The sequence below is a fragment of the Neolamprologus brichardi genome, chromosome 12 (genome assembly GCF_056152115.1).
Source record: "Neolamprologus brichardi isolate AB-2024 chromosome 12, ASM5615211v1, whole genome shotgun sequence".
NCBI classification, from domain to species: domain Eukaryota; kingdom Metazoa; phylum Chordata; class Actinopteri; order Cichliformes; family Cichlidae; genus Neolamprologus; species Neolamprologus brichardi.
In genome coordinates, this window is record NC_142115.1 from 32,524,580 (window position 1) to 32,668,758 (window position 144,179).

The 144,179-nt window shown below is 39.7% G+C and overlaps 7 protein-coding genes across 12 annotated transcripts in view; 2 read left to right on the forward strand and 5 right to left on the reverse strand.

Annotated features, from left to right (window-relative positions):
* The first annotated feature begins 28,095 nt into the window (after positions 1 to 28,095).
* Positions 28,096 to 60,352, forward strand: hs3st1l2 (heparan sulfate (glucosamine) 3-O-sulfotransferase 1-like 2). Its single transcript, XM_006797665.3, has 3 exons — positions 28,096 to 28,684; positions 57,414 to 57,799; positions 58,956 to 60,352. The coding sequence occupies exons 2-3, from the start codon at positions 57,545 to 57,547 to the stop codon at positions 59,619 to 59,621; spliced, it is 921 nt and encodes a 306-aa protein (XP_006797728.2). The 5' UTR covers positions 28,096 to 28,684; positions 57,414 to 57,544; the 3' UTR covers positions 59,622 to 60,352.
* A 9,299-nt stretch (positions 60,353 to 69,651) lies between these two features.
* h2az2a (H2A.Z variant histone 2a) lies at positions 69,652 to 72,490 on the reverse strand. 3 transcript variants are annotated; one of them, XM_006797666.3, is made up of 5 exons: positions 72,333 to 72,490; positions 71,288 to 71,365; positions 71,054 to 71,167; positions 70,794 to 70,923; positions 69,652 to 70,673 (listed from the first exon to the last, which is right to left on the reverse strand). In XM_006797666.3, the coding sequence occupies exons 1-5, from the start codon at positions 72,333 to 72,335 to the stop codon at positions 70,612 to 70,614; spliced, it is 387 nt and encodes a 128-aa protein (XP_006797729.1). In that variant the 5' UTR covers positions 72,336 to 72,490; the 3' UTR covers positions 69,652 to 70,611. The 3 variants fall into 3 exon arrangements, with proteins under 3 accessions (XP_006797729.1, XP_087705531.1, XP_087705530.1); XM_087849405.1 differs by having other exon boundaries at positions 72,329 to 72,451; XM_087849404.1 differs by lacking the exon at positions 72,333 to 72,490 and having other exon boundaries at positions 71,288 to 71,371.
* A 511-nt stretch (positions 72,491 to 73,001) lies between these two features.
* LOC102791536 (transcriptional regulator protein Pur-beta) lies at positions 73,002 to 76,319 on the forward strand. The gene has a single exon (XM_006797667.3). The coding sequence runs from the start codon at positions 73,078 to 73,080 to the stop codon at positions 73,993 to 73,995; it is 918 nt and encodes a 305-aa protein (XP_006797730.1). The 5' UTR covers positions 73,002 to 73,077; the 3' UTR covers positions 73,996 to 76,319.
* A 30,332-nt stretch (positions 76,320 to 106,651) lies between these two features.
* On the reverse strand, positions 106,652 to 109,303 carry LOC148100319 (uncharacterized). 2 transcript variants are annotated; one of them, XM_087848778.1, is made up of 5 exons: positions 109,202 to 109,303; positions 108,349 to 108,465; positions 108,052 to 108,173; positions 107,745 to 107,941; positions 106,652 to 107,633 (listed from the first exon to the last, which is right to left on the reverse strand). In XM_087848778.1, exons 2-4 carry the CDS (start codon positions 108,443 to 108,445, stop codon positions 107,747 to 107,749), a joined length of 414 nt encoding a protein of 137 aa, XP_087704904.1. In that variant the 5' UTR covers positions 108,446 to 108,465; positions 109,202 to 109,303; the 3' UTR covers positions 106,652 to 107,633; positions 107,745 to 107,746. The 2 variants fall into 2 exon arrangements, with proteins under 2 accessions (XP_087704904.1, XP_087704903.1); XM_087848777.1 differs by having other exon boundaries at positions 107,741 to 107,941.
* Positions 109,304 to 113,921: 4,618 nt separating this feature from the next.
* ckap2l (cytoskeleton associated protein 2-like) lies at positions 113,922 to 123,476 on the reverse strand. The gene is made up of 9 exons (XM_006797668.2): positions 123,309 to 123,476; positions 121,301 to 121,367; positions 120,066 to 120,120; positions 118,710 to 119,896; positions 118,165 to 118,360; positions 117,636 to 117,791; positions 116,827 to 116,887; positions 116,248 to 116,407; positions 113,922 to 114,892 (listed from the first exon to the last, which is right to left on the reverse strand). The coding sequence occupies exons 1-9, from the start codon at positions 123,346 to 123,348 to the stop codon at positions 114,583 to 114,585; spliced, it is 2,232 nt and encodes a 743-aa protein (XP_006797731.1). The 5' UTR covers positions 123,349 to 123,476; the 3' UTR covers positions 113,922 to 114,582.
* Positions 123,477 to 125,002: 1,526 nt separating this feature from the next.
* Positions 125,003 to 126,814, reverse strand: LOC102792583 (interleukin-1 beta-like). Of its 2 annotated transcripts, none has more exons than XM_006797669.3 (5): positions 126,684 to 126,814; positions 126,236 to 126,470; positions 125,889 to 126,047; positions 125,523 to 125,656; positions 125,003 to 125,375 (listed from the first exon to the last, which is right to left on the reverse strand). In XM_006797669.3, exons 2-5 carry the CDS (start codon positions 126,450 to 126,452, stop codon positions 125,154 to 125,156), a joined length of 732 nt encoding a protein of 243 aa, XP_006797732.2. In that variant the 5' UTR covers positions 126,453 to 126,470; positions 126,684 to 126,814; the 3' UTR covers positions 125,003 to 125,153. The 2 variants fall into 2 exon arrangements, with proteins under 2 accessions (XP_006797732.2, XP_006797733.2); XM_006797670.3 differs by having other exon boundaries at positions 126,236 to 126,473.
* A 12,507-nt stretch (positions 126,815 to 139,321) lies between these two features.
* The window catches only part of LOC102793081 (interleukin-1 beta-like), a 9,472-nt gene continuing 4,614 nt past the window's right edge, over positions 139,322 to 144,179 (reverse strand). The window contains exons 1-5 of one of the 2 annotated variants that reach the window (XM_006797671.3): positions 140,908 to 140,946; positions 140,382 to 140,616; positions 140,057 to 140,218; positions 139,691 to 139,824; positions 139,322 to 139,543 (exon numbers count right to left, since the gene is read on the reverse strand). In XM_006797671.3, the coding sequence (XP_006797734.2) occupies positions 139,322 to 139,543; positions 139,691 to 139,824; positions 140,057 to 140,218; positions 140,382 to 140,598 (735 nt within the window). In that variant the 5' untranslated portion in view covers positions 140,599 to 140,616; positions 140,908 to 140,946. Of the gene's footprint in view, positions 139,544 to 139,690; positions 139,825 to 140,056; positions 140,219 to 140,381; positions 140,617 to 140,907; positions 140,947 to 144,179 lie in introns of those variants that run through there. The other variant, XM_087848779.1, reaches the window with a different exon arrangement.

A 144,179-nucleotide genomic window follows, 5' to 3' on the forward strand; every position in this document is an offset into this window, starting at 1 on the left:
CTCTAAGTCTTATGGAAATACTTAACACTTTGTCTTTATTTCATTAGTGCTGAATTATCAGATGCACATATCAAGCAAAACACTCAAAATGTCTGGGGTTCATCCTGTGATGACAGGAAAAACAAATCCACAGAAGCCCCAAACCAGCTGGACTATCTGACCTCTGTGAAACCCGCCTTATCTGTGACCGTGGAGCGATGTTTCCAAATGACCGAGGCCTCTCCAGCTGCAGCCTTCACCTGGGTGTAGCTCAATAAATAACTTGAACAATTTATTCTGCTTGGAGCAACAAGTTGACAGTCGATTTGTGACTCACGCACTCAAAGCCAAGGCTAAGGTGCTGCATCTGTTCCAGTGTGACTCATATAAATTCACAGATGACGTCAGGTCAAAGTAAAAGCCTCATCTCCGCCCCATGCTTCATTTTCACTTCTATCCTCTTTTTGTTGCATTTTATTTCTCTGTCCACTCTTTATTTCCTCTCTTAATTGCTTCTTCACTTGTCTTATATCCTTGATTTCCCTTTCTTGCCTTATCTTCTGCTTTAGTTTCCTCCTCTGTGTATATTTCATTTCTTTTCCTTAGCTATTTATGCTGATCTTTATAATTTTACCTATCCTCATATGTAATTTCCTTCTCCCTCTTCTCCTAAAATCATTTCCAGTCTTTTCATTTCCTCTCTTCTGTCCCCATTTCCTCCTTCCTCTCCTTTTTTCCTTTCCTTTTTCCACCCTTCTCACTCAGCCACCAAAGGCTCAGAGGAGCGTCATTGTGGAGCATCTCCAAGCTCAGGGCTCCAGACACAACACACCCAATGCTCTCTGCTGGGACAGAGAGAGCGAGTCAGATAAGGAGAATTAACATTGAACAACATTAATAAGCGCAGAACACATCACAGAGTTTCCTCATGTATTCTCTAAGAGGAGCTGTGGTTGTTTCCAAGAGCTCTACTTGAAAAAAGATTTGACTAAAGTGACACATTTAAATCCCATGTCTGTAAATTACAGTAAATATAATTATTTTGTAGGAAGATTTTTTTAATGCAAGTAATTGAAGCCACTGAAGTCAGAAATGTTGGATTTCTTTTACATATAGTGGCTAAAAGTGTGTCTCATATAGGATAGACTATAAAGGCTAAAAAGATATATGAAGCCTTGTGATTTAGAAAGTTAAGGAAATGTTGAGGTGTATTTTTGGGAAACTGTCCCAACTGCTTAATTTACCTTAGTTTTACTTTCAGGCTTTATTTTGTCAATTATTACTTGATTTAAAGTAAAACTCAGATTTTAAGATGTCCTCATTTGCTGAGCATTCAATTGTTTGAACGCTGGCTATTTATCCAGCCTAAAATAACATTGTAGCTATTGCCAGTGTCAGTAACCATGCATGCATTGCGTGTAAGAGCTCACAGCCGCAGTGATGTCACCTCTCGGTTTGGCAAGTCCTGCTAAGTAGCTAGAGCTAAATTAGCTGATTAGCATGATCCTCTTGACTAATTATAATCACTTCCAAGACAAAGATGGTGCTTGCCAAAAAGCCGAGGGGTTTCAAAATGATTGCAAACAAAGTAATGGACGACTTAATGTGGCTACATCCATCATTTCACCTCAATCTGTGATAAAGATGGACAAAGTTTGCAAAGAAAGTCATAAAAACTCTGCAAACTGACAAACTGGAATGTTTTTAATTGGTAAATTCATGTGTAAATAAAAAGTTCAGACATTTAATTATATGTAGGAACTTCTTTTTCTGTGCTTATGATATGAAAATCAGAAAAATGCAAATGTGAAAACTAGTTTTGGGTAGTTTGATCTTTAACAGAAAAGTGTCTGACTTTCCTGCATTTCTTCAGTGTTAACTTCTAATGAAATCAAATCTAATCAAAATAAAATTCAGATACATGCATCAGAAGAACAAAAAAATAGGGCTGGAAGAAGCAGTTTGCTCATTAACCTCTTTAGTGCAGTCACACAGGCCTGCAGTATTGATTATATGCAGGTAAAGAGGAGCGTTACTGTGAAAAAGAAGCTGCAAACAGCTGTTCAGTCCTTAAACTTAGCCAAACTGGTCGACTGCCAGTGGATCAGCTCCAGATTTTATCCCTCAAGGATGTCACAGAGCATCCTCTCATCTGTCTCATCTCGAGCTTGAGGACTGACTGAATCTTGTTCACAAGTATTGATTGAACTTAACTGTTTTCTTTCAAAATACCGAACATCTGTGGTGGATGCGAATCTGAGGCTCATCTTTCAGTCAAGTTTGGCTTGTGGAGAGGCTGCATTCCCTCGTGGGAGAAGCCGATACATAAAAAGGCTAGTTTAAAGAGTACACGTGCAGAGAGCTTGGAGGGTCTTTGTTCAAGAAAAAGAGTCCTTGGGTCTTCTGAGCTTACTTCAAAGAAAATATTGCAGGAATGCAAAAATCTTTGTACACTTCAATATCTCTAGTTTAAAAAAAAAATCAATGTGGTGGGATATTAAAACACGTCGGTGCTGAAAATGCAGGATATTGTATGCACAAAGTAAAGTTTACTCTCAGCTAAAATTAGAGCGAGACTTTAAAAGCTGAAGATCTCTCTGCAGCTCGTTTCTAACACGCTCTGTGGTGCTCACATGCAAACACTTTTTGACCTCATTTGTTTGTGGTTCGTGTTAAACGCGAGTTGTTGCATGCACTTTGTGCTTTTAACCGCATCTCGCAGCCTTCAGCACCATGTTGCATATTTCCTGAAAGCAAAACTATGGGAGTGAGCATTTATTCTGTGATTTACATATCAGTATCCAGTCATATCCTGTTTCTTCACATGGCAGATGCAGCAGTTCGCACTTACTGGTGATGCAACTGAAATGGTAATGTTTGTTTTGGACAACAGTCGTTGCTCCTGCTTCTTGTTGACATAAAAATTAAAACTGTACCACCGGTTTTATTCTTACAGTGTTTGTTACAGCATGCGCTCATGTGCACGCTCGTTCCTGAGGCCAAAGAATGTGCTCTGTCACAAAGCTGTTGGAGAGATCTTATCATCGCCTTCTTGCTATTTTTGGCGAAGCATTTGACATTTTTCAGCCATGAAAATAATCTGGGCAATGTTTGCATGTGTGGTTTCTATTGGCTTTGTATATAATGTTCAATAGATCACTACATCCTGCTGAGCGTCAGGATGTAGAGCTCAGCGTTCATTATTTTATCTATAGACTAATGTGAAAATGGAAATCGGTGAATTTTTGAGCAGATGATGTGTGTGATTACTGTCTGTGTCATTTCCAATATGTGAAAAAACTTGAATTCTAATGTTTCATTTGTACCAAAGATGTTTTAGCAAGCTGACTGTCCTTGTTCTTTATTCAGCCGACAAAAAAAAAAGTGACCGTCAGTGCCGAATGGCTGTGTTGGTCTTGATGTGTTATTTGGCTGCTGTTTGTCAGGTGAAAAACAGACACACACAATCTGTTTGCAAAAACAGTTTTGGCACAACTGAAAAACACTTCAAAAGATAAAGACAACGTTTTGTCAAAGGTTCAGCAGACACGGGCACAAATTTATGCCCAGATGGAACCTCGTATACAAGGACGAGGACGAGGAGAAAGAGAACTTTTTCATGTGGTTATTTGTGGAGCAGTGGCTGCTTATGGTGTGAACTGATTCACTGAGACAGATTTAATTTGAAATTTCAGGATGCTGACGGCTACACCTGCAGCACCTTCCCTACAAAAAAGTCACATGAATGTTGTTTAGATGTCTCCGTAGGAAGAAAAACATTAGGATCAGAAAATTTTAGTGGAATCAAAAAAAAATTTAAGAACCAAAACTGCTTTTTTGGACACGTTTGCCTCGGTGGAAACAACGTTTTCGAAATTTGAAACTTGAGCGAAACAGACCAATACAAGAACAAAAACTCTCTGTGGTCAGTGAACAACTCTTTTGACTTTTAATACCACACACATGTTTATATTCTCCTCTCTAGACTCTAACTTGAGACTGTAACTCACTTTTCATTCTTCCTCAGCCAACTCTAAATTGATTCAGAATGCAGCAGCTCCAACAAAAACTTACAGGTGCTCACTCATCATCTCTGTTTGTGGTTCCCTTCATTGGCTTCCTTGATTTTCAGGATTCATGTTATATCCTTCTATTAATTACATTCAAAGATCTGGATACCTCCCCCCCTCCAAATGTGCAGAGATATTTTCACCACAGTTGATGTGTCCTTTTGATCTGGGCTGTTCCACACTTGCTTTAAATCGAGGTGCATCCAAGGTTTGAACCTGTGACGCCTAATCTTTGGAAAACCCTTTCTCACTTTTTCATGTGTGTTTCTGTGAATCTGTGGTTAATTTTTTTAACCTGCTAAAAACACATTTCTATATGTTTTTTCTTCCCTAAACATTCTCTCTGGACTTTTGCACTTGTACAAATCCCTCACAAAGGAAAAACAATGTTCTCTTTCAAGTCCAAACCTGGGCTTGAAGGCCCTGAAAGACATTGGACGTTGCATTCAATGAGAATTTTTACTTTCATGGAAAAGCTTCACACACAGTCCCTTATAAATAATTTCCTGTGTGCAAAATATGTGTGGCTGAACCCATGTGTTCACCAAGAAGCAAGCAGCCCTTGGTGTTTTCAATCAGCCTCTTACATGCGGCTCTTTGTTCCAAATTGTGCTGCGGCTTCCTTTTTGCTGTCACCCAGATGTTGCTTCCTGTTTTTCACTATGAAAGGCAGGTTTGTAATTTAAAACCATTTCTCACTGATTATAAAACTGAACCAATCTCATCACATAAAAGATCTGAAAAGAACAAATGGGACCACATCTGAAACAAACCATGTGTTTGCTGTAACCGCCATGTCTGTCTGGCATATTTGTCACTCTTCTGTTGTGGTGAGCCTTGAAGTGTTTGGATTTTTGGGGTGAAAGGTTCACCTAAAATGTAAAAGTGAATTTGTTCAGTTGTATGTGTTGCTGTTTTTTCTTTGTGAAACTTTTAAATGATTGTCAAAGTAAAAATTGAGAATTTGCTTCTCCACTGTGTTATTTTGAACTTGAGGTGGTTGTGTTCAAGTCATGCTTCCATGCGGAGAGCAATGCTGCTTCTGAGGATTTCTGCAACAATGAATTTCTCTGAATGGAGCCTAAAGCTAATTGGCCTCCTGACACAGCAGGAAAACAGTTGAATCTCCAAAGAAAACATTTAGTTTGGCTGCTTTGATGGTGCTCAATAAACATTCTGCACCACATTTCAGAAATACTCTCCATCTATACTAACCTGCTTTAAATAAGTATAACATGGACCACTTACAAGACATCCTTTGCTGGTGTACAAAGGATGAACAGAAATAAGAAAAACAATAGAGTCACAGATTTTGATTGGAAGCTAACATATAACTATGAGGTGTTTTTGGCGATGAAAACCTGCAAGTTTTTGTACCTGACATCCTGAGATTTGTCACATCTTTCCTCATCAAGTCCAATGAAATCATGCAAAATTTTACCTTCATGCTACTGAAATTGTCTGAGTTACAGGCCCTCGAAGTACATACAGTATGAATGGGTTAAGATATGCCTTTGTAAGTAGCCTTGTTTTGTCCAACATTTGCAATCCCACATCATCATTTAAACACTGTTAAATTAAATTATTCTTTAATCTGATATCAAAATATAGGCAATCATCTAGACATAATTATATCTGTGTAAAAGTATTTTTCACACTGGGAGCAAAGAGGATCATCTGTATCTGTAATCTTGGTATCCAACACCTGACTTTTTTTGTTTTTGTTTTTCTATCGGACCAGAAAATTGATTATGTAGTTTCTCCAGGCTTTGTGAAGTCTGTAGAGATATCTTTGTTCAGCATCTGCTGATGGAAAGTATTATGCATTGTTACAGATGGCAGCCACATACTGACCAGTGTTAGGTTTAGGTTGCTGCTGGTGCTGTCACGGTAAATGCAGATATACATCATATTTGTTTTTGTCAGACACCCTGCTGATTTCCAGCTGAACATGTTCAGAAGAGCTTCTCCAAAGGTTTGCGTTTAGACGACATACACTGGGGCAGTATTGTAGCTGTTATGGAAACTTAACTAAAATGACAGGTTTAAAACAAAAGAGCAATAGTATGGATGTACACTCAGGACGGCGCTGGCAAATTTAAGTGCAACAGCTTCTGTATTAGGGGGTTATGTAATGTAGAAGATTAATTAAACGATTATTTCTCTCAACCTTTGGAAGATTTCATCGGCAAAGTTAATGAATCATTCCTGTTGCTTGCTATAGCTGCAATAACCTCCCATGGAGACAGGACTGACGCACAGGAGTCAATGCTAAAAGTTCAAAACTTTATTTACAAATTATTTAAGGACACACTGATTCAAGCTTTGCTCTCAGTGGTTCGGGGTTCCAAAAAGCAGGCAAATCACAGTTCCGGCTTTCCATAGAAAGATTCCTTACTAGACGCAAGCACAGCTCATCAGTCCACAGATGACCTGCACAGAAAACAAAGTAGGTACAGTCCCAGGAAAACACAGCGCCAACAAAGAGCCAACAATGAGTTAGGAACAACTAACCTGTATTAGTTCAACTCAGGACAAGTTGATGAGGAACAGGTGAGTTGATTGTGCTGATATATGGAGCACAAGGTGGGTCCCGACATGAGCCTGGCCATGAAACACAGGGCAAGGTTAACCCACACAAAGAGGAGAGGAGCAGCCAGGGAGAGACAAACAGGAACTGTTGGATCGGCACAGGAGGTCAGAGTGACCATGACAACAGCACACAATAAATAAATAAAGCACAAAGAAAATAATTAAACTTTTATGAAATTTTTCTGGTTTAACAGTTGTATGTGTGCCACAGTGTAAATTGCCTTTTCTGCTCTTTGTAATGTTTCTGAAACATAACAAAATTAGACAGGAAAGAAAAAAAAACCACACACAATGTGGGTTTAAGTTGACTTTTCAACTAGCTTTTTAATTACGGACTAAAAGCATTTATTTTATGCCCCCAGGTGGCAGGACAAACTGATCCTTCATGCTAAAAGCATAAGATTTGAAATGTCAGAGTAAAACAGTAAAACCTCCTGTGGTGCAGTACTAATGAGCAACATTACTCGGTAAGTGGAAGATTTGTTTTAGTGATCTTTAAAAACTCACTTTGCATATTGTTGATGTTCAATAACTTATTTTTCTCTTCAACATAAAACTCTTGGATATCAGATTTGGAAAAAGCAAAAGCAAAGAAGGCAAAAACATTTTCTGGTAAAACAAATTAGAGAATTTTAAGTTAATAATTAAACATTCAAATATCAGTGTAATGTCCCTTTTAAACTAAGATATTCTCATACATGCCGGCATTTTATAGCTGCGTTTGTTCTCATATTCTAAATTTTAATAAATGCATTTATGGTTCCTGACTGCAGATTTTTATTGTTATCAGCTGTTGGTAACTGAGAGGGGGGAGTCAGGCACAAACCTCCCCATCTGGATTCACCAGTGCAGCGCAGTGTTACAGCAACCATGCTCTTATTCTGTTATAATTAGCTCACTTTTTAATGCAGTCAGGTTCTGAATGGAGCATGTGGCATCACAAGTGCTTAACCTAAATGTTATCAAGCGTTAATGGTGGCATCATTTTCATCCTATCCATCTGCAAACACCCTGTGTGGAAAGATCTCATAATCACACTTTTTTTCCTTTTAAACTGAAGAGCGTGCATAAAGATGGTACTTAAAAAAATCCAAACAGGGCAAAGGTCAAGCACATGCTGAGGAGTCTTTTTTATTAACTATTAATAATGGGAAACAGATGAATAGAGGGGGAAACAAACAGGTGAGGACAATGAGTCCAGATAACATTATTCAGGATATAATAAGATGCAAAATATTATCAGCTCACACAGGAGCAGGAAGAAAATCATAATACAGCCTCTAAATTACTGAAGTCAGTTGTTCTTGTTTAAACATACTTTGTGTATCCTTTCCTTTAAAACTGCCAATTATACTTCCTTTTTCTTCTTTTTAAGTGTCATTAAGAACCAGCAAGAGTTTTGCCAGTGTATGAAAAATCTTAATTTGCCCCCATGGGGAGTAAGGATTGGGGACTTTTAGCTCATTAGCTTAATGTTGCCATTATAAAAATACAACTTAAAAAAATTGTAAAGAAGTTTTTAAAATAGAATATACAACCAGAAAACTGAAATGATTTAAAATTATTTTGTCATCTAAACCTGCACTGGATTACATGCTGTATGTGGACGGTATTAACTGTGATTGGTTCTCTCTCACTGGTATAAGCTGTAACCACGCAGTCACACTGGAGTTAAAGTTTGGTGCCAACCTCCTTGTGACTAGAGAAAAAAGTCAGTGGTTGCCCGGTGATTGAATTGAATTTCTTTTGCGATTGGTGACAGATAGCAGTGGTGACCAACCAGTTGCCTAGAGGTTTAGCAAGCAACACCTTCAACTTTTGATGGCCTCCCACCCGCATAGCTAATTGGTATGGCCCAGATCAGGCCCACAAAATGTGCTTACACATGGCCCACATACCGCAAAGAATGGCGGCCCTTCGGTGGCCCAGATCAGGTTTGCCAGAGGTGGTCCACACATGGGCCAGCACATAGCCAGTTGTAGACACACTGCTGGCCCTGTGCTGGCCCAGAACAGTTTCAGCTCTGGCCCCAGATGTCAGCCTAATGTGTACTTTAATCAAGCCATGTAATTACAACATGTGTCGGACCATAATAGTGCAGAAGTAACATGACGTAACTCTGTTCAAACAGTGAATGGACTGATTATTATATAGCACTTTGTATAGAGCACTTCCCAGAGTGCTCTATACAACATGCTACATTCACCCAATCACACACTTTCTCTAAACCAGGGGTAGGCAACTCCAGGCCTCAAGTGCCGGTGTCCTGCAGGTTTTCGACATCACCCTGTGTCAACACACCTGAATCAAATCATTAGTTCATTCCCAGGCCTCTGGAGAACTTCAAAACATGTTGAGGAGGTAATTTAGCCATTTGAATCAGCTGTGTTGGATCAAGGACACATCTAAAACCTACAGGACACCGGCCCTCGAGGCCTGGAGTTGCCTACCCCTGCTCTAAACTGAGTACTTCCTAACTACATTCACACATACTGGGCTACACATTCACAGTCTTGGCATGCAGACTGGAGGAGCCAAGGATCAAACCACTAACCTTCCAATATCAATAGATGACCTGCTCTACTTCCTGAGCTACAGCTACCCAGTGGTAAAGATGAGTAAACCCCCACTAGGTTTTAGATAAAGTGTAACCTGTCATCACAAACCTGTCAAATCTACATTTGACACATTGGCTACCATAGCAGTAAAGTATTGCAACATGGCATGTGGGTCTTCTCACTAAAATAGGAAAATAGGAACATAAATAGTGCCATTATTGCCAGACCTGGCCCACATCTGGTTGACATACACCCTGCCATGACACCAGTCAGTCAGAAGTGCCAACTTGATGCCATAAACCAAACCACAGTCGAGCCAGATATAGCTTGCCATCACATAAACAGTGCCATCTATGCCAGGCCTGGCCCATATCTGGATGACATACCACAGAAGTCAGCTTGCAGTGCCGGCTTGATACCAGATCCAGGCCAGACCTGCGTGCTATGTGGGTACTGAGAGGCATCCTTCAAACAGTCACAGTGCCACTGAGATTGTTTGCAGTCTTTCTAAGACCGATTGGCAAAGATCCACAAATAACTCCTGTCTAATGTAAAAACTCAGGCAGATGGCTAAAAACGCTGTTGTTTGAGCTCTTCTATGATGTGTCTCTCTGCAGCAGGGGAATCGACTTTACTGGTTTAATTCTGTTTGGATTCTTATATAAAAGCAAGGTTGCTGATGGCCTTTGCCATTTTGCTGTTAAATACTGTTCTGGAGCAATTATGTCACTATTTGTAGACAAATACTTAATCTTAATGGTGTTTTAATTTCATTTTGACGCAACAATATCAATTTGTATACAGCGAGTGACACAATTTTTCATGCCATAGTCTCCTACAACTGTTTTACCTAGTGTGTGTTTAACACGAACAAAAAAGCCACTGGGCTTAATACCTTTTTTAGGGGAAACACTTATATATACACATCCATCCATCCATCTTTATCCGCTTTATCCGGGGCCGGGTCGCGGGGGCAGCAGCCTAAGCAGAGATGCCCAAACCCCAGCCACTTCCTCCAGCTTATCCGGGGGAACACCAAAGCATTCCCAGGCCAGCTGAGAGATATAATCTCTCCAGCGTGTCCTGGGTCTGCCCCGGGGCCTCCTCCCGGTGGGACATGCCCGGTACACCTCACCCACGAGGCACTCAGGAGGCATCCTTGTCAGATGCCCGAACCATCTCAGCTGGCTCCTTTCGATGTGGAGGAGCAGCGGCTCAACTCTGAGCCCCTCCCGGATGGCCGAACTTCTCACCCTATCTCTAAGGAAGAGGCCAGCCACCCTTCGGAGGAAGCTCATTTCCGCCGCTTGTGTCTGCGATCTCGTTCTTTCGGTCACTACCCAAAGCTCGTGGCCATAGGTGAGGGTAGGGACGTAGCTCGACCGGTAAATTGAGATATTGGTGAAGAGGGGAGCTGAGTGTAAAAGCGAAGCTCACTTATATATATTAAATCTTAATTTTCGAACTCTGGTAAATGTGGGTATGAAAAAAAATCAGCCAGATTTACAAAGTATGACAAAATATCACATGAGGTGGAATCCCAAATAGCACAAAGAAATGCTTTTTCGGCATTAAATATTAACACAATTACCAGTAAAGTGTGTGTTGCAAACACTGATAAATCAGTTAGTGCGTCTGATTTAAATATTTACCTCTTGATCTTTTGCATCTTAAGAAATTCCATAAATGCATATACTGCAGGGTCAGCGGCAAAAGTCTCGGCGTTCCCACATTATGTGGTTCCTGAATAAGTCAGAAATGTGTTTACGCAGTGTGTTGGTAAATCTAATCCTACAAGTCATGGGTTGCATTGTGAATTATTATCAACTTTCTATTCTATTGTGAGGTTTTTTCCCTGCAAAGTGTGCTATCCTTTTTATCTCTCTTGCCATTATTTTGGTCCTCCTACCTTATACTCACACTCACTGACAGGCCTCCAAAACCTTGCCTGTGATGTGTTTCTACAAGAATATATACATATATATTGTTAGTGTGTGTGTGTCTGCAAGCATTTCACAATGCAGGCCGTCGTGCTACTTTTAAATTGCTGCTTGTTTCTGTTATTTTTTCTCTTCTTCTTTTGTTGTGGGGGGTATGACAGGTCATATCTATTCTAGGATCTGGCACATATCCCCCACTAACATGCACTGACAGCAATGTCAACACAACACTTGCATGTGCACAGTTGGTAAAAAAAAAAATGCCATGACTGCGTTTGTATCTAGCCTGCTTGTTTTTCTACATATTTATAGCAAGGAACAAAATTTATTTCACAGTTTTTACTGAAGTCATGCCTTTTATAAAATCCAGATCCACATTGGCAAAAGCACAGTCCCAGACAACACGTGCATGTAAACTCTTGCTTTCCAGATCTTTGCATGAAGAGTACGAATACTTTCCTGATGCAGTAATTTATAACCAGTAATTTTGCTCTCGCCTCTGTCGAGTGACAGTGGGAGCGGCTGGCTGTGTTAACTGGTCCGGTGTCCCAGGCCACTTGAAAACACCTGAGCTGAACATGTGAGAACTCTTTTTCTGCCAAAAATGTCTGTTTTACTCTCCGGAGGAGCCGCTTACATGCAGCTCACATGGCAGGTAATTAGTCTGAGACTCTGAGACTTCAGTACATGTGCGCTGACACACTTGCAGTCACCCTGCTGCTGAGGTTTTATTTAAAATGCATCACGTCAGCAGGGTGGTAGAAATCACAGGCACTTGAAGCCACAGAGACTAAGTGGAGAAATGGCTGATTTAAAACATATTTTCGAGAAGGTCTGGTCACAAATCACAACGTTTCTTTTTAATGCGGCTTAATGCAGTTGTACTGCACAAGGTCCAAGTATCCTTCATCAGCAAGCTTCCAGCATCATCTTTAAGAGATAACAAAATAATGAGATAAAGTTTGGATTCACTGCATGTCTTTAAGTTTACAGAGATGTTAAATATACCTGGATGAATATATGTCTAAAACAAAAATGTGTCGATAAAAAGTGGCTAAAATGCAAAAAATATAAATCAGTTATCAGACAAGATTTTAAATAAATAAATATGCGACACAAAAAGGCTGAAACTGTCAGACTGTGATAAATAAGATGAGTTCAACAACCACAATACTGCTTATAACAACAACTATTTATTAAGGGGTTACCTTAGGGTCTATGCATATTATATATAATATATCAGGTGTGCACTTGGATAGTTGGACAATCAATGGGCTTGAATGCATTACAGACAACTCAGATATCACATTTCCACCCACACACTTCTAATATTTATAGAACAGCTCAAGTTTAGCAAACAGTAGAAATAGATTGCGTCACTGTTTGCAGACTATAGAAACCAATGATTCATTAATACTTCTGCAGGTGCAAATTCTCCTGACATTGGATCACCAGACAGGTTTCCTCAATAAGTTACAAATTAAATAAGTCACGTTAAAGTAATCTCTATGAGTAAACGCTCAGCTTCACACAGCTTTTTCCAATTCCTGACTCTGTAAGATGGGATTAACACAGTTATCTCAGCTAAAGGACACCCAACTGCTATTTACACTTCTGCTTGTGAAGAACCAATCACAATACCTGACTGGCTTCACGAATATGTTATATAATATTATGGTGGCTGCTTATTGAAACTGCATTGGTTCGAGTCATTTCTTCCCTTGTGTTGTTCCCTTATGGGAAGGTGAGTGTGCGCTTGTTCAACCACTACATAAACAGTAAGGAAATAGCAGTAAACCAAAAAAAAAAAAACACTGACTGGTTTGGATCCGATATAAATTTAACTTTCATAAACAGCTGTGCCAGTATATTGTTTTTACACACACATAGTGATCATTTTTCACTGGAACAGAGGCGGCAACTTAAAACAGTGCATGCATTCCCATCCTCTTTGCAGTTATTCACGTAAAGTGATGGTGCATTGAGGGCCCAGTTTGGTGGCAAACCCGTCTGTCAGAAGAAATATGCAACATAAAAGCAAAAAGCCTTAGTAGCAAATTGATCTTAACCTTCTTGAATATTCAGAACATCTGAATTTGATGGTTCTGGGGATGTTTTTTTCTACAGTTACTTCTCTCCTACTTTCTTAACCCACACAAAGACTGCACACATCAAGAGCACAGTGGCTTGATGTCCACGCTGGCAAATGGCAGCCAATTAGCCTGCAGTTTGGTTTCTTGCAGCTATACGCCTCATCAGCGCTTAATGAACACAGTTTGTTGTTCAGCAGCTTCTAAAGCGAGCTGAGAGTCATGGTGGGCACCAGAAGGAGACTGCAGTGACTCCAGCAGAGACCGACTGTTCACAGAGTGGGTTTTCTAACAGCTGTTTATCTCGGTTCCACAAAACGATGTGTCTGAAATGTAAATCATGTTGATACAAATTAATTTAACATCACGTGACTCAGCGGTGCTCGGTTCCTGTTAACAACTCGTAGATTACTCTGTGAAACTTCCTTTTACTCAGTAATGTTTCATATCAACGTTTGCATTGTGTTCATAATTTTAGTTTTCAAATCGCTATAAACACTCAGTCAGTTCAGTTCTTTAATCTAGTTCTTGCATCTCACTGAGGTAAGTTTTGCCCTCTTGGAAAACAACAGAAAGATATTAGCTGAAACGGTAGGTTAGCCTTTTTAAAAAAGTTGGTGAAGGTCAGAAAAAGAAAGAGTTAATTAGGTAGTGATGCATCATGAGACTACAAGGTGACAGGTGTCTCACAGAGAAGCTGAGGTTACATATAATTACATGTCAGCCAGCTTCCTGTTTAATCTATAGTAGCAGGACACCTGCCATATTCGTGCTGCCATCAATCAGCATTATAAACCTGTGATTCAAGTCAGGTGGCTCAGTGAAATAAGGATGTGGCCCCAGATTTGGAGGTCCAGAGTTTGAGTAGCGACTTGCACCGTAAGCCTTTGTTGATGTTCTCACTCTTCTCTCTGTTGAAAATATTTTGTGTTTTATTTTGTTCTTATTGGCATGAACTAAATAAAACATTGGTCATGAATAAAATTGGTCATGAAAAATTCTTGAACACAAACTTTCTGTTGCTGGAAAGTCTAAGAAAGTTAACTAGCTGTAAATTCACATTAGACCATAATTTTAGAATATTGCTCTATAAATGCTCCAAAGGGCACCAACACCACAAATCCAGGTTAATAAGATGAATTAGGTGAATCCAGCACACAGCTAATAGCGGTTTTGCCAGCATTCACCTGTCATACAGTGAATAGCAGCGATTCCTCTGATAATGCAATATAATCTAAATAATATATCATCTAAATGAACAATGTCTTGATGCATGAGACTTCTTCAGTCTCAGCTGACTGCAGGTCACTTGGATGAGTGACGAAATGTTTCTCCCACTGAAAACGCTTCGTCCAGATAAACAGAATCAACCTTTGGAGATCTAAATGAACAAGCTAAAAAAACCCAACAGCAGTAAATTCAATATATTTTTATTTATATAGCATGAATTCACAACAACACTTGGCTCAAGATGCTTGATATTGTAAAGTAAAGACCTTACAATAATACAAAGAAAACAGAGAGAACCCTTACAATCACATGACCCTCTATTAGCAAGCGTTTTGGTGACAGTGGGAAGAAAAAACAATCAAAAGGGACAAAGACACACTGTGGAAGACAGCCAGACATAATTAATTGCAGAGAGGTGTAAAAATATAATGCGTTCAGTTTTTAGGATGAGAGAACTAGTGCGCCAAGCTGTAGCTAAATACTTTCTTCATTTTTTTATTTGTTTTTTTGGTCCTGCAGGTTGAGCATCTTAACACGGGAGTCTCTAGGGACTTCTTCACTTTTATTTCCAGCCTCAAAAGGTGATCCAAGCCAACTGCTGTTGCTGGCAGTTCTTTGCAGCCTTTATTTTTCAGTCCTGGTGGTTGGCTCTTGATCTAGGTAAAATACATTCAGTACAATCAACTGTTTTATGATCGTTACTTTTCAAGAGGCATTCAATGGGCATCTTATATATATATTTCTCAAGACAGTGCAACAACTGTGAGAGAAAGCCTGGCGTTGGGCCTGCACTTTTCCTACACCAGCTGTTTAGCGAAGGGAGTCGAGCAGCAGCAGCAGCTGATGGTCTCTGACAGACTCTAGGCTGGTTCAGGTGTTCAGGTGACTCAAAGCTCAAAACAGAATCCAGGCAGTAAAAAAGGACAAATTTTTAAGATGTAAAAATAGGCTTTGGTTTTAAATCATAAGAGCTCCTATTGATTAAAACTGATGCCTGAAACACGCCTTTATTATGGCTGACCAATGGATGAATAGAATAGAATAGAATAGAATTCAACTTTTTGTCATTGCACATGTCACAGGTACAGGGCAACGAAATGCAGTTTGCATCCATCCAGAAGAGCGGCCTATTTATTTTTTGGGCACTTCTAATGTAGCAGAGAAGTAAGAAGGACCTTTCAGAAGGCTAAAGAACCCTTTTAGTTTATTTTCCAGATCTTTTCAGTGCATAAAATGTGTTTAGTGTGCTTTGTATTTTTCTCCATTCAGCAGGTCCTTTAGTTCATCACAAAAGGTCAATTTATTTTAAAAGATGAGTCAACAGCTGACATATGGGTATAAGAACAGATGGGAAAACTGGCAGAGGGCACCCAGGAATCCAAAACAGTTCTAACACTGAATTGAATTTTTGCTCACAATAAAATAAAAAGAGTGAAAAATGAAACTTAGTTGAGAAACATCTGTTATCTGCTGCCAGCTCCAACAGCTTCTTCTGCTGATGATATTTTACCCAAGGTCTGTCCTGAGCACATGGAGAATTAAGCACAACGTTGGAATTAATAAGTATTTAAAGTGGAACTCTTGTATAAATAGCATGCCACTTTAGACACACTGTCAGCTTAATGTATTTCAAGCTCTTTTGTGTCATTGCACAGCATTAAACAACATATGTAATGACTTGCTAGTTTGTTTGTTGACCATTTTAAGATACCAGGCTGGTAAATGTGATGGTATGACTGTAGTCATTTCTGTTGTCCTTGCAAGCCTTAGCATTTATTTAAAAATCTGTTTCAGCACTTTGTTCAATCAGTAAGCAGAAGAGTAAGATTTGTGTTTTCTTATCAAATGACAAAAAAAGAAAGAAATGCTGCCAAATCAATATTTGTAAATAAGCACAATAAAGAAAGGCTGTGTTTACACAGCAGAACAAAGACATTTAAATTCAATTAACATAGCAATATGGATTTATTTCTAAACACTGTTACTGTACTAGACTGGAGTCTCTTTTCAGCAATCCAACATACACAATCTTTGGAAACCTGGCGCCACCGATAAAGAGACCAGGGATAAAATTCTGTGCTGTCTATTTATTTGTTTTAAAAACACTATCATTCATGGCTTTGCTTTAAAGCGTGATAGGGGGTGGCAGAGTGGAAGCATTAAAAATTTAATCTGTAGAAAGTAAAGACAATAATGCTCATTAGAATATAGAATCAGATTTGACAACTAAAAAACAATGTTTGAATGAACATAAAAAAATATGGAAAAGAATTCCACTTGATTCAATTGCTCTATTTTTAGCATAATGTAGTTCTGTTATTCCAACTTAATGTACTTGAGTTGGAGCAACTTGACTAACTAACGATGAATCAACTTATTTACTGCAGTTCAGTTCAACTTAATTTAATTCAACCCATGCAAATTACTTTAGTCCAACAAAATGAATTAATGCTTATGCTAATAGAAAGTCTTTCATTAGTGTGGAAATCATTTCCATGATTAATTTTTGTTCATTAAAAAAGTTATTTTTTGAGTGTAAGTCTGGCTGCTTTAGAGTCTAGTTAACATAAAAGTCGTGATGTGCATCTTTTATTACTCCAAATTAGTGGATTTATAATAATCTTCACATAACTGTCACTCCATCCTCTTATGAACATAAAGCTCATTTCAATTTCAGAGTTGCTATAGCCTACCTGGCTGTCATGGGGCAGGGGGAGCACTGGACAGGTCACCGGTCTATGCAAGGCTAACAGACAACCATTCCCACTTATGGGGAGTTTAGAATCACCATTTAACCCCACTAACTGCATGTCTTCGGACTGTGGAATGAAGCCAGAGTACTCAGAAAGAACCAACACAAACATAACCTGCAAACTACACACAGAAAGTTGAGTTAGTGGATTTGAACTCCGGATCTTCTTGCTCTGAGGCAACAGTGCAAGTCACCGCACCACCGAGCTGTCACAACATGCTTAACAAAAAAGTAGGAAAGCCATGATTACAAACCTTGATAGTGAATTTTCTCCACATTTTTGTCCTTGACGGGTTAATAAATAACATACATGTGGTGTGTGTATGCTTTCCTGCCTCTTATAGCCCCAGTGATTTTCCTGTGGTTTGAAGTCTTGTGTAATCTTGTGACTCTTGCTAGATTGCTTCACGTCACCTCAACAAAAATACATTTAACATGAAGTGTTAACTTGTTGAATTTCATGCAGATCGCATATGATTTAATTACATTCACCACAGGAACATAAAATTATTCTGTTCCAATTACAAGTTAACATCCAATTTCACCTTTTTCGAGTGTAATTTATTATCGTACTCCAGAACTAATTCTTGAGCCAAAGTAAAATAAAAATAAAGACTTATTCTCCAAAAATAAATTTGTCTTTCTGCACTAGGAATACTTGCTTTCCTGTAACTTGCCTGGTCAAGCAGTACAAGCCCTCAGGCTGTGTGTTACTCTGCACAAACTTTTTATGCCAAAAGTTTCCAAATTTCAACCATTTCCAATTTGCTAAAGTTAACCATCTAGTGTCACGGCTAGTGAAGCGGACTCAGGCGCAGACCACTAGTTCCTTCAAACAAAAGTGGATTTATTTACAGTGATTCCCACAGGTGCAATATATATATATATACAAAGGTGTTCGGGAAAAGGGTCGGGGTTCGGGGTCCAGGAGTGACAGGGGAAGGAGTCCAGGGTGGGGGCTTTCCATACACAGACAACAGCTCCTCTCTTCACCACCACTCGTCTTGCACACGCTCAGTCACAGTTGCTCAGGGTCCAGGGGAGATCTACACACATATAGAGAGACAGTCAGCTTCCAGGTTCACAAGTACTCACGAGTTCAAATAACAGGTTTGCAGGGTGACTGACGCTGATGGCTCAACGATCCAGCGACGAGTAGAGCAGACTCGCCATCTTAAGTAGTACTCTAATTTGTAATCGGCGGCAGGTGTGCTGATCATCCCCAGGTGCGTGGGCCAGGGGCGGGAGCCCATACTGAGCTCCGCCCCGGCAGGAGAAAGAGAGAGGGAGAGGACGAGAGAGAGAAAGAGAGCAGAGGCAAGAGAGGAGAATAAAGAACACAAAACATAGTGCCTGACTGCTGTCAGCTGGCGAGGTGCGGGGACCATGACATCTAGTTTCTCACCCAAGTTTTTGGCTGCTTAACTTTTAGAAGAAAGTTTCACATCCAGCATCAGTAGATTTCCACTTGAATATTTAAGAAATTCTGAGGCGATTTAAAAGCTGGTTATTGGATGCTAATGCAGTCCTCCCTCTATAGTTCTACAGTTATGGGGAAAAGTAGTAGGCAGGTAATGCTATTCAAATGTACCTGATTAAATGGTAGTCAGCAAGTACAAACACCTGTAAAAGCAGAAGTTTCCATCTGGAACATTTAAATGAGGGTTAACAAAATGCCACATTCTTCCCTGGAGTAGATGTCCCACCAAATTTAAGTCAGACCATGCAATACGGAAATAAAGAAAATACAGAAAATGTTTTGCACTTGACCCAAAGTCATTGAGTCAATCATCAACACATGTATAAAAAGTTAAGTGAAACATGAATTCATCTAAATTTTAGCTGTAATTGGGTGATGCATTAGGACAATTATCCCAAGTGCAGTAGCAGCAAATCTACAACAGAAAGGCTGAAGAAGGAACCAATCAAGGCAGAGCAGTGGTCTTTAAAAAAAGAAAATCCAGGCTTCAGCCTCATTGAAACTCAACTGAAATACTGTGACATAAACAAATGCCTGCAAATCTCAATGAACTGCAGCTAACTTGTAAATTGGGCTCCACAGCAACGGGAGAAACTGATGAAGTCAGAAAGTGAATAGCTACTGAATCATGGGATGTACTAATGTTTACACATGACTTTAGCAATCCTGTACAAACCTCTTTTTCTGCATGATGTGGTGTCTATTAGCAAGTTGATGACTTACTGCAAAGTTTCATATTTGACTCTGATGCCTCGAAAGTACTGTATTACATCATGTAGCATCGGGGTTAATTCAGTAAAGCCCGGAATTCACTGTTGTTTCATTTTTTTTTTTCATTATTTAAATAAATAAATGACTAAAAATAATTTTTTAAATTTTGAAATAGTTTATTACAAAACCTGTCAAGCACCACAAGTAGTCCATAGTGCAAGCCAAACCCCCCCCCCCCCCCCCCCCCCCCCCCCCTACAAAACATAAAGATCTACCATTCCTCAAGCTCAGACAAAGACAAAAGGGTGTACTATGTCCAACAGTTCCTTGAACTGTGAAATATTTCTGAGGCCTCCTTTGTTTATCCTGGTTTGTTGATCCGCCTGCTGAACACTAAAGTATGCAGCCAAAAACAACACAAGGAATGCAGTGAGAGCGACACGAAACTGCAACGCTGACGACCAGAAACCCAAAACCAAGAAATGAATGGGTTTAAAAACAGGCTTTGATCTTATTCTGCTATGCTTTAATTGAGGGAAAAGTTATTGTAGTTCTGGCTGCGATTAAATTCTCACAAACAAGACACTCTAAAGATCTTAAGAGTTGAACTTAGATAGAAAATGGGTAATTTGTTACACACTTTTCATCACTGATGATTTTTTTCCTATTTTTTACACCTCACCATTGTTTTGTTGTCCAAATTTTACAAAAGTTGCCATAAACTTCACTGAAAGGCTCCAAACGCCGTGAGAGCAGCCAAAATCTGCCAAATCTACCATTTGGCAGATCTTTCTCTCCTGCCTTTCTGTCTGTGTTGGGTTATGTAGCTGGCAGGGGTGGGATGGGGAGCAGAGACGCAGAGTCAGAGTGCATAGCTTTGTTGTCGGAGGGGCAGCTTCCTGTCCTGCATTATTAATACCTGATGTTCACAGTTGACCTGCCCCTTACATACTTCGTTCACCGAGCTGTGAATTCAAGCGTGCGTGCGTGTGTTTTGGTGCGTGTGTTGCAGAGTGAAAATAGATTAGTGCTACAAGCTCCAGGACTGACACATTATAACCATTAATTGCATAAAGCCTCGCTTCTCGGAGGCAAATTGCTCATAAACTCCTTAATCCTCATCAGTGTCTCATTGGCTGAGTGTTTGAGGTGGTACAGCGCTAATAGCAGTTAGTGCTGTAAGACAATATTTGCTATTTCTTCTTGATAATCTGCCTCAGTTCAGCTAAAACTGGCAGTTCATTACTTCCTTAAATGAGAACGGTTTTATCCAAATACTCAGCCTTTGGAAATTGGAATGTAATATAGATAATTTGACCTGAAAAGAAACAGACGGAGCGGAGTGGGGCGTCACAAAGCCCTGTGAGAAAACTTTGCTGACAACCATATAATGAGTCTCTGTGAGTATCTCCCACTATTTTATTGTGTCTTTATCTCCTCGCTCTAAACTGGTAGGGTGAAAAGAAGGAGTAAAAAAAAAAAAATAAGGGGCTGCAGGTTTGGTGCAAATTACCCATGCTTATTTATTCAGAGATGTCGCCTCATAGAGCAACAAACCCCCTGGGTGTTCTCACAGGCCGGAGTGAGTGCCAAATCACTTTGCTGCTTGGTAGGAGAGGGAAAAAAAGATGGAATAAAAAGGGGAAAATTGGAAAGAAAAGGTAGCGTTTTCAGAGAAGTTGTAAAAAGAAGACATTTGAGGCGAAAGATAAGTGGAGGGAGATTACAGGTTGGGGTCGGCGGGGAGGTCGAGCGACAACAAGGGACTGGAAAGAAACCAAGAAGTGAGCACAAAGGGAAGACATAAAAGACGGGGAAATAGTGTAGAAGAAAACGATCAGAGCGATAGTTAAATCAAGCCTTGGAGGGAGGGAAATATGAGGAGAGACTGGGGAGAGGGTGGGGGTGATGGAACTAACAAGGGAGGAGGCAGAGCGGGAGGAGGGCTGGTTGAGTGTCTCCCAGGGGTCTCGGAGGGAGAGGAAGATGGCTCGCAAGTGCGCGCCCGCAGAGAAGCTCAACAGGGGGTCAGCTTTTTGTTTAGAAAACCCTCTTCAGCGCCCTCGACAGTAACGTGGTGATAAGAGACGCCCATACGCTCCACATTTCAGCTGGTGAAGCAGCTTTGTTCCGAGAGGCTCCTTCTAATTCAGTCATCTCCCACCCCCACATGCTGCCAACATATTGTACACACACTGACACACACGTAAATACACAGCCCGTAAGTACTGGTGACATGCTTCCCATTGTTTTGGAGCTGTACCCCAAGACGTCTGATTTGAAACCTTATACCTGAGTTCGAAAAGTTTCATAAAGGGAAATCACGAGAAGGTAACAGATTTGTTGAATAAATCATGATGTCGTTTGCGAAGCACGAGACTGAAATGGAAAATAAAGTCACGTGAGATGGCAGGTTGATGTGAAAGGACGGAGAAGACTGTAAACTTATCGGCGTGAAATAGTGTTTCTGTTGCGCTCGAGGAGGAAAGTGTGAAAGAGGGACCACCAAAATGTATTCAGGTCGACCACACCCACATGCACACAAACAGGAAACCTCCTCTACTGCATTTGGTTTATCATTTAGGATCCTATGCAGATGTTCACTGTAGACAAACACCCTCTTCCATTTTTCAGGAGGGGGCAAAACACCATTTTGCTTTTGTGCCCAGGGACTGTTGTCACCTGCAGTTAATCCCCCTGTTACCTGATACCAGTCACCCCTCTAACGCTCACTTCTTCTTCAAAGAGTCAGAAAATTTATTCTCTCTAAAGATAAAGATTTATGCACAAAAACTGCACAAAAATGTTACAAATTTAAATATTTTTCATGGAGATTACTTTTAGTTTTAATTTCATTTTCTTCCTTTTACTCTTTTGCCTTTAACTCTCATTTTGCATACTGTGTATTTGCTTTAATGCACTTAGTGAATGTTCTATCAATAAATATCGATTTGCTTACTTTATCTTAAACCGAGGTTCTCAGTTCATTTAACATTGATTAGATGACAGTGAGGAATACGCACCTTTCTCTTGGCATGAGTCGAGGTAAAGCACGGAGTGGGAGTGGAGAAACGAGGCGGCATTACAATTTCCATCAAGTTTCCCGAAGAGTTTTTGAAATTTTCAAACTCAAACATGCTATGAACAAATAGCATGTGTGGTTTAGAAATGCACGAGAAATGCATTTTTAAAACCGTCCTCTAGGTAAGTATTTTCTTTAAATTTGGAGCAAATGTTTCTAACTCTGCCAAAAGTATCTGCAAGAGCAACAAAACACATTTATATATTTACTTTGCTAAATAAGTCATAGAGTGACCTTGTTACACTGCAGAAAGAAAGAGTCCTGACACCTGGGACAACTTTAGAGAAAAATCTTGGCTAAGAAAAGATCACGGTATTGGTTAAATATTGAAAAGGAACATTTCGTATCTCTTACCTCAGTTCACACTGCGATGTTTAAAACATCAGTTTAAAAAGATTGCATTCTTCATAGATAAATCCGGAATTGGTACAGTTCTGTGCAAAGGTCTTGAGTCGCCCTGAATTATTTCCCAATATTTTTTGTTGTCTTGGCTTTCTGAACGTCTTTCAAAGTTTTCCTTCAGACGTTGTCCAATTTTTCACTCATTTTCTGCCCAGTTTTTGTACCTAACCATTTTCGGATGGATGGATGGATGGATGGTTGGTTCGTTGGTTCGTTGGTTCGTTTGTTTGTTTGTTTTGGCCACTGACCTACGAATCCGTCAAGCATAAAAAAGGCAATCAACCAGTGTTGTGATTGTACATACCAGGTGGCTTTGCAAAGAACCATTTTGAAAATGTATCTTTATAGAGACAATTTAAATTTTTACCCCCATTTCTTTAGTTGAATCTATTAAAAAGTTCAATCATAACACATTACAGTGTTATGTTTGATATACATTTAGAATACGCCAACCTTTCACTGGGCTCTGTGAAAGGATGCCTGTCAAGAAGCCATTCTTCAGTAAGAAAAATGTGGAGAAAAGCTTAAAGTACGCCAAATTAGACAAGAACCAGACTGAAAATCAGTGGTAATAGGTCTTATGGCAGGGGTGTCCAACTCCAGGCCTTAAGGGCCGGTGTCATGGGGGTTTTAGATGTGTCCTTGATCCAACACAAATGGCTAAATTACCTCCTCAATATGTCTTGAAGTTCTCCAGAGGCCTGGTAATGAACTAATCATTTGATTCAGGTGTATTGACCCAGGGTGATATGTAAACCTGCAGGACACCGGCCCTTGAGGCCTCGAGTTCGACACCCCTGCTCTAAAATGTAAAATTTTGGTTCAAATCATTGTCATTATGTATAGATAAGATCAAGTGTGAATGTCTACAGCCATCTGTAAATTATGGTAGAGGCTCTGTCGTGTTTTGGGTTGGGTAGGAGATTTGTTAAAATTGATGCAATTATGAACATGGAAAAAAGTACCATTTGATTTTGATCCACCATGAAACACCATCTGGAAAGCATCTGATTGGCAACAGTCATTTTCAGTGTAACAATGATCTCAAACACACTGCTAGTAAAAGCATAGCTGGATACAAAAAAAATTCAATGGGAAGCTATTAGTCATGGATTGGCCTCCACAGAGCTCAACATTATTGAAGCAGTCTTGGATCATTTTGACAGAGAATGGACAAAAGGCCAACATCCAAACAAGAACTTCTAATGTTCTTCATGAAGACCGGAGAACTGTCCCTGAAGACTATTTAAAGACAATATAACACTAAGAAAGTTTGGGCTGTGTTGAAGAAAGGTGGTCACACCAACTATTGTTCGAACTGTACAAATTCTGTTTGCCTCATATACTGTATTTCCATGCATGTGTAGACATGTTTTATTATATTGCCGCACCTGTTTGCCAATTTCCTGGCAGAATTTAAAGAAATAACAGGGTCTCAAGATATTTGCACAATACTATATGTTGTTATTTAGAATAAATACAAAAAGCTTCATATATCTCCATATTTCTCAGTGAACTAGCCTGTTGTACTGGTGACACTCTCCTTCATCATAAAAGATACACACATTTTTTTATTTATCTTTTTCCCTCATTTTACACAGCAGTCACTGGAGAACCAAGTGAACATTGATCCACTGCTGAAAACATTCCTTTAAAATGTATCATTTCTTCTTCTTTGAAAAGCTTTTGATATAAAATGCAGGGAATTATTTAGCCTGTTGGAAGAAAAGACAACTCCGTATTTGTGACCTATTTTTTAAATATTTATTGGAACCAAGGGGGTTGGGACTGAGCACCATAAACACAGTTAGGAAGTCTTGAAGTATTGAATAATGGATTGGAAGACTGATGAAAAACATATAGATAATCACAACACACTTAACCATTTACAAGTTAAGAATTCTTTAGAATCTAAAGCAGGTATTGTGGGATCACACAGTAACAGATTTGTCTGATATGAATGTTTCTTTGTTATGTTGATGTAAAAAAAATGTAGTATGAACATTAATTGTGTTGTGTTCCCAGTGCATCACATTCTGTTGTTTTGCTATAACTGTTTAGCTGCGGGCGTCTCTCAACAATTCGCCAAGTGAGACAGGTATGTCAATCTGGACTCGTCACATATAGGAGACTGAAAAAGACTCTCTGGTGTCACGATTAAAGCTGATGTGTGAGCATAATTTTGATTTTATGAACTGGCGTATTTTAACTCAAGTGAAAAGTATTTCCTTTGGGTGCTTAAATCAAATCAGTTGCTCATCTGGCTCTTGGTCTGTCACAATTAATTGTTTGATGGGGTTTTTTTGCACCTTCTTTATTAGTTTTTGCATGTAAATTTTCAAAACCTCTGCAGGTTGTGGTGTTAAAATGGAAAAGTGACCTTGACCTTGAGCACAGTTTGGGTGAAGACTTCTTAAGTTAGTACTGTGTCGGGGTTTTAATCAAAGCTGATCATTGCTTTAAAAGGAGTAGTGAATCTCACGAGCTCATCAAAACTTTGGTCAGATGAGAACTGAACAAAAAAAGCAAATCAACAAGTAAACAAAAAAGGAAACAAAGCAAAGAGGCAAAGCTTCCAAAAGAGAATCAAAAGGAAAAATGACACAGCAGGATATTTAATCAAAATTTCACTGCAGCAATTCAGCGTGGTGTTCGATGGTTTGTTTGGCTCCCGAGTGCTTGTATGTATGCAGACAACATGCTCCTAATGAGACAACGAGTGGTATCGACGGGGGTCTCCTAGCTCAGGATCAGGCCATCACTGAGCTCCTGGACAGCCTGAGGTGCAACCTTGCAGCTGGACAAAAACATAATGTCCCAGATGTGTTCTATTGGATTTAAGTCAGGCAAGTGTGGGGGGGGCAGTCAATCCTCCAGGAACTCCTTGATTAATCTCACCACATGACTCTGGACATTGTCAAGCACAGGAGGAACTCAGGACCCACTGCACCAGTGTGAGGTTTCACAGTGGGTCCAAGGATTTCATCCTGATACCTAGTGGCAGTCAGCATCTGTGTGTCCCTCCATAGATATGCATCACCAAACCGTCACTAACCCACCAACAAACCGGTCGTGCTGAATGATGTTAAAGGCAGCACAACGTCCTTCATGGCTTCTACAGACACTTTCATGTCTGTAACATGTTCTCAGGGTCAACTTGGTGGACCTGCCAATACTTGTATTATATGTTTAATGCCAGTCGGGCTCCGTAGTGCTGCAAAGTGAGTACAGGGCCAACTACAGGACACTGGGTCTTCAGGGTATTTTCATAAAGTCTGTTTCTAATTTGTCTAATTGTTTGGTCAGACACATTCACAACAGTGGCCTGCTGTAGGTCATTTTGTAGGGCTCTGGCAGTGCTCATCCTTTTCCTGCTTGCACAAAGAAGCAGATACCAGCACTGCTGATGGGTTGAAGACCCCCTGCAGCATTATCCGGCTCTCCTAAAGAAACTGCCCGTATCCTGGAATACTTTGATTCAAAAGTGTACCTACATTTTTTTAGAACAGTGCTCAAAGTTTTTGCCCATTTTTCTTCAAGTACACCTCTTTTTTGCTTTTCTGTCTTTAACAGTGAAGTTGAACTAAACAGCTCTAGCTGCCCTTATCAATACGTTCATCATCTGTTTCTGATGAATTGCTGTGAGTAACATCAGGATAATCTAGTCTCTGGGAGAATCTCAGGTTAGTTCACTTATGCTGAAGTGTGTTTAACATGCATGGCTGCAGATTTGCCCCTGTTATATTGTCTTTTTTCAATAACCTTGCATGTAATCACTCTGTGCTAAAACTTAGCTACATATTTGGTGTTCAAAGAATTATTCCATCAACCTCCTCATGTCCGTGTCTCTCTCCTCAACAGAAGACTGGTTTTTCTCCTTGTCCAATAATGCAGCACCCTCAAGGCAACAACACTGAAGGGCACGCTGTCCGTATCTCTGAGATGCCAGTATGATCTGAATGAACAGCAGCATTTGGCAGCCTGGGCTGAGAATGAATGTGTTGGCAATTGCTTATACACATGGAATAATTCATTAGGGCAAAGAGTACTTTAAAATCTTTTTCAAGATTTTAAAGTACTCTTTGTTTTTTAGCTTTCAGCATATTTGACTTTGTTTACATCCATATTTCGTGAACAGTAAAGCTCACGGCTGTTTGTATCTTTAGTGCACAAAACCGGTTACATTCCCAATAAGCAAATGTGAACGCCCTCAAATTAAATAAAAAAATCCACGTCTTCACCTTATGATCATTGTTTAATTCTAACCAAAATAAAAGTGTTGAAATGAGCCGACTCGGAAAACTCAGGCGATAGAGCTTCGTATTAATACTCAGCTACAAAAACACCCCCCTCTGTTCAACCTCCTGAGGAGCAGTTTAATGTGGATCTGCAGATTAGGAGGCTAGAACTAAATTCTGTAATCGCTGTGATGGGCTTAGGCAAAACTGAGTGGGGGTCTTCTCAAGGTTAAAGTGATGCCTGTCCCTTTCAATTACCTGTCAGTGTTCATTCAGACATTTCCTCTGTGTTATTGCAACATGTTCAGGTATTGATTTGGACAACATGTTTGAAGAAAATCTACTTTTCATGAAGTCCATTTTCTCTGTAATTGAGTGATTTTTCAAGGGAACAAAGCTGAACATTGTCTTCTCCAAACAAAAGGATACAAAAACAAGTTATTTCCTTTTGATAGCAGCCAGACACATTTTAATACAATAATGGATTTTTGCACTTGTTTTATGGAAATAAGGTTTAAAAGGAATGAATTTTTTGTATTAATATTTAACTGTTTGCAACTGTGTTATTGTTTAACGGCTGATTCTCTGACTCAACATCACAACATTAACCAAAAAACTTTAGATTTGCTCTGTTAGTCGCTCTCGACAGCAACTACTAAGCAGCATGTCCCTGGAATGATTTGAAAAGCTTCCTTTCTCTTTCCACCTACTGCTTCGCTATTCAATTAAATGCCTTTGTATATTCAAAGGCAGAAAATAGATGGCAAATGCTAAACCATTAAATATTTTCAGTGATATGAAGTCAAACAAAATACAGAAGCTCACAAAGAGATATTTGAGTTGTTTTGTTGCTTTTGTGCTGTTTCGTGTCTGCTCTGTAACTTATTTATGATTCGGGGGACTCGCAACGGCAAACTGAAAGGGGGGGGGGGGGGGGATATGAGGAGGGAGGACAACAAAAGAGAAGGTTAAAAACCCAGAATCAAGCAGGAGGATCTGCTCCGGTCGAATGGGTGCTGAAAGGAGGGAGATGGAAGAGGAGGACTGGAAATGTTTTGCTCCATCATGAGCCCTTCAGCGTAATCAGATGAAAGAGCAGACCTGATGTGAAAGCAATAAAGAAAAGAAGAAAAGAGAAGCAAGAAAGAGGAGAGGGGTGTTTCCCTAAAGGCGGAGATGTGCTTGTGTATGAACTAATCTCCCTCTCTCCCTCAATCTCTCTCTCTCTCACACACACAGACACACACTCCCTCCCTCTCACTCTCTCACTCTCGCAGTCAGTTGCAGCAACACACTCACCGAGATCGGCAGCACAAAGCAGAGTCGCTCTCTTACCAGCCTCCAGAAACACACACACACCGACACACTTTGCCGCGGCACGCACACACGAGCTCAGACGCCTCCACGCACACCTTCTCAGTGACGGCCGCGGAGCTGAAGGAAAAAGGAAAGGAAGGAAAGAAGAAAACAACACCAGAGAAAGGAAGACAAGAAGTAAAAGAAGAAGAGAAAATATCCTGAGAGAAAAACAGGAACAAATTTAGATAAAACTTCACTCAGGTAAGACCACTTTTTTTTTAATCTTTCCCTTTTTATGTAGAACTAGTTTTCATATTGAAACTGAAAAACTGACTCACATACACAGCACAGAAAATGTTGAGTGCAACATGCACATAGTGTGAATAAAAATACACACTGTGCACCTGTGCAACTGTACCAGCAGGCTCACGTGACCTCACGTCTCGTTTTTAAGTTTATAATCTTTTTATGAAAGACTTTTTTATTTGTTCTTTACCTGCAGGAAAGGGTGGTAAAACTGCAGAATTAAACTCTTGCAGTGAACTTTTATGTTGTGCATTTATAGAAAAACAGCTGCATAAATGATCTCAAGGGTATAATTTTTTTGTGTTTGAAACATGTTGTCTGTACTAATTTAGAGTAAGAATAAATTTTAGAGGAAGTAAAAGGAGGAAGTTTTGAAATCTAATAAAACAGTATCTCAGAGATTATTTCTATAGAGTTTGACAGCAGTCGTGTGTCTCAGAGAAGAACTTCTCTTTATAACTTGCGCTTACTAAGGTTACAGATTAACACGGAAACTACCCTCAAGTATCTTAAGTTCTGCAGTGAAGGACACAGTGTCATATCTTTAAGTTAAAGAAGTTAAAAGTTGATGCAGTCCAGTTTTGAAGCCTCTAATTTTACTGTCTTTTTTAAGACCATATTTAAATGTTTATCAGCTAACAGCAGCAAGCATGGTTACAGAGTTGTTCCCTAATTTGTGCAAAATGTGATACAAATGATATATTTTTGAATTTCACTCACCAGTACCGGAATACATACTTCTAGGGCAGGCTGTTAGTACAAATAATCAAAGTTCAGACCAAATTATTTATCAGATAATTCCTTTAAAATGCTCCAGAAAGCGACCAACATCACAAACATGACCATGATGTCCACTGAGTTACCCAAACGGATGCCTACTTAATAGTCTGAGTGGCATGTGTTGGTGTCTGTCAGTCAGGAGTAGCCATGCCTGTAATAACGAAAGGGAAAGGAATATTTCAACTTTAATCGAATTTAAATTGATGAGTCAAATAAATGAAGCCAATATCACTTTTGCACTACTTGTAAACTGGCAATTTTCAGCACTATCATTAGCAAATGATAAATGTAAAAATCTCATCTTGAAGTCTTATATTGATGACTGTCTGCATCTTAATGCTTTTAACTTGAATATTTTGAGGGATGGGTGGATCAGACTGACAAAATGCTGGGTGATGCTCACTCAAATCCCTGAAAGCTAACAGCGGCAGTTATTTATCAACCACAAGATAGGCCCACCCCCAATTATACCCTGGTTTACCATTATTGGTTACAATTATTTACAAATTGTATATTATGTTTAAATAGTGGAGTGAGCTGAAGGGTTGTTTTCTCATACACTTTTATGTACTCAGATTTCTTTTTGTAGTTACAGTAGGTGCGCCCTGCTGGCCACCTGAAACAATGCAGGTTTAATTAGCTTTCACGGTAGCTGAGCATTTAAGGAATTGAAGGATTTGGTAAAGGCCACGATAGCTTCATTTGTCAGCCCTTAAGCCACCTCCTGGCTTGTATGTAGTTAACAGCTTCTTCTCCTTATACTTGTTGTTATTTCACATCAAAGAAAAAGGCTGAAGAAAAAAAATGACTGCATATGAGCTGTTAATCTGTGGTGCTCTCAACCAAACTGTACCCAAATATAAGACAGTTTTAACCACAGCTAACTCCTGTAGTACCGTGCTTTATGTAACGTGAAAACCTTTTTATTTATGGCGTATAAAATGAAACACTTGATTACTAATAGCCACCTTTATTGACATGTGCAATATCCTTTGTCCTCCACTTAGTGGTGTTTTTCTGTGCTCAATTAACTCGTTTTATTTGCATGTCTGTAGCATACTGTGAACACATGACTGCCTAAAACAAGGGAGTCATTTTTGTTCAGGAGCATGCCACTCCCAAATAATTTGTTTAAATGGTACCAGGAAAGATAGTTCCTGCTCTGGTGCATCTGAACAGTCAAACAGTCTGTAAAAAGACAAACTAGAGTGAATCCAGGTCACAGAGTCTGTGAAAAGATTGAGTTAGTGTGTGTGTGTGTTGGTTTGTTCAGCTTCACTGTGTTTATAAGAAGATAAGACAAAAAAAAGAGAAAGAAAGAAGGAACAAAGTGGGAAAATGAATGAATGAACCCATTGTCTAGTTTGTCCGTGTGTGTGTGTCTATGTGTGTGTGTGTGCTTAGTGAGGGGGTGTGTTTTGCACGTCACAAAACAAACTGAGCAATCGGTGGCATGTGAGAGGTTAATGTTACACCAAAATGTGCCCCGTCTTGTAAACAAAGAAATCGCATTAAACGACTCGGTAACAATAACAATATTCGCAGGAACATTCACATTAGCAAAGGCTGCTCTGGTAACATTTGGTAACAGTGTTGAACACTGTAAACAAAGACTTCTGGACTTCATCTGTTCATAGTCGGAGTGATTTTATGCACTGGATTGTCTGAGCACTGAGTGAACTTTAGCCAACATTAAAGGTCAGACTAACAGAAACCTAGAAATCTGTGACAAATGATTCCAAAGTACAAATAAACAAGTAGCGTAAGGATAAATATGGAACACACTTATCACTAAGATGTTAAACAGAACACAAACGTCTGCTGCTGCTGCTGATGTAGACGTAAAAAACAAAACAAACTATAGACTAACTGAACAGCATCATTTTATATTCTCAAAACAAAATTCCTGCATTGATGCACACACTGCAGACATCTTAATATCTTTTCCACCTGTTGACCCACCACCAAAATAAAAAGCTGCTTCATAATCTATAAAAACTATTAAGTATCTATATAGTTGTTCTATGAGTTTAGCTGTGTTGTTCTTCTAACTTCTGTCCTCTTTAAGGGGCATCGACAAAGGAAGTGTGGCAACCAGAGACCACAGAAAGTCAGTGACAGTCAGCAACTTCAAGCCAGGCAAAATAACCACTAAGGATACCTTTGAGTAACATATCACTGTGTGGTAAATACATTAGAAGGTTACCTAGGCGACCAGCGCTTCGTATATCCGGTAGCACCAGCTATGAGCAATAAAGCGATGTGCAACAAGCGGATTACTTTCTGTGTAAACAAACAAGTGCACTAGCTGTTGCAGGGCCCAGAGAAGAAGCCACTGTTGTACTTTTACTGAAGGAGAGCCATATAATGTTTTTGTATGAAGGGCTTTATTTCACACACAAAATGAGCAGCTTCTCTTTTTCCAAAACAGGCTAAATGAAATCTATATATGTAAGCATTGTGCATTCACAGCCATGGTACAACATGGTGCTGAAGAAGATTTTTAAAAATAGAAAAAACATTGTAGTCTGAAGCTTAATACGCTAGCTTAGTTTACAGTTTATCCAAAATAATATATATAACATCCAAACATCAAAAAGTGCACATATCCCAACATCGCATCAGTTTGTTAGCAGTTCAAAATGAAATAATTATAATGACTGGTAAAGTATTGTTAATGTGTGTTCTGTGTTATATTAGCAGCATTTCCAGCAGACTAAAAGAAACTTAGCAGCACATTAAATTCAAGTATAGCGATATTTAAGGTATGGCTTACCAACAAAAGTATTTCCCAGCAGAGAATGTATAATGAACTTCAAACATGCTGTAAATGAAAGAATCAGTGAAAACAACTGTCAGCCGGCGCTGTCAGCCAATTTTAAAACAAAACCTCAAACATAACCTGCTCCCATTCAGGTTATATGTTTAGCATAAGTTAGCATGATCATTTAGCTCGGTAACACGAGTGCTACTTTCGTGACACAGAAAAAACTCTGACTTTAAGCTTGACATAAGCCATTAATCATCCCCCGGATGTCTAAAACAAGTAGAAACTGCTTTAATATTTAATATTTAAAACAAACCACTGATCCTGACCTGAGGGGATCACAGCCTCGCTCCTAAACAGTTACAAAGTAGCACTGTCATTTATTTGAAGTCTTCCATTTTTTTCTCAAACTACTTGCTTTAAACCAATTTTGCCTACTGTTTGGTGCTTGGAGTGTTTCTGTTTAAAACAGCTGCCTGCTGTGAATGATAACACTGTTTTGAGAACAGCAAGAATGAATCAAAACAGCAAAGTTTTCGGCCAGAAAGCAAAAGCAGTGAAGTAAAGTTGATACAAAGCTCCACAGACTTGAAGGAGGCTGTAGGTTCTCTGTGGGTTTGTCAATACAGCTGCACGGCTTAGAGAAGCTTTAACGTACATGACAAACTACAGCAATTAATGAATAAAAAACCAACGTCAAGAACTACCACGTTAACTTTCTGCTGCTCAAAGTGAACATCATGCAACACTTTGACCAAACAAAACCATTGATTCTGTTCAGAACTGCTCAGGAAACAGTGCAATATCAACATGGAAGACACCAAATTCAAGACAGCTCCCCCCAAAAGGGACAGAAAATTTAAAAAGTAATAATAACAAATGAAAAATTTAAAGCCCAAGTGATTTTACACACAGTGCTTCAGAGAGACCAAAACAAAACGGGATCACAAACCGCCGAAACAATTAAAAGCACAGATGGTAAAGAGGCAAATCAATTACAGAGTGATTAGAACATAAAACACCGTCCATAAAAATGTGGACGAGCAAAGCAGCAGCGATAAATTCTGCACCTTAAACTGATTTTATGGATTTTTAGGCTTTTTTTAATTTTACTTCACAGTTTTCTGTTTAACTCTGTGTAAACAGAAAACAGTTTGGAGAAAATTACACTGGTGTAATTTCCTCTAAAATCTGATTAAGATTATGTACTTAGGAAGCTTCACTGCTGGAGCTTCTCAGTTTGCTTAGACAAAATTTGTCGGAAAGCTGGCACCTCCCAACTGTGAAGAGAGGTAGATTTTTCATAACTGTATTCTGTATTTGTGCTTTTATAAAACAAAGAGACAGACAGAAAGAAACAGCAAGGGGTAGCTAGGAGGGGAGGAGGGGTGAGAATTAGGGATGAATCAAGCAAAGTTTGATGGAAACATGGCGAGACTGTGCGAGCAGGAGCAATTTGTTTGAAAAGTAAAATGGATCTTTTAGAAAATTAGGATTTTTTTGAGAGTGAGATAAGAGCTTGAGAGTAACACTGACAAAGACGTTGTGTGATATTAAAGGGTAGATTGCTCATGCTGGTGTGTTTGTGTGAGCGAGGGGGTCTCTGCCACCTTTGCTAGCAGAGTACATTATGGCTGTTTGGGCACATTAAGGGGCATTAACTGGAGGAGCAGCCCTGAATAATACATGGCTTTTATTTATGAGCAGAGTGCAAACGTCCTCTGAAGCACCCTAAACCAGGCTACACACATGCAGTCATGCTTCTGTCACTTCAGAGGACATTGCTTTGGCTTTCATTAATTTTCTCGAGACTTAACATGAAGCTAATCGTAACTGATACCAGGCAAGCCTAACCTTATCCTATCCAAGCCGTGATATTTAATTATTTTTGTCACAGTGAGTCTCTCCCCACAATATAAAAATGGAGTTATATACTGTCAGCACGAGTAATGTGCCTATATGGAAAAACAATTTGCCAAATTATGTGATTTTGAGTGCTTGAACAAAAAGGTGATACATCTGTGCGTGTGTGCGTGTACAAGTTTCGTGGCAACATTTGTGCAGGTCGACACAAAAAGGTGACATCGGACAATCAGTGCACTCCACTGAACAATCCTCAGGAGTAATAGGGAAGCCAATGAGCCCATTTATAGCTCACACACTCCCTCAGACACATCTACAAACTTACACACTCATAATCAAAACTTTTAAGTGACATTTTCATGATCGCCTCTTCTCCGAGTTTTATCTCTTCGAGTGAATTTCCTCCTCTCTTACATACTAATTCTATTCCGGAGACGAGATATGACTTGACAAATCTCAGACAAGACTGCAGGGAACACCGTCATATGAGCTCAGCATGAGTGTGTTCATATCAAATTGGTGATCTATGGTTTATTGGGGGTGGATTGGATAATGTTTTTGTTTTTTTTACATAATTAAACCCATATTATCAAGGTCAAGCTTCATTAGTTGTAGGCAATTATCCACAATAACATATAACAAATAACCCATTTTCTGTAACTAGGTAATCCACTGCAATGTTTAATATGGATTCTTATGAATTTTACATCGTGTAGTTAGTGAAGAGAATAATGAACTTGAATAATCATGAACAGATGGACTTTGAAAAGCTTTTTCTTGGTAATAGGAGGTTTGTCATAAATTTCAGAACTCTACCCACTAAAAAAGAAAAGAAAAACATAGCCAGATTTAAAATTTCAATTTCAAGCCATCTTTGTGTACATCTGGACATCCTACAGAACAACTGCTACTTTTAAATCTCCTTCTGACCACTTGCATGTGTGCTTTTTGATTTTATCATAAATCAAACCAACACAGATATTGAACAACAACTTCTATGTCAAAATGACCCGAAATACATATTCATAATCACATTTTACAAAGAGGTATTCAATAGAAGACGCCGTATGCCTGAAGGCAGAGTATGAGTCGCATGCTTATTGTAGGTATTCATCTCTTTTTGTTTTTTTTTTTTTTTACATTCAGTGGGTTATGCATCATGAAATTGGTCCCGCAGGGCAAAACCGTCAATGCCAAGTTCTTACTGTTATGTCCCGAGGTGCTGAGGAAGAACATTTGGTAAAACCACCTGAACTGTGATGTATGCAGTCTAGCTAATCACCCTGCACCCTGTTCACCAAAAAGAAAGAAAGAAAAGAAAGGTTGGCGTTTGGACACGCTGAAGGAGATCCAGTGCACATCACAAATGCATTACAGCAAGTGTTCAGAACAGGACCTCCAGGGAGATAACTGGAAACAGTCCAGAGGTGCCCAAGGAGACGACCTTGAAGGAAAGAGAAGCCAAATTTTTTATTTGTTGCTGAATCAGAGAAGTTTATGATTTCAACTTGAAACTTATGAGGTTGCCAGAAAGTATACATACAATATTGTGAAATCAGCCCTCCAAGTTAAATAAGCATGATGAAACACTGACATGAAAAGCATATTTTGGATTTAGTCACTACTTTAACTTTACTTTTAAAAAGTTAGAATTCTTGAATCTTAAATACAAAAAGGTTAATCTAACAATTGCCTTAATAGGATGGAAAGAGGTAGTTCAGCAGTTTAAAAAAGGCTAAATGTTGAACATTATTTGAATAACTGTCCTTCAGTAATCATAATAAAGCAATACAGCCTTGAGAATATGATTTCTCTGTAGTCCATTTTGATATTTTAGATTATAAAGACAGCTGGAAGCATGAAGGCTAATTCACATTTTTATTGCATTGTTCACACAGCAACAACAAGAATGAACCCTTTAAGTTTTAATGCATTATAATCATTGATTATTGTAACTGCTACAGTTATTCTGTATTTTATTTACTTAATTGAATATTATATGCAGGCTAATTTTCTTAATGCACCTTCTAAACGGAAGCGGTTAGCTAGAAACATGTTGTTAATTAGCTAAAAGCATACAAACCACTGTGTTCCTTTAGCTGTCTTGTATCGGGGTGTGGTGAGTGGTTTTTAACCCTCTCAGGCTCAAATTAAGTTTTTGTTGCTAATGCACAAAGGAATACCTGCAGTGGTACTTCTGAGTAAAAAAAAACCTCATAAAATATGTATGTGGGGTAATCAGGTTGTTAGCTTTTAACTGTTGCAAATTTGCAACACCTGCCTTGAGAGGGTTAAAGAGCTGCAGCTGGAGGGAGGCCATGCAACTAGGGAGTCAGTGTTAACTGTATTTGCAAAACCTTGGGGTAGGAGGTCATCAGCCTGGCAGCCGGCCGCTCTGTCAGGGTAAAGGTTCACAGCGACTCTAGCTGAGCAGGAAAATACACACAAAAAGTGGTTGTTACACCTCTGAGCGCCTCTGAGGTGACAAGAACTCCTGGTGGCAGGCAGATGGACACAGATACACTCTTTTCTGTTTCCCCCTGTGCCATCTGGAACACTCTTTCCTCCTGAATGAATATATTATTGACATGCATTGCTATGCTGAAGTATAAGAGTAAAGTAAAACTCCCACCTCAATCCCTAAACTAGAATCTAGCCGAAGGGTTTATGAATGAAGTGCAATTTATTTAATCATGTTCATCTAAGAGAAACTTGACAACAACTAAAAGCAATTGACTTCTGAGTGAACCAACAGAGATATCTGTAGTGCTACTTAAGCTCATATATTTAATACTACTCTAGCATTAGCGCACCCTAAAATAAGGTTAATACGTTCCTTCACCTTAAAGGGAAAGTTTACCTGAAAGTCTAGTCTAGAAAGTCAAGTTGTTGTTGTTTTTTATCTGGCCTGCAGTGATATTTATCCATCTAGACCAGGGATGGGCCCCATGAGATGGGACTGCTGTTGAGTGTCGCACCATGAGAAACTGGGACAGTTGTGGAGGGTCGCACCAATAAGCTTATAAAAAGATAGTGAGCACAGTCCAGTTCAGCTTATTGGTGCAGCCAGCAGCCCAGGCCCGAACTAGATTGTTTTAGTCAGATTTGCAGTTTTTGAGATATCTCCCATAGAAACAATTGTTCTCTTAAATACTTTGAAAGTAGAGGTCACTCTGCCAGAAATATATTCATATTCTCTTTGGCTGTGTCATCAGGTCAGGAAATGTTTTTAAAAATATTGTTCACATCCTGTCACAGTCACTAACATGTGCATGTTTTCATGGGTCAGTGCGTGCTTCTTACTTCACAGTGCTGGGATGTTGTTCAGCGGAAGGAAAATAGTTCCTATATGAAACTGCTTACACCAAGTTTTTTAGATTAATTTTAAGTCAGTGAGTCCTGATTTCTGAAAAGAGACATTGCGGCTGAGTTTCCAAATATATTTTAAGAACCATCAGGTGAGTCACATGTCTACAGCTGATACGTCCAAAACTGAGAAATGTTATATTGGTACTAGAGGATTTTTTTTTTTTTTTTTAAATCATCCATATTAGATTTTAGGGTGAACTGTCCCTTTAAACTTTAATGATTATATTACGGGTGCTTGCATTTTGTCCCTGGAAACAAAACAGGTCACAAAACTATGTCTGCAAACAGAGTCACATCCCAGCAACATGAGTAATAAAAGGGCCACGCAGAGTTTACCGTCCTGCAGACATTGACGTGATACACGATCTTACCTCAAAGCTAATGGCTGAAATGAAAACTCCTCTTTGTTATGACTTATGGACTCGACGTTCCTATCAGTAAGAAATGTTTTAGAGTTGCAAAAAATCGAAATGAAAGAACTGAAATTTTGTGGCAAAAAAAGACCTTGGTAAAGTTAGTGTAGTAGTTTAGCTCTTGCACCACGACTGGTCACCAGCTCTGTTTCCTGACGGTGACTGTGTGATACATTCAGGAACAGCTACTGTGCTGAATTAAACTGTAAACAAGGCTGTGTTTTTTAAGTAAACAGCCAAAGTGTCATACAGATTCCAGGGCTACATATTCAGACTCATACTCTGGCCCACACACTGTATTTCAGCTCTGTTAATTAATACCGCATTGATCACTGGAGGGATTTTTTCCTTTCACTTGCCCTTCTGCTCACAGAACGGGGAGGTCAGCTACAGAGCAGTCATTCTGGCTGGCAAGTTTTCAGTGAGTAGCTAAAGGGCACATCAGCAGGATGAGATGTCTGTCAACACACTGGGCTCGAGCCAAAGTTTTCAGGCTGAAAGATGATCTTCCCACTCACCATAACAGGAACATCTTTCTTCACTTTCCCTGAGAGGAATACTGATGCGATTAGCTTACTAGAAAATCGCAGAAAGTTTTCCAGCAAATAGTTACAGCAATCAAGTGTAAAGTGTTGTCTACTTATGACATGATGCAGTGTTTAACTCTGCGTGTTTGAGCCAATATGAACAGTTGTGTGGTATACGAATCGGATGTGCTCTCACCCCAAAGTGTCAAATACAAACACTTTGTGTCTTTTGGAGCAAGTGTCTTGACACCTTGCACGAGCCATCTGTCCTCTTTTAAAGAGCTTCAAAGTCCATATTAGGAGGCTGGATTGATGTCTGTACAGTAAATCAGATGTTTTACAGTAAAGAGTGTTTCTCCAGTTTCAAAGGTTTCTTTCTTTTCAAGCTGTTGCTGCACCTCGCTCTCTGAAATCTGGGATCTGCTGATGCCTCACTAAAATAGCAGTAAAGACTGAACTACTAGAACGCACTACACAGACCAGGTTTAAAAACAATTCAATTCAATTTTATTTAAACAGCGCCAAATCACTATTACAGTCGCCTCAAGGTGCTTTATATTTTGAGGTAGACCCTACAATACTACAACAGACAGAAAATAGTCTTTAATAGGAAGAAACCTCCAGCAGAACCAGGCTCATCTGTCATGACCAGTTAAGGTGAGGAAGACAGGACAAAAGCCATGCTGTGGAAGAGAGGTGTATCAACACATAGTGAGTGGAAAAGGTGCATCATGGGAATCCCTTAGCAGCCTACACCTACTGCAGTGTAACTAAGGGAGGATTCGGAGTCACCTGATCCAGCCCTAACTACATTTTTTTAGCAAGAAGAAGGTTTTAAGCTTAATCTTAAAAGTAGAGACAGCGTCAGTCTCTGGAATCCAAACTGGAAGCTGGTTCCACAGAAGAGGGGCCTGAAAACTGAAGGCTCTGCCTCCCATTCTACTTTTAAATACGTTAGGAACCACAAGTAATCCTGCAGTCTCTTACTGTTGCCTAAACCTTGTGGATCAAGCACAGACACAACACAACGTGTTGTGCATACTTTGGCTTTATAAATAGCCATATTTGACCCTGGAAATGACAAAAAGATGCTGAATTATCGCTGAAACAAAATATTTCTAATATTCGTCATGCTACTCATGACAGAGGTCAAACGATAACAACATGATCAGCAGGAGCCTTCAAAATATCCCAACAGAGAAGTTCTCATTCCATTGTACTGACAGGACGCCAGCGTCCTCCCCACGCCTCCTGGTGTCCTGCCAGTTATAATCAATCAACCCAATCTCCCATGCATCGACCTGCTATGTATAGTAACAAAGTCGTTAGGATTGAATCCTGGCTCTCTCCCAAAATTTAAAGAAAAAGTACCAAAGCAAGGTCATAGGGGGCAGAGATAAAGAATCCAGAGGGAGGAACTTGCTTTAGATTTGTGGAGTGACCTTGATAGATTCCAGACAGTAGGAGGGAGTTTGCAATCTGGGTGGCAGCACACGTGTGTGCGCGCAGTTAGTGATGGCTCTCATTAATTTCCAGTCGCAGAGACCCCCTGAGGATGGTGCGTGCATGTGTGTGTGTCTGTGCTGTTGTGCTGTGACAGAGAGGAAGGAGGAGGGGGTGTGTGGGTTAAGTAGGAAGGCAATAAAGCCATTTAAGAGTCATAAAGTGCTTGGTCAATCAAAACCACCCCCTGCTAGGCACCTCATGTCTGCCTCTGATTTTGTGTATGTGCATGTATGTGTAAATATGATACTGTGTGTGTGTGTGGATATGTGTGTGTGTGTGTGGATGTAAGAAGAGGAGTTACAAAATGCACTGATGGGTTTCTGTGTATCTGGGGAAATGAGCCTGTGCATCCATGTGTGCTTATATTTTTTAATGTGTGTCTTTGTGTGTGTGTGCGCCAAAGGGGTGAACGAGCCAGTCTGGAGAGGCAGTGGGATGCTGGGCTCAAAGAGAGAAAGAAAGGCAGGCAAAAAGAAAGGATGCATCACCATTGGATTTGTGTGAAAATAGCAACACAGCAGATGCAGTGATTAGAGTGCAATTTGTCTGGATACATCACAATGTGTTTGCGTGTTTGTGCGTGCGAATACATGTGCATGCATTTGCACCTATTTCTATGCCTCAGCCAGATTTTCAGCCTAATTTGAAGCCTCTGCAGGACTCCATGTCCATTATGTATTTCTTGTTCTGCTTGCAGATACTCTCTTTTTTTTTTTACTGCTTAAATTGCCAAATTGTTTTACAGACTGATTTGGATTCTTCCACAAGAAAGAGACAATTCTACAGTTTTATCCAGCTCAGACAATACCCTGTGAGCCAGAAACTTTTCTTCCCTGGTTTGTTGACTCATTAGCTCACTTTAATGGTGTCATTTGTAAATACGTCTGTTTTGCCAAGCACAAATGTGCAGAAACAAAACCCACAGAGAAACAGGAAACGTGCCAATTATTAAAAAAGAGATGGGGATATGATCAAATGGCTGAAAAAGAACACTGCATCATCACATTGTGCGCACCCAGCATTTGTGCAACATTTGTGTTGTTTCTAAATCTAACAGGATAAAGAGTGCATCACTCCAGAGCTCTATTGTGTTCGCGCATTCAATTTCTCTATCTGCAGCTTCACACCGGATAGGCTGGGAACAATAACTCTGGCTGCTTGTTTTTCAACATTACTGAAATACAGCTACCTGAAAGTCGTGATACTCGATAGAGATAACAAAGAAGAACTGCCGAAAGAGACTAGAGAACTCTGTCAACAATACTAGCACATTAAACAGAGTAAAATATTGATTAATGCAGGTGCAAGTACCTACCAGGAAGCTCATTATTAATTGACAAGTTCCACATAAACTGCAGCTTGAACTGAGTTACTGCAGACTCTTCACTTGCCTGGCCATTATATTTTAAACACAGACTGTACAAGATTTGTGGACTTGCATACTGAAGCAACCATATAGAGGAGCTGGGTGAGTACTATGCTTTTAGCTGCAGTCTGGTTAGCAGATGGCATTGATTGTATAGGTGAAGATACATGCTAGTTAGCGCTAAGTAGCATACAAATTAAATACGAGAATTCCACTTACCAAAGGTTGTAGTGTTAACAGTAAAAAAAATCACATTATTTGCCAGATTTTTGCATTAAATTGCTTCAAAAGGCACCAACAGAACAAGCACAGAGAGAGATATTCATGTGTCTCAGATTAGCTGAGGTAAAGCTTAGCAGGCAGCTAGTGGTTCGTCACATCTGTGTTGGCATCTACCTGTCAGAGAATATAACCCCTACAATTATCACGCAAGCTTTCAGCCTTGAAATGTTTAGTCAAGTGAAACTTAAAAACCTGACCGCCTGTACAAAGAGAGAAAATTAACTACAGATCCCAAAGTCGTGTCCGTACCTTTTTGTTTACTCTCTGAAGTTGGGCATTTTAATATGAGGGCCCGAATTACTTTTGAAGCCTCGAGCGGTCAGCATCAAGTGCATTTTTTGGCACTTCCACGCTGGCTTCATTTTTCAGCCCCAGAGGTTGCTGCTTGGAGGCGACAAGCTGAGCATCCTCGCTGCTGTGACACATCTTACTCATTTCTGTTTGTCTCACAGGTGAATTACTGTCTGTTGAATTCAAACTAAAAGAAAAGAGATTCTTTTATGAAATAAGGGACTTTGCGATTTGTGCTGCTAAACCGGGTATCCTTCTCTCCGTGTTGTCTTTAGGGTTTGACACTTTAGACACAAATCAGACTAATCGTCCATTTTGGACAACAAAGCCACCAACAGCCGGGATGGTTTATTACTGTCGCCGTAGGGCACCGTTTGGCTGCAACACCACACCAACTGTGGCATCATCTGTACCCACCACCACCCTGTCTCCATCCCCTGATTCCCCTCCGCACCTCCACAGCCTCTCATCTTCCCCTCCTCCCTCATCTCTGCGCTTTAACAAACTGGCGTCCCTGGGGTCTACTGCCCAGGTGACATCAGACTTAACAATCATTGCTGTGGTAAACTGCCAGCAGGAGCCCAAACACACCTGACGGTGCTGGAAAATCTTTTTTTTCTCCTATGGTATCCCTTTTTATCAGTCACTCACTTTCCTCTCCCATACCTCCGTCCATTAAATCCTCTTCATTTACAAAAACACCATCTGTTTTTTTTTTTCTGTACAGTTTGTAACCCAGACAAACCACAGTTCAGGACCCAGTTAATATTTGGGCTCATTGGACCATGATGATATTGACCAGACACAACTTGCTCGCCCCATCTGTCAGCTTGCCCTTGTTCCAGACGCTCTTATGTACACAAGTTTAACACTCACATGTACAGCAAATGACACTGAATTCACCCAGAAAACTATTTGATTTATTTGTTGCCCTGGAGCTTCTGACCTTGTGAAGGGGGGACACACCCATAATCCTCCCATCACCCTGCTATTTTACACATCCTGCACCCCGCGACTGTCCCGCTTTCCTTCAGTGACAGTTGGGTTAAATCCACTCTGACAGGTCAGACTCCTCTTACTGTCAGACCAAGCTGCCTGTGAGAAAGCCCACATATGTTATGTCTGATAATGTGGGCGTATCAGTGTGTAAACAAGGATCCTGGCAGCAGGGTGGGGACAGGGGTGTGAATTAAGGAGGATGTGTGTGGTCAGCGAGCTCGACCACCATTTTAATCCAATTTACCTCAAATAACCATAAGTGAAATATCGGCTGTGGCTCTGCTGTTTTTCATTTGTTAATTTTCTGTGTTTATGTTTGTTATGAATACCTTAATTTCATTTCAGCTTAAATTACATTATGAGGCAATCTGTTAGGCATTTTTGCTGAGACATAACAGTCAAAGGACTTTCTGCCATCCTTCCTATCTGAAGGGTTTTTTTTTTCAATTTTTAATATTTGCAACAAAAACATTCTTGTCGCAGATCCGTCAGGACTCTTTTCTCATAAAATTTCCATCACGTACCCCTTTAGAGTCACATTGAGTGTGCATAATACTGCCAGCATAATATGACAAAAGACAAGCAGTAAGTCCACTATAGAAGACCTGTGTGCAAGAGAGTGAAACAGGAAGGGTCACATGTCTCTTATCATGTACAGCTGTGGTCAGAAGTTTGCATGCATCGGCATGAATGTCATCGTAATTTGGGGCTTTTAGTGATTTCTTTGGTGGAATGATTATACAGCATAAATCAGCATATACAGCAGAAATTTGAATACTTTAAAAGATAAACATAGTAATTGGATGCGTACGTTTTAATTTTGGATTTGGTCTATTCACTTAAATCTTTTAAGTGATGTATTTTAACTTTACAAGGCTTACTAACATTTTTTTAGTCATCATCTCTTCCCCATCATAAAAAGCGTTTTGGCATCACTCATTCGACTGGCCACTGCTGAGAACAAAGGGAAAGTCCAAGGAACTTAGTGTAGATCTAAGAAGGAGAATTGTACATTTATACGAGTTAGGAAGATCTCTTGGAGTCATTTAAAAACAAGTCCAAATTCCAAGATCATTAGCTCAAACAACTGTACTGAATACAAGTTTTTCAAATATGTCACCACTTTTCCAAGATCTGGATGAAGATCCAAACTGTTACCAAGTTGAGAGTAAATTTATTGGGATGTTCCAGAACAGCAACTTAAAACTGCTGGAACACCAGCATCAAATTTGACATGTTTGAAGGAGTAAAGGTGAATCTTTCAACAGTGTAATAGCTGTCGAGCATGGTGGTGGCAGGATCATGGTTTTGTGTTGTTTTGGAGTAATTGGTAGCAGTACATTACACAAGCAACTGGAATAATAAAGAACTACCTCCAAATCCCTCAATGTCACCTCAAATCAGCAGCTAGATGGTTGGAACTTAGACAGGATTGGGTGTTCCAACAGGAAAAAGATCCCAATCACGCAACAAAAATTGTTTTGGAATGGATAAAGCAGGCTAGCTTTATTGTATTAGACTTCTGGAATGACTTTTTCAAAACCAAAAGCCTCATCCGTACTAAAAATTTGTGGACTTTGCTTTAAACCCAGATCTGTGCCAGGAAATGAACCAATTTAAATAAACTCTGCCAATTCTGTCAAGAGAGCAGTCAAATATCCAGACAGAATTATACCAGAAGCTTATTGATGTCAACCAAAAGTGTCAGATTGAGGTGAAACATGCTCAGGGACATTTAACCAAATATTAAAGTATTAGTGAGGGCCTATGTATATGTTTAAGCCTGGATGTGTACTTTAACTTTGACGGTACAGATTAAAGAAAATCCAATATTCAACAATAAATTCAAACTTGTTAAAGATGTGTATCTTATAATCATTAAATCATTAAAAGAATGATTCAAGGAAATCATTAAAAACCCTAAATTACCATGGCATTCATGCCCATGATGACTGTGTGTAAACGTCAGACCCCAACTGTACCTGGGTCAGGAAAACACCAGCTCTCCTTCTCTCTCTCATCTCTAAATCCAAATGGCTTGTACCAGGCTTTGTGCCAAGTGGCCCAAAACACACACACACACAGACACACAAACATGAGTGTTGAATGTACGCCAGTGGCAATGCCCAGACGCTCCGGCCAAAAAACCTTTTAATTAGAGCAAATTTACACAGCCCCTCCAAGCTTTGCTTTTCAGTTTGCCTCTCTCTCTCTCTAAAACACACACCACACACATTATTACAGAAACATCTTGCTTTTTTATGCATGCACACACACAAAGATCCCTTTGATAAAACTGCATTTCCTAATCACATTCCCCCCAGTGCAGCGCCTGATAAAATAACAACAGTAGAATCCCAAATTCTTCCCCTCCAGACTCAATATTAAAACTCAATATTCATACGCCACGCATACACATCCACGCACACAGTAAACACACATCAGAGACGCACGCTTTAGTGTTTGATATGGCTGACCCAGATTTTGGCGCGTGCATGGCTAAGGATGTGAGGAGGAGGGATGGATAAAGGAGGAGGGGGTGGGGTTGGTAGAGGAGGGGGCTTACATGGGTGTAGTGCATGTGTGAATGAATAAGATGATAAGCGGGTGAAAGGTAAGTGACTGCCGGCTGCCGGGCCCCTTTTTTTAGTGTAATTTGAAAAGCAGCTGGGGGTTGATGAGTAAAAGATGGACAGACATCAGCGAAGGTCAGCGTGCATGACACACTTTATTGTGTGTTCTGGAAACATCTGGGCTGTGAACTCACACTGTATTAATAAATCAAATCGAATTTATGTTTGTTTGCTGTCCAGGCTACTATTAGACCACATTTGACACTTTTTGACACATTGTGTTCATAATTGTGTCATTTCTGTTGTGTAATTGAAGTAAACTCCGTTTTATCTTTTAAATCCCGTTTAAAAACTCATTTATTCAACATAGCTTTTCCATCTAGTTAGCGTCCCTGTTTTATATTTGGTTCAATTTCTTATTTATGTACTTTTAGCTATATCTGTTCTTAGTAACTTTGTTCTTATATTCCCTTTTATTGTTGTATAAGTAGTGCCCTTAACCTGATGACATATGTGGTACTTTGTTAATAGTCTTTTATTTATTGTCTTAATTTTCCTGTTTTTATTGTAAAACACTTTGGTGTACCACTGGTCTTTTAAATGTGCTATACAAATAAAGTTGTATTGTAAACACTTATATTTGATGTAATTTATTTCCTACAGAAAGCACTGGTTCCCCTTATTATACCCATTTGTTAAGCACCAGTTTGGTGGCATGTAGTAAACTTAATTCTGTGCATTATTCCTTTTTAAGTTTTCCCCTATTCCCAACTACTTTGCATGATTCATAAATAACCATAAACTGGATATTCATGCAGCTTCTCTCATAACCCACTGTCAGGCAGAACTTTTCTCTGATTGGCTGCCTTTTGCAAACAACACAAGGTGGGAGGGGCTTCTGCTCTCACAGCTAGTTCGGTGTATGGGCATGTTAAGGATTTTCACTCTCACTGACATAATTTAGAGCAGTGTAAATCCTGATCTTTTTGACTCACAGGGATTACTTGTACATAAGCTGCTCATTATTTTGGGCCACGTTTAAATGAGCATCTACCACAGTAACAGTATATATTCAGGGGATAGAAAATGAGAAACATAACAGCTCTTAAGTGAGTGCAAACCAAGGCACGAACTTCTTACTAAATCTCCTGGGCACTCTCATACTGTAAAGCACAAATAGCTCATATTCTGCTTGTCAGGGTAGCACAGGGGCTATTCCTATCACCTAGGTGAGAGACAAAGTACACCCTAGACAGGTCGCCATTCACTCACATTGTGGGAAGAAGCCGGAACCCATGCAGGCATGGGGAGAAAATGCAGACACCACACAGAAAGGCTCCAACCAGGTGGTGGAGTCGAACTCAGGACTTACTTCCACACTCATTTGACTGTGGAGCTTCATTTTACTTTATTTTATTTAGTTAGTTTTAAGCTGATATGCACTGGTTGAGCAAAACAATTGTTCTGTACATTGCACGCATTAACTTCTTTAGTTAAGTTTAGGCAACTGTCTGCTTCTTGGGGTTTAGATTATAGTTTGAGCTAAAAAAACAAAACAAAACAAACAACAATAATACAACAGTAACCTTGTTCAAAAGTCATGCTAAAGGATATCTACTAGAGGTGGGAATCACCATACATCCCACGATACGATATTATCACAATACTTAACGCACGATACGATATTATTGCAATTTTTTAAAAATATTTTGCGATATTCAGATTCTGTACATAAAGGTAAACTTTATCAATATTCATTTTATCTAATATCAAAGTCTCGCACTCAGTCTTTCTCTCATTTCAGTTTTATTGTTGACAAACTGAACGGTTTGTATTACAGTCTAGTCCAACTTAACTGAACGCAACCATCTGGTACAATTATAGCTATTCTGAACTATGCAATTTATGAAAACTATGCAGCCCCTTCAGCAACTGAAGAATTTGAAAGTAAATTAAAACAAAATATAATTTTACATTAAATAAAAAAGTTTTAAACTTAATTAAAATAAAACATGTCTTAAATGAAAATAAGTAAACTGTCATGTTTATTGCTGCCAAAAAAAAGTTAAACACATTTGGACAGTGAAGGAATGTCAGGATTCTTGCTCAGAAAAAGGATCAACATGCTCTGAAGTCAGAGCACAAAAACCTTTTTTGTAACAAAATATCGATTTCTGCTGTCCCTGTATCGATACATTATTAGCAAACAAAATATCACCATACTACACAGTATCGATTTTTTCCGCCACCCCTAATATCTACTCAGTGCGCCCCAGGGTGGCTGTGGCTACAATGTAGCTTGCCATCACCAGTGTGTGAATGTGTGTGTGAATGGGTGGATGACTGGATATGTAAAGCGCTTTGGGGTCCTTAGGGACTAGTAAAGCGCTATATAAATACAGGCCATTTACCATTTACTGCATGCAAATGTAAAGCAAAATAGTTGTGATCATATGTGATGAATTAGGAGATTATATTATCTCAGGATATTTTAAATAACTCTCATATGAAGTTTTACAGCAGAAACAGACCTACGAGGAAGAAATAACAAGGGAGAAAAAGGATCCTGTCAAGAACCTCTCAGACACTTCTTTTTCACCCTCTGCTTCATCTTCCCATGTTCTCTCAGAAATAGATCAAATCTTCCGAGTTCAGCATTTTTTCCTCTGGCTGAGTACCTGGTACAGGGTGCATCAAACTATTCACGCAGAAAAACAGAATGCCTGGAAGAGGTGAAACTCCTGAACTTCAATAGATACGGAAGAGGACTTTTCACTTTTTCGTTCACATCTGATGTTTCTTTCATCTTATGCATAAACTTTGAAAGATCTGGCAGCAGATCAGCTTCTATGGGGTTAAAAGGATTTTTGGGAAAAGCAAAAAGATGGATCTGAAGCATTCAGTCTTACTGTTTATTGTCTGAGGCTTCGAGGAAAACTGGCGGTCGGCGTGATCTGGAAGTATGACCGATTGCAGTCTCAGCTCCATCTATTTTGATTACAGACCCCCCTCTGAGTGTTGGCCATCTCCTCTCCAGGCGGGTAATGGGAAAGGGATGGGGAATAGGAACAGCCTTGTTGCATTTCCTTTGTTGTTCTGAAAGGCAATCAGCTCGACGTATGTTCGCTGTAATCAGCAAGCGTGATTGGCTGAGCAGGAGCTGGGTTAAAGAAGGTATATAAAGAGATAGAAAACTAAGAAAATGTGTGGGAAGTTTGGGGTAAATGAAGGTGAAACCCAAGGTGAAAAAAGGAAAGGGTGGCGAGTAGAGTGTGAAAAAGAGATGGATGGGGAGGGGGGCAAATGAAAGAAGAAAGAAAAGGAAGGAGGACAGAGAGAGTTTTATCAGACTTTCACAGCCTTGGTGATATGACAGGCTTGGCAATCCAAAGCGTTTCACCATGCCACCCCCTACCAGAGACAATCTTCCTGCTGCCTCACACACACAACAACTGTACCTCAGTCTCATCCTTCCCCCCTACCACCCATCTCCTCCCTCCCTGCCACCCTCTGACTCTCTGTACAGGATAATCCCTCCCCCACCCCCAAATACCATCGCTCTGTAAAAAGATATTTCCAGGGGCCTGGATCACTAGCAGTCACATGCTGGGCGTCTGCACAAAAGGCTAAGGCTCTGCACACATGCAGATGACACAAGACACACACAAACACACTCACACCAGAACTTATAAGACACTGGTACTCTCCCCAAATGCAGATGGAAGCATCTGCCTTTCACAGATAATTACACTCCACCCTTCCCCCTTTTCTCTCCTTTCCCCTCCATCTCTATCGTCTGCAGCTTGGCTAGATACCGTGTGTTTGTCAGTATGGAGAATTTATGCGTCATTGGCAATCTTGGCATTTTTGTTGTTGTTGTTTGTTCTCCCTTTGCATGCTGGCTAATGTGAATCACAAGAAGCGATGAGCGGGGAAAGACAAGGACTTGCAATGATTCATGTGAGGCTCATTGAGCAGAGCTGAGAGGCTGCTCATATGGTGCCAATAAAAAAAGAAAACAGTCCAGCCAGTTGCTAAACAGAAATCTCTCAGTTTTTTAATCCTAAACTAATTTGCTTATTTTTATCATTAACAGGGGACTTGTGCATGCATTTTAATAAGCACTGAATAAAGAGAACGTCGATGTTAGTTTTTAGTCAATTTTCAGCAAAGTGCAAACTGAAAAAAGTAATTTCAGTCAGAACCACTGTAGTCAAAAAATAAACAGAAAATTGTTCATTTATATCTGCATTCATTTTTACATTTGGTGTAGGTCCATTCTGGGAAATCCCCACCAGAGATGAAAAGCCAAAGCGCATCAGCAAGACCCCGTCTCAATAAAGCAAGAATCAGTAATATTACATAATGAAAGTAGGGCTGCACGATTTTGCATAAAATGAGAATCACGATTTTTTTGCTTAGAATTGAGATCACGATTCTCTCTTTTTTTTTTAATTGTTGTCATTTGGAAATGAGATCGCACATAAGTATGAATTGAGATTGCGATTTTCTAACGATTAATCGTGCAGCCCTAGCTGAAAGTCAGAACTGCATAATGATGGAGCTAGAGGGGAGGTGGGTTTCAAAGTGGCTTGCAGATGTGCAATGGATTGGATTTATAAAGGGCTTTTCAAGGCATCCAAAGCGCTTTACAATGCCACTATTCATTCACACACTGGTGGAGGCAAGCTACGGTTGTAGCCACAGCTGCCCTGGGGGCAGACTGACAGAAGCGAGGCTGCCATATCGTACCATCGGCCCCTCTGGCCAACACCAGTAGGCAGTAGGGTAAAGTGTCTTGCCCAAGGACACAACGACCAGGACACAACGACCAGGACACAACGACCAGGACAGAGAGCCCGGGGATCGAACCGGCGACCTTCCGGTTACAGATACGCTTCCCAACCCCCTGACTGAAAGAACCTACTATGAGTGTTGAAGGTATCAGCCGATGTGGGCTGTCACTGAAATCAGCTGGACTGTGGCTGAGCTTGACTTTGCGGCCACGTTGAGCTATTGTGTGTTTGATGTTTATCTCCATGAAGGTTTAGGTGGAAGCAAAAACGTTTCTCAGTAAAACTCAGCAGACATACCATTTATCCCAAAGATTTCTGTCTTTTTAAGGAGCTCCGAATGCAAGTTTGCAATTCTGTCTGCAAGTAAAAGACTCAAACAAATAATTTAGAGCCAAGAAATACACGAGCAGTATGAAAAATGGATTGCTGATTTGCCCTTTTTGTACTTTTACAGTGTTTTCTTTGGTTTACTTTTCAAAGTGTTCTCCATCACGACATTGAGCCAAACAGCAATAACCTTATTTAAACCTTGAAATAACTTTTAATCGGTGCTGGGTTTTTACATCCATGGAACTATTTCCCATTTCCAACTGCAATCCTGTGTCGTTTCTTGTTCATCAAGATTAAAAGTTCATTGACTCAAATATATTTCTGGGCGGAAAGGTGCGTTTGTGTTTTATTTATGAGCCGCTAAGAGGCTGCTGCAGGGCATCCCCATTAGCATGGTGCTGCATGTGCTGCTGATCCACATAAACACGCAAGGATTCAAACAACTCAGGAAGACGGAGTCAGGAACAGGCTGTGGAAACAAAGAGCAGAGGTGAGGGTGAAAGATGATGAGTGTAGGTGAGACGGAGGGTAATAAGGAGGTGGAAGAGGGAGAGGAAGGTCACGAGGTGAAGTGGAAGCGAAGCGACTTGACAGCAGGGGAATATTCCGGCTTACAGAGAAGTCACAAGGGACTCGTGCAACCACTTAACCCAAGGCATGCGTGTCTCTGTGCAGCGCGCACACACATAAACCTCACTGAGGATTACTTTCTTTGTCTCGGTTGCTCACATACTCACATAAATTGCACATGCCCTACACTGTGATTGATTGGCGTCAGCACGCAGTTTGCCACTTTACATCAAAATCATGACTGTAGGGAATCTGAATCAGGAAATCTTGCTACTTGCTTAAAGCAGCTAATGTATAGGAGCCAGGGATTTTAGCTGCTATTGGCTGAATTATTAAGGGGCTGTAATCACTGAACAGTGTGAGGCTGGAGGTAATAGTCGATTCGAATGTTCTAGTTTTGTACAAAGCGATAAGACACCACAGGAATAATAATAATCACCGCAGATGCAACTTTTTAATCCCTGTGTAATTCTTGAAAATCTTGTTCATCTATCTGAGCTTGCAAAAACGGAGAATATATTTGTCAGTCAAAAGCTGGAACCGGTCAGAATTTGCGATAAAACAACAAAACAACATTCATTCAGCTCAGAGCTGCATATAATAATGAGTGATAACAGAGAGATCACTGTGGCATTATCTAGAAATAGTTTGGAATCAAATGAGTAGCTTAGGGCTAATAAATGTGGTTTGTTAGCTGTAGTTTGACTAAAGTTGAATGAGTCGAATTTGGACTTTTTTGACAAAGTGGGCAGATTGATTTAGCTTTCTTTCTACTATGTCAGTGCTGACATAACCGTCATGAAAATGTACATGAATATGCATTTTTTTGCACAGGTCTAAGATCTTTCTTTTTTTATTTAAATTTACATGACTGTACTTAATTTTATCCAATCCCAGTGATTCTTTACAAAAAAGTCATCTAAAACTGCAGATATGTTCATTTGAACATTTTCTAAAATTAACCTGTTTACTCTCACTTCTGAAACATAACAATGAGCGATGACGTCATCCACAACACCTACTTCAGCCGACAACATCCACACGTTGCTGATGTACATTGGGAGTCCCATCCACAGCCAGCAAGGGACGTGTGACGCCAGCGTCACTAAGCCAGAGGATAGCACAGAAGGTCGGGGTACAGTTACGCTCCCTGAAGGTGCAATTAGTGAGTCGCTACAGGAACAATGCTAGACAGGGTTCCTCCTCTGAACCAGAACATTGTTACACTAATTAATAACTCAGTCGCGTCACTGCAACTTCAGCTCAACAACAACAACAAGAGCAGGAACAGGAAGAAGCTGTGTTTTAATTAAAACAAGTGATCGCTAAAAGTTTCCTACACAAACACAACATGACCTTTAATTTAGCTTCCCACAAACACCGAAAAATAAAAACGAGTGTCTCTGGTTAAACCGCCATAATGCAATCCACCCGTCATGTGACTGTGGTCATGTCATGTAATGCCTGAGTACATATATTAACACCGTTTTGCCAAAGCAGTGTTAATGCTGTTTTTCTTTACTGAATTTTCTTTAAAGAAAAAAAACGTTGCTAGTTTTTGTTGTTGGCCTTCTTTTACATTAGTAGAAGGATTAATATTTCAGTGTAAAAGCACTCTGCAGCAAGAGCTGCATTCAAAATATCACATAAATAAAAGCTGAATCGACAAAATGTGGTCAAAGCGTCAAGCATGAAAGTGCTGAATGCGGGAAAAAATCTTATGGAAGTGTTAAAAATTACACAGCTGCCTTGTGCCAAGAGTGAGGCATCAAAAGTTAAATATTACGTGTCAAAGTCAAATAATTTTCAGCAAAAATCAAATAAATTATAAATATTATTTATAATCTTATGATATAACTTATTATGTATAAGTAAGCAATCATTTTATGTAAATGGACCAATTATTTCAGCTCTTATTGTACGTCGTCTTCCTGTTTGTAAAACAACTGTCACAGTCTCACATGCACAGAATTTGGTACCATACAAATAAAAATCTTTTAAAACTTGTAGACTATATGATGATATAATAATAATGTAATTGGGCACTGGAAATCAAATGTGCGGGTGCTTTTAACTACAGTGTGAGAGTTTTGACGTGGCTTCAATAAAATTCTTACCTTCTCCTGACTGGAATATTTCACTCTACAGTTGGAGTTGACATGTCAAAGCATACTGGTGCAAATTTACCAGCACTTTGGACCACCCAGTGGAGTATAATCAGGGTGATTGGATCAGTATCACTGCTCAAATTATAATGATAAATTGTTTGGAGATACAACGATGTATAGTCTCCTTTTCCAGACGTTTGTGATCATTTTGCCAAACAAAGAAGCTTAGTATGTGGGAACGCTGTTTTTACCCTTTGTTCGCAGTTTTTATATTTTTCTGTCTTCATGTTCACTTGCTGTTTTGTTAGGTTAAAGCAGTGGTTCCCAAACTTTTTTTGCTGGGCCCCCCTTGTTTTACAAGAAAAATGGTTGCGCCCCCCCTCGCACACACGCGCACGCGCGCGCACGCACGCACACACGCACGAACACATCCTCCAACCACACACACCCATATTTTGCTCCATTGCGGTTTATTTCACACCTCAAACATTTAGTAAACAATTAAGCAAATACAAGTAATCTGCAATAAATTATAGGTAGTAAGAAAATAAACTACTAACTCTTTTACGCTACGTCCACACCTACACGGGTATTTTTGAAAACGCAGCTGTTTCGTCCACACGTAAACGGCGTTTCGAATCACCGAGAACGGAGATTTTTGAAAACTCCTTTTTTGCGTTTACTGGACGAGGAATACAGAGTTCGTCATGCAATGTCAAAGATATGTGCCTTTTTTCACGTCACGCTGTGTGCACGTTATTGTTTACATGAGATGAATTGCAGAATGGCAGGTAGAGACGAAATACTGAGACGAAAAATCCCTCTGCAAAATGGGTTCAAAAACATAAACAACTGTTGGACGCTGTTTGTCCGTGATTTGAACCGGGGAACAAATTGTGGCAGGATCAGCCTGATGTTATTTGTATCCCGCTGTAACTTTACTGTATAAAGAGCTAACATCTCCAAAATGTCAGGAGTAGTTAGTCATTACAACAAGTGTTTGTGAACTACAAATCAAGAATGTGGGATACTGTTTGTCCATGATTTAAACAGCCCAGCGCTGCTCCCAACGAAGGGAAAACCAATCCTGCAAGGAGACCTACCTCGGCACTTGTGCAGGTGAAACCAAAGGGAAGATATGCTTCACCATATTTTCTAGTCTTTGGCTTAGAATGAAGTTGGTTTGGAAACATATTCAGCTATGCTTCATCTCCTGCTTTGCCTTTGTGTGGGCGCCCGTGCTAGCAGTGTCCAAGCGTTGTTTTTTTTTTTTCCCTTTTCATGCCGCGCCCCCCCTGCAATGGCTCTGTGCCCCCCCTAGGGGGCGGGCCCCACACTTTGGGAACGTCTGGGTTAAAGCATCTAAACTACTTTATTTGGTTTATTCACAAAACAAGACTCTTTCACAGTGTTCACCACATGTTGTTGTGGAACAAAGCGCTGATGGGAGTCTTTTCTCGTGTGCAACAAACTTCTTTGGAATTATCAAATCGACTGATTGTAGCATTAACAGTAGTGAATTTACTTGCATTTATTAAACCACAAGAGGCCGTTGGCGTGAGTTGTTAAACATCTGATGTTTTTGTGTTGAGATCGTGCTGGTTTGATGAGCAGAAAGCAACACGTTTACTGGGAAAAAGCTCCTGAAATTAAATTTCTGAAGTCAAAACAGATAAAAACTGAAGGAAAGTTTGTACACAGAAATGCTAATCACAGCATTTGAGTTCTCTGGATTCTTATTTGCATACATGTCCACACAACATCCAGCAACAAGTAAATACTGTCCTGAGGGTCACTGACTAACTGATCAATAGCCAAGGTGTCAAAAAATAGCGTGGGTCATTTTCTTCACCAGGGTTCAGAGTGAAACCCCTGTGAGACCTTGCCTCACACTATCATGTGACCTATTGAGTTCACCTGGACAAAGGTGTTAGTGTTGAAGCTCCTGGGAAGGGATCTGAAGACTTCACTGCAAGTGGCTGATAGCTGCTGTTGTAAGCTTCCACTTTTGTTCAGTGACGGTCTTTCACAGCGGGCATAGACTGTGAATCCAGGGCGGGGTAAGGTTTCGCAGTGGCTTCACCTTTAACCCGCAGTGATGGTAATGGCCTGCACCTTTTTATTCACGTGACCACGTGATGACTCATATTATCAGTAGTGGGTCAATGACCTTCAGGTTCGTGCCCAAGGGAACAACCCTCACTCGGGTATAAATAGCTGGGACTTTCCACCGCTTGGTTTTAAACTGAAGATATTCTTGGAAGCTGAAATCTTCAAAGACTTAAAGAAGTAGAGTTTTTTTAAGCTCTACAGACCTTGCATTATTGTTTTTACGTTTAATTTTTTTTTTCACTTCCTCACTTTATTCTTACCCCAGTAATATGAGAGATATTTCAATCATTTTATTTTAAAACTAAAGCCCATAAGCATGCTTCGAACAAGACGATCATTATTCCCCCATCTGAGTATGTTTTATTCATGTATTTGTTTGGCACCCTTCATAGGTTATCGATCACTGTGGTCAGGACTCAGAAGTTCTGTAAAAATCCTGCTGTGAATCTGAAACAGTAACTATTAAACTCACATCTTCAAAACAAATTCACCACAAAGAACTCAAGTTAAACTGCTCTTTAGTTTCTCCTTTGTCTTTTCTTTAAGAAGAGTTTTCCTGTATGCTGTGCCTGGATACATATTATTTATTTATGTAAAGACAAAAAAGGTGGTGGTGGGGGGGGGCACCTGCAAAGATATTTTTTTGGATGGAAGATCTCTGGACTCCTTTAGATGCAGTAGTGGAAAAAATGTTTTCTTACACTTAGAGGGCACCTAAAATGTTCATTGCAAGTTTAGCAACTCCATATTTTTATTCTTGGACTCTAGTAGCACAAAATCTGATTTTTATCTGATAATAGGCTTTGTTTTACATGACTATATGAGGTACATCTGCTCTCTCTGTCAGCATAAAGAGTCAAGAGTTGAAAAAACTGAACCTGAGTGTTTAAGGTCGCCTGAGGTTTGATCTCTCCCTCGACGGGGACTCCTCGTACAGTCTCTGAACTCATCATTTGAAACCTTGTCTGTTTTTAACAATTTTATGCTACTTTAAAACCAGATTAAAAACAGATTAAACTCAAACAACCCAATGAGTCAAAATTCCACATTCGGGATTTCAGGATCACTGCGGCTCGTCTCCTCCACTGTAAAAATGGTTCCACTGAACTCAGATGGGTGTAAGTGCTCCTTAGGGAGACTGTAAACCCCATAACAGCATAAATTTTCAATGCATTTCCTCCATCTGCTTTAGATATAGATTAATATTTTAATATTTTCTGTCTACATTCATATTGCAGCCCTATATCTGAGGCTCCAAACCTGCACTACTTTTGGAATTGACGCATTAGTGTGCAGAGCTGTCGCAGACATACTGTATGGGATCACGAAACAGTCGAGCAAGCACCATGTAGCAATGAGCTTTAGCTATGTGGGATGAAAAGAAACTGCACTGTGACTGAGGTCATAATCTGAGTGTTGCCGACTCGACATCCTTTCTTAAAGATTTTTATTCTTTTGGTGCAGATTCAGCACACACACACATTCAAACGTGTCCATCTTCAAGCTAACTTGGGATTCCTAAAGCATGTGCATGTGCAGTACATGCAGCAGACAGAAAAATGTACCACATTTAAAGTTAACCTACATATGATCAAAAATAGTTGCCTCATTGCACCTATTGTTCTATTTAAACTCTTATAAACCACTTATTAATAATACATTCGATTTTTCGAAATGTTTTTTTCATGCTTGAGGCTAAAACATTTTTTCGTTGTTTTGATCTGACTGCAGCTTCCTTGAGTTACAGTAAATAACAGCCTAAATCGTGTTACGAGGTTGCAATAAAAGTGATAAAAAAAAACATTAAAGGTCTTAGTTCAGCCTTCAGTTTTCATGCTGTTGAATTTTAATAACGATTGCTCGCAGTAATTTATATTCAGACGGAATTAATTTTTGCTTATTTATCATCAACTTTCTTGACAAGTGTATCACTTTTCGACCTTTCTGCCACACTGGTGCTATTAAAGAAGAAAGTGGCAGAGTGAGACAGTAAAAGTGGATGATAACCTTTATTTTTTTTCCTGCTTCATAGGTTGTCCAATTGAAGGGCTCCCTCCCGAGACCCCCCGCTGACTCATAACAAGCACAACGTACTGGTCCGGGAGCTTCATGAGAGTGTGCTCATAACCATCACTCCACCCCTGTGTGTGTGCGTGTGGCACCATGCTGTGGACAGTGCTACTAGCGCTGCTGGTGCTTCTGCTGCTGCAGACTCAGCTGTCTGTGTGCTTAAGGGAATTGCGCTCTGGGGGTTCCAGTTCTTCCGTCTACTCCCCTCCATCATCCTCTTCCTCCTTTTACAATGCTACCCAGCAGCGGCTGCCCGGAGCTATTATCATTGGCGTGCGGAAAGGTGGCACCAGAGCCCTGCTCGAGATGCTCAATCTGCACCCAGATGTGGAAGTGGCAAAGGCTGAGGTAATAAACAAAACACTTTTCACTATCACCAGCTGTGGACAATAATTACTCAGTTTGCACTTAAGCACTTAAGGGTTGTTAAGTAGTTTCATCTTCTCTACTCTGACGTCAAACTGGGATAAAATGTTCCCATTCAGAAAAATGTCTGTTTTCTTCTTAAATATATGATGGACGTCAAAATCTATTTTCATACGTGTCAAAAATTCATTTGTAGTTTTTGTTGAAACCCTTATGTGAAATCTCACATCAACATTTTTTTTCTTTTCACTTGTATATCCTTTAAAAAAATCTGCTTTTATTGAATTGTACAAATTTCATCAGTGTGCCTCAAAACCACCTGATGGTATTCAAAGAATAGCAAGGTCAACCTCCAGAAGCTCGCAGGATTTTATATTCAGAGTGGCAAAATCCAGGCCAAGACCCAGGCATTGGTTGGCCATGGAAAATCTGAAAACTCCAAGCAAAGAAAATAACATAGTACTAGTTGAAAATTCAGTAAGTAATAATGATTGTAACTGTGGATAGACCTTCTGTGTCTGAAAATATGTATTAAGAGACTCAGCTCTAACAATATAGAGCTGCACTGAAGCAAAAAATTCAATCTCAGGGTAATGGAGCTAACAAAATGCCCCAGGTGCAAATATATACTGTAAAAGTGTAAAACTCTGCACTCGGGGAGTTGGAGATGCAACTCAGGCAAGACCAAGAGGACACAGAGGCGGTCTAATTATCAAATGCGTGAGGATTTTCTGAAAGTTTAGTTCAGGCCAAACACGTACTGCATCTTCTTCAGTGCAGTAAAGAAACCAGAGCAAAGAGAGTTGAGTTTCTGTGTAGTTTGTCATGTACATTTGTAAGTATGATGAATGGTGACGGGCCTGTCCTGAAAAGCTGCACTGAGAAAAATCCTAATCATGATAGTTTAAAGTGAGGACTATGAAGTTAGAAAGCTGGTGCCAAAGAATAGATTGGTTTAGACAAGATTGGGACTAAATGAAAAAAAAAAAGCTGAAAGTGTTTTAGGTGGTAAAATGTTTTTAGAAATTATTAGATGTCCCTAAAATTTCCTTTTAAACTAAAATTTCAAAACAACAGTGTCAACAAGTGGTTTAAAAATAAATGAAGACCTGCTTTTTCCCCCCCATCTACATCACAGGTGCATTATTTCAATGTGGAGGAGCACTACCGCAGAGGTCTGGCCTGGTACCGAGCCCAGATGCCCTTCACCGTCCCAGGTCAACTGACAGTGGAAAAGACCCCAGGTTACTTCGCAGCTCCTCAGGTTCCTGCACGAGTTTGGGACATGAACCCTGCTGTCCGCTTGCTACTCATTGTCCGGGACCCAGCTGAGAGGCTGATCTCTGACTACACCCAGGTTCTGCACAACCGCCTAACACGACACAAGCCCTACAAGCCCCTAGAGCAGCTCCTACTCCACAAGGGCCATATTGATCCTGGATACAAGGCACTGCAGAGGAGCCTCTATCACCAGCACCTTGCCCGCTGGTTGGAGGTCTTCCCCAGGGAGCAGATCCACGTGGTGGACGGAGATGCGCTTATTCGGGATCCCTTCCCTGAGCTGAGGAAGGCAGAAAGGTTTCTGGACCTGCCGCCCAGGATCAACCCAGGCAATTTCTACTACAACACCACCAAGGGCTTCTACTGCCTCCTGTCGGCTGGACATGACAAGTGCCTGGACGAGTCTAAAGGCAGGCCACATGCTCCACTGAGTACCCAAGCCTTGAAGAAGCTTTGTCGGTACTTCAGAAAGCCAAACAAGTTATTCTTTGAAATGGTGGGGAGGTCATTTGCCTGGTGCTGATCCACTGAGCAGAGTGACGATGAAACGCCTCCTGAACAGTGCCGACACATTCAGGGACGCAGAGGGAGAGATAAAACTGTGTTTTTCTAGCTAGATGAGTGGGAACATTTAAAAAAAAAATCTCTTTTTGTTGATACCTACTCAGGTATGAATGTGGCCAACATGTGCAGCACATGTGAAGAAAACAAACTGCTGATGTTGAACCCGTAGCCAACATAAACCTTTACCAAGACCATGTTGGTGCCTCCAGGGAAAACCTCACTTGCTGAAGCTACAACAGCCGTGCCATACACAAGTCTGAAACTGAAAGTATAACTAACTCCCTGTTAGTTCTCCTGTGTGGGCCGTTAAAAGAATATGTGACGACTTTGATGTGATGTAGAAATAGATGAATGGTCAAAAGATGGTTGCGTTATTGTTGCACTATGAACTCCAGTTGCATAAAAAGTCAATCAAGGTTCGATGCAAACGATTTTAAAGAGAAAACAAGTCCTTGCTTTGATTTTTCTGAACAACTGTAAAACTTTTTGTGTTAGCAAAACATTTTAATTTTTTCCTCATGGCTATTTTGGGCTATTTTACTGAATAGATGCTCACGAGTTCTTTTGGAAGACGCTCACTGAAAACCTGTTTTTTGCTTTTTTTTTACGCTCAAGGCCAGCATAGTGCTATTGCTAGTTTGTGTTATTTTTTAAGATGTCCTTCTAATAAATGTCTTCGGTGGTAAAGTCTGTTCCCTGAACTCCAGCTTCGAGGTTTAAAGGGATTTAAAATGTCAAACATAAAGACACGGTGATATAGGCTCACTGACAGGCCTCTCTGGAAACACCTCTCCCTCGAAGTGGATGAAGATGTTCCCTGTCAGTGTCTATTGAACATGTTCTTTACATCAAAGATCAAAGCAAGCGTACGTCTCTTTTCATTATTAAGTTATTCCTGTGTAGGTGTTACCTTCAGTTTCACCACCACACCGCAACAAACGACACCTGCAGGTCACCAGAAGGGCTGTTCAGTTCCTGACAGTATTCAAGGCCAAATGGTTTTCTTACCTTAATCCAGTTCATCTGGAAGGGCTTAAAAAGGCTGACAAGTCATAGCATCAGTACATAAAATAAAAGTCTTGTGATTAAAGGATATCCAGGGTGCTTTTAACCCAGACATGTCTTTAGTTTGATGCACTTTCAAAGTACATTCCACAAGGCAGAGTTAAATTTAATTTGATTTAATTAAGTTAAATTGTTCAATAATTTAGAAGTAAAAGGTATAAATCTGTAAGTGTTTCGTTGGATAACAACTAATAACAACTGTGTAGTAGCTGCACAGCATTTCAGATCAAAGCAGTATTCTATTGTACCTGTCTCTGCAGTTCCAGTTTACACAAAACTCCTCCTAGAGCTAATTACTGGCCTTCAAGGTAGCTATTTGTACCCTCAAAAGCAGGTCCTGAAAGGTTTACTAATAATGAAGATGGCAGAAAAAAGACAGAAAAGCAAAGAAGTAGACTGGAGGCTGTGGTTTCTTAGAGCCCTGACTGTGGATCAATCGCAGCTCCCATAAATGGAAGATGGTACCCACTGGAGAGAGGATGACAAACAGAAAGAAGAAGGAAGGATGGGACACAGAAACAAGTACAAAGATAGTAGGGCAGGTAGGTACATTATAGATAAACGGGCAGTGTTTGGTTAGTGTTCTGTGTGATACAGATAAATTCCCTGTGTAAAGGGTACCTTAGAGGTCAGTGTTTTGGTGGGCTTACCTTATGTTTTGAGAGTGTAAAGGTGACGAGGGTCTCTTCAGATATTTTGTCAGGACAATAGGATATGCTATATATCCAATATAGCATATCCTAACAACTGGGCACCAGCAGATTTAATACCTCTTTTAAATTAAGTATGATAATTATTCTGTTATTAAATATTTATTTATATTTATATTTTATTTAAATATTTTATTAAATAGTTTCTAGAAAGGGACTGTGAATATTTTAGGACTCCCTGTGTTTGGCTGACTGCACTGTACACTCCTGGGTATACTGAAGATATCCTTTCTCCACTGTGAGCTGAGACGGCCCCTCTGCTAACTGTACCAGACGAATGGTTGTGTGTGCTTAACCTCCTAAGACCCAAACTCTTTCATGGCATGCATTTTTAAATTCTCTTTGCTATTTGGGCTGTTTGGGACCTGATGAATATAAAAACAAAGAATTTCCAGATTTTTTTTTACCTGATTTTATCTCTGACAAAAATAAGATTGACATATGAGGACATTTATTTTAAATTTCAATCGAACATTTGCAGTATAATGTCCTCGTAAGTGGTTATCAGGCCCTTGTAGAGTAAAATTTTGTATTTTGGTCAAGACATCCCAAAATGCGATGTCCACATATGTGGATGCCAGGTCCTAGGAGGTTAATCAAATGAATAATACAGTCAAAACATGGAAAAAGCTAATTCAGATAAACTAGTCACCATATGAAAAAATGATTTCTTAGCTGTTGTTTTACACCATAAATGGCTGCTTTCTGCAGCTCAACACATTGTGAGTGACACTGAACGCATTCTTCTGAACCAAAACATGAGCTGAAACAGGCTACTTTTTATTTCAAAACACCAAGAAAAAATTCCAAGAGGAGTTTAAAGCATCTTATTTAGTGCCTGGTTAATTTACACTGTAGCTTAGTGTAGCTTTAAATCAACCATCCCTGCATTTCCTTTTTTTCCCCCCAGTATTGTGTCTCTCTCTTCTCTTGATACTGCACCTTCTGCACACAATCACATAACAACACATAATGATACTGTGACAAATTTTTTACTTGAAAATATCTTGAGGAGCTGCTTTTTGTTTCCCCACTGATACTAACAGTCTATTTTACTTTCTTCAAGGAAAAAGTAATGTGGAATCCTTCACGCTTTGTTAGAATGCATGAGGGGGTTTTTTTTTTTTTTACATTAAATAACTTCAGGAATTTACAGGTTTGAAAGCTATAGAAACAAGTTGAAAAAGAATTTCTGAATTCTTACCATGTAAGCTGTCCCTGTTTTGTGTGGTGCATTTCAGGCAGTGCAGAATATAATGGGAGCTGAAGGCTGACCTCTGGCTGTCACACTCCCACCATCCTCGGGAGAAAACTGTAAAGAAGGAGACAAAGGGAGATGTAAGAATAAACAAATGATTCTTACTCTTTGAAGATGTGAGGCAGCGCTGGCTTTCATGTGTTCCCACAGAGGCCCACACTCATGTGGACAATACATCTGATGTCACTCTCAATCACAGAAATCTTTACTTCATGTGCTGGAGTTCCTGAGTTTGCAGCTGCTTCATAACCAACTTTTTTTTTTTACCTGAAAGTCTGAACATCAGGTTTATTTTAGAGGATTTGATGGACAAGGTGAAGGAGTAATCTGCCATCATATTTGATGGTAATCAAAGAGTTCCTTTGCAGATATTTTACAATAATGCTGCTCCTTGTGGCCACACGATTAGCTGTAAGGATGAAACTTTTCATTAGTCCACCACTTTTCTCCTGGTAAGGCCATAGCAATGGGTCAGCAATGGGTATGACCAAATCTAGGCCCAGAGGCTGAGCTTCCGGGTATCTCTAAAATAAGAAAGTGTGCGACATTTCAAGTCACGGATGTCTTCAGTTTTGCAAAAAAAATATACTTTTTGTCCTCTGAAATATAATCAGTTCTTGTTCTGATTATAATGTTAGACAAAGGCACCTTTGATAGCATATTTGCAGTGCTGGAACCTTTCATAACACCGAGAATTTCGAGTAAACTGTGGCTCACTGTGCACATGAAAGTGATCCATTTCACACCCGCACACATGGTGTGATCCTCCTTGCTATCAGTCACACCCTTTGATGTGTACAAATATGGCAAATTCAAATGTAATTCATTACTTGTTGTGCACTTGCAGTACTTAAGACTGACACATAATCTCTAGGTACAACAGTGTGCCTCTGCACCATTTGGGAACTACAACTTCACACAATAAGAAGAAGTATAAGTCAAAGCTACAAATGCACTGCAAAAAACAAAACAAACAAACAAAACAAAGCAAAAAAAAACCCACAATAAAAACATTTTTCTCAGGTTTCATGGGCTTTCTGATCATTCTCACATAATAAAGATATTAGTGTTAAATTAATCCACCCATGAGCTCAATCACTCAATATGTGACTAATGATACCAGGTCTTAGAGACGGTGGATTATCACTGGCTTGTTTTGTCCAGAACATTTTGTTTCCACTTCAAGAAAGTAGTGACATTTCTTAGAAAGAACACTTTTATTTACATTTATTTACAGACTTTTCATGCCTGTCCTTTCTGGGGAAAAGTGTTACAAAATGTGTCAAAAATGTTAAGTTTAATTTGTTATTATTCAGCTCAGTTCAGAGCCAACAATAACACAGAGAAATTATTAAAAGACAACAAACATTATACCAAAAAATAAAACATTGTGAAGGTGACGTTAGAGGGAAAAAATTGAACAATGATGAAATCAGACAGCAATGAGCATCAGGCCAAAAGAAGAACAAATTTGCACTTTTATATGCGATATGAAATAAACAAATAAAATAGGATCCAAAAGATTCAGAAGGATATTTGTTCATTGGAGACCTTTTCAAAATGCAGGGATAATGTGGATGTAAATTTTAATGATCTTGGTATCACGGTCTGAAAAAAGTGAAAATGGATGTCCTAGAATGTTGTGGAAAATATAAAGAAATTCTGGAAATTCATAACTGTACTTAAATACAGCACCACAGGACATTACGAGCCCTCTTGTGCTCGAGGTGCTGATCTGCCTTTCTCTCCGTCTCCCTGCTACAACTCTCCGTGGGCACGTATGGGCAGAAAAACCTGCTTACCTCCTCCCAGGAGTAGCTGTGGCCACCTGAACTCCAGCTGTCTCTCATCACTTTCAGCTGCAGTATTTAAACCCGGCTCTCCTTGTCGTTCACTCCCAGTTTGTTATACTATGCTGTTGGTAGTCAGTGTTGGGAAGGTTACTTTTAAAATGTATTCCATTATAGAATACAGATTACAGAATACATGCCCCAAAATGTATTCTGTAACGTATTCCGTTACGTTACTCAATGAGAGTAACGTATTCTGAATACTTTGGATTACTTAATATATTATCATGCTGTTTACAACTACATGAATGTACTATTGCTGTGATTTATTACTGTTACTGAAGGTCCGCGGCTCCGAACCGTAGTAAAGGGACCTCTGGCTAATATGTCGGGTTCTGTGTCGGGCTCGTTGCTGAAAACTAGCTTTACTTTGTTGTCTGGGTCAACTTTGCTAGCGAGAGACAGACAGAGGCATTGAAAGGCTGCTCCAACAGAGCTTAATGTTTTGAAGTAAAACACGAACACGGTGTACAGTCGAGTCTTAATAGCTTACTTACAACTGGGCTCGTCAGGCTCTCTTCTTGGCTGCAGTGGTTATTATTATATTTACATGCTTCCAGCTCCCGTTTTTGCTCGATGACAGCTCTTACTTTTCCTTTTTCTCCCTCCCTCGCTCACAGACACATAACGGGTATGGCAGTCCATTCTCCCTGCAGCACGGACTACACTGCCCACCAGGCTACATTCTTTAGAGCTATACCTGTAGCATTCTGCCTATTAGCTTAGCACAACAACAACAAAAAGGCCTCTCTCACCCAGGAAACACGCAGAGAGAGAGCGTCAACCTGTAACCATGGCAACCGTAACGCTGCCACCTGGAACAACAGAACGTAGCTGTCAAACAAAACCCAAACAGTCCTGACCCGCGACAATATGAAACAGGGAAGTACCGCTGTGTAATCCGTTTATTTCAACAAAGTAACTGTATTCTAAATACCACCTTTTTAAACGGTAACTGTAACGGAATACAGTTACTCATATTTTGGATTTTAAATACGTAACGGCGGTACATGTATTCCGTTACTCCCCAACACTGTTGGTAGTATCACTTGGGCTCCCATTTCCAGTCTTACTTACCTTTGCTTGTAGCTTAGATTTATTCCTGGAGGGCCAGCTGATTGCTTGGGGAGAAGGCTGGCTCTAAGCCCATCTATAAGAACTATTGGTGAATAGTGGGAAAAGTTGGAGAGTGGAGCCTGGGGAGATATTTACTATTAAACCTGAGAGTCAAGTTTTATGGAGATTTGGACTTTTGTGTTGAGCTCCAGGCTAATTAACCTGGGAGAGGAGCAAAGTCTGATTTGAAGGTCTGGCTGAACTACTTTGGTTATCTTGCTTCTCGAGTGATTTGATTCTTTTACTTCTAAATGAATAATCTGAGTGTGGATCCTTGCAGATTTATCCTGTGGAAGAGATTGAGCCAGACCCCTGAGAGTTTGTTTTTGCATCATTCTCACTTGTTCTGTTTGCAATTTCCTCATTAAAATCTGTAACCTTTTCAGAGCATCTGCCTTCAATCTTTTGGTTAAAAAAAAGGGTAACACATGTATTTCAAGAAGCATCCACTGCCTGACACTGTTTTGAAAGATGTTTTGTTTCACTTTCATTTGGACCTGATAATGGGCAAAAAAATAATGAAACACCGTGACTCGGTTTGGGTTTGTCGTGTAAAGAGAAAAGAAAAAGTGTCTCGGTGTATTTGAGATCTGTCCGCAAAGGTCAGCCCTGTTAGCAATGTAATAAGATCCTCACTATTAGACTGTGAGCCACCACACATCCGAAGCAACGCGTTTCATCATTTCAGAGTCATTACACCTCTGAGTCAGACATAAGTAAACAAAAGTTCAGAAGTATCTGTGATTTTTTTTTTTTTAATAACTGGCTTTCTGTTCCTGTCACCCAGAGAGGTGATTGATCCTCTGCCGTCTCATCACTCGTCTCTTCCATGTAATTTGCAGTTCAAAAGATATTATCTGACGCTTCAGCCTGTGGGAACTGCAAAAGAAATAATGAGATGAGCACGACAATGAGGTGTTGTCGTGATACAAAACATAAAAACTAGCTTGTCATAAGGTATTATAGAAAAATAAATAAGCACTGCAAAAAAATGAGGTTTTTAATGATTGGGTAAAGACTTAGCGTTCTCTGTTTATTTGGAAACATAAGGCTAGAATAGACATTAAAAAATGGACAATAGGCATTACTTCTCAGTATAATGCATATTGTTTATTTTGTACATTATGGTACCTATTATTGTCAAAAAGAAGAAGAAAGTAGCATAAAATCATATGATTGTGCAGTTAGATCCACCCCTTGATCTTCATGTCTGGCATAAACACACCAGGATGACATCAAGACAGCGATAACTCAAGGCTTCCCATTGAGACCTAAGCTGGGTTAAGTTCATCTAAGTATATGGAAACAGCTATCCTTAAGCAGCCCTATGAAAAACTACGGGGTTATGGTCACAGTCATCAGTCAGAATGGCCGAGTATTTCCAGTTTGCCAGTCCAACTCTCACCAAGAAAACAAAAAGCATCTTCTCCAGAATGTTGGATGATTTCAATAAACTAGTGTATTTGTCATGGTTTGTGCAGGGAGGCGTTCCCAGGTATTGACATGAACCCCAAATGCAGTGAGGAACATGCGGAAAATGCATAACTCAAGCTCAATCAGGTCCCAAACCTCCAGACTCATGAGTAACACCTCGGACCAAGTTTTTTTTTCTTTTCACTACTTCTAAGCACTGTACATCGTGTTCTCTATTGTGTGCCTTTTTCTTATTTTGGAATATATTTCTCCTATTTTGCATGTATCCCTCTTAATTGTTGAGCACCCATAATTTTGTTGTAGATGTACAATGACAACAAAGGGCTATTGAGTTCTATTCTATTCTGTATTCTTAGATAGAGGTTTGCCCTCAGATTGTCACAAAATATAGGCTTGATCAGGAATCAGAGTCGTGACTGAGAACTCAACTAATACTCTAGTATGGGAGAAAGAAAAATGGCAAATATTTAGATAGTGATTGGGAAAATTAGGGAAAGGTAAGATGGTTTATGGTGGACAGAGGACTTGGAACAGAAGTCTGAGGACATCTAGTGGATGAATGGGGTATGACAGGAAGCAGGAGCGAGGCAGATCAGAGTAACTGATGGTCTTGTAAGCAAAAGACCAAAAAGATGCCATAGTTGACCTTGTGTCACAAAACAATATTAGATATTTTCTTTTTATATTCTCTAGGAAAGTTTTTGCTCTCATGAGAGGTGTGTGCTCTCCCCAGCTGAGCTGAAAACTGCCAATCACTGTATGAGGTTTACTTAACAACTGGATCCCTTTTGAAACTCTCACTTCTTCTGTAATTAATACGTGACTACATTTTTATTTTTATTCAGAAATTCCACTTTAGTAGAACTAAACTAAACTAGTTAGAACTAAGATGCAGAGTAACTTGAAATAAATAAATAGGAGATATCACCAAAGACAACTTATACAGAACTTGCATTTACAAATTTGCAAGTAACTGCAAACTTTGTAGAAAGCTGATCACATCATGAGCCAAACTGAGACCATTACAGTTAAATGATATGGGGAAGCGGGATGTTATCTAATATAGTATTGTTCTTGAGAATAAATAGTTCATTTACAATTATATTCTACATCAGCCTGATTTGTATATGTGTGCTCACTTAAATAACCTTATATCTTCAATTTTAGAGACAAAGAGAGAGTAATCAAAATATTTACAAATATGATAATATCCAGTTTTGATTGCTGAAGCAGTAGTGTGAAAGTAGTGTGTGGGTGTATATCAACTAGCATCTATTGTGTGAATCTCCAGTTCTACCATGTATTCAAGGGGCTATTGGGTTGAGATGTGATGACTTTGTGTACATTAAATGATTAAATTGTCATGATGAAGAAACCGGTACGAGATGATCGGAGCTTTGTGAGATGGTTCATTAACCTGTTGGAAGGAGCCATATGAAGATGGGCATGCTGCGATCTTAAAGAACGTGGTGGGCATCAATACTCGTGGCGTAGCGTTTACATGATGCTTGCAGAAGCATTATTGTGATCATCAGACCAGGCAACATTTTTCCATTCTTCTATTGTTCACTTGGGACACAGTGGGACAAAGGAAACTGCCACTTTTCTCTTTTTTTAACCATTTCCTGTAAACCCTGCAGATGGTTGTGCAGGAAAATTCCAGCAGATCAGAAATTTCTTAAATATTGAAATGAGCCAATCTGGAACCAGCAACAACGTTCAAAGTTGAATTCGCTTTCTTCTCCATTCTGATGCTCAGTTAAGCAGGTTATCTTCTCCATGTCTGTATGCTTAAATACATCAAGTTGCTGATGTGTGATTATATATTTGAGATAACAAACAGTGGAACAGGGGTTCCTATCAAAGTGGGAAGTGATTGCATCACTATTAAATGCAATCACTGCCCACTTTTTTTTAAATGGAACTTAAGGCAGGTTTAAATATCTGATCACATGTCGTAAAACCCTCTATTTTAGTGAAGCATAACAATCATGCAATTAAAACAACTGTCAGTAAATTTTACAAGAATGTTAAGAGAACTGATGGTATATAAATTGAAATAGACGATTTGTCGTTTTTAAAAAACTTTCCCATGTTTTCCGTTCAGGGTATTTTCAATGTGGAGATATATTTAGCTGTAGGATAAATTATTATTAATGTCAATGTAAAAAAAGAACAGGCTTATTTAGTGTACGGAGTAACTGATAATAGTAGGGGATCACCCTCCTGACATAAAAGCCTGAACCTGTGTTAAGACCACTTGAAATTTCTAACATGAGTAAGATCTCAGAAGCGTAAGCTACTGTATAGTTTAGTTTTAATTGGATTTTATATTAACATTAATTTTCTGAAATTCTTTTTATGCAGAAAGCTTTTATCTGGTGCTGCTGTTTTGAGTCATTAGACCACCAAGTCTTGTTTTTAACCATTCTGGAGTTTCCAAAATACGACTATAAGTCAATGTGAAAGCATATTTGGAGTTATGCTCATGATTTGCAGCGTCACATGTAATGTTCGTCTCTATAAATGAGTTTATGTTTCAAACCAAGTCAGAGATAACATGCCAATGGTGTTTATTCAAAGATAAAATAGGCAAAGTCATTTCCCTGAATACAGCTTAAAAAAAAAAGAAAAAGGAAGGCTCCAAAATCTGAACGTTAAAAATGAAATGGACTTTTAGAAGGGGAATATAAATATATTTTTAGTATGCCTATATATTTTGGTAGTGTAGACAAATGTTTTCAGCGCTGATTACTCATCCTCTACTTTTTTTCCCAAAGTATCAGAGTACTGAATGTACCCAGTGGTGATATGTAGCTGACAAATGGCAGGACTTGTGTTCCACAGTGAGGCAACAAGTTTACAATCAGTGTTTCCCAATTAGCTGAGGATTACACTGTTAATACGTAGTTTCAAGTTTAACACATTTTTTCAACTGCTGTAAACATTAAGACAAAACACTGTAGCAGGCGGTTACAACACGTTATTTCATTTTGATGTAAGAAAAAAAAAAGTAACTTTTAATACATCACTATTCTTGTGCAGTTCAATTTTTTTTTTTTTACAGTAAGTCAAAAGGAAAAAAAGCACCATCTTACCATTTAGCTGTTATCCAATTTACTTTCAAAAAAGAAATTCTCCTTAAAAATGTGTCATAGTAAATATCATAACTTCAGAGAAAATAACCACAAAACAAGATCTTTTATATAAAAAACAGTTTAACAATTTGTTTTTTCAGTATAAAACATTACACAGAGCCAGGCCAATCAAACAAATTCACTGCCACCATTTCAAATAATCATTAACTCCCCAGTCAAACACTCTACATTAACATACAAAGGGTTTACTGTCTTTAAGGGGTTTTCTGTACTTTTTATCTAGTTATTGGTAAATATAACAAACACAAAGGCTAACAATCACTCTTCGTTTGCTATAATATTAATAATAAAAAAGAACAAAGGTGAACTCCTGGTCCGTTCAAAGCCCAAGCCCCCAAATTTCTGGTCAACATGGCATCTATGCAGTCTTCTGCTGGCCCTTCTTCCCAATGAGGGATTTGTGAATGTGGGGAATGACACCTGAAAGCAAAAGGAAATGTACATGAGATTTACATATATAATCTGCAAATAGAATACAATCTATACACAAATGGTTTATATAAGATATCGATTAATCAGTCCAGAAAACTGCCAGCTCACCTCCTCCAGCAATGGTTGCCTTGATAAGGGAGTCCAACTCCTCGTCACCACGAATTGCCAGCTGCAAGTGGCGAGGAGTGATACGCTTCACTTTCAAGTCTTTGGAGGCGTTACCCGCCAACTCTAGTACCTGGAAAAAACAAAGAAACAAGGATTCGTATCAACAGAAAAATTAGCTACAGTGAAAACAACCAAAGCTGACATTAAGTAACACTGTTAATCACAACAAAGTTAAAAATGGAGGGAATGGGAAGTCTTACTTCAGCAGTGAGGTACTCAAGTATGGCAGCACTGTAAACAGCTGCTGTGGCTCCTACACGACCGTGGCTGGTTGTGCGAGTCTTCAAGTGCCTGTGGATACGACCCACTGGGAACTGTCAGGAAACAGAAGTAAGATAGTGGTCCATTTTTTTTTTCTCTAAGCAAACGTCCTGTGGCATTTAACACCTGCAGCAAAGCCACAAACTGCACCACGACAAATGATTGACATTTACCTGCAGCCCAGCTCTCTGGGAGCGCGACACTGCTTTCGCCTTGGCTTTGCCACTGTCTTTTCCTGCTTTGCCACCAGCCTGCATTGAGTGATTAAACGGAAAAGAAGAAGATGAAATCAGAAAGTGGGAGCAAATGTGAAACGAATACGCCTGACTTGTATTAAATGAAAAATAAAAGACTTAATGTGACATAGCAAAATCGAATCTGAATAAATTAGAGAGTCACCGCTGAGCTCTTCGTGTTATTGTTCTAGTAGTTTACGTTACGCCCGGTTCAACAGTTGTCGCTTTCCCGCCAATTAAAAATAAAACAGAAATGAAAAGTAGCAACGTTAACCGGCCCTGGAAACAGCAAGTATACACCCTAAAGATAAAATAACCGATTTAATAGAGACAATAACGACTCCGTTCCTTAAAAAATACGAGAACCTGTCAGCAGGTTGCTGGCAGTGACCCCGCGACAAACAAAACAGACGCGCCACCTTAAGACCGTCAGCGGTCAAGTTTTCATTCAGAGATTTTGACAAAGAAAGTTGGACTTACAAAGTCACCTGAACTCAAATAAAACACAAAGTCGTCTTTACTAATTTGCACCACCTGCAGACTTATTTTAAAGGAATTATTCAGCAGCTAACAGTTAACCAGCCGTTAAGCCAACGAACTAGCTAAAGTTAGCTTGCAGTTACTGCTAAAGCACCATCCACAGGCTACACCTACTCAAAGAGCAGTTTATTCTCCTAAATGAGCGACCCACCTCCAATAATTTGCAAATATACCCAAAACAACTCGCAACAAACACTCAAAGCTTAAAAGCAGTCTACTTTTAGCCGAAAATCCACACGAATCGAACTTCTTACGGTAACGATAATGCTAATGGTTTAGCTGTCAGTTAGCTTCTTAGCAAGCTTGTTAACCACACACATTCTGCGCGGATTTCCCCAGTTCAAATTCAAAGCAGGACTTTCTACAACTGCACAGTTATTCAAGCAAAAAAAACCCGCAATATCTTCTATAACACGTTGAGCATTAGCCCGAGTTCACATACCATTTTTCCCGACGCGTTATTTTATTGTAGCGCTGAGTAGATTCCAAACAGTTTCGGCTCCCGAAAGCAAAGAAACAATAAACCTTTTCGCAAATCGTTTGCATGCAACCCCTCGTGGGAGCCGAGAGAGCCAATAGGAGAGTGCGTTGTTACTTCGAATCTCAGTCTAAACCAATAGCCTTGCCCTTTGCAGAAATTCCACCCATCCCCCACCCTAAGCTCGTCGTGCCTGTCTTTGCGCACGAAACCACGAAGTAGGCGGGACTGTGTGTTTGTGTGTAGTGTCCTTCCAGGGACATCCATCCTAAAACCGTACAAAATACATAACAAAGCGGGCTATAGCTGGGATTAATTCAGTGAAATTCATGAAATTCAGTGCAAGGACACGAATTACGTCTTCAAACATGTATATTATTGCACTGGCGTCATACATGAATTAGTTATGGCTGTAAAATGATCTCTAAATGACATGTACTCCACTGAACATATGCTACAAATAATCGATAAGCAGTTATGGATCGCAAATACAGTATCTCCTCGAATGTCATCTGGAAAGCCGTTACGTTGTCTTGACGGGCATTAGAAATAGCGAATGAAAACTTGGGCTCTTCGTCTGATGTTTTGAGTGACAGGCACAACAGCCAACCGGAGCTCAGCAGTCAGCGTCCGGTTGCCTCCGTGAGCTCGGTAACAAGGGGGGTGGGGGTCAAAGATACGCAGAGAAAACGGGCTGCTGGTGGCGAAGATGGCGGATGGGGATAGTGGTAGTGAGCGCGGTGGCAGCAGCGGTGGCGGAGGGGGTGGAGGCGGCGGGTTTCAGCATTACCAGCGGGAACCGGAGACCCAGGAACTGGCGTCGAAGCGGCTGGACATTCAGAATAAACGTTTCTACCTTGACGTAAAGCAGAACGCCAAAGGCCGGTTCATCAAAATCGCCGAGGTCGGAGCTGGCGGCTCCAAAAGTCGGCTGACCCTCTCTATGTCAGTTGCGGCGGAGTTCCGTGACTACCTGGGGGATTTCATAGAGCACTACGCCCAACTTGGGCCTAGTACTCCGGAGCAGATTGCTCAGTCCTCCGGTGGGGATGACACCGGGCCTAGACGGGCCTTGAAGAGCGAGTTCCTGGTGCGTGAGAACCGAAAATACTACCTCGACCTAAAGGAGAACCAGCGGGGTCGGTTTCTCCGGATCCGACAGACCGTCAATAGAGGCCCTGGTTTCGGAGTCGGAGTGGGTGGCATTCCCGGTGCTGGCCTGCAGGCTGGACAAACCATCGCACTCCCGGCCCAAGGCTTAATAGAGTTCCGTGACGCCTTGGCCAAGTTAATAGACGACTACGGGGGAGATGAGGAAGAGCTTGCCGGTGGCGGAGGGGCCGGGGGCTACAGCGAGCTTCCGGAGGGCACCTCAATCATGGTGGACTCCAAGCGGTTCTTCTTTGACGTTGGATCCAACAAGTATGGAGTTTTCTTGCGGGTGAGCGAAGTAAAGCCCAGTTACAGAAACTCTATAACAATCCCCTTCAAGGCGTGGAGCAAGTTCGGGGGAGCGTTCAGCCGCTACGCCGAGGAAATGAAAGAGATCCAGGAGAGGCACCGGGATAAGATGTACGAGAGGAGAGCCGGAGAGGAGTCGGAGGGAGACGATGTGGACGACGATTGATGCAGAGAGGAGTGGTGGCTATTTGTGATGGAGCTGACAACATGATGCAAAGCCTGGATATAAACAGAGAAACGGAGAGAGAGGAACGACTATTCTGTGCATGATGAAATGAATCCGGAGTTAAATAATTAAAAAAAAAAAAGTATATTTGACTGAGAAATTACTGTCTATATAAGAGAATAATGTTATAAAGTTTAGGTGGATGTTATAGCTAATTGAGTGCAGACTGCAGTAGTCAGCTCCTGTATGAGATTTCCCCTTTGATTTAAAAAAAAATATATATGAATATATATCTATATATATAAATATAAATATATTGATTGTTCATATGACCTCACATGTAGCCCAGCAAATTAAGTTTGGCAGAGACACAGCAGTAGATTACCGGTACCACTTTCTAGTTGACATCAAATGGTAAGAGCTCACCTGGCGCTGACCTGTAGTCTGTGTGATGATAATAAGGAAGTGTGAAACATGTGACATACCCAAACCAGCAGGCGCAGTGTGCCAGTGAGCCAGAGCACCTGCACCGTTCACCATGGCTGTGTGTGTTTCTTGTCTAAAGTGACCTGTAACGAACGGCTTGCCCAGACAGACCCACAACGCTCAGAGCCACAGTTTCAGCTACATGGGAGTGGGGTGGCACCCTTGACATCGCCGGACATCCTCTCAGCCCAGTGAGGTTCCCTGTAAGGTGATCTGTTACAAGCACACGACTCATTTGGATTCTACAGACAATCCAAATGAGTTCAAATGACCTCCCACCCTTCTTCTCTCCTTGTTTTGCACCCTTCCACTTTCCCTCCTGGGCATTCCTCAGGTGCTGACTTCTTGCTCCGATAGCTGAATTGCGGTGTGGCGTGCTCACACGTGGCTCGTTGTGTCTCAGGGCTGGCAAGTCCCATCGGTATTTTGGGGTATATATCTATATATATCAGCACTACCTGTGCCTGTGCATCATCCTCAAGAGGTTCTGGGTGCAGATCTGGTCAGCCAGTTGCTGCAGCTGAGCCATCTGTGGCAACTGATGATGTCTCCTAAGATGCATGGCCACGTCTGACCCCTGTGACCTTTTTCTCAAAGGGGGACGCAGTGAGCTCAGGCCTGTAGCACTGGTCACGAATTTAAAAAAAGCTTAATATTGCCGGGCTTGAGCTACAGTCTCAAGGGTATTGATCTTGTTGACTCACTTAGGGTTCACCATTTGGATCCTCTAATCTTGAACTCAGACCATTAATGACTGAAGTACTATTCAGTCTGATTGTAACATAAATTAGGTGCTTTTGGAAAACTAAAACCCATAATGGGGTGCTGTACCTAAAGGAACATAAAGAAAAATATATATACTGGAAGAGATTTACTTACTAAAAAAGATCAAGTATAGATAGAATTATTTTTCAAAAGAGATATATTAAAATATGTCTTAGAAATACGAGACATTTAATAGATAATGCTGCCTAAAGTGGCTTATTTAAAACACTAAACTTGGATGCAAATGTCCAGGGTGATATTTCATACCTGCTTTTTTCCTAACATGTCTTTTTTTTTTTCCTTAGAGGAAATTAAAGAGAGTACAACAAATTGATAACAGAGTATGTTATAGCAATTTATAGAAACAACTTCACTGAAGTAGTTTGTCAGCAAACACTCAGCACTCCAGTTCACTTTACAGAGCATCGAGTTGTCCCCTCGTTTCAGTCCACACCTTTTAACCCATGTTTTGTCATGAATTGGCTTTTCCATCAGTTGCCAAATGGCGCAAACATAAACACCTGAAGTCATCGACATTTCGTCTTTAGTGCTCCTTTTTAAAATATGATCATTTTTGCATGCCTGCTCTTACGCGGAGCTGCCTTGTGTTCTTTTCTTTTGCATATTCTGATTGCTGTATAATGGTATTTATCCATATTTTTTTGAGAGCGGTTTAAAGTTTTATTTCTGCATTGCAATAGACAAAAGAAAGTTTACTTCACAGCCTAATTAAAAAAAAAGCCACAACTTTCCCTCATATTTTGGGAAATGTCACTCTCATTGTCCCATTTCCTTTGGTGTGCAAAACCTCTCGTTGAATTTTACTTTACCCACTTCAACACAGCAGAGAAATGCCATATGAAAAAAAAAATAAACACCTGGGAGCAATAGTTTTTTTTTCTTTTCTATTGATATGAGTATACTATATATGATATTACACATGCGATTGAACTACATCCTTCTTCCTGTACTGTGTTACGTGAAATGGCAGCTGTTTCAGTCATGTGTGTTCTGCTGTATTCTACCAAGTTCCTTTCAACGAGAAATAAAAAAAAAAGATTTTTTGCTCAGGAGAGGCGTGGTGTTTTTTTTGTTTTTGTTTTTATTTCCCAAAACAAAAGACAGACAACGAATAACAGACTTACTACCTAAACCCATAAAGTCCCAATAATACAATCAAAAATGCTTTCATTACTATCCAGACTTCAATAATATGTCCTTGTAATGCTGGGTGTGATTGAACGGGAGTCTAAAACTTGATATTAAGTTTAATATAATAAGAAAACCATCAAATATTCAGATTTTTAAGAAGCTGTGAGGAGAGAATTTACTTAGAAATACCTTTATTAATCTGATACAGTTACCCGCTGTAGCTTCAAGATGATTTAACAGTTTTTTATTTAAAATTTGTGGAGTTACATGATATGACGTGGTATGACACATCAGTCCTTGAAGCCCTTTATCAGCAGTAGAAGAAGTATTCTATTATTTAATTTACGTAACGGTATATAGGTATGACTGCAGCTTATTCTCTTGTAACAAGTCAAGGCTGAGTCCGTTTTGTGCACAGTTCAGTTTAGTACAACGGTTTCTAGCCCTTCGTCACGAGTCGTGAGGATGAGACAATAAAACAATCTGTATTTAAGACGTCTATTTTTTATAAAAATGAAATAAATTTTACACTAAAGTATCAACTGTAGTGATAATGCATTTGATAGAAAATTTGACAGGAAACATCCAGTTCCCTGTGTGAAAATGCCTTCTTGTTGTCAGAGAATGGCCAGACTGTTTCAAGGTGATAGGACGGCAACAGCAACTCAAATAATCAACTGTTACAACCGAGGTATGTAGACAAGCATATATAAATGCGCAATATGCTGAACATTGAAACTGCTAGAGAACAGTAAACTGAACCTATTTTGCAAATGTGCTCACTACAATTGGACAATAGAAGCTTAAAAAAATGTTGCCTGCTCTCATGAGTCTTGATTTCTGCTGCCACATTCGGGTGGGAGGGTCAAAATTGGCTGCAAACAACATAAAAGCATGGATCCATCATGCCTTATATATTAACTTGGGCCCCTTGGCATCAGTTGATTGTCGTTTAACAACATATCTGAGCATTGTTGCTGACAATTTCCATCCCATTATGAGTATAGCATATTCATCTTCAGATGTCTTATTCCAGCAGGATAGCACACCATGTCAGCGATGTGCAGTCATCAAAAAAAAACAAAAAAAAAAACTGTGTGGTGCTGTCATGTAAAGCTGGATGCAAATCTCTGAGGAATGTCTTAAACACCTTGTTGACAGGAATAATAAATAAATAATAATAATGAACTTCCAACAGGCAGATTAAGATAAGCAGCAACATTCATCCATCTATCTAGTTTCCATTTTAGGGCTGGAGCCAGTCCCAGCTGTCATTGGATGCTTGGTAGGGTACACTCTGAAGAGGTGACCAGTATATCACAGGGCTAACACAGAGAGACGAACAACCTCAGATTCAGATCTACTGCCAATCATCAGTTATTCTAATATGAATGTCTTTGGATTGTGGGAGGAAGCTGGTGTACTTGGAGAGAACCCCCATAGGCAGAAAAGTGATGTTAAATAACATGATAGTTTATTATTATCTTATAAAAAAAACATTCCTAAAAATAGACATCCATACAGGCCTAGTGACTTCTGAAATAAAATTAATTTTTTTAAATTAGTTTACTCTTTTTCACCTACAATACCCAATTTGACTTAAATCTTTTTCTTGTTTTTTTTTGGGGGGGGGGGGGATAAACAGCGCTAACCAGTGAGTTGAAAAAGCATTTCACTAGCTGGGCCCACATTCTCATTTTAGGCTTGACAGCATTTTAGTAGGTAAAGGTGAATGCTTTACCTACTAAATGAATTCAATTCAATTCAATTCAATTTTATTTATATAGCGCCAAATCACAACAAATGTCGCCTCAAGGCGCTTCATAGATACAGAGAAAAGCCCAACAATCATATGACCCCCTATGAGCAAGCACTTTGGCGACAGTGGGAAGGAAAAACTCCCTTTTAACAGGAAGAAACCTCCGGCAGAACCAGGCTCAGGGAGGGGCGGCCATCTGCTGCGACCGGTTGGGGTGAGAGAAGGAAGACAGGATAAAAGACATGCTGTGGAAGAGAGACAGAGATTAATAACAGATACGATTCAATACAGAGAGGTCTATTAACACATAGTGAGTGAGTAAGGTGACTGGAAAGGAAAAACTCAATGCATCATGGGAATCCCCCGGCAGCCTACATCTATTGCAGCATAACTAAGGGAGGATTCAGGGTCACCTGGTCCAGCCCTAACTATATGCTTTAGCAAAAAGGAAAGTTTTAAGCCTAATCTTAAAAGTAGAGATAGTGTCTGTCTCCCGAATCCAAACTGGAAGCTGGTTCCACAGAAGAGGGGCCTGAAAACTGAAGGCTCTGCCTCCCATTCTACTTTTAAATACTCTAGGAACAACAAGTAGGCCTGCAGAGCGGGAGCGAAGTGCTCTAATAGGGTAATATGGTACTACAAGGTCATTAAGATAAGATGGGGCCTGATTATTTAAGACCTTGTATGTGAGGAGCAGGATTTTGAATTCAATTCTGGATTTAACAGGAAGCCAATGAAGGGAAGCCAAAACAGGAGAAATATGCTCTCTCTTTCTAGTCCCTGTCAGGACTCTTGCTGCAGCATTTTGGATTAACTGAAGGGTTTTCAGTGAGTTTTTTGGACATCCTGATAATAATGAATTGCAGTCGTCCAGCCTGGAAGTAATAAATGCATGAACTAGTTTTTCAACGTCACTCTGAGACAGGATATTTCTAATTTTAGAGATGTTGCGCAAATGGAAGAACGCAGTCTTACATATTTGTTTAATATGTGCGTTGAAGGACATATCCTGGTCAAAAATGACTCCAAGGTTCCTCACAGTGTTACTGGAGGCCAAGGTAATGCCATCCAGAGTAAGAATCTGGTTAGATACCATATTTCTAAGCTTTTCAGCGCCGAGTACAATGACCTCAGTTTTATCTGAATTAAGAAGCAGAAAGTTAGTGGCCGGTTGAGCTCCGGTTTGTGGAAGACCTTGAAGGGCCTGGCGACGGCTCCTGGGCCTGGCAGATCCCCATGTACTAAATAGAAGTGAAGAAGTTAAAGAATTGAAAACAAGGAGGGAGGGGAACGTAAATGAGAATGAAGTTTGCAGAACTGGTGAAACCTATATAGATATAGATGACAACCGGAAAGAGTGTGTTTGGAGGCGTGGTCCCGCTCCTGAAATTCTGATACATAATCTCCAATAATAAGTCATACGACCAAGGTATTAGCCCTCTATATGAGGTATATTCGGGCTCATTTAGTTTCCAGCTAATCCCCTTACAGCACACTTTCACACCAGGATGGTTCAGAAAGTAAAGCAGTTAACTGGAACAGACTTCTGCGTTTCCAGTCACTTACACCGTCGGAAAATCAAAGGAAACATATCTTATGGAGAAATTATCATCAGTATGTTCAGAGGAGGTCCGGAGACAGGTTCACTAGTGAGTACAACCATTTTGAAACATGGCGGACACTCTGTCATGGTTTAGGAATGCCTTTCAGCCAGTAGCGTATGCAGAAAACTAAAGATTATGATCCACCATGCACTACCATCTGGAAAGCATCTGATTGGCAACAGCTTCATCTTTTTTTTAGCATGACAATGATCCCAAACCCTCAGCCAATACAGCAAAAGCATATGGGGGAAAACACATGCACAATGGAACCCTATCAGTGAGAGACCTGACTCAACGTTACTGAGCAGCATGGGATCACCTTGAGAGCGAATAGAAGGAAGGAATAAAAGTTCAATATACAAATAAGAGCTCTGAATTCCTTCGAGAAGCCTGGATAACAGTTCATGAAGACTACCATTCATATTTACCTAGCAAAATAAAAAGAAATACAGTATGGCTCAAGACTTTTGCACAGTATTGTGTTATTTAGTGTTAATATTGTATGCAAGTATATAAGTGAGCCTTTTTATATTACTCTAAAGCACGGTGCAGTGTGGTGAACATGTATATGGGAAGCTGCTTGGCTTTTTCTGGTTTCTGGGTAATGGAAACCTTACTCTGTTCAAAAAACTCAGTTCATGACGTTTATATTAATCATCAGCTGAGGCCGTGTTTACGGAGCCGAGCCGGGTGAAATCATGAGGTTTCGAACAGTTCAGCTGCGTGTCAGCGAATTGATTGAGCTCAGAGTGACGTTTCCATGCGACACACTGCTTTGCTTCGTCTGGACTGGTTTCATCGGGATTTGTCAGGACTGCTACTGAGGAAATGATAAGAGCCAGAGCGCTGTGGGATCAAACTAGAGATGTGATTACGTTTCCAGTTTCACAATTTCTAAATAAAAGGATCAGAAACACTCAATGTTTTCCTGAGAAAGGCACCTCGTACTTTCAGTAAGCCCTCAATATGGCCTCAGTGATTCGTGAACAACATGAACGACTCGGATTTAACGTGCCAGCTTTGTAGTAATGATGCATTGTATCTCCAGGCTGTCTGCTACCACATTTTGTTTCCCAAATATCGTTGCAGCTGTTCAGGAGGTACGTCTCTTTGACGCTTAGCAGCAGCACAGTTCACTCTGATTCACAGCAGTGATGCTAAATCCTGCTTTGTACTCCGCTGTCTCTAACCTTGCAGTTCATCCGAACATCATGGGCCTTACATCCACACATACACATTTAAGTTCACACGAACAGCACCACCCCCTCCGCCACGGGTTAGCCAGTTTATATGATCTCCCTGAGCTCAGAGTGATGAAGAGTGCGCAGAGAGGCTAAACGACGAGGGACGGAGCACTAATGGGAGAGAATGAGAGAGAGAGTACAGCTCAAGGGCATGTAATACCATGCTGAGCTGGGTGTCAGTGGAAGAAGGGATTATTTCACATGGTGCTGGTGTCCTGATGGCCTGCTCCAGAAATACAAGCCACACTAAGCTGCCCATCCATCATTCAAAGCGGACAAGCGTGAGAGGTGATGAAGAAGACAGTGGATTGGATCTCTATGAGGTGGTGGGGGTTAAAGACATCACCAAACCTCTGCCTCTCGTCACACACTCAGCGAAATGTATCCATGCATGTATGGAGTCCACCTTGCAGGTGATGCGTGTGAGTAGATGAGAAAAGCAAGTGATATTTTCAGAAGGAGGCTGTATGTCAAGTATGTCCATCGTCTTCTGATATCCAGTTCATGGTGACAGGAGTGCTGGAGTCTATCCCAGCTGTTGTAGACTAAGAGGCAGGATACACCCCGAGCGGGAGACTGTTGCATACCAAGCACAGAGAGACAGACAACTATGGTTCCTACAAGGTCATGACAATTCCTGATGAAACCAGTTCAGACTTACAGTATTTTTCCCACTGAGTGACACGAAGCTCTGTCATAGAGCATTTTGTCTACACACATTAACACAACGTCAGCATCACTATTTTAACAGCTCTGTTGTGTAAGCAGCATCTCAGCTGATGATTAAAGCAAACTTCAAGAATCAGTCTGAACTCATTGTCTATAGCAGAGTCAGAGACGTCCAGAAACCAGAACATGTTTCGTATCAGTGCAGGAAACAGTGTGAAGGACAGCGTGATTTAAGTACTTTCTGTCAGAAAAAGAAATATAAAACACTTTTATATTGATTGATGATTTATTGGTCACATGTTCATTGAACCATTGCTCAAATGTTTCATTCTAGATCAAAATGGATTGACTAAAGATCACCCACTGAGCTTCACAGTTACAATGACCAGCTCTAACTTGTCACGAGTCCTTGTCTAAAATGCTCAAAATACTATTGCTCTATTTGCAAATTCTTAACAATGGAATTAAATTACTATTAAACCTAAATCATGATGAATATATTAATAAACCTTCATACTGTTAGAACCCAGGCAGTAATAATAGTCCAACTATGTCCTACATGTGCAGGTCTCTTATATCCTAATTTGACCTTGGCTGACACAAATTATTCAGGGTAAGTGTATCTGCCTAGATTGTACCACGCACATCTGCATGTGACATAATGTCCAGCTTTGGGCCACATGTGACGTTTACCAGTGTTGTAACTGAGCCAAAAGTGCTCTGAGTTGTCATGTTTAGCCCCAAATGTGTCTGCTATATGAGTAGGTAGTTAAATATAATACAACCACACCCTCACATTTCAAAGAGTGGAATCTTTTCAGACTTCCATTTACACGCAACTTGAGTTACTTAGATGATTATCAGTATGAATCATTTAACAAACTTCAAAATCAGGTTGTAACAGAAATTCAGCACATGTGTATAATTAAGTCAGTTCTTTGATATGTATATATGCAAGTATGTTAACATTTCGTATATGCAAAATGTGAACATATCTGTATCTACAATACTGTGCAAAAGTCTTGAGCCACCCCAATTTCTTTATATTTTGCCAAGAAAAGGGGAAATACACAAAATATAGCATGTAAAGCAAACAGAATTTGTTCTAATGAGCTTGGAAGTCAATATTTGGTGTGGCCATCTTTTTTCTTCAACGCGACCGGAACCCTCTTAGGCAAACTTTTTCACAATTCCTTTAAATAGCCTTCAAGAATGGTTCTTCAAGCTTCTGGAAGGACATTCAAAGCTCTTCTTTGGATGTTGGTCTTTTGTTCTTTTCTCTGACAAAATGATCACACACTGCTTCAGTAAAGTCGAGGTTTGGCTATGGGGAGGCCAGTCCATGACTGATAGCGTTCTATTGTGTTTTTCTATGCAGGACTTTTACTGCATTGGCAGTTTGTTTAGACAAAATGCCAAATACCACTAATTGAAAACAAAGCCTCAAACTATAATAGAGCCTCTACGTGTCTTAAACATGACTGTAGACAATCATTGTATTGTGTAATTCTTTCCTGACCTCTGAACTCAAATTTGGAGTCATTGTTCCAAAAGACCTGACTCATCATTTGTGGGTGAATAGTAGATTGATCAAAGGAAACACGGATGCATTTCTCAGCTATCGTGCTATGATTTTGCTGAGTTATGTTCTTATTTCTTTGGCACATGAAGATAAAATACTGTGCATCTGTTGTAGATTTTTTTTTTTTTTTTTTGGCGTGACATGTCTTCTGTCCTTCACATGTTCAGTATCCTCATATTTTTAAAGGACACATTGCATAACATACAGTGATATGCAAAAATTTTCAGCTGAACTGAGCACTTTTGGGATCTCTTTGTTGGTGCAAAAAGGATATTTTTTGTAGTATATGATGTAACATGTATTTAAGTTTTGAAAGCATTTTCAGTACAGATTTTCTGGAAACCTTATAAAACACAATTTTTAAATTTTTCACCTTCTTGGTCTATATCGCAACTAAACATCATGAATCACAATGAAGCTAAAAGTGTGACATTTCACATGTATATTTCAAAATGGGTGTGTTGCATTATGTTGCAGACATGACTCAGCTGCTGAGTGCTCCACCCAGAAGAAACCCCTGCCCCAGCAGATGTTCTATAGCAGTTGTTTGGAAAGAGCCATGAGCAAGAATTAGTGATTACAATCAGTTGAAGCAACCCTGTATATGGGCTTTAGAGCCCTAACAAGATGTTACATATTTTGACTTTATTTTAAACAAATATGTAAGACTGCGTTCTTCCATTTGCGCAACATCTCTAAAATTAGAAATATCCTGTCTCAGAGTGACGCTGAAAAACTAGTTCATGCATTTATTACTTCCAGGCTGGACTACTGCAATTCATTATTATCAGGATGTCCAAAAAACTCACTGAAAACCCTTCAGTTAATCCAAAATGCTGCAGCAAGAGTACTGACAGGGACTAGAAAGAGAGAGCATATTTCTCCTGTTTTGGCTTCCCTTCATTGGCTTCCTGTTAAATCCAGAATTGAATTCAAAATCCTGCTCCTCACATACAAGGTCTTAAATAATCAGGCCCCATCTTGTCTTAATGACCTTGTAGTACCATATTACCCTATTAGAGCACTTCGCTCCCGCTCTGCAGGCCTACTTGTTGTTCCTAGAGTATTTAAAAGTAGAATGGGAGGGAGAGCCTTCAGTTTTCAGGCCCCTCTTCTGTGGAACCAGCTTCCAGTTTGGATTCGGGAGACAGACACTATCTCTACTTTTAAGATTAGGCTTAAAACTTTCCTTTTTGCTAAAGCATATAGTTAGGGCTGGACCAGGTGACCCTGAATCCTCCCTTAGTTATGCTGCAATAGATGTAGGCTGCCGGGGGATTCCCATGATGCATTGAGTTTTTCCTTTCCAGTCACCTTTCTCACTCACTATGTGTTAATAGACCTCTCTGTATTGAATCATATCTATTATTAATCTCTGTCTCTCTTTCACAGCATGTCTTTTATCCTGTCTTCCTTCTCTCACCCCAACCGGTCGCAGCAGATGGCCGCCCCTCCCTGAGCCTGGTTCTGCCGGAGGTTTCTTCCTGTTAAAAGGGAGTTTTTCCTTCCCACTGTCGCCAAAGTGCTTGCTCATAGGGGGTCATATGATTGTTGGGCTTTTCTCTGTATCTATGAAGCGCCTTGAGGCGACATTTGTTGTGATTTGGCGCTATATAAATAAAATTGAATTAAATTGAATTGAATTGACTCCAACAACACACAGGTGTATTTCCCTACCTAGGAGGTTTTGTAGGGTCTTACCTCACACTATAAAGCGTCTTGAAGCAACTGTTGTTGTGATTTGGCATTTTGTAAATAAACTGTGACAAAAAAAAAGTAATAAAGTGATTAATTAATTGCTTAATGAGGTATCATTAAACTACTTTTTCTGTTTGAACTATAGTTCAACAGATTGAATAAACATAGTTAAAATTGCTTTTGTTAGAATTAAGAGAAGCTGTACAGCATACCACTTCCATATTTTTACTCAAATAAACTTTATTTATATCGTTTCAAATCATAAATCATTAGATATTTGCCTTACAAACTCATAATCAATGAAGCTTAAAAATGACAATCTTTTTTAAAAACAACAGTGGTTTCAACTGAAGTTAGCGCCTACAGTGCGTGCAAGCAGCCTGAATTGTTTCTTGTCAGATAACTATGGAAACTGATATGCTAATTAAGTCTGATATGGCGTTAAAGGAGGAACTGAGGTGGATGTGAGTTACAAAGCAGATGCGCATCAACTGTGAGCAGGCTGAAGCAGCTTGAATAGCACATTCCAGATTCAACAATTACACTCACTGGGTACATTATTAGGCACACCTCGCTACGCCAGCGTTTTTCTTTCAGGACAGCATTAATTCTTTATGGCACAAAGAATAAGCTGCTGGAAACCTCAGAGACTTTGGTCCATATTGACATAGTGGCATTGCACAGTTGCTGCAGATTTGTTGGCTTAGCGTGCACTATGTGAATCTCACCGCACACCAAAGGTGCTTTAACAGACTGAGATCTGGTGACTGTGAAAACCATTTGAGTACATCGATTGATACAAATATTGTCATATTCGAGAAAACAGTTTCAGCTTTGTGACATAGTACGTTACCTTACTATGATCAGAAGATTGGTTCACTGTGGTCATGAAGGGATGGAAGCAAATTTTGATCCTACAACAGAAAACAAGACTTCTACTCTCCGATTTTAGTGAGTCAATTTGAAAAATAGCCTCAGTTTCATGTTCTTAGCTGACAATAGTGGCACCCAGTATGGTCTTCTGCTGCTCTAACATTTTAAGGGTCTTCTTAGATGTCTTAGAACATCTTCGGGTATGCTCTTCTGCATGTCTTCATTGTAACGTGGTTATTTTAGTTACTTTTTCCCTTCTAATCAGCTTGAAGCAGTCGTGCCGTTCATCTGTAAATCACAGGGACCATCGTGCTGGAAAGTCCCAGTTGATAAGCAGTTTCTGAAATACTCACACCAGCCAAAATGGTACCAACAACCATTTTGTTGGTTGTTGGTCAAAGTCTCTTAAAAATGACCTTTCTTCCCCAGTCTGTCTTGGCCATGTCTACACGCCTAAATCCGATTCTGTGATTGGCTGATTAGCGGTTTGCATTAACAAGCAGCTGAACAAGTATCCATCCATCCATTCGCTTCCGCTTATCCTTTTCAGGGTCGCGGGGGGCGCTGGAGCCTATCCCAGCTGTCATAGGGCGAGAGGCAGGATACACCCTGGACAGGTCGCCAGTCTGTCGCAGGGCTAACACAAAGGGACAGACAACCATTCGCACTCACATTCATTCGCACATTCACACCTAGTGGCAATTTGGATTATCCAATTAACCTATCCCCACAAGCTGCATGTCTTTGGACAGTGGGAGGAAGCCGGAATACCCAGAGGGAACCCACGCAAACACGGGGAGAACATGCAAACTCCACACAGAAAGACCCCCTGATGTTGGAATTGAACTCAGGACCTTCTTGCTGTGCGGCAACAGTGCTAACCACCGTGGCATTAACAAGCAGCTGAACAAGTATATTTAACAAAATTGCTGGTAGATACGTAGAATGTTACGGGTCAAGCTGATGGAGGCTGGGAGTGATCAGCTGTGTTTAACTTCAGGGCTTATCTGAAATAATGCTACGCTTTTAGCACATAGTAAGACAAAGCCCTAAAGACAGATGTTGTCTTAATTTATTCATTAAGTCTCTTCATGTTTCTGTCAGCCTTATGAGTTGGACGCACCTTGTAGATTTACTGTAACTAGAAATATGTAAATATATTTATTTATATATTTATTTTTAGAATTATTTAATACACTGATTTATGTCCTGTGCCTGCAACCCAGCAAATGATTTATTCCTCAAGTGAGAAAAAGGTTGTTCAAACTATTTTAAACAATTTTAATGAATATATAGTGCTATAATAATCCCTAATTCTTTCCCATATATATTATATATTGATCAGGGCCATTACTCGGTGTGACCAGGCTAAGCTGAATTCATTTAAGGTACATTTGTGACCTTATGACTGACTAATATTAACCATATATGCTAAAAACCAGATGTGCATTATGAACTTTTATATCAATTAAATTAAAAGTAAGCAGTGATTTTAAAATTTATTTCAAATAACCCTTTTTGAGATGCACAAAATAATTCAGCTTATATATTCAATGGAGTGTGCAATGTTTGTGTATAGCGTTTCTGATGATACAAGTGTTTCCACTCCTGCTGTCTGATAAAATCCATCAGCAGCAGGTTTAGATGATGGTGAGAAGACTGTGATGAAGGATGACTGCAACTTAAGAGAGCATGTATATAACAAGTGTGGACCTGAGCTGCTGAGCAAATATCCTCTAATAGCGAGTGAGGGGCTATTTTTAGCCCATGTTGCCATGTGTGAGGAATGCTCTCTGCTGCACACTCAGGCAAACTGTACATTTTTTGTGCACACGATAGAGCGTCATCCTAATCCCATGCATGAATGGAAGAGACGATGAGCTCCAATCCACTGAACTAAACTGCAGAGAGATGCGCGCGCACACACATATCTCTTCATTATCAGTATTGTTTATTTATTATTTATTATGTGCCTCTGTGTCTATTCATATTTGTCCTGTATCTGAACCTTTCTGTTGTTCCTGTTGTTTTACTGGCACGACAAGCTGAAGATAAAGCAGTTCCTCTTTGTCATCTTCCTGCCGTTATTTGCATGCTTCAGTGACATGTAAGTTCAGGAATAAAAGATGCCAGTGTTGCAAATTTGACTGGGGCTATCAAGACTGGAAAGTACCCTTCAAAATTATGGCTCTATGATTGCTGTAGTCATGCTAGGCTTTTTTTTAAATTTTATTTAAAGGAACATCAGTTGCAGGTTAATTAAATGCCATCTCAATATCAGGACTTGTTTATATTGTCAGTGCTGACTGACAGGACATAATGCTTTCTCCATAATACTGGAATATTTTAGTTATCTGTAACAGGTAATGGCGATACCTCTAAAACGCCACATGACAGCAGCAGAGATCAGCAAACTGCTGCTAACCTGCAGCCTGCATCATTTCCCCTGCAGTGATGAACGAAGGTGAGGACTTTTTTAAAAAATATTATTATTGTTTTTACAACATCATATGTCAACTGAGATTAATAATTGAAACTGGTAAAATGCAGTGGTTCAGCAGCAGCTATGCAGACAGGGCTGTGCTTGGCTATTTTAACCACAAAAGATCCTCAACAGTTTATTGAGCAAAATTGACTTCGACCTGCAAACTGTCCATCCTCTTTCACTTCTTCACTTCATGATGTGAGAGGCACAGTACACCTTGGACAAGTTGCCAGTCTGCTGCAGGTTTAACACATAACCACGCATGTCTTTGCTCTGCAGAAGGAAGCTGGAGTACCTGGAGAAACTCCGTGCAGATACAGGGAGAACATGGAAACTGCCCAAAAAACGATTCAAACGTACGACAGAGAACTTATAGGCGACGGTGCCACAGCACAACACTACAGTATCGCTCTTCTTTTAACCCCTGAATTTTTGCAAACATGTCCAAATTGAATGGTCATGTCTCCTAAACTACTCACGCAATATTGATAAACATGGACTGGTATGACCTGAAACTTTATCAAGTATGACATGCAAATGTCAAACTTCTATCCCGATCTAGTATCATGAAATCTGCAAGGCTGTAAAGTTACATTTTTTAAGTATATCAACATATTCTTTTACAATTTGGTGTTAAGATGCACCAGTGAAATGCATATAACCTTTGCACCTCATCTATTTGAGTCCAAAATTGTTAAACATTTTTTGTCATATTTATGTCACAATATACTGAGTAACTGAAAAAACACATATTTCTTGTCACAACATTCCACCCAGACATCAGTATCTTCACCTGGTGGGTTAGGCTATAAATAAATGCAGTAAAACTTGCATTTTCTTTAACTGAAGTGGAATAATCCTGTTGCGCTTTCTATCATCATCATCATCGTTTATTTGTATAGCACTTTAAGAACACACCAGGCAGACCAAAGTGCTGAACAACACAGATCAAAACAACTACCGAATTAAAAATACCATAAAATCATTACATACAATAAAATAAATAAGAAGGTGTCCGTTTCCTACAGAGTTAAAAGCCAGGGAATAAAAATAGGTTTTCAATCTGGACTTAAACACCTGCACTGATGACGCTTGTCTAATAACATTTTTCATATTAACTCTTCTCTATATAGTTCTTTTTATGATTTTTAAATTGTTACATAATTGGGACAGATGAAATATTATATGCTATTTTTTATTAGATAATATATGATATGCATACAATTTATGATTAAAGCTTATCCAAACAATAAATGTGGAAATGTGGAAACTTCTGGCTTCAATAAACAAACATGGCAAAAATTCTGAAGTGAAGCTTCCAAACAGGTCTTCACAAATAAACTGGTAACATTTGTGTGTTTTTCTAGAGACAATTTCCATCAAACAAAGACAGATATCAGCGCTAAAAGGGAGCACCGTTATAACACCACAAAATGTCCAGGCTCCATATGTAACATCTACTGGACAAAGGATGTTGAAGATTGAGCTGCCAGGAGGACATTGGGGATAGGGTGAGATTATATTATATTAATATTAATGTTGACATAATTTTGATGATAGAATAGTTTGCTCAGAGAAAACAACTTTTTCTCTGCATAAAGCTGTATATGCAAGACTGCAGGCTGTTTTTTACAAAAGCAGAACCTTCAGTGTAAGCTGCACATTTGTGGCATATGCAAATAGTGCTTCCACCTTGTTGCAGACCAGTAAAACACAACTTAAAATAACAATTTTTACAGAAGCCGCTGGAGAATTCCCAGAATGTGTTCTTACATGTTGTTTAAAGTATTTGCTCGTTTGCCTTCACACGCATGAACTTGAGTGACATCTTAATACATAGTAATATGATACCCTTTGCTATTTGGCAATGACATGATGTCTTCTGGGAAGGCTTTTCACAAGGTTTAGGAGTGTGTTTATGGAAATATTTAAAGACTTTTTCAGAAACACTTTTATGTGGTTTCCAGCATTGACTGGCGAAAGTTTGCCAGCTCTGGGCACTATGCTCCTCAGCATCCACTGACCCTTTGATTTTACATGGCTGAGTTTCTGTCATTCTCAGTCACTTCCACTGAGTTGTAGTACCACTAACAGTTACTTGCAGAATATATAGTAGAGCAATATTTTCACAACTGGGCTTGTTGTATAGGTGGCATCCTATCATAGTGTCATTCTGGAATTCACTGAGCTCCTGAGAGTGACCCATTCTTTTTAAAAAAAAATATTATTGAATTGACATTGACATGAATGAGGACCTGCACACAGTTCGCAAGTTATTACATGTGTTTTTTTTGTAGGGGAGACAAGATCTGATGGAGTTCAGGTGAGTCAGCCTCTCAGACAATACATCCTGAAACCACTGCTCCACCCCTCCCGTGCAGCTGAGCCACAAACCACACTCCGCCACATACCGCCATCGCCCGACTTTGACCGAGGAGCCGTCCGGCCTAGCCTGGATGAATGGATTTAATAATGAGTGAATGAGCATTAAAAAACTAGAGTCCTCAAAACTCAGTTTCCAGATGCAACACAATATAAACAAGAAGCACTCCAGGAGGTCAATCCACCACCGAGCCCGCTCACCGTCCCCTGTACTTTTAAGGGACTCGTATTTTATTTTCTCTTCATTCATTTTTTATTGTTCTTTTTAAATGTACTTTGCACTTTGGTCAGATGTGACATGATATTTTAAATCCCGTTATAGTACTTTCTATATGTTGACAATACATCCCGCACTTTTAAGAATCAAAGTTTTGCAATTATAAAGCTTTATATCAACATTTGACAAATAAATAATTATGTTGACCTTGAAGACTTTGGTGGATGTAAAAAGGAAAGTGGGACATTTGACAGAAACCTCGTTAAGATGAAAAACATCTTTTTAATAAAAATTTATTTTGTAAGTTGTTAAAACCTGATTTTTCATGGTGTGAACTCCCTTCAGTTTAAATAAAATAAACCAAATCAAATGTTACTCCGCCTTTTCTCGTCAAGCAGCACATACCTGTAACCTTATACTCAAAGAGCTAGGGAGCATCACACTTCTCAACACTTTCTCTATATCTGCTCGTGTTGCTGGATGATCAGTAAATGAGTTCTAACCCTTACAACAAAATCCACACATTTTGTTTTTGCTATATCATGTTGTTTATGATATAGTTTTATCATAAATTTATTGTATATTTTTTGTATCGCATTTGATACAATTTTGATACAATTTTGGCAACTTTTGTTAACAACAATTAGACCAAAATAGAGTTTTGTCCATAACATTTTGAAATCATAGCAAGTATTGATCATGTTGATGAGATAGAGGTCTTAGAAACTCATGTAGCAAACATGATACGAATGGCATTATAGGCTTAACTGTGTGTGCACATTTTTATATGCCATCAGTTGAAAATAGGTGAAAATATCCTTGCTTGATTACATTTTTCTTATTCTGTATTTGACATGATGCTGTTCATATTAATAAACCTCTTAATATCCACCAGATTAGCATAGAGATGTTTAAAGTTTGGTTTTCCTCCTCACATATACAATCACCAAATACTTCATTAGTTACACCTATTCAATAAGTTAATAAAAAAAAAACTCTAGCAGTGCTTCCCACTGACTAGATGGATGTATGGTGTGAGTTTGAACATCTAAGGAAAATTCTTCAAGGTCACTAATATTTAAACCTAGGTGACATCTTTCTCAAGCTATTGTGCTCACAAGATTTTCAGAAAACTATATTTGAACTTTTCTGAGATTTTTAGTAGATTTGCCAATGCTATCAATTTGGAAAATCCTACATCATCTCATTTTCCAGTTTTGTTCACAGAGTTGCGTGTCCACACTTCACATCCAGCGGTGTGACAGGAACAACTCATAGGCTATTTACAGAAGGAAAAATATTGGATTGCATTCATAATAATTTGTGTGCCCTTTCCATTAATGGTCATCAAAGACGAACCATGGTGCAATACATAGACAAATCGTGATTTATGTGCATGACAACATCCGCGACAAACAAGACCCTGACATGCATGCTAAAGCCTTAGAGAAGAAAAAAGGAAAAAAAAAAAAACCCAAAACATCTGAGAGACAAACAATCTAAAACAACCACACTGTGCCAACCCTCAAAGCAAGAAGAGCTCTCAAGCTGAGGCGGCAGTGTTGTTGTGAAGACCTGTGTTCCTTTACTGAAATGTACGCCTCAAGTCACGTACATCGTTCCACCGAAACCATTGCCGAAACGAAAGTGTATTCATACATATGACCAGAGTGACGTTAAATAACACAGTCGATAAGGAGGGTGACGGTGCAAAGTGACTCACTGTGCCTCTATGCCAGTCAGTTAAAGAAGGTGTGATGAATTTACATGTAGTCAATAGCAACACAAACACACTGACCAATTTAAAGGAGTTGAAAAGAAAATTGTGCACAAAAATAGTAATAAAGTATTCTGTGCTTCTGGATAGAAGAACAAAAGTACTCACGTACCATGTGCATTTTTTATTATGTTATTTATGTTCGTTGCTAAGCAGCAACAAACAGGGTACAGCAGTTTTGTCTCTCAGCAAGAAGGTCCTGGGTTCAAATCCTTCATGTGGCCACGGCCTTTCTGTGTGGCGTCTGCATGTTTTCTCTCCAGGTACCCCGGCTTCCTCCCACAGTCCAAAGACATGCAGTTAGTTGGGCCAACTGGACTGGTGATTCTAAATTGCCCACAGGTATGAATGTGAGTGTGAATGGTCGTCTTTCTCTTTGTGCTAGACCTGCGACAGACTGGCCACCTGTCCAGGGTGTACCCTGCCTCTCGTCCTATGGTAGAAGTTCCAGCCCCCCGTGACTCTGATAAGAACAAGAGGAAGAAAATGGATGAATTGCTGTATATTGCTAGGCAAGTTCTAAGACTTCACCCTCTTAACTAAATCCAGAAATAATTCAAATATCTTTTGACCCCTGAACTTTGGCAAAAGTGATCCATTGGTGATACGTGTTTCAGTTTCTTTGCTATGGCCTCTCTTCCTAAACTGTTTCACCTGGTTTTCATGAAATTGGACTTCATGATTTATCTAAAGTTGGCCTTTTGACTTCTACGCTGACCTTAGAGTTTACCTAGCAGCAAGAAAGCAGAAGTTGCATGTTTGTTGCTGTCAGCGTTAATTTAGTTAAAATGACATTAACGTCATAACCATATTAACGCAGCAAATCTCCGTTAGCAAGTTAGCACGGATCGCCCCGTGCGTGGGACTGCACTGCGTCAACGCGTTAGCTCGTTAACAGGTTAGCGCTGTGCAGCCCCACGCACTGGGCCATCCGTGCTAACTCGCTAACGGAGCTTTGCCGCGTTAATGCAGTTATGGCGTTAACATCATTTTAATGAGATTAACATTGACAGCATTAGTTACAACATATTAATATAACCCACAAGTAAAATTTTGGAATTTTTTTTATCTTTTTGCTGATTAATGACATTATAGTCACGCTAAATAATTTGATTTTGAATTAGATAAAAGGGTTAGGAAAATTGAGGGATGAATGTCGGGTTGTATGAATGTGTGCAAAGGAGTAAATGCGCCTTGTAGCTTAACACTGTGTGAGGTTGAGATCAGAAAAGTGAGGTATAAATGTAATCCATTTGTATACGGGCGCATTGTTGCAGAATTGTTCTGTCAGGTAAATGAGAGAACAATTTAAAAGTCTATTTTTTACAGTAACATTTAAAGTTAAGAAGTAAAACAGGTCACAGACAAGTGCACAAGGAAGTCGAATTATATTTTTGGATAGTTGATAAAGAGTGTGAGTCATACGCAGGAATTGGGTGTGGGCTTAACATAAAATCAGTTTAAGAAGCATCAGTCGAAATGTTTGTCAGAAAATACTTTCAGGCTGACTGAAAAGCTTCAGTCAGCCTAAAATAGCCATTTTATGTCATGTCCACACCTAACACCTGCGTATGATTCACACTGACAGTTTCCAAGACAGGTTTCACTTGTATTTAGCTATTTGTTTATCCCTTGTGAATCTCTGTTTATATTCTGTAGTTGCTGTAAGACACTTTCTTGTCATGTACTTTACGTAGTTTCTAGTAATTTCTATTCATGCTGAAGGCAAACGAGGGGCCAACCTAGTATTAGCATTAGCATCTGTACTCGTTCCAGTGGAGTTCAAAAAAATAAAAATTTGAATTTTCATGATCCAAACTTGTCGTGTTAAATATATACACACTGAACCCGATGTGTGGGCGAGCGGGTTCTGGTGTTTCTGAACAAGAAAAGAAAGAAACTGAGATTCTGGTTTGATCCAATTCTCACATTTTACTGTTTGATTCAGGGACTGAAGCTATGTCACGGCCGCCTTCATACATACTTCAGGGTGTCAGTGAGGCAGTTTGAGCTCTTGTTGGCAGAGTTGGGAACACAGGGAGGCAGAAACATGGTTTCAGAGAGCAGCATCTCTCTGTGCGCTGAGGTAAAAACTACTTTTATATTCAATAAAGTTACAAGCATACTTGTTGCCAAATGCATTGGTCTGATTGGTCAGTTGAAAAATCGAGCTTGGTTGATTTAAAAATAAATGCCGCAAACTCATCCAGCAAAACCATGTGAATGGCTGCACTAAGAATATGTGTCTGAAAAGGATTTGATGTGTAAAGACCCTAAGTCTGGGAATTTTTTTTCTATTTCAAAAAGCCCAAATTCCTGTGGTTTTTAAGAAAGTCAAATACACGTAAACACAGAACCTGTTAAATCTAGAAAGAATCAAATTGAGTTTTCCGGTTAAGCAATAATTAGAATATTATTGGCTTTGTTTTCGGAGTGTCACCATGGCAAAAATAATTTGGAGAAAAAATTCACCTTCTTCTCCTCCACTGGTTAATGACAAAGGGACTTGTCACATAAAGTCAGTGACTCATTGCACCTCTGTGTCGGTAAGTTAAGGCATCTGTGACCAGTGTACATGTTTATCTATTCATGGGTTGATTCATTTGGTTTCGGTCTCAGCAGGGGTTTTTTATATTATGTCTGTGTCTCCAGGCATGCAGGAAGGTAAGAACTATGTCACCAAATCATCGTACACGATGTTTATTTACTGCTGGTTATCCCAGTTTGTTGCTCAACGCTGTCTGGTATAGTAATTGCACCATATTGGATTGCAATACCCTACAATGGATAGTGAAAGCAGCTCATAAGCTCATTGGAGCCCTTCTTCCCTCCATTACAGACACTTATAGCACCTGCTCCATCCGCAAAGCCACCAGCATTGTGGAGGACCCCACACACTCCCCGCACACATTCTCCACCCTGTTGCCTTCTGGAAAGAGGTACCGGAGCATTCGGGCCCTCACTGCCAGACTGCGGAACAATTTCTTTCCCCAAGCCGTCAGATTCCTGAACACTCAGTGACTGGAATGACACATACGCACACCTTCATACATGTCCCTACCAAGCACTTATCTGCAGAATATCTCTCTCTCTCACACACACACACACATACACCTTCAGACACCAAGTTACTTTTTGCACAACGCTCAGTATTTTTCACATTTCCATTGCACTGTCTTGTCTTGTTTTTTGTTCTTTTTGTTGTTTTTTTGTTGGGGTTTTTTGTTGTTGTTTTTTTGGGTTGCAATTTTTGCACATTGCACTTTACGTAGTCCTTTTTTGATTGTCTGTTATATGTCATATGTAGCACCAGGGTCTCAGAGGCACGTTGTCTCGTCTCACTCTGTACTGTACCACAGTACAGAGTGAGACGACAATAAAAAGCCACTTGACTTGATTTGAACAATGATCAATATATACCCCAACATAATAAACATAAATATGTACCAGTTACATAACTCATATGTGGTTTTAGTGAGGGTCAATTATGCTCAATTGCTCAATACTGGCATATTGAATATAAATAAAATAAATTAAAATAGATATGTTTAAGTTAACTAGTATGTGGAGGTGAAAACGACACACTAGAGCGACTAATCTTAGTGAATGTCTGCCTTACAAAATGTATGATTTAATAAAGAGAGTGGCTAAAAATAAATAAGTGATTGACAAACAGAGTTTTAAAAAGTAAAAGAAAGTATTCCTCTAATTGAAAACAATGAATGTTAATGTGAAAATGTGCTAAAGACAATTCTAATTGAAGTAGAATTACATAAAATGAAACATGAAGTGAATTTTATCCATATGTGACTGAATGTGAATTCTCCATGTTAAAAAAGGGGATTTTTAAAGTTTAAAAGTTTGAACTATGTGTTAAATCTTCTAAGTCACATAGACAGATAAGGTCTGGGTGGACACTGGATGAGTAGATTCAGTTGGATGACCAAAATGTAAAGATGTGACGGCCAGGTCGAGAGGGTGGAGAAAGCGTGAGCAGGTATAAAAGAGATTCGGGGCTCTTTGCTTTAGTCTCCTGTGAGCGGAGCAGTTCAGAAGATTGGATCCAAGAGGTTGAAGTTTCCAGCAGGGATGTGAGAGGGGAGAGCGCAGCCCAACCTGCCAACCTGTGAAGTGATTTAGTCATTTTTGGCTTTTCGTCTTCTCATTTTTGCCGTGTTAGATGGTTCATTCAGAAGGATATTGATGTACGTCATATTTCCACTGAATGCCCAGCTGCTTTCCTGTTGGTTGATTATCATCAACTCGGAATACGGGGGTAAGCGCATCTTTGGATCCAGCTGTGCTCGTCCTTTCTCCAACATCTCTTCACCAAAGATAAGAACAAAATCAGCTCAGAGTAGGTTAGTTAGATACATACATTTGTTGTTTTGTGATTTCTACTATTTGATTTTCCTGTTGCTTTGCTCCTGCTAAACTGCTTTGATAACAAATTCTAAACTGTGGACATTCACTTTTTCACCATTGAAACAATAAAAAGGTATGACTCTGAGTATTAATCTAAACAGTGACCACACAGTGTTATTGTTGTGGGTTTTTTTTATTGTGCTTGCACAGTGTTTTCAGTTTGCCACCAACGTTCTGTTTAACTGTTCAGCTTTCCAGCTAAGTGCACTCTCCCGACACCAGCATCCGGCGTCACTGAAAAGGAGACCTGATTACTACAAATGAGCTACAGGTGTCCCATCAGCCCCCCTGGCACTGCCCCTCAAGCCTGCTGCACCACTCCTCCCCTGCAGCAGAGCCAAAGATCACACCTCCGCCACAAGGTGTGACTGATGCCAACCGCCAATACAAATGTAAGAAAGAAAGAAAGAAGAAGGTGTGACTGATACAATTTGACCTGCAATGTTACTTCCTAGTATCAGAGCAAGCAGGAAAGACACCATGGGCTGTCCCAGGCTCTGTGGGGCCGGGCGGCGCTGCTGTTCTGGTCCCCGGTCCGGATGGGCCTGGACCCCCTTTCCCTGGCGGGTTGCGGAGTATGGGAGTGCCTACTGGGGTCAGCGGGGGAGCTGGCCCCAGGGAGGGGTTACTTGCCCCTCCCTTCCTTCCCTCCCCATCTCCAGCTGCCCCTGGCGTCATTGCCCACCTCTCAATTTTAAATACACGTAGACACTGAGGGCTATCAGGAGGGGCTATGCGCTTACCTGCTGCTCTCTGGCAGGTAGCTCCATGCCCTCCTGGGTTTTAAATGCACTTTAGAACACACATGCATCAACACTACATATGAGCAGGCGGAGGGAGGTTTGGAGTCTTCTCACACCCCCATTCTCTGCGACCTGCTGGAGCGGGGGGCCAGGAGGAGGAGTTGGCCGTCCGACTGGGGTCTGGAGTGTGGGGCCTCCCTGCTGCTGTGGAGTCGGGGCGGTCTGCTTCTCCCCACCGCAGGGAAAAGGGTAACACCACCTGGGTATGGGTGCAGTTCCCCCCTCCAGGGGCAAGGGTACCTAGACCTGGGGTATAGAGTACGCTTGGGGAGTGTGATTGTGTGTACAGTGTCTCTTTATGTCTGTCTCCACGTTGGGTGAGTGTTGAGTAATTGCTTATGAGAGCATGAGGGTGGGAATGGATGTTTGTATCTGTGTGTCCCTGTATGTCTGTGTCTATATGTCAGGTTGGGTATCAGACACCACCTCTCTGGGGACATCTCAGGCCCTCTAAGGTATGGAGGCCTATCTCCCCCACCACTTCCCCTGCCAGTGGCAGACGCCCTCAGACATCGGTGCGTTGGTGGTTCCATGGTGTCCGTGGATGGGCGCCCAGGCACACACCGGCTCACTCCTTGGTGGCTGCTTATCAGGGCCCCCCCCACACCCTCTAGCAGATCATTACATGAAGGAACCTTTTAAAAACAAACGCGTCCATGCTCACAGGTGTACACACGGGTGATCACACACACAAACGACACCCTTTTTGGCTCCTACCTCAAAGCACACTGTGCGCTGTTGATCTTACGTGCTGCACAATAATGTTTAATATTTAGTATTTACTGTTATATTCCCATATATCATCATGATGTTGTTTATTGTATTGCTCTCATTTTCTTCTGCTTGTTTTCTTTTTTCTTTCTCAACAGGTGATCCAGGTGATTGATATATGTATTTTTTTTATCTGCTTATTTAGTTGGTTTTTGTTTTTTTGCCCTTTATCCCCGTCCCTCTTCTCCGCTGTTTTCCCCCCCTCTTCCTTTCTCCCTTTTCTTTTCCTCATTCAAGTCTGTCCCGTATCTAGCAAGTGAAAATAAAAAATAAATAAAATAAACAATAAAAGGTGAATCAAATAGCCCATTACGGCAAGGCTGGGATGGTCAGTTTGGTAAAGTAAATCCGTTGGGCATCTTTCTTCGCCTTTAGACAATAATTCTGATGGCAAAAGAGCCAAACGGGACAGGCAAAAAAAAAAAAAAAAAAAAAAAAAAGATACCAATAAAGAAATACTGTCTAAAAAAAAAGAAAAAAGAAAGACACCTGCACATCGAGGCAGTCAGCCTGGGCGAGTCCCCTCACCCACATCGGCTCCAGAAGAACTCTGCATTGTCTAACAATGTTTGAAATTGTGTGTAACAATTTCAAACTTTTCTCCAGATCATCATGGGAATGAGCCGGTGTAATAAATGGGCTTTGTTCACTGTTTCTGTTAGGTTTTGTAATGTTGATTGTCATTTATGCTTAGAAATATCTACTTATATATGCTTAGAGTTTTATAATTAGTTTTAGATTGGTAGAGGTGTTTAATTAATTGTGTAGTGATAGGATGTGTGATCTTTAGCAGGCTGCAAAGGCTTGGTGTGCATTCCAGAGTGTTCTGGAATCCACACCTACATCCTGGGAGCATGGGAAGAGGTCGTACCTTGTTTTATTGTTTTATGGTAGGATAAACGTAGCTATATCTGTTTTAGGCTAAGTGCCTTTTGTTTAGGTGAACTGCTGGACTTTCCAGACCAGTAGGTTTAGGGAAGTCATTTATGGGGTCACAATCTGACCACACACACACAGGCAAGGTACTCTTTGTTTGTATATAGACGTCGTATGTTAATGAACCGATGCATATTCATGTAACCTCAATAAAAGAGCAGTGTTACGGGGGAGCGGACGAGAGCAACTGGGGTCAAGCGAAGGAACGGCGTCTCCCGTGCACGAGAAACATGAAGAACTTTGCCTACTCGTGTCTTGTTTGGCTGTGTAGTAAATTGTCCTTAACATTCCAGCAAATAGGTTTATGCTACAAACCTATCAGTTTCTGTAACAGAATCCAGATGAATGAGTTCTTTTTTCTAAATTTCACATTCCATTGGTTTGTGATCAGCTTTACAAATGAAAAACTGACTGCATCGACTCTTTTCTGGGAACTGCAATTTTTTGGCCATTCTCTATTAGCTGTATTTTTGGGGAATTTCAGGTTGCTGCCAGTAGCCATCCAGTCTGCATAACTCATTTGTAACATTTTCAAGAAGACCAGATAGTGCTTGATAAAAGCTTGATTCTGTTTCTTTGTCTTGTTCAGACAAAGAATTATGGCATTTTATGGCAAGGAAATGAAAGAAAATTTAACGTCCTGAATATAATCCAAACTTTAGCCATTCGAACCAAAACTCCATATAAACTCCGATAGTCTTAGATCTGTTTGGAGAAATGTGTTTTTGTTGGATTGCATCTACCAGTTTAAGTGATCTGATTGTGGTTTCTGGCATCAAGTCCATCTACCTGGGAAAAAATATTTAGAAAAGACCACTATAGAAAATGCATTTTAGCACATTTTAAACAACAACTGTTGACCAAGCTGCTGTACATTTAAGTCAATCAGAAGAGATAAAAACATAGGAAGACATGATCGAATTTAAGAAAAAGAAGCATAAAATAAGAAAAATCGAGTAAGAAATAAGATAAATAAAAGTAGCACAAACTCATTCTGATTTAAAAGCCAAGGAATAAACGTGGGTTTTTAGACGGGTAATAATTTATAAAGTAATGCCTTTCTTGATAGCTTACATAAGAGTTGAAGAACATTCCTGGAGATAATGCTAATTCAGAATTTTGTTTAAGCCAGTCTTCGTTCCCTACAAATAAGTAGGGAACCTTGGAATATGTGGCACAAAACATTTGGCACCGCAAAGTGAGACTGGTTTCACTCTTCACTCATCACATATGCTTGTTCAGTACTCCTTGGTGGTAAATTATCTTTAAGATGTTGGGGTTTTTTTTTTCAGTTGGCAGTGACATGGCTCTGTTTCAGTCCAATTCACCGTCTTTGCCTAAACCCAACCAAATAGATGGATGAAATGACTGAAAGTGTACACAGATGCAGGTTGTTTTTTTATGAGTTTATTTGCCTTTGCAAATGAGTTAAATAACAGTAAAGTCAACGTTTGCATGTTTTCTGATGAGGGCGAATTGTAAACATAGAATATTTATAGAGACATCTCAGTTTCAGCTTTATCAGCTTCCGCCTTATGTGTCATATGCAAGTTAGCAAAGGGTCAACATTGTAATGAAATGTCTTTGATAACAGTATAACAGACTCTCTCTCTCTCTCCATATCTATCTATCTATCTATAGATAGATAGATGGATAGATAGATAGATAGATTCTTCTGTGTGCATCATCTGCAGCTTCTGTGTGCATCCGGTGAAGTGTGGTGTGTGTTTAAGCGTTGTAGTTGAGGTGACAAATGGCTTGGTGGTAAAAACTGTCGTCTTGTAGTCCGAGCAGACAGACTCCTGTAACGTCTGCCAGACGGTAACAAGGAGAACAGCTGGCGTGCTGGGGGCCTGTGGTCCTTAATGATGCTGTGGGCTTTACAGAGGCACTGCTGGAAATAAATGTCCTGAATGTCCTGAAGCCTCATGCTTGTGCTCTGCAGCCTTCGCCACTCTCTGTAGTGGCCTTTAGAGCAGCTCCCATACCAGACTGTAATGCAGCCCGTCAGCAAGCTCTCGATCGCACTCCTGTAGAACTTTGACATGATGTCGGCATTCATGCCAAACTTCCTCAGGAAGTAGAGTCGCTGGCGTGCTTTCCTGATAGCAGTGTCTGTGTGAAGGGTCCAGGAGAGATCCTCAGTGATCTTGACTCCAAGGAATTTAAAGTTGCTGACAGTGTTGCCAACTTAGTGACTTTGTCGCTATATTTAGCGAGTTTTCAGACCCCCTAAAAAAAGACGTGAAAGCGCATATCGCTTTTACTCTCAACAAGCAGTGGGTGCTGTAACGCAGTCAGTTCTTCTTTTACTCTTATGCTGTTTTGTGGATCACAAGGTTTAAAACTACTTATAAACACACACACACAAAGTAACTCCACCAGAGTGCTTATTTCGGGTCACTTTTGCCGGTCCAAGCCGGGGTAAAGGAGCAGGGTTGGAATTGTGACATTAAAACAACAATAATTGCTAAAAGAAATTTAATTTGTATTTCTAAATAAACTCTAAATGCATTTAGGATGTTTTTTACTCACTTTATGTCTCTTCCACGATGTTATTTCTCTCTCCAACAACATAGGTTACATTTACATTAGCATGACCAATTATGCAAATTAGGTAATGACGTCATTTAGCGACTTCTAGTGACTTTTAGGACAGCCAATAGCGATTTTCCTTACTGAGGAGTTGGCAACACTGGTTGCTGACCCCAGTTCGACTGTTTTAAAACATGTGCACACCAGTCCCAGATATCCAGATGCACTCATTTTTGGCATTTTTTGTCATATCCTGACTGCCTGCAGGCTTAGACCAACTGAGGAGCAGGTCCACAGTCTCAACTTGTTCATAACATTTAAGATAAGATAAGATGACCTATATTAGTCCCACAGGTGGGAAATTTGTTTTGTTACAGCAAAAGTGCAAAGTTATGTAGCAGAAATTAGAAAACACTGGAATGCAATAAAATACAATAGAATAAAATAAAATACTATATACAATAGAATAAAATAGAATAGAATAATATATACAATAGAATAAAATAGAAATACAAATACTATATACAACTGAGTAGGAAAATACAAGAATACAACTCGTCAGAAGAAGAATTGCACATATAGCATTTACTGCATATTAATAAAATACCAATAAATGTTCCCATCACAAGTAATAAAAAAAGAGTGATTTAATATGTGTGAAATGTGTCCACACCCTTCAGAAGGACGCATGATTTTCCTCACAACACACTGTTCTGATTATACACCTCTCTGAGGGCCTTCTATGTCAGGTTCACATGCTCTGTGGGTGGATGAGTGAGATAAAGCACTTCACATCCACAGTAAAGTAAGGTCTGTATTGGTCAAGGTGGCAAGCAGTGTAACATGTAATTTTAAGGTTGATGGAAGAAGAGTACATAATTGGATTTAGCTTGGATTAAGGCCTTTTTTCCACTTTACAGCAGTGTTTTGTCCACTTGTGGCATGAGGAACTTTCCTGTTTACTTGCTGTGGTTTGTCACAGCTGAAAGTTTATAAGGGTGACAGCTTTCAAACAACATCTATCCAGTCTCCCGTTGTTTGTTTAAGTGTGTCCCAGACGTTTAGTGCTCAATTTCCATTTAAGGGCTAATTAGTTTTTTAAAAAATAGTTACAAAAGAAGCAGGTGTCTCTGGAGGTAATGCTGTTCACTTTCTGTTCAGTTCAGTTTTATTTATACAGCAACAAATCACAGCAACAGTCGCCTAAAGGTAGCACTGAGGTGTGGAGCTCTGGCATTTCCTCCTTACTCCTTACACTTGTGCAATAAAGTAAGCAATCCACATGCAGGCTGTTAGGATATAATCAATGATTTTACAGCAAAGAAAGGATGCATGCAGCTTTTAAACCGGGAGGATCAAAGCCAGGCTGTTTTTTATTGACGGTGGGGAAAGTAACACCTTCAAAGAACGCTTATCATTTTTTCAAGTGATAAACAGCGAGTTGGAGCCATGGCACTGAAACAGGATTGTAAATGTAAAATAATAAAAAAATAAAAATAAAAACATGTTATCAAAAGTTGAGTCCTAATTTTAAAAGAGCCAACAACCTACAGAAAGTAAAATTCTTGATGAGTCAGACTCAGAGTAATATTTAACTGTGTGTTGCTCCACGCTGTCTCGTCTGGTTCCTGCAGGGTGACTTCTATCTTTAAGCCTTGGTGTTATCTGAGGCATTGTGCAATAGGTTTATTAGCTTCGTTTAGTTAACACTGTTATATGAAAAAATATCAGTCATTATTATCACCATCATAAAGTCTGAATTAAAAATAAAATGTTTACAGTATGTATATCATAGATGGATGCAGCTGCCATCACATCTTTATTGAAAATTATGCAGTTTAATATATCATTGCACTCTGAAATAAAAGCATAGTACAAATGAGTAGTTGGAGTTTAAAAAAAAAAAAAAAAAGAAATCATGGAAATAAATAAATAAATAAATCCTAAAAGCTTTAGTTAAACTTTAATTAAAGGTGCAAACACTAGCAGAACGTGCAAACTCCACACAGAGGCAGATCCCTTTACTGGTGTAATAATGTCATTTCAGGCCCTATAACAAAAGGATTTCTCACATATGGAATGAATAAAGTATTTTTATCTTAATTGCAGCCTGCAGCACAGTTTTCACTCATGCTTTCAAATGAATTATTTTTGCTGTGATCCATATGACTCCCAAAAACATTTTTTGGACAGTCAGTCACCTTCCAGTTAATATTAGGAAGGGAATTTAATCTAAAAATCCCAACATTTATAAACATAAATAACTGACGTTTAAACGGTGATTTTAAAATTGCTTTCAAGAATTTTAACATTAAACACTGTAAATGAGCCCTGTAACCTCGGCCATGTGTTTTGCATTTCTTTCTGCTGAGTTGCAGCGTAACATTCCAAGTGGTTCCAAGGTTCATCTGAGGACCTGGTGAGATCCAGCTGGTTTTGTGTCCTGGAATGTAAAACCTTAAAGCTGAAAGAGCGCACACTCTCTTTTTACCATCGTCACTGTCCGAATACGTATGAAAGTTTTTGTATACGTCCAGGATTATCCTCAGGTTTGAATGGTTATAAAACAATAAAAGATAGAAACTGTAAACTCTGCCTTTACTTTTATGGCCATTTTTTTTAATGCACTTTGAATTTCTCATATTTGTTTAACAATAAATGCATAAATGTATGTTTTGTTTTAGGATGCTTGTTATGTTAAAGAGTGACAGCTACACAAAAGCACAGTGGCAACACGAGAGAGGAAACTGAGGCCGACTGGAATCTAACCTCACTCACTACACATAAATAACTTCGTACCTAACTACCCGTGTAAAGCACTCCATCAAGAAGAAATGCCTGTTTATTAAGACAAGAACCTTCAGGAGTAAACGTTGTGAAATGCATTCATTCTTTTGGGTTTGGGTGGATATATTGAAGTATTAAGTTTCACTATAGCTGGACATCACTAAATATTCACCATAGACATTTTTGTGGAAAAACAAACAAAAATAACAGCCGCCCAACAGTTTTGCAACAACGTACTTACTAGTTACACAAATGTAAGAAAATACTCTTTAGCCTCGATATCCACTGTTGACGCATGCAAAGAGCATTTGAGGAACATTTTCACATTCAAGGGAAACTCTGCTGCCATGAAAAAAGGTCAATTTACTGGCAGTGTGACATTTTAGCTTTAAAAAGAAACCCCTAGCCGGATGACCTCTGCTATTCGTCACACTGAGCATGTTACATAGATACAGACTACTCATGGACCAGAGACTGCGACGCTGTGCCTGTACTGCAACCAGGGAAACGGGAAACGAAGCATAAAGCTCCCAGTGCTGTACTGTGTTGATCCAGATTCGTATTGCAGAGTTTGTGTCTGTTCTTGCAGCTCTTGGGATACGGAAAAAATTATGAGGCATTTTTTGGGAGCTCTAGTTGTCTTCCAGATACTTACTGCAGGTTGTGCTATGCTCAGTGACACAGTCTGCCTGGATGGAAAAGCCACCTGAACAAGCAGAATTCATCATGAAGAGAGAAGGTAAGACAATCCTCAAGATGAATGAGCACTTAAAAGACTTATTCTTAGAGCCTGGAAATCACCATCTCCTCCATTGTTTGGGGTTTGGCTACGTGAGATGGTTGCATGTTTGTATATTGAAGAGGTTCATTATTGTCTGGCTGACACTCATTTTAAGTTTGTTGGAATCTGGGTCCCTCTCAATCATATTAATGAGGATTCAACATAAACTTTAACCCATTTGACTGCACTTTGTGTTTGTGTGAAACTGCACTTCTGCTGGACCCTGATTCCTTCCTGGACTTGTTCCCCACATCTTCTGGACTTGGTGAACTCTCTGTTGCCCTGTCTAACATGGCTCAAGAGTTGGGAGTTTGCCTTGTAATCGGAAGGTTGATGGTTCGAGCCCCGGCTTGGACAGGCTTGGTCGTTGTGTCCTTGGGCAAGACACTTCACCCGTTGCCTACTGGTGGTGGTCAGAGGGCCCGGTGGCGCCAGTGTCCGGCAGCCTCGCCTCTGTCAGTGCGCCCCAGGGTGGCTGTGGCTACAACGTAGCTGCCATCACCAGTGTTTGAATGGGTGGATGACTGGTTGTGTAAAGCACTTTGGGGTCCTTAGGGACTAGTAAAAGCGCTATACAAATACAGGCCATTTTAACCTGACACAGAAGATGATCTTCTTTGGACACTGGTATTTCTTTGAACTTTTGATTTGTACTGGCTAATCTGTGTATTTTTTCTTTTCTTTCCTGTTTTCTTGTTTGTTTGTTTTTTTCCCTTTTTTTCTGTGCTTGAATCTTATTGTTTTTGAATCTTATGTCCTTTGTCTTGTGTGATTTTATGTAACTTCAAACTTAAAATCTTATAAATAAACATTAAAAAAAAAGATGAATGAGCAGTTTACTCACTTTGGCAAGAACTGCTTAAAACTAGTAAGATAATAAAGTTCTAAAATAACACAAATGAGAAGCAGACACATGGCAGCAGGGGCGTTTTTACACTTTATTTTCCACCTTACAAAACAGAAGTTGTTTATCTTTTATGATTCTTGTCTTCTCAAGACAAAATGCAGGAGCGAAGGAAAAAGACCCAACAACAACACAAACCAACAGTAGACCACATTCCTTGGTGCGCCACATATTACTGACGGCAGTAATAACTATGAACTTTTTGCCAGGGTCGTCAAACCTCTAAAAAACCTCGTGTACTGCAGCCAGCATGCTTTTGCCGCCCTTCCTTTCTTATCATGATAAATTCTGCTGCAGTTGTTTCCTTTGTTATTCAAGCCAAACATTTCAGAGTGTGAGACCAGGAAATTAAGTTTAGGTATGTCGCTGTGAACTTTTCCATATAACAAAAACAAGTTTCACACCAACTTCGGGCGCCACAGAATCTGATCATATTAGGGGCTAACGACTCATATCGTACAAAAACGTGGTGTGTAGTGCTTTTTCCAAATTCTTCACTATGTTTGTTGTGGCGCCGAGAACAAACCTTTGTCGCTGAGTGTGGCATGCGAAACAAACAGAGAGTGTATATTGCAATCACAGGGGAACGATGAATAGGAAAATCTAAAGAATTGGGATTTGTAATAAATTCTTTTTTAAAAACATATAGACGACGTTTGTACAGTTTGAGATTGGCCAGTAGTCTCATCCCTTTGCACCACCTGCAGTTACCTGTAGTTTGTAAACCTGTAGTTTACAATATGAAAAAAAGAGCAAAGTTTTATTTTGTGCTTTTACCACCCAACCCAACTACCAAAGCATTTTTCTCCCTATACCAAGAACACAAAATTAGCCAGCCAGACTAATCTCCAGTTTGTAGCTCTAGTTAGTCCAGCTACTTTATCAAAGCACAGCAGGAAGAGAAAGTTCTGCTTGGATTCAGCTAAAAATAAACTGTCTTCCTCTTCAGTTTGTAGACAGAGCAGATTGTAGTAAATGTGTGCAAAAGGCTGTTGGCGAATGCCTGCAGGACAAAGAGCACACAGAGGAATAATTAGGGAAGGCTGCTGCAAAGAATGTGATTTGTTCTTCTTTTGAACATAAAAAGAAGAACTAAGTAAACTAACTTACATACATCTACTTTGCCTCATCTTTGACTTCAGCCAAACCCCGCTTGGTGTCACTGAGGCTGAGGCTGCCTTTCCGGGATATGCAGACGTATTTCTGCGGTTGACGCGCAGTTTTGAGGCTGTAGTGTTCGCTGCCTCCATAGTTGTGCTTCTCAAACCAGTACTCCACTGAGTCACTGTCCAGCTGATCCAGCTGAACCAGCTGTAAACAGATGAAGCAGACGTAGAGATGTAAAAAAGTCTACATCTGTAGTTTTAGATTGAATGATCGACAGGGAGACGGAGAGAGAGAAAATGCATTGTTCTATTTACCTCAAGGGAGTGTTTATCCCCCTTTAGGAAGTAGTCTTTCACCATATCGTCACGGTTCAGATTGAATTTAAAAGCTATCCAGTTGTTTGTGCGATGTTTCTCTATGTAGACCGTTTGATTATCTAAAAAACAAACAAACAAAATAACATTAACTTTACTTCTTTATTGGTGACACAATAACCCATTTCATGCAATAAATCAGTGCACATATAAAGCTATCAGTGTAAACAATGCTGTTTCCTGTTTTTGGATTGCCACTTAGACAAATCTGAATGATTTTGCTGTTAAAATTCTTACTTGTTTGGGAGTCGACAGCACACAGCTTGAGTCCATCTTGAAATCTCTGGACTTTCACAAACTTCCCATCTTTAATCTTCAGAACACGTGAATTCATCCTGTCGGCTCAGAGGGGTTCTGGCACGAGGAGGAGAACGTTAAGACCAGCAGAGATCTTAAACAGTAGGAGGTACACAGACTGGTCTCCTTGTTCAGTAATTTGACTTAATGGGATTAAATGGTTGTTCCTAGTGCATGAATGCTTTCTGGAAATGATCTTAAGTTCCTTGCAGCTTTGAAGGTTTCCAGCTTGTGATTTATTTCTGTGATTACTGATATATCCAGCTTTAAAATTAGAGGATAAGAGATTTAAAAAAAAAAAAAAATCCTTTCTTGAATAAATTTCTTATGGAGAATGAAACAAACAAAAAGAGAAAAATAAAATATGATGCAGGGGGACATTTCAGCATATTGATCATTTGAATTTTGCAAAAACACATAATAGCACTCTTAAATAATAATAATAATAATAATAATAATAATAATAATAATAATAATAATACGTTTAATGTAATATTTATCTACTTATTCAGCTTCTTCTGGAGTCTGAGTAGCTAATATAACAGATTTTTAGCTTTTATTGAACTATTACCAAGTTGGAGTCTTGAGTTATGAAGCCCTGTGTAAACAACAGCTATTTCACGGAGAAAATCGGGAGCGCATGACAAATAAACCTTCAGATGTTTTTTGCAGCGACTGCTGCAAAAAATAGAGAGTGCAGTGCAGCCTGCGTTATTGTTAAACCACTTTACTGCTGTTATAAGAGCTAAAGAACGCTGTTGCGCATGCACAAATCAAAGCACCTGTGACTTACCGGCTGTGATGATGTCTGAAGTAGAAGCGCAGTTTGTAACTTTAGCCTGCAGTGCCGGAAAGGAGACTTAAATAGGAGGCGAGTAATCTGTGGGTCACTGCGCAAGCTTGTGACGTGGGAGTGCTGGACGTGGGAAACTGCTCATATGTATGAGCAGTTTTATATTTTTATTTATATATATATATATATATATATATAAGCAGTCTGCTCACCTAACTCACCTACCTCAGCTTGAATTTACAGTGCAATTTACTGATTTCAGTGTACTCCTTATTGTAATCTCAAATAAGTTCAAGATAAATGTGGAGATTCAGAAAACCTAGAACAGGTGAAATGGATGTTGATTTTAAAAGGGGAGAAGACCGATGTTTAGGACGTAACGAATTCCTTCTGATGCAAAATGCTCGTTGAAAAAAAACACAAAAATGTAACAATTTGAAATGATCCAAAATAGTAGAAGCATGTAGCACTCCCTCTACTGGCCAAAATGGCAAATCGCCCTTTCTGTGTCGAGTGTGACTGTTATGCTTCCAGATATGGGAAACTTGTAAGAAGAAGCTCGTGACCTTGAAAATATACATTAATTATATATATTAAGTTAAAGTTAAAAGTGTTGAGCTAAGTTTGCTAATTTATTTGAGGAGTTCTTTGGGGTTCTCAAAGAACATTAAAAGCTTTTCTCTGGCTGACTTTTGTGCCTTTCCACGCCACCATGATCTCACTTTGGTAATGTTGAGGTCTGGGGAGGCCAATCCATGACGAGTACTGCTCCACTGTGTCTCTTTCTATTTAGCTCTACCACCCTGGCAGCTTGTTTGGGATTGTTGTCATGGTGTCAAGTTTAACAAGATCCCAAACACCAACGGTTAAAAAGCACTAAATCATGACATCATGCTTTACAGATGGCTGTGGACACTCCCTGTCGTACCTCTGTTCTGAACTCCTCCGTAAAGATTGACGATGATTTGAACCACAAATTCATCACTCCATAACACCTGATTACGCTCATCTTTAATCCACCTCTTGCGTGATCTGTCATACTTTAGTCTTTTCTGTTTAAAGATTGCTTTCTTCAGAGCCACACTTCCACAGAGACCCTTTTTTGATGAGGCTTCAGTGAACAGCATGCGATTCATTTGCTAGAAAAAAAAGAACCAATGTCCAAAACTTTAAAAGTAAATAAATAAAAACTATTGCTTAAGACTACTTTAAAGAAAAATTCACAAGAAATTCTGGTTCTTTGGAAGAAAAATGTAAAGAAATGAGGGGAAGCAACACTTTTTCAAAGTACTGTATACATTTTTGAGGGGATTTGATTTTCAAAAGACCTTTACACTTTATACTTTTGTCCTGGTGCTTTACTGCTACAGGTCCATTTGAGCCAAGGCTTTCCAGTTGAAGAGCACTGAAGTGAATCACTACAGAGATTTTAATACTATCAATGATGTGTAACCACAGAAATTCCTTTAGCTCACTAGTTCCCCTCACTCATTAACAACAAGCACTGAGTATGAATATTTTTATAGCTACTTTAAACAGAAAGAGCAAGAAGTGAGTCAGTTCCACTGTGGGTGTAGCCTACTCACAGGGAGCAAAGACTACGTGCCAACTATAAAAAAATCACACAAGTTCCTTTATGTGGCACCAAATGAGGGTTTTTCTATATCTGCACATTTCTAAGACATCAACAGCTTGTTGTGCAGATGGTATGTAACATTGACTTAACTCTTGAACTCTTAGTGGCTGGTTTACAAACTGTGAGGTTTTAAAATTCAGTTTGATATTACAAAAATATAGTTGAATTCAGGGGCGATTTTAGCCCATTTTTGGGGGTGCTTCAGCACCCCCAAAATGAATCAAAGCACCCCCAAAGATTTCTTACTTTTTTTGACAATATTTGCTGTTTGTGTGACACACTACTAAAAATATAAAAAGCATACAGTATGTACTTGTTTGAGACGAAACATTTTAACAACAAAAGTATAGAAACCCCCCCCCCCTCCCAAAATGGTTTGTTCCAGCTCTCCCCTACTCTGGCTCTAGAGCTCTTGCTGCCAGAGCGATGGTGGCTGAGACACAGCGGAGCAGAGGTGTGAGTGCCTGGCTTAAAACAGGACATATTAGCTGCATTTAACCTTCAGTTACTCTTTATATAGTTAGGTAGGAGTCAGACCATGTTTCTTTTTAACTGAAAAACATTACACCAGGTAACCTGCAGTGTTGAAAACGTGTTTTGCGACAATGTTTGCTACCCTACAATCCGTCCTGCTCTGTAGTAAATTCAGCGACATTTCACCGTCCTGTTCCTCCCATTGAAATGTATACAGCCTATTTAAAAATCTAAAACTTTAAATTTTCCGTATAGCCTAAAGTTGTTACCACTGTCCTGTTTTAAATGGATACTAACTAGCTAACTGACTGAATGCCCATTAACCTTATAACTCCTGTTGTGTGTGTGTGTGTGTGTGTGTGCGTACAGAGAGACAGCCAGGTTCATAATGGATATGAGGAAGTTTTTTCAAAAAAAAGGAGCCACATTCAGGTAATAGTGTAAAATCAAATGATCCGTCAATCAAGAATAATGTTGGATCAGTGTTTCAATATTTATATCTTTTATTAGATGTTCATGTGGTTTGGTTATTTGCCTTTTGGTTGAAAGTATACTGAGAAGACTTTTTTATTAGTGGTCTTAATAGTATTTTTTCATATTAATTTAATTTTCATCTAATTGAATACAATCTATTTGTGTATGATTGTCAGTCCAAAGAGGGAGAGAGGAAAGAGGGGAATGTGAGGAGAAAGGGCAAGGTCAGGAAGAACCAGGTAAGAAAACAGACAGGGAACAGTGACAGGCACAACAGAAACTCACACAATCTGGAAGTTGTGTCCTCCCTATATTAAAGTTGCTATACAGAATCTGCAAAACAAACTGGGTTGAAACATTTTGACCCTCTTTAACAACATTCCAACATAACATTATAATTGATTGGGGAGATTAAAATTAATGATATATTTTTATGTGGTTCAGCCACAACTCTACTAAAACCTCAGACAGTAATAGGTAGGCCAGCTTTTGGACCGTCCAGTTGTCTGTATGACTGCCACAGTACGTACATCACATTTGCACACTATCAGAAAGTGCCAAACAGCCCTGGTGGAGTGAGGAGCTGTAAAGAGAAGCAGATGCTCTGTTTATATTCTAAAAATGTTTTAAGCTTGTTTCAAAGATTCTGTACAGCAGCTTTAAATGTTTTCCAAAAGCACACATACACTTCTCAGTGTTTCTCAAACTTTTTACAGTGTGGTTAAGCTCTCCCAAGGACCACCATGAAAGCATGAAACTCATAAATCTGACAACACAAAATTATTATTATTAAATTAGTAAAATTAGCATCTGCAGTAAAGATGTTTTCATACATTGTATACATTCTACCACAGGCAAAGTTGCCTCCATTTTTATAGTTTTTATTAATATTATGTAATAATTTATTTGTAACAATTTATTCTGTTTCGGGAGTGTTTTTATGTATCTGTATTATATTATACATACACATTAAATGTGAATCTCTGTCCACAAAATGCACTCAGTTTACTTCTTACTCACTATGCGCATCATTCATTATTCTCCTCCAGTAATTAAGGTTAGGATATGTATTTTTTTATTCCAATCCATTCTTCTTTAGCAGCATTTTAATAACCTTGATCAGATTTGATGGTTTTGTTACAGACTTTTCAAAAAAGTGTTTTGCTTTTCTTTCACAAATGTGGGATTAAATTGTGTTAAAATGTACAAAACAGTGATGTCATGTTTTGTGACGAGGACCCAGGCACAGAGAGACTTGATGAATTTAAGAATCTTATGATTTAATAAAGAAATTTGCAGACTTACACAGAGATGGTAAAATTATGATGACTGATAATGGAGATGAATACAACAGACGATGAGGACAGGGAGGAACAGGGGTTTAAATGCACCAAAGTGACAGTCAGAGAGAACTCGGGACAACATTTAAGGATGCAGGGACTGACAGAGACAGGTTTATCTTGCCTGGCTGGGCAGCTCTCTGGGTGCTCAGCACCCCCAAAGCTCTGATCCTAGAATCGCCCCTGGTTGAATTGAACGTGGGAATAGGTTTAGTGAGCATTACTCACTTAGGAGCACAGTGAGTTCTTTTATAAACACCGGAAAGTCATTAGCACTGTATTGGTAAGGTATCTCATTTTATTCTAAACATTACTAAACACTGAGCTGTTGTTTAGAATTACACACAGAGAAAAACGTCTGTGCCAAGAAACCACCTCTGTGCTGCCAGTAAATATGAATGAAACTTTGGAGGAATGCTAAATCTATGCCACGAAGAATTAAGGACGTTCTGGAGACAAAAGAGGGTCAGACTGAGTATCAAACAGGCGTAAACTAAATTTAATTCATTTCTTATTGAATGTAGTCTGCAAATCTTATTCTTTTTTTTTTGACTGATGTTTCTTAAATAGCAATTTTAAAGTTGTTCTCACACCCAATACCTGAATATGAGTCACCCAGACTTTCAGTAAAGGCTTTCCACTTGTATTTTTATTCATTTAAATTGAGAAAATGTGGCAAAACACATTCTCAGTTTCTGTTATTCCGTATTAATACCATATTTGTACATATTTATGATGCAGACCTGCTGTGCAGAGCAACTTAGTTCTATACTTCCAGCTCCAACAGCCACAGCAGTTTTTGATCCATCGCTGTTTATTTTAGTCCACAAGTTATGCAAGAAGTGCTGCAAAGCTATACATGCAACATATACACATACAGATTTATAGGCTTTAAAGGGAAAATATTTATTTTACATTACTATTTACATTGCATTCTTCGAAAAATAAAAAAATAACAAAGTCAGGACAATAAACTCAACAGCTTCTCCATAAGGGAGTATATCAAATACTTGAAATATTAAAAATATCCAAAAAGGAAAAAAAGGAAAACAGTGTTTGAAAAGCTCAAATGTGTCATGTCATTGAGTCACAGGCGTAACTGAAAGGAATGAGAGTCAACAGGAGGTCATAACTGAAAAGAAACGGCATCAAGACAATGTGTACTTATGTAGTGAGAAGTGTGTTGCGTATATGAACAGGAGGGCGTGTATGTGAATAAACAGGGTGCAGAGCAGCCAAATAAACACAACAGGTTTTCCATGAGGAAGTGTCAAACACCAAATTATGAAAAAAAAAACAACAATCTCCCCAAAATATCAGCCAATATATTTACAAGGAAACTCATATTCTCAAATCACAGGAGGGTGAAAGCATCGAAGCATGCAGACTAATGTTTTTTTCACCCTCCCTTCCACATTAAAAGTAACAAATGGTGTAATATTGATAAACCACTGAAGCTAATCGTCGTCGTCACAGACTAGCTGTACAACCACTTTGTCTTTGAGCGCCTCGTTTTCTCTATAAACGTACACTGGTGCACCACTTTCAGACGGGCTGGGTTCCCAATCCGTTTGCTCTTCGCTTCTTTCTTTCTCGTCCTCACAGAGCAGGTCATTGTACGAGTTCACGCACAGGTCGTGGTCCTGAAGGGGAAAGGGGTATCGGAGCGAGGCTCTCTCGATTCGCACTGACCGCCTAACCGGGGTGAAGAAGCGAACCTCCTGACCGTTGACCTTTACTGACTCTCTCTGTTGACTTGGAGGGCCACTAAGTGAAGATAAAACATAATTAATTATAATCCACAGAAAAAAAAACCCATCTTGCTGTAAAAACTGTAAATAACTCATCATTTCTTTGTTAAGCTGCTTGGATATGATTCTCATTGTGCATATTATTTCTTTCTTATTGCTTCTGACTTCTGATTAAAACAAAAAGCATACTTTAAACACAATAAGGAAAAAGGTGAAACCAAATAAAGCACACAGATCAGTGAAAAAGCTTCTAACATTACAGTTTACTGTGTTTAACATGTTTCATACAGCAGCCTGAACACAAATTAACAGTATCATTATTATAATATCAACATCACTTAAAAAATTATCTGACCCTGTTTTAGTGGAGCGTTTGCTTTTGGACCTCTTTTGGTAAATGCTGTTGTTTAGTTCTAAATATATGCACGGATGCACAGGTTTTAAAAGCTAATTTTACATCCCTGTGTACACTGTATTATTTGAAGAAATAAAATAATAGCATAAGGACCATAAGAACAAATCTATACCTTGCATGAAGAAGTTACTTAGCTGCAAAAAACGGGCTGAGAATAAAAAAAAAACAACAAACAAAAACACAGGACGGTTTGAATGGTTCAAACATGTCATTTCAATGAGTCAGAGCAGGGCTGAAAGACTCCGGTAAGTCATGGGAGACAACTCAAGGTCAACAAAAGGACGACTAAGAAAACTGGATTTAATTTATGTGAATTTATGTGAAGAGAACAGCTCAGTATTGTGAAGCGTGCTTCCGTACGCGAATAAAAAACAATGAGGAAATATCTTATTGCCAGAGACACACGGCAGGAGCAAAGCAGCTTTTCTAGCTGAGGGCACAGAGCCTGGGTGTAGCTCATTTCAATATTTACACTCAAATGACAAAGCAACACAACAACTTAGCCTTTCTCAAACTGTGCATCCAGCAGTGATTTTAGTGAGTGATCTCTTAAAAGTTGTCTGTGGGACAGTGTTCAAAGGAGCACAACAAACACTCTTTATATAGATTTACATTACTCACAGTATCTACAGAACACAGTAAACTTGGCACACATAATCTAGAGCTTGCCTTGAGATTATTAAATGGGATTGACTGACAATGTCCCATTTTTCCCACATTGTTTTTTTCTTTTCATGCTCTTTGCAAACTGATGCAGAAATTCGTGTGAATGCAAAAAAGGAAACGAGCCGTTGGCGTTGTTATCATGAAAAGTCGATGGCTCATAACCTCAGTAGCTTACAACTCATGGGCTCTGTCATCAAACAGATTAGAGCTGAACTAATGCTAAAAAATTTTGAGCGACCAAACAAATACATCAGAGAACAGGAGAAAATGAAACGATGACTCGAACATACCCAGGGGTTGCTGTGATCTTGTACTTGACCACAGACGAGTCTCCTCTCTCCCCATAAATGAGCGCTCTGACAGGTTTGGGGGTCATCAGTGGATTGCTGCCACAGTCTGGAGTGTTTTCAGGTGTTGGAATATGTTCGACCTCTTTGTCCTGTTCTTTAGCTGAAAACAACATGAAAATGTGGGTTTTATTAAATTTAATTGGGGAAAATATCCTGCAAGAATTAACAGGACTTGATTTGATGTAGAAAATGTGTACATTTAGTAGCTGCACATTTACACTTCCAATGACAAAGACAATACCCAGGCTTTGGATACCATACTAGTACCTCAGACTGGTAATCATATACTCTAAAAATGTGCATGTTTTTAAATGTGCATATTTTAAATAACATTCGTGGTCGTATTTTTGTTTAAAAGGAAGGAAACTTCTATTATTATGCAACGGTTTTAATTTCATATGAGGCTGTATGTTCCCCATGAATTAAATGAGTTTGACACCCCTTATCTCAAAACTAAATTTATCTATTGTAAATCTTAACGCTGCTGCTGCCCCCACCAAGGTCATGAAGGTGAGTTACCTTGGATCTCGTCCTTTTTCTTCAGAATGTCAAACACCACGATCCGCAGCTCATCCACTGGCTACAACAAAATACAATTACAGGAAAGCAGAATTATTATACATTACTGGAAAGCTTTCCCCAGAGACAACAAACTCTTCACATCCTGTTCTGAGCTAAAGTTAACTATACACGTGTCAAGTTCAAATTTGTTTGTATGGCACAATTCCATGCTAGACCAATTAAAAATGAAAAGTGACAGATCAACAGAGAAGGACTAACATATACAAACGTTTCTATAAAAGGAAAACTTGATTAAAGAGAAAGACAGTTTACCAAATGCAGTCAGAATTTCCAAGCTACTAGTTGGAATGTGTATTTGTGACTCGCTAAATAAGCTACGCAGACCACTGATCAGCCTCTATCCATGAACATGCTGCAGCAGTGTTGTTTTTGAACTGCTCTACCTAGCTAAGAAGCCGAACAAAAACCTGTTTTTTTTTCTAACAGTGATACTGGAACTCACTTAATTCTGGCCTGTGAGTTATCTGGAATACTGCACTAAAGACAAACAGGATGCATGACATAACCCCCCTCCCCACCCGCCCCCCAAAAATGCTGAAAACCCCACACTGATTTATCAACAACAGAGTCATTTAAGTTAAGATTTGCTATGCTATTTTTGACCTCTGCTATATTATAAGGTTTTGTTTTCTCCGAGTAAGCCCTGTTTTGTTTATGTAGGTGTGCACAAGACTACAGATGGAAGAGGAAGATGCTTTTTTAATACATAAAAGACCTTGAGAGTCTGAATATCACTGTTGCCTTACCTCCAACACAATACGAACGGCCTCTTCGAACATGGGTAGGACATCGAAGTTTCCTTCTTGCTCCATGAGGCGGACTTGACAGATCCAGTATTTCGCAAATTTCTGGGAAACGGCAGGCAGGCGGGAGAGAACCTCCTTCACCTGGTCTCGGCAACCCTGCAGGTGTGAAACGTGTTCTCAAGTAACTGGCAGGATACTCCAAAGAGTTTATTTTATGTTTATCTTTAGTCATAACTTTTATACACTACCATTACGTAATGACTAACCCGGTGTGAGAAAAAGTTAAATGTAGGGGTTGAAATTCTCTGATGTCCTGTTATATTCTTGTAAGTTTTAGCAGGTAAAAGCACATCTGCTTTCAAACAAGGTGAGACAATATTTTCTGTATCAAATGCATTTTTCTTACTTTATCTAATGACTACACAGAGACGACAAACTTTCAAGTCTGTTCTCTGTGTTTACTACACAACTTCAGGTGAGCAGTTAAATGAAAAGTGACACTGAATCAAACCAAATACAACACACACACCTCTCTGAGTAACTTGAGGCAGTCAGCCAGGGATCTATCTACAGCACAGATTAGGGAGTAGGCCTCATCTTCTTCAGTCATGGAGGCCCAGAAAGGCTGAGGCACTGAGACCGTGCGCCTGACCTGAGGTTTGACTTGCATTGGAGGACGTTTGTAGGTAATGCCTTTGGACTCCCGCCATTCCTGCAGTTTTTTCCTTTGTGTCAAAATGAGATGAGTTATTAATGAGCAATATTACATGTAACTATGAAAACAGAGCTTGGAATGTCTACAGTGAAAAACTGACCTAGAAATCGAGATGACGAGACAAGATAATAGTTTTTATATTTGGATCTGCTTAAGCCAAATAAAGTCAGTATATACTAATACTGAAAAGTTGTCTCGTCCTACAGATATCTTTTGGTGTTCATCACATACAGAAAGAACTGAGGTCACTGGGGCCGAAGTCACAAGGCAAACTTAATCCCACTGTGAACTACATTGGAAATCTAGCAAACTACCATGTCACAATTTTGTAGTACAGTTACCTGTACTGTTCTACTTACATTCTTTCCACCTGGGCAGCAGTCAGTTTCTTTCCCTCAGTCTGAGGAAAGACCTTACTCTGGACTTTTGGGGTCTTCGTGTTTGTGGCTTGGCCTGTGAGACGGACGGTCCTGGAAGGTGGCGGGACTGTCTGTGAAATAAGTGGAGCGACTCTACTTTTTACACCAGATTTGAGCGGAGGAGCATTTGAAGCACGATTTTCTGTCTTGCCAGCTGTCTCTTTAGTTATCTTGTTTTTCCTTCCCGTATCAGTCACAGCAGGCTCACCGACAGGTCGAGAGTTGCATGTGTTAGCCGGCCTCGAGAATGTTTGGAAGGCAGCTTTGCATGGCTGGCTCTTCTCCCCTTTAGGTTCAGTTCTTGGCTTTGTGGACTTGTTTGCAGGCTGACCAGTTGATTTTTTTGCTCCTACTCTTACTTCTGGCTTAAAAGACGCAACCGTGCACTTGAGAGATGTGTATGTTGATTTCAGTCCACTTGATAACTGACTTTTAGATGGCTGAGAATGACTACCCAGAACAGGTTTAGAGTTAAGTTTGTTTTGACCCTGAACTTTATTCTTAGCTCCCATAGTTGAAGAAATATTTGCAGCAAACCTCTGCGAAACAGACGTTGTTGACTTGCTGCTGGATTGCACCTTCTTCGCAATTTGATTTGTGGTAGTTGTACTAGCTGCAGTGACAGAGGTATGTGGTAGGTTTGGCTTTGTGGCTCTTGACTGGATCACTGCAGGAGTAAGTCCTGTTTTTGTTTTGACAAGGGGGCCGAGACTAATCCTGGTACTGCCCGTCATCAATGGACCTGATATGGCAGAACTTGGGCCAAAGCTAAATTTGCTTTTTGATTTGACTCTGACTGTATGAGCTGTGTTTAAAGGGGCTTTGCCTGAAGTTTGAATTCCTGCATTTGCCTGCTTGTTGACATGGCCGGCTCCATTCAGGTGAGGTTTGAAGGACTCAACATTGTATGTTCTGGTGAGCGAAGGGTTTCGATTAGGTTTTGGCTGTGCTGGACGACTGTTGTTCTGCTGTGCCGTCAGTATATTGCCGTTTACATTTCCTTTGTTACTGACACCAAATGCTTTCTTTTCAGGGCCTCGACTGGCCTGAGCTGTCACGCTTTGACCTTTTGAGATATTGCGCTTGAATCCGTCAACTGGAGCTTTGTTTTCTTTTCCTGCAACAACCTGTGAAAGAAAAACTACGAATTAACAAAAAGGGAATCAACACTAGCCTGATTCCAAACAGCATCTCTGTCCAGCCAACAAACTGTTTCAGATTCCTTCGCTGACAATGAATTATTTAAAGATTTTGTTGTCAGATTTGTGAGTAACAGTTCATGCATTCAAGCTGTACCTTTTGTGTAGATGTCACAGGCTTCTTACTCACAGAGTTTCCAATTAGGTTTGACCTAAGGAGTGAAACGTCAGTTACTTAATTTATCAAAACAGAAAATGAGCTTCAACAATTTCCAAATGATGACCAGATATCTTTTTAGAGTTGATCATTAACTGATTTTATTTTTGTTAAAGTCTGTGGTAAGAATTTATTTTCTCCCTATGTTTGTCATTCATCTGTTCATACAACGCAAAAATAATTACAATTATTTGGTTTTATTGAATCATGGTCAGTGCACATAAAATCCATGAACCCAATGGACCTCTTTTTGTTTTATTAAATGGAATGTGGATTTGTAAATAAGTATATGCAAATATAGGTCAACAGTTTTATGATATATCTACATAGATAGATGCAATGTTCATTGCTTAGATGTTTTATTTATTTTTATACTTAAAAAATATGAAAGATTTGAGACTTTGTAGGGGATTTAAATCCCAGAAAAAAATCAGTCTGATTTGTTATATAGATTACCATATATACCCATAGGGGACTTTCATTCTCACATTTTCTTGGGTGTTTGAAAAGAAGTTAACTGGGCTTTTTTTTTTTTTAAGATTTTGATTCTAATGCAAGAGAAAACAATGATAACTAAATAAAAACTCATGCACGAGGACAAAAACTATAATGAAATGACACTTGATAATATTTAATAACAAAATGAAAAGTGGAAAGAGTTTGGAAGTGATCCAATCGGTCAAACAATGTTAGACATGTACAATTTGATCTGCCTCAACAAACAGGATGGAGTGCCCATGCTCATGTTTCTCATGGAAAAAAAAGAGCCAATGCCTGCAAGTAAGAGAGAGCATACATACGGACACATTTTGCATTTGATGTCAAGGACATCAAACCGTGTGGAGCAACTCTCACCAGTAAAAACATGAGAAACTTTTTATGCTTTATATTTTATTCACCAGATTCAACTTTAGATTTCGTCTACTTTAATCTTATATTTAGACAACTAAAACTTAAATAATTTATGGCTAAAACTAAATGACGTTTTACTCAAAACACCTTGACTAAAACGTAATCAAAATTAGCTCTCAAAATCAACACTGCATCCAAGAGGCCTCTTCAGTTCTAAACCTGGCACAGTCCCAGATAATAAATTCCTGGTGATGGGCTGTCTCCTTTCAACACCCAGCAACATTTCATAAAACATTTTTTTCCACATGCAGTTTTATTCCTACCTTGCTTCAGGTAGCTTCAGCTTTCCTTTTGCTGCCAGATATTCCATTAGCTTCTGCTTACGGATCTCTGTGACAGAAAACATACAGGAATTAAGCACCATCAAATAAAGATTTTTCATTATACTCACATGTAAACGCCAAACTTGAGATTCATGAAATGCCTGAACTGAAAATCCTAAAGGATTAGTACAAAGCAACATTATGTATTTGTTGTTTGTGTTTTTCTTGGTTTGGCTGCTCGCTGTAGGGGTCGCAACAGCAGGTCCACTGCATGTCCTCTTTCACTATATCCATAAATCTTGTCTGTGCTCTTCCTCTGTTTCTGCTGCCTGGATGCACCATAGTTGACATCCTTTACCTAATATATCCCTACCACCCCCCTGTACTTTTCAAAACCATCTGAGGTTTGCCTCTCTAACCAATCTGGTCAACCTCAAACCTCTTCTTCACCTCTCTTATGCACTGTCTGTTGCTTTTAAAACTGACTACAAGCAAAGCCCTTTTGAGTCAAACGTGAACAGTATGTAAACATTTCAAGTTAAATGTTGTTCTTTTATCCTGAAATGTAATGCCTTTTTCTAAACTGAGCCAATATACAAATACATGGGAATATTTTAGTTGAATGGGCAGGTGATAAAAAAAAGTTTTGTACTTTGATGCTATTCTGGGTCAAATCAATGAAAATGGTGGTTTTGGGGACGGTTGAAATTGTACATGTCATATATGTGTGTATATTTTAAGGGAGAGAGTTCAAGGGGGATCTTGAAATTGTAATACGAAACATCTGTGTTCCCACCACATTTGTGCAGGTTCAAGCAGAGGCTGACACCTGCTGGTCTTTGAAGGATCATGGGAAAATCTCCAAACAGTGTAGGAGCATAGTAGTATAACTATATGTGGTTCACATACAGAACAGAGGTCATAGGTTTATAGAGATGTAAACACTCAGAACAAGCAGTTGGTCCTCAGTCCTCTTTATTTTCTCGAGGTGCTCTGGCTATCTCCCAAAGACATTCATGTTAGATTAATTGGTTATTCTAAATTTGCTGTGGATGTTAAAGTGCTTATCTGTTAAAGTGTACAGATAAGTGCTGTATGAACGTAGAAGTATGTTCTAAGTAGGACTTAGAGACTCTTTGAGTGGTCAGTAAGACTAGAAATGTGCTTTATTAATGTGAGTACATTACATGTGGCGCTCCCTGTGCTTTGCTCCTGCAAGAACAAGCACCCACAATGCGTGAAAATTAAACAATAAAAATGTTCCAATCCACTTATTCTGAAATAACTGAGAATAAAACAGAAATCAAAAGTGGGATTGTGGGTCATAATAAGATTATAAAGGTGCCTAAGGTGCCATTTCAGTGAGTGAGGGAAATCATTGTGAGTCCCACACATGTACGTCATCGACCACTGTTTTGAATACAGGCAAGATTGCAATAGCAAGTTTTGTGCTTGTTATACATACAGAAGTGAGAACAGGGTGATTGTATGGTTATAAATTGGTTATATAATAAATTCCAACAGGTCTAGAGTTTCCTTGCCATTTTCACAGTCATGTATTAAATCATTTTGGCTGTTACACTATCCAAGCTCTCAAACTTTATTTAAGACTCAATCTTCTATTTATTAATGTCAGACCAGTTATTTATACATTGTAAAAGAATATATAGTTCGTAATTTGTTGTTGATACAATGAGGGAATTGACCGGGACAATGCTATGAAAGCATGAATATGAATTGTACGTGTTAAACAAAACAAACAAAGCAGGCTCCTGCATGGACAGACCGCCATTAGGAAGGTCGGTTAAAATACTCAAAAGGCACCTCGGCTGCGGATAAAAGTTACTTTTTAGTGTTACCACCCACTTAACTCTATCCGTCTTCTTCCACCCTGAATTGCTAATACTAACTGTACTGTAAGTGTTAACGTTTCCTAACTCGCAGCCATAACGTCTTGTTAACCGTTTAAACTTTGCTAGCTTTTATGGAACTTAATAAACTCGCTAACCTTTTCTGGAAAGCACTGGCTCGGATTCCCCTTCTTCCATTTCTAATAGAAATTGTTTTCGTCGTATAAGTTTGTAGAAATCAGCTAAACAAACGTGTTTCAAACACGTTAACGTCGCCCATAATAACTGCGCTCGCGCATCCGCTTTCGAAATTGCCGGGAGTTAACGCCTCCCTTCTCTGATTGGATGATTTGAAATTTCGGGGGAAAACAACTCACTTGCGCAAAACTCCTGCGCTGATTAGAGCAGAAATCATCTGTGCAAATGAATGATAGGCAGGCGCACTATTTCCTGGACATGATGTGTCAGCTGTGCTTTATTATATGACCAAACTTTGTATACAAACTCTTCAAAATTATCACCGTAGACGACATATATAAGAAGGTACGATACAACTCATTAAAGTGGTGACTGAAATGAGAGGTTTTTTTGGAAACATAGGTTTTATTTTAAATTACTTAGTGATCCAAATTTAAAAAATTAAAGGCAGGACAACATAATGGCGTCTGGGAAGACGTTGTATCCCTTATAAGTCAAAGTCATACATAATCAAGTGTAGACAATTAGAAGTTAAGTCCAGGCAACAAACAAACAAACAAAAACTAAGATACACTGATTTAGACAGACTAATTAGTTTGGTATGAATGTTTTTTTAAGTGACTTTTAGTCCACACTCTGCCACTTGGTGGCGACAGTGTACCATTGAATTGTTTGCCCATCGCTAGTAAAATGAACAGGAAGAAGAAGGTAGGCTAAGATCATACATGATAAGATAAATTATTAAGGTAGACTAAATAGGGGGGAAAAAAATCTCAGAACAGGAAAAAAATGCTTAATTAAATACAGGATATATAGTAAAACTGAAGGAGCTCAGTAAGCAAAATATCAAAGAAAAAACTGAATAAAATACAATTAAATGGCTCTAGTAAGTAACTCCAGTAAGTTTAGCCAGATGACTCAATGAATTAGATTAAGAAAAATAAGAAAATAAAAGTAGTTTACTAAATGTATAAAATAAATGTCAGAAACCCAACAAATTTCTCACCGTAACAGAGTGAAACGTGTAGGAGACACTGCAATAAAGTGGCTTAATGTGCACACAATGTGTTGGATTGGGCAGAGTTTAAATAAACTCATATCAGAACAGAAATCTTGCATTGTAAAGATTTATTGCACAAGGTATCTGTGCTTGGATCAGCAGATAAAGTGATCTGCCTGTCCAATAATTTGGGCAGAAAGTGATCAGGGTTATGATGGTTAATGTCTGTTTAGTTGCCAATCACAGAACCGGCTGTACTGATCAGTGTGTAGCCTGCCGGTGTCATCAGCTCTGTTCTGACTCGGGGTTTATTACAGAACACCGCGTTGCACAGAGCTGAGGAACAGTGGTTGATTTCTGGCTATTTTCACAAATAACATTTTGTGAACTTTGCTGTATGTTGTGGTGAGAGACTGTTATTGTCTGTTATTTACCCCTGTTTGAGTGGATTACCAGATATTTAAAGAATATATCAGCCACAAATATAAATTGGGAATAAAAAATTTATTTAAGATTGTTAGATCATTTAAATACTTGTTTGTAAAAACAAACAAACAAACAAATAATTAACATCTTGCAATAGCATAAATAGATGAATAAATACATATATAAAAGCATCAACAGTATGTTAAATTATTGATTAATAAATACACACCAGATGCTCAGAGAGCACAATGATGCTACCTTGTGATGTAACTTTACATCATTAATTATTCCAATTTATGTACTTAGCACATACTGTAAGAAGGTCAAACTGGAGCGCAAATAGAGCTCCAAAATTCATCTTGGGAATCCTTAATGGGTTTTAACTCTGGCGCTGGATGTTGAAGCTTCTGTAGCGTGGGGCGGTCTCCTGACACACTTCCACCACCTGGTCGTCGTCCTGCGCTGTGCTGATGTACCAGTCGGGGCAGCGGACAGACATGAGAGTGCTGATGCTGCGCCCAGTGTCGCGTTTATAGAAGAGAAATCGCACCATGTCGCTTTCATCGCTTATCCTTGTCAGACTGTTTTTATCCGTCACCTCCTGAGGAGAGCAAACATCCATGTCAGAGAGTTTCAGTCAACAAAATTAGGCCTGATATCAAATATTAATTCATCTATATGTGTGCAGTGTCTTATAGATTATAACAAATGGTGTGCTTTTCATGTGAGATTCCTGAAAGAAGTTTACCTCCAGGTGGAGGGCTGGCTTGTCGTCATCCTCGTGACAAGACAGATAGAGGTTTGTGCCTTTGATGCCCAGAGCGACAGGCCTGGTCTCAGCGTTGGGTGTAGGGTGCGCGTAGGTCGACATGTTCAAGTGCACTGTGGAGAGAGTGATGGATACAAGGTCATTTTAATAAAACATGGCAGCGTACGTAAGCAGGAAAATGTTAGAGGCACAATTGAATCAATTTAATAAATTCAAGCTACCTATCCTTTCTACTTTATGGCATTTTAGTTCTTTTCTACTTCATGTTTCTAACAACATGGATGATGGATGATGATTTTTAATGATTTTCAACTATTTAAACGTCTAAGTGTCACATGTAGTTACCTTTGCGGTCATCACTGCCTCCCTGCAGCATCACTGCATGGAGCTCCATGCTGCTTTGGACCAGAACCAAGCTCCTCTTTTGGCTGTCAGTCACAGTGCACTCAATCTCATCCCTGCTGGTGAACTGAGGTGGTGGACCTGTCCTCTCGATCATATGCTCTGGGACAAAAACAGACATGCATGGTTGAATATGGTGTTAAACTAGATGTGACTAGGATGGTAAAATGGAAAGATACATTATTTGTGCATTAATCTAAAGAGAATTCAAAATAGCTAAACCTAATTCATATTTTATAGAAGAGATAATGGCTCATTATGAGTTTTTCCAGTATTAAACTTGTGATTACCTTCCACAATGCTCTCCAGCATGATGGAAAGCAGGTTTTCATCCTGGAAGTCTGTGCTCAGCACTGGCTCTGAATTGCTGGTCTTGAACCTCTCCATGGCAATGATGAGGTTGACCACACTCTTCATTGTCACTGGATGATGGGAAACTTCCAAGTCCAGTCCCTTGGGCATCTTGAGGCTCCATTCCTCAGCCATGTAGCTCATTTCCAAGTCCATCTTTTACTGAGTTAAGATCTGCTAAAGCACAGAAAATAATTTGTATTATCCTCACAGCTGGATTTTCAGCAGAACTTCTACTCATCTTATACTTTCTTTATTTTGTTTCTGTTACTATTTACATTTTATAGCATTTTTAAAAAATTGCTCTCTACTGTTACAAAGCAAGGATCTTCTTTGCTCAAGATGAACACTGTCAAAAAACCAAACGAACATTGTAAGTGAGCTTACCTGTTGAAATTTGGAGATCAGAAGCTGTGTCAATGTGCTGTGTTCACAGTTGTTCTGTCAGCGTTGTTCTGCCCGACTGTGCTGTCTGGCAGGGTTTTTAAATCCCCTCATCAGGGAAGTTTGGTATTGCATACAACACATCCGTCACTATGATGCAATAGTGGAGTTGCACAAGTTCTCGGCGGTAAAGTGAGCTGGCAGATTCACACACAAAATCCTCTTCACTGATTCCAAAGATTGGCAACAGCTTGAAGCATCTGCACAGAAGAGTCATAAGTAAAGGATAGACTGGCACTTATAAAGTACCTCTATATTCATTTTAAGTATTAAAAGGACTTTTACTCGATCACACAGCAGTACTCCATCAAACGTTCACCCGAATGTCTGTGTAGGTTTGATGAATATCCAGGACATGATAGTCTAAGTAAGTACGTAAGCAACTGGCCTTGTTTAAGTTTTGTGAAGCGCTTTCACCTCTCATCCCAGAGGCTTTCTCAGTTCTAAAAACCAACTGTTGAAGAGTCCCAGGTATTTAAACCCTAGTGGGGTTTGCCATGCATTTATTGAGTGGTGGTCCGAACACGCTTCGCTGCATTGCATGCGATGGATGAGAGGAGTAACAAGTCACTGCTCTGTGAGCATTAAGTGTCTCTTGATTTCTCAGTCAGATTCATACATGAGCAGCCATCATTCCCAGATCATCAAAACAGCTGCGCTTTAAGGTAAATGTTGTCGTGATTTGTGCTCTATAGATAAAATTTAACGGAATTGATATGTCCATTGTTATATACAGACTATCTACTATTAAAATAGAGCAATGACCGACAGCACCATGACACAGGATTAAAAATTGCCTCATCTTTGAGAAATAACAAAAAATTCATGAAAGCAGGTGAAAACTCATCATATGTAATTTAAAAAATTTCTTCATACGTCTTTAAAGAATTTTAATGGGTATTTTAATGTGATAAAAAAAAATTCCAGTACACTTCCTAGGTGGAGTTGTGTAACAGTGCTTAAATAACTCTAAATTTCCTTGTTGGGACATGAGTGATGTGTCAGGCACGTTTATCACGCTCAGGCTGACGGTTACATCAGTGTTTTGACGTCAAAAAGCAAAAGACAAAAAAAACCACTGTTTGCAACCATTTTTGCCTATTTTGTTTTTAACTTTCACTTTAACTCCAAAAAATAATAATAAAGAATTTTATTATCTCTGCCATTACTGAATAAAAAAAAAGAAAAACCTCTGCTTTAATGTTCCCAGTTTAAGCTTCTATAGCAGCCCTCACTGATAGATGAGGGCTTCCTGACAGTCACTGTTTTATATTTAACTAAAAAAGGAAAGATTTATCATAAATTTAAGCATATTACAAATGTCTCAAATGGCTTTTATAGATTTTGGATATTTCAGTACAGTTTTGAAAGGATGAAATATTTTAGATAAGGAATACAGATTGTAAATCTAAAATAAGCTGCTGTGAATGGATCCAAATGTCACGAGCTGGGAAATGACTGGAGCCAAATTGTATCTGTCTAAATCTGTGATCTAAAGTCAAATTTCCATCTTCAAAAGCTGGATTTTTTGGTTAGATCAAGAAAAACCTTTTGATAGAGTGGATTATTTGTTTAGAACACTTTAAGATGCAGGTTTGGGGGGAAAATTATTTCATGCATTGAGCTGCTGTTTTGTTGAAGATAGAAAGGGACTCAGCAGACCAGTCCCTGTCTGGAGAGGCATTAGGGATGGTTGTCTGTTATCTGGCATGCCATATGCTCCTGCTATTGAACCCTTCTTGAACCAAAGGGTTCACGGGGTTGACTTTTGCTACAGATGCCAACATATCAGTTATCTTTTCTGCCTATGTTGACGATCTGACTGTGTTTATTACTAATTGAAATGATATTCACATATTCAGTGTTGGGAAGGTTACTTTTAAAATGTATTCCATTACAGAATACATGCCCCAAAATGTATTCTGTAACGTATTCCGTTACGTTACTCAATGAGAGTAATGTATTCTGAATACTTTGGATTACTTAATATATTATCATGCTGTTTACAACTACATGAATGTACTATTGCTGTGATTTATTACTGTTACTGAAGGTCCGCGGCTCCGAACCGTAGTAAAGGGACCTCTGGCTAATACGGTGGGTTCTGTGTCGGGCTCGTAGCCGAAAACTAGCTTTACTTTGTTGTCTGGGTCAACTTTGCTAGCGAGAGACAGAGAGAGGCGTTCAAAGGCTGCTCCAACGGAACTTATTGTTTTCGGAGGAAAACACGAACACGGTGTACAGTCGAGTCTTAATAGCTTACTTACAACTGGGCTCGTCAGGCACTCTTCTTGGCTGCAGTGGTTATTATTATATTTACATGCTTCCAGCTCCCGTTTTTGCTCGATGACAGCTTGTACTTTTCGACTCTCCTTTTTCTCCCACCTTGCTCACAGACACATAACGGGTATGGCAGTCCATTCTCCCTGCAGCACGGACTACACTGCCCACCAGGCTACATTCTTTAGAGCTATACCTGTAGCATTCTGCCTATTAGCTTAGCACAACAACAGGCGCTCTCTCACCCAGGAAACACGCAGAGAGAAAGCGTCACCATGTAACCATGGCAACCGTAACGCTGCCGCCTGGAACAACAGAACGTAGCTGTCAAACAAAACCCAAACAGTCCTGACCCGCCACAATATGAAACAGGGAAGTACCGCCGTGTAATCCATTTATTTCAACAAGGTAACTGTATTCTAAATACCACCTTTTCAAACGGTAACTGTAACGGAATACAGTTACTCATATTTTGTATTTTAAATACGTAACGGCGATACATGTATTCCGTTACTCCCCAACACTGCACATATTACAGAAAAGCTATCACTGTATGAGAATGCATCCTCTGCAAGTGTTAACTGGCAAAAGAGTGAAGGGTTACTTTTAGGAGAGTGGAAAAGCAAGTGGGAGCCATTATTTCCAGCTGTGCTGCAATGGAGCAGAGAGAGTGGTGAAATGCCTTGGAGCTTTTCTTGACAGTGACGATTTCCAAAAACTGGGAGAGTATAGTGGAGAAAATTAGTGCCCAACTGTGTGGATGGACATTTATCCAGTCACAGATGTCCTGTTTGGGGAGATCAGTGGTTATAAATAATCTGGCTGCTTCAGAGCTCTGAATCAAATGGTTTTTGAGCCTCCACATACACTGGTGCAGGAAATAGAGAAGTGACTGGTTGCCTTTTTTGGGGGGGTTGTTAAATCTCCAGCACTTTTCTTACCTCTGTCGGAAGGTGGACAGCGACTGATTGACATAAAAAATTGCATTAGGCCTTTTTGTCTTTAGACTGCTCAGCATTTCTTATACCACAAACCACAAATGTGGATCAAAATGATGACTGGTACGGACATCTCAGGGATTTCATCCTTCTACCACTCTGTTCTGAAGGCATGGACAAAAGTTTTACGTGTTAAAAGAGTCTGCTCTGAGTTTTATGTCAGCATGATTGAAGACCCCCTGTTCTTCAACCCTCTTATTCAGTCTAGCTTGCTTGGTTCTATTAGCATCAATAATTATAGCATTTGTTACCATGCAAAGAGTCCTAGCAACATCTGGCCTGACAAAACTGGCAGTGTTGAGATCAGGAGAGCAGTGGAAAACTGCTGCTGTCTTCAGCCAGTTCTGCCAGTTCCTAGGTCATTGTCTGTCTTACGGAAGTTGGTGGAGGAAGTGGTGGCTGCCCTTCCTGGATTCGTTTGGCAAGTGCCGAGTGTGGGTTTTGCAGAGACTCACTAGCCACCACCCCCCAAAATTTTCTTCCCCCCTTAGTGGCCCTCTGGCTAGATTGTCCTATGTTCATAATATTTTTAATAAATGTGAGCACAAGAGAGAGAGGAAGACATCTTACAGTGAGTTGAAACAATAATTTGTTATTTATTCTTGCATATACAATTTTTCTCAATCGTATTGAGTCACTTTGTATGTTACTCACAATTTCCATCGCCTCTTCCCATTCGCGGAGCCCCTGCACGGTTCGGCTTTGGTGTGCCACCCCAATATTTTTAGTGGCTCCCATGGCCACCCCTATGAAAAAAATCCAGGGGGCCCTCGATCTTAGCCGGTTCTGCCAGTTCCTAGGTCATTGTCTGTCCTACGGAAGTTGGTGGAGGAAGTGGTGGCTGCCCTTCCTGGATTAGTTTGGCAAGTGCCGAGTGCGGGTTTTGCAGAGACTCACTAGCCACCCCCCAAAATTTTCCCCCAAAATCCAGGGGGCCCTAGATCTCTAGTTGAGGATAGCGCACAGGTGAGTTACCACAAACAGACATATGGCGCTTATTTAAAGCCAAGTGTATCGTATCTGATACATGTGTTTTTATGAGTTTTTGAGACTTCTACATCATCAGCATGACTATTTTTTACCCTCAAAAAATGATCTAAATTGCATGACACATTTTTAATGACTAAATTGCAAAAATATGGGTTATGTAGCAAATGTGATACAAATTAAAACTGCAGATTAAAATTTGATATCTTTTTATATATATTTTGTCTTGGGGTTCAACAAACACTCCATTATCAAAAAATGAAGATTTCTGGCAGTTATTTCATGGTTCGGATTTTAAAGGGACATAGTCACTGTAAATATGGACTGGTTCTTATATCTAAGCTAACTGAGCTCTCAAAGTGATTTACACAACTTGACTCATTCACACCGGCACTTTTTAAAATACTCTTTCTGTCTAAGTGTTTCTATCTAACATTCACACATATTCATATTCTGATGGTTGCATTGGAGAGCAACTTGGGGTTAGTACCTTCCCAAGGATATTTGGCAAGCAGACTGGCTATCTGCTCTACCACCTGAGCCACAGGTGGTAGAGCAGATAGTCAAAGATTATGAGCTTGTATTTTTTTCAAGCTGAGGAGACCTTGCAACATTTGTGGTTTGGGTGTCCTAAACTAGTTCCTCTCTTTACATCTCCCTGTCTGGAGAAGTATTAGGCAAGGTTGTCTGTTATCTGGCATATTGTATACTCTCCTCTCTTTACATTACCTCAACTGTTGTTGGCTGGGTATGGACAGGTGTTGGGTGACAGAGTTTTTATTTATGGCCCTTAAAACTCTGCAGCACAGCGGAAGCAGACTTGTCTCATCAATTTTCTTACAGGCCAGGCAACAGTAGTTAACTAGGAGGAATAAGATGAAAGGAATTGGGTCCCCCTACGCCAGGGGTGTCCAAACTCCGGGTCCATTTTTAATTGGCCCGCAAGTAATGTTATAAATAGACAGTGTTGGGGAGTAACGGAATACATGTACCGCCGTTACGTATTTAAAATACAAAATATGAGTAACTGTATTCCGTTACAGTTACCGTTTAAAAAGGTGGTATTTAGAATACAGTTACTTTGTTGAAATAAATGGATTACATGGCGGTACTTTCCTGTTTCATATTGTGGCGGGTCAGGCCTGTTTGGGTTTTGTTTGACAGCTACGTTCTGTTGTTCCAGGCGGCAGCGTTACGGTTGCCATGGTTACAGGGTGACGCTCTCGCTCTGCGTGTTTCCTGGGTGAGAGAGGCCTTTTTGTTGTTGTTGTGCTAAGCTAATACTAGAATGCTACCGGTATAGCTCTAAAGAATGTAGCATCATAGGCAGTGTAGTCCGTGCTGCAGGGAGAATGGACTGCCATACCCGTTATGTGTCTGTGAGCGAGGGAGGGAGAAAAAGGAAAAGTACGAGCTGTCATCGAGCAAAAACGGGAGCTGGAAGCATGTAAATATAATAATAACCACTGCAGCCAAGAAGAGTGCCTGACGAGCCCAGTTGTAAGTAAGCTATTAAGACTCGACTGTACACCGTGTTCGTTTTCCTCTGAAACAATAAGTTCCGTTGGAGCAGCCTTTCAATGCCTCTCTCTGTCTCTCGCTAGCAAAGTTGACCCAGACAACAAAGTAAAGCTAGTTTGCGGCTACGAGCCGACACAGAACCCACCGTATTAGCCAGAGGTCCCTTTACTACGGTTCGGAGCCGCAGACCTTCAGTAACAGTAATAAATCACAGCAATAGTACATTCATGTAGTTGTAAACAGCATGATAATATATTAAGTAATCCAAAGTATCCAGAATACGTTACTCTCATTGAGTAACGTAACGGAATACGTTACAGAATACATTTTGGGGCATGTATTCTGTAATCTGTATTCTGTAATGGAATACATTTTAAAAGTAACCTCCCCAACACTGTAAATAGAATAGAATATGGCCCGCACTTCAACTTTTGCTGGAGTGTATTGCACTTCTTAGTTTTAACACCAGGGGGAGCTGCTGTTGATCAAGGCAGTTGCTCCACCAAAAAGGACAATCACAGAAGAAATTTACCCCAAGTTACTAAACATGGCAGAACCAAAGAAGCGAAAGGTAGAAAGTGAGTGCAGAAGATTTCAGACACGGTGGGAGAGTGAATATTTCTTCAGATAATTCAAGGGGACGTGTGTCTGTTTGATCTGCACTGAAACTGTGACAGTTATGAAAGACTAATGTATGACGTCATTATGAAACCAAACATCAGGCCTATGCATCTTACACTGGAGAGAGCAGAAGTTAAAGCAAAGGGTAGCTCTCCTGCAGGGTCAGCAACAGTATTTTTTTTCGTGCTCAAATGATCCAGGAAAAGGCTCCAATAGCCAGCTATGAGGTCGCCCAACTCATGGCAAGACATGGCAAGCCTTTTTCAGATGGAGACCTCATAAAACACGGCCTCGTTAAAATCACCCAAATAATGTGCCCTGAAAAAGTGCAGGACTTCAACAACGTCAGCGTGTCCAGAAATCCAGTTGTGCGACGCATTGAAGACTCGTCAGCCAACATATAACTGCAACCGTCTGATAAAGCTGTGCTTTTGATTTTTACTCCATCGCATGCGATGAGAGCACCGATGCCACAGACACCACACAGCTGCTAATTTTTTTGCGGGGAGTGGACGAGAGCACGAGCGCTTTAGGTGAATAAAAAATATATTCCACAGTACCCGTGTGTTAATAATAAGCAGGTACACATGCTTCAAATATCAATAATGCGCATCGATTCTGTCACTACCCTGCTTTTGCGCACCACTTTCTTATATGCGTTTTTCTTGTTAACACACAGAGTACACACACGCACTCGCAAAGTCAGCTGATCTCATCTGATGCAGATTTGCTCCTTGATCAAGTGACATTTGTCCGGATTTTTGGCACGAGTGGCGATCAGCACCGCAGCTGGATGGTCCGATTTACATACCCAGCGCAGCTGATCCTCACCAGTATAATTTACTAAAATTATATGAACTCCTGTTATTAAGTCCAGTTCAGTATGTTAATGTTAATAACCGTTTCAAACTAACGTTAATAGGTGTGTTGCTAAGCCTAATAACTTAAAAAACAAGCTTGAAATGTACCCGTCCTATTTTCCCCTTTATTGTTTTTTCTCTGTGCTGTAAATCTTCTGTCTAAGAAGAAATCTGAGGCTGCTGTTCTGAGAATGAGCTACCAAAGCTTTTTCTGAATAAATCAATAAAGATCCATTTATGGAAAGCTGTGATGAAGGCAGTTTTGTCTTTAATTATATTCAACAATATAACATATTTGACCACTTTTAAGTGATTTTTCTAACTTTTCTCTAACTTTCTAACACTAAAGTTACGGTTATATACCTAATTTCTATTAAGTGGCCCAGCCCCTCCTATATTTTTATGTATGTGGCCCTCAGTGAAAAAAGTTTGGACACCCCTGCCCTACGCAAATTGCTACCTACTCATGGTGGAGGGGTTTGTGTGTCCCAGGGATCCCAGGGACTATGTTTTGTGCCCTGGTAGGGTCTGTCATGGCAAATTGGTCCTGGGTGGGGGACGACACAAAGAGCCATTCAGAAGACCCCTATTAGAAGACCACCGAGGGAACAGTTTACCCTGCCCAGGATAGGGTTACCGGGGCCCCACTCAGGAGCCAGACCAGGGGAGGGTCCCTGAGGGTGAGCATCTGGTGGCCAGGCCCGGCCGGGCACCACCCAAAAAACGGACATGGGCCCATCTTCCTGCAGGCCCACCACCGCAGGAGGTACCATAGGGGTCGGGTTCATTGTGAGTCGGGTGGTGGCCAGGAGGTGAAGGGTGGCTGGCCTCTGCCGTAGAGATTGAGAAGAGTGAGAGAGATAGAGAGAGTGAGAAGGTCAGCCATCTGGGAGGAGCTCCGAGTAGAACCGGAGCCAGCTGAGGTGGTTCAGGCATCTGATAAGGATGCCTCCTGAGCGCCTCCTGGGTGAGGTGTTCCGGGCATGTCCCACTGGCAGGAGGCCCAGGGCAGAGCCAGGACATGCTGGAGAGATTATATCTATCGGTGGCCTTGGACCACCTTGGTGTTCCCCCAGACAAGCTGGAGGAGGTGGCTGGCAAGAAGGAGGTCTGGGCTTCTCTGCTTGGAATGCTGTCCCCACGACCCGGTCCCGGATAAGCGGAAGAAGATGGATGGAATTGGGTCTACAGATGTTGAACTTGGGTCTGGTGTCTGCTCATATCAACTCACAATTTACCTATTATAAAATGGATTTTGTTGTTGAATGCGGTTGTTAATATGTGCAGCAATAGTTTCTGTTTTTCATTGTATAACTATAACTTCTTTGTATGACTTTATTTCTATTGCACAAAATAAAACGTTCAAGTGCAAACTTCATCCAGGACAGAAACAGCCACAACTTGGGCTCTTTGCTAGCATCTGCCCAGGCAGCATGCTAACACAAATATAGCCAAGAACCCAGAGTGATGTTAAAGCTGAGTAAATGCCGACCCCGGCCCAGCCGTCAGACCCTGAACTTCAGCAGGTAATATAAGCAGCTCTGTTTCTACCTTTTCAATCACTGTTGCGATTGCTTTGAGGTGTCTTTGGGCTGGTTTTCATATTTGCCTTGTGTTTTATGTTCATACGTAATGTTGGAATTTAGTCATCTTTAATACAAATACACCTCTTCTTGTCTTTCTGCAGGTCTGACTGGAGGGTAAGAGGTGGTTGTCATGGTGATGGGTGAAGCGGTGTTTCCAAAAGGCCCAGAAAGCTGGAGAAGAAGAAGAATGAGCTGAAGCGCTGGATCACAGCCAAATAAGAAGAACTGTGGCTTAGTATCCTGTTCATCACACATAATAAAAAAAATTTACTTTACCTTCAACTGCTTAATAAATTGAAGAAAAGGCACTTTGAGCATATTTGTCTTCTCCTTCTCAAGAATGAACCCAACAGTAAACACTGAGGGTTGGGTTTAAGGTAGGGTTTGTGTCCATGTGTGGGACCGTAGCCTAAGGTTTATGTTGTTAACTGGTAATTATGTGAAAATGGGTTTTAAGTCATTCAAAGAAAATAATGTAATGAGTAGTGTAACAAATTACTTTCTCTATGGAGTAATCAAGTAACATGCTGCATTACTTCAACCCCAACACTGGCAATAAGGCTTCGTTTGTTTTAAATAATTTCAATCCTTGTCAGTGGATTTCCTCATGAATAAAAATGATACAATTATCTATAAAAATAACAAATAACAATGTTTATTTTCATAGTAATTTTCAGGCTTACAAACTGCTTCCCAGAAAGACAAAATAAAAAAAACAGTCGAAGTCGGCTGTGTGTCAGGCAGTAGCTGCACCCAGAAATGCAGAGCTCAGAAGAAAAACTAGAACTAAACTTAAAAGTATGCTGAGCTCAAACAAGGTCAAAAATAATGCAGATCAAAAAGAAGGAAAACAGAATTATACATTTTCTACGGAAACACAAAACCAAGAGGAAAACAGCTCTGAGGGAGAGCTTGACAAAAGGATCAGAGGAGACTCAGACAATATATGCACACACAGGATAACAAGGGAAAAGGCAGCAGGTGGAAGTATAACTGAAACTAACCAGATAAACAGATAAAGCGACAAAGGAAGCAGAACTAAACCTAAAGCACATGAGACAAGAGATCATAAGATGGGAAATACTGAAGACTGAGACCAGGACTAAGACATATGAACTTAAGATACAGACACAAAACAAAACAGAGAGACAAGATGAAAGGAAAAGAACTGGAATACAAGAAGAATTAACAAAAGTGTCAGCGAAGGACAGCAATTATTTATTTTAGGAAGAGAAACCCAAAGAGGTTCTAGTAGCAACAGGAGCATTAGATTTGTGGTTGTAAACAAACTGTTAAGATTCCAACACAGAATTTAAGATCTATAACTTAGATGCAAATGGTATTAATGAAAAGTTTCAGTCTGGTTTTAAACCTCTATTCCGTGGTTTTAGTTTTACTTGACTTGACTGTCTCAAAGGTACGGTTTTAACTTGGATTAAATCCTACCTCTCAGAGAGGTCGTTCTCTGTTGCTATGGGGCAACACTCCTCGGCTTCTGCCCCTATTTATTGTGGTGTGCCTCAAGGGTCCGTGCTCGGTCCTGCTCTTTTCTCTTTGTACATGTTGCCATTGGGATTAATTTTTTAAAAATACAACATCTCCTTTCACTGTTATGCCGATGATATCCAGATTTATTCACCTTTGAAATCCGATGTGTTTGCTTCTTTGCAACGTCTGTTCAACTGTTTGCATGAAGTTAAAATTTGGTTGTCACATCATTTTCTTGCATTGAACGAGAATAAGACCGAAATCGAAGTCTTTGGTAGTCACACTCCGCTAGACCAGTTAGCTGATGCCCTTGGCCCTCTCGCTAGCCATCTCTCGCTCACTGTAAGAAACCTCGGAGTCTTCCTGGTTGGCTCTTTTAAACTTGAGAAACAGCTCTCCACTGTGGGAAAAAACAGCTTCTGCCAGTTGCGTCAGATATCTAAAGCAAAGCCGTTCCTTCCTTTAAAGGACCTTGAAAAGCTTATCCATGCAATTATCACATCCAGATTGGACGACTGTAACTCCCTCTACTCGGGCCTCCAATGCTCTTCTCTTTACCGGCTTCAGTTAATTCAAAATGCAGCTTTTAACAGGTACGAGGATCTATGAACACATAACTCCAATTTTAGCCAAATTACATTGGCTTCCTGTTAAATATCGTATAGATTTTAAAATTCTTTTGTTCACTTATACAATCCCAACAGAGCACTTAGATTGTCCAATCACAGGCTCCTAGCACAACCTAGGAGAGGTGACCGGGCCTTTGCAACCGTGGCACCCAGACTCTGGAGTAACCTCCCTGTTCATATTCGTACTGCCGAGTCTATCAAGTCTTTTAAATCACGTCTTAAAACGTATTTTTTTACTTTGGCTTTTGATTCTAACTAGTTGGCTGTTCTAGCTTGTTGTGTTGTTACCTATTGTTTGTTGTCCTGTTTTAATTGTCTCATGCGTTTACTGTTTCAGTTTTCAGTTTTATTTGTCATATGCAAGTTAGCACAGGGTCAACATTGCAATGAAATGTGTTTGACGAGCATCAGTCACTCAGCAGCATGATACAGTAGGAGAAAATATAATAAAATATACTAAAATAAAAATATAAAAATAGTAAGGAGCTAAATATTAGAGAGACATGGTAAAAGAGAAAAGATGACTAAATATATATGTATCTATAAATATAAATATATGTACACTAGTGATTAAATAAGAAAATCTTGAAAAGAAATATGACGGGAGGGTAGATGGGATATTGCACAGGAATGAGCAGCAGAAAATTACAGTATTGCACTTTAAATATAAATATCAATGACAATAAAGTGAAATGACCAGTGCAGATTAAACAGAGTTGTGAAGCTGCAGGGTAGCTTCTGAGTGCTGTGTTGTGTGTGTTTAAGTGTTGTGGTTGAGGTGTCGTATGGCTTGGTGGTAAAAACTGTTTTTAAGTCTTGTAGTCCGAGCAGACAGACTCCTGTAACGTCTGCCAGATGGTAACAAGGAGAACAGCTGAAGACAGTGAAGACAGTGAAGCACTATGGTCAACATTGTTGTTTTAATATGTGCTATATAAATACATTTTGATTTGATTTATATCCAGGTACCTCTAGTGACGCACTCCTTGATTAATTATTTTTTTTTAATTAAAATTAAAATTAGGATTTGTATAGGCTTGTGACAATATATCAGTTTTGGGTTAATTATTTAAACACAAAGCAGGTATAGTACAAGGAGAAGTTCCTCTTATTTAACAGTTATCATGTCAAAGCAGAAGTTGTCAAAATATTGATTTTTTTATTTTAGATCTTTGCAAGAAACATATTGTTAGAGCTTTTTTTTTTTTACACAAGGTGAACAAAAGATTTGAAACAATGTGTCTACTTTAGACAAGAGTATTACAGTACGTCATTCCATCTTAAATCTACAGCCTTCTCATTGCATGAAAATTTTATAGTATACAGTTTAAACACATAAAAAGACTGGTGTGAAGTTTCAGTCTCACATATCAAAAACCTTTCAATCAAATCTAAAGAAAAATAAGACATAAGATATAAAAATGGAAATAAAAATAAATAAATAAATACATAAATACACACCAGATGCTCAGAGAGCACAATGATGCTACCTTGTGATGTAACTTTACATCATTCATTATTCCAATTTATGTACTTAGCACATACTGTAAGAAGGTCAAACTGGAGCGCAAATAGAGCTCCAAAATTCATCTTGGGAATCCTTAATAGGTTTTAACTCTGGCGCTGGATGTTGAAGCTTCTGTAGCGTGGGGCGGTCTCCTGACACACTTCCACCACCTGGTCGTCGTCCTGCGCTGTGCTGATGTACCAGTCGGGGCAGCGGACAGACATGAGAGTGCTGATGCTGCGCCCAGTGTCGCGTTTATAGAAGAGAAATCGCACCATGTCGCTTTCAGCGCTTATCCTTGTCAGACTGTTTTTATCCGTCACCTCCTGAGGAGAGCAAACATCCATGTCAGAGAGTTTCAGTCAACAAAATTAGGCCTGATATCAAATATTAATTCATCTATATGTGTGCAGTGTCTTATAGATTATAACAAATGGTGTGCTTTTCATGTGAGATTCCTGAAAGAAGTTTACCTCCAGGTGGAGGGCTGGATTGTCGTCATCCTCGTGACAAGACAGATAGAGGTTTGTGCCTTTGATGCCCAGAGCGACAGGCCTGGTCTCAGCGATGGGTGTAGGGTGCGCGTAGGTCGACATGTTCAAGTGCACTGTGGAGAGAGTGATGGATACAAGGTCATTTTAATAAAACATGGCAGCGTACGTAAGCAGGAAAATGTTAGAGGCACAATTGAATCAATTTAATAAATTCAAGCTACCTATCCTTTCTACTTTATGGCATTTTAGTTCTTTTCTACTTCATGTTTCTAACAACATGGATGATGGATGATGATTTTTAATGATTTTAAACTATTTAAACGTCTAAGTGTCACATGTAGTTACCTTTGCGGTCATCACTGCCTCCCTGCAGCATCACTGCATGGAGCTCCATGCTGCTTTGGACCAGAACCAAGCTCCTCTTTTGGCTGTCAGTCACAGTGCACTCAATCTCACCCCTGCTGGTGAACTGAGGTGGTGGACCTGTCCTCGCTATTATACTGTCCTCTGAGGAAAACAAAAACAGACATTCATGGTTGAATACTGTGTTGTTATGCTGTTTTAAACCAAAGGCTTTAGTTAGATCAGAGAAAAGACATAGATAATAGTATATAATATAATAGTTCAGTGTTTTTCCACTATTTAAATGAAGTCTTGTCTGTGTGATTACCTTCCAAAAAGCTCTTCACCCTGATGGGCAGCAGGTTTTCATCCTGGAAGTCTGTGCTCAGCACTGACCCTGACGTGCTGGTCATTAACCGGTTCACGGCAATGATTAGGTGGGCTACACTCTTCATTGTCACTGGATGATGTAAAACCTCCAAGTCCAGTCCCTTGGGCATCTTGAGGCTCCATTCCTCAGCCACGTAGCTCATTTTGAAGTCCATCTTTTACTGAGTTAAGATCTGCAAAAGCCCAAAAAAACAGTTTCTATTATACTCACATTCATTCACTCACACATTACCTAAATATGTCTTCTACCTTTTTATCAGCTATTTTATTTATTTCTGTTTCTTATTGAACCAAAAAAACATGACATTTTTATATAATGCATTAAAGAAATATAGACATTTGCCTCACCGATTTGTGAATTTGATCTATGAATGAAACCTAAGCAAAAAACAACTACACTCTATACAGGATCCTCCTTATAATCTGCTCCACATTAACACTGTCAACAAATTGAGTCAGCTTACCTGTTGAAACCTGTAGTTCAGTTCAGTGTCAGTGAGCTTTGTTAGCAGTTGTCTGACTGACCTGATTGGCAGGAGTTTTATACGCTCCCTCGTCTCCTCCTATTGGGGAATTTCTAGAGCCAAACAAGGAGTGGAGCTCCTGGGCTTTCAGTGATGAAATACTGGAATTACACTGACATGTTTGCAGGTCCCCTAGTATCTAGCAATAAATAAACTATAACTATCACTGAATTATGTTATTTATATTTTTTAAGGGGAAAACAATGTTTTTCCTTTTTTGAAGTAGAGTTACAATGAACAGTGTGAAAACCCTCACATGCAATATTGAAAAGAGGAAGCTATACCGCTCTCTCCCACAAATCAAAGCAGACTCAACAAGCAACAAAATACTGAGAACTGTATGTTTATTTTTTTTTTTTAGTTACTACATTTGACTCCAGATTTATGATTTTAAAAACAGATTTTTTAAGGAGGTGATTTAAGCATACTGAAGGTAAATAAAGGTGTAAGATTGGCATCTGTAAACTCTTTGTTGGCCCTGTATGAAAACAGTATCAAAGGGTTGAGTAATATCAGCATCTTAAAAGTGTAAGTCATGTGGAGTCACAGCGGGAACAACAGAAAGTACAGAAAGCCGATGAAGCGCATGGCTCGTCACATGAAACCCAACATTTACTTGTTTGAAAGTTGTTATTTTTTCTCACTTATTTGAGCACTCTGTGGGGTTTTTGCTGTTATTTTTTGAGGAAAAAAAAATAGGAAGTGTAGTGCAACTGGTGCTATTTGTGTTACAAAGCTGATAGCAAGAATTCTCAACATACAGTCAGATACAGTTTAACGTGGATTAGTTAGGTTGTTTATTTCTCCTGGTGCTTCCTCTGCAGGTGAGCCAAAACCACACCCTGCTGCCACATGCTCTTAGAGCCTTTTTATTGGCCGAGCGTGTCAGGCATAGTTGTTACAGTTGAAAGCTCTGAGTAATTTATAAGTGCCTGGCAGGGGAAGGGCTCCACTTAAATATACTGTTTATGATATTTACATCCTGTTGCTTCATGTAAACTTTAAAAATGCTACGATCTTCCGATAAGCTCCAAACAAAAGTTTTCATTGTGTGACTAGTTTTGCAGCTATAATAGGCACATTTGACTCCAGATTTATGATTTTAAAAACAGAATTTTTAAGGAGGTGATTTGAGCATATTGAAGGTAAATAAAGGCTATTAAAACAGTAACAAAGGGTTCAGTAATATCAGCGTTTGACAGATAATGGTTTTATGGTCCAAAGTTTGGAAGCATATAATGAATGCTGTGAAATTCTAGCTTCATGTAGCAAATACTTTTCAAGATATAGATCTTTAAATGGTCAGCTGACCCGCTTTCAGGCTATTTTCCGGCACATTGAAATCTGGGGCAACGTGAATAACTTGAAAACAATTAAAGATAAAAGCCTGGAATTTTCACTGGTTCTTCTTACTAACCAAATGAATCGGTGTGTGTGATCTGGGACAGATAACCAAAAAATAAAAAGAAACAATCCTACAGAGACATACAAGAACACTGTTGGAAAATCACGGTGGAAAAAAAGCAAGAAAAGCAAAAACAAATCCTGACCGTGAGTCAGTACCATTAGCCAAGAAGAAGAGACTAAATTAAGCAATAAATAAATACAATTAGAGGAAGCAATTATAGCAAACGAGCATTATGCTGCTGGTTGGCAGTTTCACTTTGCTTTTTCATTTCCTTTATGATGAAATCAAAGGGAAACACGCAGAGAGATGACAAACTTTGACAAACAGAGTTTGAGGATATGATCCTTGATAACCAGACAAGTATCTTCCACTAAATTATATTAGATTTCATTCGAATGTTTTTTGACATAGGAAGTGAAAGGCAGTGCAGCTGACAGCATTGCTGGTTTATATCTCGAGGATCCTAATTGTGGAGTTTCCTCTCACAGTCCAAAGACATGGTCAACTCATGATCATAAACTGGATGTAAATGTCTATGATTATCTGTGTCAGGGTGTTATCCCTGCGTCTCACCCAGTGTGAGCTGGGATAGGCTCACTGCCATCCAATCTGCAGTTGGGTAAGGGGTTAAGGAAGGTAAATTGAAGGGGTGGGGGGTGTGAGGACCAGTGTTGGTCAAGTTACTTGAAAAAAGTAATCAGTAACTAATTACTGATTACTTCCCCAAAAAAGTAATCCCGTTACTTTACTGATTACTTATTTTCAAAAGTAATTAATTACTTTTTGACAACACGATTTACAACCTGAATAGGTGATAAAGCGATAGATCTTTCAGCCCAATTCTACTTTTTCTACATAATCCATCATACAAAATGTAATCAAATGGAAAAGTCTCTTTTTAAAACTTGTTTTATTAGTTTTAATCTTTTAACTTTATGCTTCAAGCAAACATTAAATTATATGCACCATTCTCTGACTGGAAGAAATTTGTTTAATATTTAAACCTATTTTCTGCACATTCCAGCACATAAAATAAAATATTTTTTGTGTGTTTACACTCAGTCTTTCAAATAGATGCAAGTAAAACACAGCAGAAAATAAATAAAGTCAAAGACTAGCCGTCCTTTTGCTCTATTTTCACCTGTAAAGCAGGAGTGGAGTAGACGGAGGTTTACCCTGGTGCAGGTGTGCCGCAGCGGTCAGTGGAAGAATCTGCGAGTTTCTCTGTGAGTTTCCCATTACGTCGTAGCTACTCGGTGCTTGCTTGGAAGTTTAGGGGGGGGGTTTTCGCTGTAAAAAGAAGTTTTCTTCCCACGCACAACGGACACTAATGTTTTTGTCACTTTTTATGGAATCAAACTCAAAGTAAGGTCAGTACTTCCACGCTTTAAACGCTGCACGCTCATACTCTCTCCCGCACTCGATATGTGATCCATTGTTGATCTGCACACAGCTGTTGTTAGGAACGTCGCACTTGCTTACGTCACTGTCATGAGAAATTCTCGCAAAAAAATCACGGTTTTAGTAACGCAGTAACGCAGCGTTCCTACGGGAAAGTAACGGTAATCTAATTACTGTTTTTGCAATAGTAATCCCTTACTTTACTCATTACTGCCCATCTCTGGTGAGGACATGCATGGATTTGCTGAAAACGGTTTAAATTTCACATAAAACTGTAGTTTTATCTGTTTGATATGTGTTTTTGATCCTTTTATTACTCAACGCGTCCCAGTGTCCTTTTTTATCTCTGCTATGTTTAGTGTGAGTCTTCTTTATACTGTATTGCATGTGCAGTTTGGCCGTT

What these genes read in the sequence shown, in the direction of transcription:
- hs3st1l2 (XM_006797665.3), top strand. Translation starts at nt 57,545, where the DNA reads ATGCTGTGGACAGTGCTACTAGCGCTGCTGGTGCTTCTGCTGCTGCAG. An exon ending in TGGAAGTGGCAAAGGCTGAG is followed by an intron (nt 57,800 to 58,955) that starts GTAATAAACAAA and finishes TCTACATCACAG; the next exon opens with GTGCATTATTTCAATGTGGA.
- h2az2a (XM_087849405.1), bottom strand. Translation starts at nt 72,436, where the DNA reads ATGCAAACGATTTGCGAAAAGGTTTATTGTTTCTTTGCTTTCGGGAGC. An exon ending in CGCGTCGGGAAAAATGGTAT is followed by an intron (nt 71,366 to 72,328) that starts GTGAACTCGGGC and finishes CACTCAATGCAG; the next exon opens with GCTGGTGGCAAAGCAGGAAA. An exon ending in TTGAGTACCTCACTGCTGAA is followed by an intron (nt 70,924 to 71,053) that starts GTAAGACTTCCC and finishes TGTTTTTTCCAG; the next exon opens with GTACTAGAGTTGGCGGGTAA.
- LOC102791536 (XM_006797667.3), top strand. Translation starts at nt 73,078, where the DNA reads ATGGCGGATGGGGATAGTGGTAGTGAGCGCGGTGGCAGCAGCGGTGGC.
- LOC148100319 (XM_087848778.1), bottom strand. Translation starts at nt 108,445, where the DNA reads ATGAATTCACGTGTTCTGAAGATTAAAGATGGGAAGTTTGTGAAAGTC. An exon ending in TGCTGTCGACTCCCAAACAA is followed by an intron (nt 108,174 to 108,348) that starts GTAAGAATTTTA and finishes TTTGTTTTTTAG; the next exon opens with ATAATCAAACGGTCTACATA. An exon ending in GGGATAAACACTCCCTTGAG is followed by an intron (nt 107,942 to 108,051) that starts GTAAATAGAACA and finishes ATCTGTTTACAG; the next exon opens with CTGGTTCAGCTGGATCAGCT.
- ckap2l (XM_006797668.2), bottom strand. Translation starts at nt 123,348, where the DNA reads ATGGAAGAAGGGGAATCCGAGCCAGTGCTTTCCAGAAAAG. An exon ending in CTGTGACATCTACACAAAAG is followed by an intron (nt 119,897 to 120,065) that starts GTACAGCTTGAA and finishes TTTCTTTCACAG; the next exon opens with GTTGTTGCAGGAAAAGAAAA. An exon ending in GCCTCAAGTTACTCAGAGAG is followed by an intron (nt 117,792 to 118,164) that starts GTGTGTGTGTTG and finishes TCACACCTGCAG; the next exon opens with GGTTGCCGAGACCAGGTGAA.
- LOC102792583 (XM_006797669.3), bottom strand. Translation starts at nt 126,452, where the DNA reads ATGGACTTGGAAATGAGCTACATGGCTGAGGAATGGAGCCTCAAGATG. An exon ending in GCTGGAGAGCATTGTGGAAG is followed by an intron (nt 126,048 to 126,235) that starts GTAATCACAAGT and finishes TTTTTGTCCCAG; the next exon opens with AGCATATGATCGAGAGGACA. An exon ending in AGCCAGCCCTCCACCTGGAG is followed by an intron (nt 125,376 to 125,522) that starts GTAAACTTCTTT and finishes TGCTCTCCTCAG; the next exon opens with GAGGTGACGGATAAAAACAG.